Source organism: Vitis vinifera, chromosome 9, assembly GCF_030704535.1.
Source record: "Vitis vinifera cultivar Pinot Noir 40024 chromosome 9, ASM3070453v1".
Lineage (NCBI taxonomy): Eukaryota > Viridiplantae > Streptophyta > Magnoliopsida > Vitales > Vitaceae > Vitis > Vitis vinifera.
Genome location: NC_081813.1, coordinates 322,225 through 444,120, shown reverse-complemented (window position 1 = coordinate 444,120; position 121,896 = coordinate 322,225). Strand labels below are relative to the sequence as shown.

At 36.2% G+C, this 121,896-nt stretch overlaps 16 protein-coding genes and 2 pseudogenes across 20 annotated transcripts in view; 1 reads left to right on the top strand and 17 right to left on the bottom strand.

Annotated features, from left to right (window-relative positions):
* Nucleotides 1-6,298: 6,298 nt before the first annotated feature.
* Nucleotides 6,299-8,768, bottom strand: LOC100259984 (GDSL esterase/lipase 1). 2 transcript variants are annotated; one of them, XM_002268158.4, is made up of 5 exons: nucleotides 8,328-8,768; nucleotides 8,134-8,255; nucleotides 7,416-7,640; nucleotides 7,072-7,321; nucleotides 6,299-6,756 (listed from the first exon to the last, which is right to left on the bottom strand). In XM_002268158.4, the coding sequence occupies exons 1-5, from the start codon at nucleotides 8,587-8,589 to the stop codon at nucleotides 6,515-6,517; spliced, it is 1,101 nt and encodes a 366-aa protein (XP_002268194.1). In that variant the 5' UTR covers nucleotides 8,590-8,768; the 3' UTR covers nucleotides 6,299-6,514. The 2 variants fall into 2 exon arrangements, with proteins under 2 accessions (XP_002268194.1, XP_010654378.1); XM_010656076.3 differs by having other exon boundaries at nucleotides 7,416-7,595; nucleotides 8,328-8,754.
* A 2,494-nt stretch (nucleotides 8,769-11,262) lies between these two features.
* LOC100265188 (GDSL esterase/lipase 1) lies at nucleotides 11,263-13,253 on the bottom strand. The gene is made up of 5 exons (XM_059739407.1): nucleotides 12,653-13,253; nucleotides 12,443-12,564; nucleotides 12,106-12,330; nucleotides 11,760-12,009; nucleotides 11,263-11,688 (listed from the first exon to the last, which is right to left on the bottom strand). Exons 1-5 carry the CDS (start codon nucleotides 12,921-12,923, stop codon nucleotides 11,441-11,443), a joined length of 1,116 nt encoding a protein of 371 aa, XP_059595390.1. The 5' UTR covers nucleotides 12,924-13,253; the 3' UTR covers nucleotides 11,263-11,440.
* Nucleotides 13,254-25,660: 12,407 nt separating this feature from the next.
* On the bottom strand, nucleotides 25,661-27,461 carry LOC132254247 (GDSL esterase/lipase 1-like). The gene is made up of 5 exons (XM_059739406.1): nucleotides 27,042-27,461; nucleotides 26,849-26,970; nucleotides 26,488-26,712; nucleotides 26,132-26,381; nucleotides 25,661-26,052 (listed from the first exon to the last, which is right to left on the bottom strand). Exons 1-5 carry the CDS (start codon nucleotides 27,301-27,303, stop codon nucleotides 25,817-25,819), a joined length of 1,095 nt encoding a protein of 364 aa, XP_059595389.1. The 5' UTR covers nucleotides 27,304-27,461; the 3' UTR covers nucleotides 25,661-25,816.
* A 675-nt stretch (nucleotides 27,462-28,136) lies between these two features.
* LOC100254856 (GDSL esterase/lipase 1) lies at nucleotides 28,137-30,296 on the bottom strand. The gene is made up of 5 exons (XM_002271766.4): nucleotides 29,911-30,296; nucleotides 29,702-29,823; nucleotides 29,381-29,611; nucleotides 29,030-29,291; nucleotides 28,137-28,935 (listed from the first exon to the last, which is right to left on the bottom strand). Exons 1-5 carry the CDS (start codon nucleotides 30,182-30,184, stop codon nucleotides 28,640-28,642), a joined length of 1,185 nt encoding a protein of 394 aa, XP_002271802.1. The 5' UTR covers nucleotides 30,185-30,296; the 3' UTR covers nucleotides 28,137-28,639.
* Nucleotides 30,297-31,433: 1,137 nt separating this feature from the next.
* On the bottom strand, nucleotides 31,434-33,617 carry LOC100259961 (GDSL esterase/lipase 2). The gene is made up of 6 exons (XM_019222051.2): nucleotides 33,593-33,617; nucleotides 32,844-33,059; nucleotides 32,642-32,763; nucleotides 32,231-32,461; nucleotides 31,880-32,135; nucleotides 31,434-31,788 (listed from the first exon to the last, which is right to left on the bottom strand). The coding sequence occupies exons 1-6, from the start codon at nucleotides 33,615-33,617 to the stop codon at nucleotides 31,556-31,558; spliced, it is 1,083 nt and encodes a 360-aa protein (XP_019077596.1). The 3' UTR covers nucleotides 31,434-31,555.
* On the bottom strand, nucleotides 33,512-35,306 carry LOC109121400 (GDSL esterase/lipase 1-like; annotated as a pseudogene).
* A 57-nt stretch (nucleotides 35,307-35,363) lies between these two features.
* LOC100242873 (GDSL esterase/lipase 1) lies at nucleotides 35,364-37,151 on the bottom strand. The gene is made up of 5 exons (XM_002271668.5): nucleotides 36,874-37,151; nucleotides 36,670-36,791; nucleotides 36,277-36,507; nucleotides 35,939-36,197; nucleotides 35,364-35,847 (listed from the first exon to the last, which is right to left on the bottom strand). Exons 1-5 carry the CDS (start codon nucleotides 37,136-37,138, stop codon nucleotides 35,615-35,617), a joined length of 1,110 nt encoding a protein of 369 aa, XP_002271704.1. The 5' UTR covers nucleotides 37,139-37,151; the 3' UTR covers nucleotides 35,364-35,614.
* A 5,357-nt stretch (nucleotides 37,152-42,508) lies between these two features.
* Nucleotides 42,509-44,280, bottom strand: LOC100248005 (GDSL esterase/lipase 1-like; annotated as a pseudogene).
* A 641-nt stretch (nucleotides 44,281-44,921) lies between these two features.
* LOC100253135 (GDSL esterase/lipase 5) lies at nucleotides 44,922-47,351 on the bottom strand. Its single transcript, XM_002271595.5, has 5 exons — nucleotides 46,916-47,351; nucleotides 46,672-46,793; nucleotides 45,837-46,067; nucleotides 45,408-45,663; nucleotides 44,922-45,301 (listed from the first exon to the last, which is right to left on the bottom strand). Exons 1-5 carry the CDS (start codon nucleotides 47,190-47,192, stop codon nucleotides 45,054-45,056), a joined length of 1,134 nt encoding a protein of 377 aa, XP_002271631.1. The 5' UTR covers nucleotides 47,193-47,351; the 3' UTR covers nucleotides 44,922-45,053.
* Nucleotides 47,352-48,565: 1,214 nt separating this feature from the next.
* On the bottom strand, nucleotides 48,566-53,465 carry LOC104880197 (uncharacterized). Its single transcript, XM_010656073.3, has 3 exons — nucleotides 49,322-53,465; nucleotides 48,896-48,985; nucleotides 48,566-48,772 (listed from the first exon to the last, which is right to left on the bottom strand). Exons 1-3 carry the CDS (start codon nucleotides 49,856-49,858, stop codon nucleotides 48,710-48,712), a joined length of 690 nt encoding a protein of 229 aa, XP_010654375.1. The 5' UTR covers nucleotides 49,859-53,465; the 3' UTR covers nucleotides 48,566-48,709.
* A 329-nt stretch (nucleotides 53,466-53,794) lies between these two features.
* Nucleotides 53,795-56,963, bottom strand: LOC100248027 (ethylene-responsive transcription factor RAP2-12). 3 transcript variants are annotated; one of them, XM_002266972.5, is made up of 3 exons: nucleotides 56,192-56,963; nucleotides 54,152-55,090; nucleotides 53,795-54,027 (listed from the first exon to the last, which is right to left on the bottom strand). In XM_002266972.5, the coding sequence occupies exons 1-2, from the start codon at nucleotides 56,436-56,438 to the stop codon at nucleotides 54,198-54,200; spliced, it is 1,140 nt and encodes a 379-aa protein (XP_002267008.1). In that variant the 5' UTR covers nucleotides 56,439-56,963; the 3' UTR covers nucleotides 53,795-54,027; nucleotides 54,152-54,197. The 3 variants fall into 3 exon arrangements, with proteins under 3 accessions (XP_002267008.1, XP_010654374.1, XP_059595388.1); XM_010656072.3 differs by having other exon boundaries at nucleotides 54,152-55,081; nucleotides 56,192-56,618; XM_059739405.1 differs by having other exon boundaries at nucleotides 53,795-55,090; nucleotides 56,192-56,571.
* Nucleotides 56,964-65,445: 8,482 nt separating this feature from the next.
* Nucleotides 65,446-68,089, bottom strand: LOC100852502 (subtilisin-like protease SBT1.5). The gene has a single exon (XM_003632727.4). It carries the CDS (start codon nucleotides 67,943-67,945, stop codon nucleotides 65,582-65,584), a length of 2,364 nt encoding a protein of 787 aa, XP_003632775.1. The 5' UTR covers nucleotides 67,946-68,089; the 3' UTR covers nucleotides 65,446-65,581.
* Nucleotides 68,090-71,356: 3,267 nt separating this feature from the next.
* On the bottom strand, nucleotides 71,357-72,129 carry LOC132254245 (uncharacterized). Of its 2 annotated transcripts, none has more exons than XM_059739401.1 (3): nucleotides 72,024-72,129; nucleotides 71,821-71,915; nucleotides 71,357-71,684 (listed from the first exon to the last, which is right to left on the bottom strand). In XM_059739401.1, the coding sequence occupies exons 1-3, from the start codon at nucleotides 72,040-72,042 to the stop codon at nucleotides 71,439-71,441; spliced, it is 360 nt and encodes a 119-aa protein (XP_059595384.1). In that variant the 5' UTR covers nucleotides 72,043-72,129; the 3' UTR covers nucleotides 71,357-71,438. The 2 variants fall into 2 exon arrangements, with proteins under 2 accessions (XP_059595384.1, XP_059595383.1); XM_059739400.1 differs by having other exon boundaries at nucleotides 72,018-72,099.
* On the bottom strand, nucleotides 71,933-80,269 carry LOC100251584 (AT-rich interactive domain-containing protein 4). Its single transcript, XM_019222264.2, is given in 16 exon segments — nucleotides 71,933-72,445; nucleotides 72,647-72,737; nucleotides 72,835-72,935; nucleotides 74,032-74,130; nucleotides 74,273-74,410; nucleotides 75,293-75,931; nucleotides 76,376-76,549; nucleotides 76,627-76,762; nucleotides 77,113-77,144; nucleotides 77,553-77,609; nucleotides 77,742-78,018; nucleotides 79,038-79,126; nucleotides 79,307-79,360; nucleotides 79,479-79,667; nucleotides 79,826-79,845; nucleotides 79,848-80,269. Coding segments are annotated over 16 exon segments (2,238 nt in total). The 5' UTR covers nucleotides 79,891-80,269; the 3' UTR covers nucleotides 71,933-72,346.
* Nucleotides 80,270-81,951: 1,682 nt separating this feature from the next.
* Nucleotides 81,952-83,081, bottom strand: LOC100253160 (FCS-Like Zinc finger 17). Its single transcript, XM_002266470.4, has 2 exons — nucleotides 82,471-83,081; nucleotides 81,952-82,320 (listed from the first exon to the last, which is right to left on the bottom strand). Exons 1-2 carry the CDS (start codon nucleotides 82,746-82,748, stop codon nucleotides 82,110-82,112), a joined length of 489 nt encoding a protein of 162 aa, XP_002266506.1. The 5' UTR covers nucleotides 82,749-83,081; the 3' UTR covers nucleotides 81,952-82,109.
* A 26,349-nt stretch (nucleotides 83,082-109,430) lies between these two features.
* On the bottom strand, nucleotides 109,431-112,386 carry LOC100244672 (uncharacterized). The gene is made up of 5 exons (XM_002271296.5): nucleotides 111,881-112,386; nucleotides 110,818-110,970; nucleotides 110,537-110,678; nucleotides 109,948-110,189; nucleotides 109,431-109,842 (listed from the first exon to the last, which is right to left on the bottom strand). Exons 1-5 carry the CDS (start codon nucleotides 112,304-112,306, stop codon nucleotides 109,636-109,638), a joined length of 1,170 nt encoding a protein of 389 aa, XP_002271332.2. The 5' UTR covers nucleotides 112,307-112,386; the 3' UTR covers nucleotides 109,431-109,635.
* Nucleotides 112,387-113,962: 1,576 nt separating this feature from the next.
* Nucleotides 113,963-114,767, bottom strand: LOC100855365 (protein LURP-one-related 3). The gene is made up of 3 exons (XM_003632726.2): nucleotides 114,499-114,767; nucleotides 114,204-114,437; nucleotides 113,963-114,097 (listed from the first exon to the last, which is right to left on the bottom strand). Exons 1-3 carry the CDS (start codon nucleotides 114,730-114,732, stop codon nucleotides 113,963-113,965), a joined length of 603 nt encoding a protein of 200 aa, XP_003632774.1. The 5' UTR covers nucleotides 114,733-114,767.
* Nucleotides 114,768-120,877: 6,110 nt separating this feature from the next.
* LOC100254952 (1-phosphatidylinositol-3-phosphate 5-kinase FAB1B) overlaps nucleotides 120,878-121,896 on the top strand; it is an 11,286-nt gene continuing 10,267 nt past the window's right edge. Inside the window, exons 1-2 of the mRNA XM_010656070.3 lie at nucleotides 120,878-121,364; nucleotides 121,791-121,896. The exon at nucleotides 121,791-121,896 is cut by the window's right edge and continues 60 nt beyond it. The gene's annotated coding sequence lies outside the window, so the exon portion shown is untranslated. The remainder of the gene's footprint in view (nucleotides 121,365-121,790) is intronic.

The window sequence follows — 121,896 nt, the reverse complement described above, 5'->3', positions numbered from 1 at the left end:
ACCAAATCCTATGGAAGACTTGAGGGGTTGTTTATTAAAATTAAAAAAAGAAAAAAAGAAAAAAAAAATGAGGAGGAGGTTTGATCGGAGGGTGGAGAAGGGGGGAGACATGGGTGGTGGGAGGCTGACCGGATCAACGTGGCCAGATCCTGGGCGTAGCTGGAAACAGCTCAGGAGTTGACGTGGCAGAATGGAGACGTTTCATCTCTACCACGTGACATTAACGCGGTATCTCGTTCCCTTCAGCCGACATCCACGCCACGTGTTGAAGGGGCGGTGGCTGACGAATGACGATGAATAGGAAGAAGGAAGAACATGGACAAATTACAAGAGAGAGAATCCGAGAGAGATATGTGGGCAAGTCTTCCACTAAATGCCAACATATTTTAAAATATTAAAAAAATTATAATTGGAAATTCTAGGCCTTTGAGGGGTAATTATAGGGAAAAAAAAACGCTATTAGCCAACAACCCTTTTGTTTGTAATATTTTGATCGGAAATGTTTTTGTGAATAATTAAATAGTATTTGAACATAAATTAAAACAGTGTTTTTATAATAAGACATATGAAAAATAAAAAATATTTAATAATAGCTTATTTATCGGTAAAAAACCAATAAATACGATATCATGTCTACTTAATTGATACATAAAATATCCTCCATATTTCATAGATACATCTTGAAAGTTATTTTTATTAAAATTAGACATGTAAAAATATAAATAAAATCACTTGAATTTATTTATTTATTTTTAAAATTATTTTTTATATTATAAAAGATTTTATTAAAAGCAGTTCAAACCTCTATTTTAGATTAGTAATTTTTTTTATATCTCAATGTTGTTAAATAATTTTGAAAACTATTACTTTTATTTTATACACTTTTAAGAGTTTTTGTATGATATATAAAAATTACTAATGTTTTTAAATTTTAAAAATAAAAAATAGGAGATATTTTCAATAGATATTAAGGGTATGTTTGGTTTTTGAAAACTTTTGAGAAAAAATGAAATATATATATTTTTAAAAAACGGTATTATCAAATATTAACAACCCTTCCAACCTTAAAACCATATTTCTTGAAAACACTCTTAATTTAGTGAAGATGCTGCAATTTAATTCCACATTTTTATTCTAGATAAAAAATAACTCTAATTTACATTTTTCAAAATCATCCCAAATTTCATGTGATATGGAAAATAGTAATCCTTATAAACCTAAATGCACCCCAATCTTTTGAAAATAAAAAATTTGATATCATAATAAGTAAATACTGTCTCTAAAATTAAAAAAATAGAAAAAATATACTTGATAATTAGAAAATTTGAGGAATATTTTTTAGTTGTTTTTCGGTTAAAAAAAATGGAATTATAAAAATATGTAGAATGATTAAAAAATAAAACATTAAATATAAAAATAGGTTTAAAATATTTCAAATTTTCAAATAGAGTTTTGTTTTTCAAATTATTAGAAAATAATTTTTAAAAACGGTTATTAAAAAGATTCAAATCTTTTAAAACAAAAAACACCCCAATACTATGTAAAATTATCAATTTAATTCATTAGTTTAGTAATATCAATTTGCAATTATTCTTTATATTTATTCCTTTTTTTTATATAAACAAAATAGTTCTTTGAAAACAAGTAAAAGCAATTCAAAATAATTAAAGTATGTTTTAAGAAAATATTTTATTTTTTATTTTTTATTTTTATGATTTTTTTTCTATTTTCTAATCGCAAAACGCTTTTTTTTTTTTCTTTCTTTCTTAAAACCAAAATACTATTTTTGAGATGGTTAATAAACAGGACCTTGGGGATGAGGTAGAGGAAGAGTCTAAGAAAAGACGGAAGTAGAGTTTGGCATTTCTTGCAAGTATGTGGTTTTTGAAAGAGTAGGGGGAGAGAGAGAGAAAGAAAGAAGGGGACAATAATTGAGAACGTGCGGCGACGAAAGTGGGGGTGTGGGGAGGGGGAGAGAGAGAGAGAGAGAGAGAGAGAGGGAGGGAGAGAGAGGAAATGTCAAAGAAGGCTTTTTAAGAGAATATATTATTCTTTTTTTCCCTAAGCTTTTGTAAATGATTGTAATCATCTTTTGTTGGGTAACTTCTTGGATTCTTCATGTCCGCATCTAACTTTAGTATTTAATACATGTATTAATGTCAAAAAAAAAAAAAATGTATTTCGTATATATATTTTTTTCTTTCAAAATTTTTTTCCATACTCAGCATTTTTAAAATCTTTTTTTTCTACCTTATAACATATATTTATACAACCAATGGAATTGAAGTAGTGAAAAATAGAAACACGGAAGAATTGTAACCATCATCAAATGAAATACTACATTTCAAAATTATACGAAATCCAACATTGAGTGTTTATAAATAATTCATCAAAGTATATATATATATATATATTTCTTGTCATTGGTCAATCAGTCATTCATATAAAAAATAAAAATAAGCAAAAGTGAGTTTTATGGGTAGGATACTCTTCATCCATGTGATTATTTTTCTTGACCAATCTCGATAGATCAATCAACGTCAAGTCTAATCACCCAAAATTATAACGATTATTATTACAACAGCGAAAATTTTGATACCAATAATATTATATTAATAACACAAAGATAAAACAATCAGTACAAATACATAAGAAGTTTTAACTATATTTACCGATGAGAGATAATATTTTCATTATATCATTAAGAACATTATAAAAGATAGAATAAAATACAACTATTTTGAATTTTTGAAACATCCCATATTTTTCTATTTTTTATATTTGCACATTGAATCACGAGCCCTCTTGAATAAAAAATTATAATTTATTTAATTTATATATATATATATATATATATATATATGTTTTTTTTTTAATTTTGACTTGTTATTAGACCTGCAATTTGTAATTTCTTTTGTGGGGCCTTTTTTTTTGAACCTAGAAAATAATATGTGGAGTAGGCTAGGTAGCCTACAAATTTAATATTTATTTGTAGATGAAACATGTGACGTAGGCTTTATATTATGTATATATATATATATATGAAATTAAAGGAAATGGGTCAAAAGAAAAATAAAAAAAGAGTAGGGTCTACGAATAGACCCATCAATAATGGATATGGATCTTAATTTTATGGTGTCAATGTCATAATTATTTGAGAACCGAACCGCACCCAGTGTAGTGGAGGAACTTGACAGAAACTTCAGATGGAAACCCTAGCCACGTGGCGAAGAGATAAGATGGGAATCATCAGCATGTTCAAAGTGGGTTGAGGTTGAGTTGCCTTTCTTTATTCTTTGCCTCTTTCCATTTTATTTGTTCTTATCATGGGAACTTTATAGATATACCAAGGAAACAATTTTTAAAAATAAAATTCAAATACAATTTATTTTCTTTTCAACTTATTCTCCTCTATAAAATAATTTAAAAAGAAATCATTTTTATTAGAAATTTTATTAAACATGTTTTTTAAATTAAAAATAAAAACTATTTTCATGAATAGTTTTCACACAAACCTTTAGGGGTTGTTTGTAGGCTATTCTTGAAAATAGTTTTATATTTTTAAAATATAAAATACTAAAAAAAAAATACGTTGGAAGAAATTGTAAGAAAAAACCAAATTTTTTGGATAAATTTTAAGTATTTATTTATTTATTATTATTTTTTTATTTATAAACAACTCATCAAAAAGTTATGTTTTTATTGTATTATTTTTATTAAAAATTCAAGGGTTATTTGATTAAAAGGTCTCTTAAAACCCAATTTTTGAAATTTAACCTCTCACTATTTTTTGATATCATTTGGACAAAAATGCTTTCATAATTTTTTTGTAAAAATAACCATTCTTTTAAAACCTATATATAAATACTTAAAATAGAAAATAGTATTTATGTTAAAAATGAGTTACTTTTCCAAAAAAAATATGGGAGTAGTTAGATTTTCGATTTAAAGATTATTTCATTCCTTTTAACCAAATATTTCAAAATTCAACTCTTAAATTTTTTAATCAAATCAATAAATTAACGTGACACGAGTCTTGCTAATATCGCAGGCATGACTTAAAATCTAATCACAAGAAATTTGTTTATGAATTCACATGTTTGTTTCCCAATTTATTAATATGATTCTAGAAGATGGGTTTGAGAGAGTCAGAAGAGCTTAGGTTGATTTATATATTTATATAACTTAAAGAAGGTAAAGCAGACATGGAAATGAGACGAAAACAACAAATATAATATAGGAGTTGGGTGAACATGACCCAAATTATCACTACCTAACTGCCAATTAACCATATGCTAAAGACAGAGATAAGATATGTAATCATATAATAAAGTTCCAAGAATAAGAATGTGGCATGTAGCTTCACATGAGCCCAGCTTTGGAGGCAGCCCATGTCCCTAAGTTTCAGAAAGCATACAGTGCAACTTTGGAAAGCCCACAAAGTTGGCTTTCTCTTCTCTGTCCTCAAAATCACATGCGTGCAGTGCAACCAGAGAAAAGGCACCTGCAATGCAACAACAGAAATCAACGTACGTCAAGTAAAACAAATGGAATTGATTGGTATCGGTGGACTTCGCGGTCATCAGCTTTGTTGAGACGTCATTTGGTTTTTTGGACTTCACGGTCATCGGCTGCGGAGTATATTTGGCTCTGTGATGCCCTTGATTGGCATAGAGCCAAATATACTCCGCGGTCATACCCGGATAAAAAACAAATGACGTCCCAACAGACTTAGGTATCAGAAAACCTGACGATAAGAGGGCTAGCGGATACAAGCAGAGAACCCCTTCGTCGAGATGGTTTTGTTTTCACTGCAGCAGTACTATATTGAAAAAAGATTGCTTTATTACTTGAGTACTGTTGTTCCCTACTTTCTTTCTTCTCGTGTAAGGCTTAGAGTTATGGTTACACGTGGTTGGGTTCTACTATCAAGGTAGAGATTGTCTGGCGCGTTGGAGGGCACGTTTGGAGATCCTCGACCTTTTTCTTGCCGACTTTATATGTAAGTGTTTTTAATATACATGTTAAGCAATTCAGATTAAGACTTCGACACCGATATATGTTGAGCAATTCAGATTTAGGCTTTGAAAGGTACCACTCTCGTTCACATCCATCTCGAGCCTGTGTCTTCATGGTCGTCTTGACACCTCAAAGACACATTTGAGAGTGGGTGTTCTGGGAAGGCTAAAGTTTATTTTGAAAACATAAAGAGGGTGGAGGAAGAGGTAGCTGTTGGCTTACACCACACCACAGCACAGCACAGCCAGTTAATTGGAGGTTGACACATATTTTCAGGTTGTTATTGTATTCGAGTTTTCAAGTCATGATAGCCAAAAGGGCGAGAGCAAATGAAGATGGTGACTTGACAGAGCGGAGCAAAATTGAGAAGGGGCATTTCTCAAGGTAAAGTTAATGAAGGGGCCCATTGTTGATTAAAGTTGCAGGTCGCATGCAGATGCAGGCAACCACACGATCAGTAGACATGTGACAGCACCATTACTAATTCAATTAAAACGTGTGTAAAACTAAAATCAATGGAAGTTTCTGTCCTCTTTCTCTTTTATTGTTGAAGTGGGAATGGTAGGTGGAAACACTTGAAGAAATTAAACAAGTAGAAGCTAATAGAATTTGGGGATTAAGTACTTCTGTTCGGTTATCCTTTTTTGGAACAATTTTAAAAAATAAGTTCTTAAAGATAAAGTGAAATTTTTTGGGTTTATTCTTCATCAACGTAATGTACACTTTCATAAAATACAATTTTTTTTTAAAAAGTATTTTTCATATTTTCAAATTATTACTTAAAATGCTTTATAAAAATAACTCAAAATGCCTCAAATTATGAAAAATAATATGTTTTGAGATTAAGTTTTTGTTTAGGAAGTGTTTTTGAAAATAGTTTTTAAAAATTAATTTATAGAATTTCATAGAATAAAAGTTTGTTTTTAAGCTTGAAGTGTTTTTAATTCATTTTTTATATTTTTAAATATATTTAATAACTTTTAATATCTAATACTTTATTTTTAATTTTTTTTATATTTATAAAATTATTATTTTTAAAATAATTCTAAAAAAAAAAGTGAAAGTAAATAAAAATAATTAAAAAATATTATTTAAAAACATCACATTTTTTTTAAATAAAAAATTATTTTCTATTTTCTCTATCTCAAGTTAGCATTTCTCATTAAAGATTTGAAGTTGTGACTTATCCTTCATGGGTCATGATCAATTGGAGAATGCCGTGACTTGTTGATATTAATTGGTTTTTAGATGAGAAGTTCAACATTCGATCCAACCAAGATTCCGAATCGTAAGAGAGTTGATCTTTCTATATATAAGAACCAGAGAAATCTAATACAGAATGATCTGCAGTGCATCATTCATTACATAAATGGCCTAAGATCATGAGGTGTTGTGCAGTGCATGTGCAGCCCATCATGAATCAGAAACGCCTACTAGTACTGGATTAAAAATAGTTGGGATAGCTTTATGGCGTATATGATGATGAGATCATCTTCTACATAATTTCAAGTTCAACCAGTTGCTTCAGGTTGCGAGGTGCTGTGCTGCTAGGGCCTCCCCCCCACAGTAGCTCGGACAACTGCCGGTTGGCCCTTTCAGTGCCGTGTCCACCATCAAACCAGAGATAGTCACCAGGAATCCTACACAACTCAAACTTTTTTCTTCCTCTTTCTCCTCCACAGTTACTCGCCCGGTACGGTCCACTTCCACAGCATGCAGTTTTTGCTTCCTTGAAACCTTCACAACAGTCACAAAACAACATGTCACACAATTATTGTATCTAATCGCTTCAAATAATGTAAATATTATATTTATGCTCAAAACAAACAAACAAACATTTCTTATGATGTCAATTGTCAAACAAACTTTCGTATCAGGGTCGAGCATCGACTCTTATATTATTTATAACGACATATTCCTAATTTTGTAGATGCTGATTCTGGGTTGAAGTTACTAAAAATCTTTTTCTTTATTTACGTGAGATATCACAATTATATTGAAAACCATATAGCATAGATCGAAGAACATATAAATGCAGTAGTAGTAATCTACCATATTTCGAAGGGTTGTCTGTTCTTTGGCTAATGGCTTTGTAGTAGTCGAAAATTGCATATTTGAATCCTGGCAAGCTGCTCTCTAGTTCCTTGAGGGCTTTGGCAAGAGCCATGTTGTGTAGTCGTGCCAATGCCGAGGGTTTTTCAGCGCAGGCACCATTTTTGGTGCCGGATCTCGAGGAGGGTAAACAACCCAGAAGCCCTGCATTCTGAAATGCAATCTTTCTACCTCCAAGTCCATATATTTCCTGCAAAAAAAATAAAATAAAAATACAAAAAGTAATCATCTAGCCCGAAAGTAAGGTCACAAGTAGTGGAAAAACAAGGAAAACATGTCCTTACTTTGAGGGCTATTGTCAAATTTCCAATAATGATTCCAACATATTCTCTCTTCTCTGATTGAGAAGCATTAGTGTTTTCATCGTAGAAGTGTAAGTAGTCATTGCCACCGATGCTAAACAAGTAAACAGCTCTCTTAAGCAGCTTCTTGGCTTCCGCATCATCTAGCTGATGCTTCAAGACCTTGACCATACCCTTAAAATACATTAGCTGCTGTGGGAGACTTATCTGTAAAGGAAGCATAATGTGATATCTAAATTGGATAATGGAAAAAGTTCTTTGTGCGATATATGTTCGGAATATCCTTTTAATCATGTAGATGTATTTTAATGGATCTTTTGATCCATTCCACACCCTGATATAAGAGTTTGTTGGGTAAAAGGTATGTTTGACTCTACAAACTAATGGGATACAACGAGGACATTATGTTTATGCGAAGACCGAAGACCGATCATAGTATCTCACATCAACAAAAAGTTAGTGCTATATATGATATAGGAGTGATTATGATATCTCGTATCAAGAAAAAGTTTTAAAAGCCCATACACACACATTGAGAAAAAGTTGTGATTATGATATCCACCTTGGGAAAAAGTTTTAAAATTATTGGGGTCCACTACAAACAAAACGGAGATCTCATTACGCAACTCCAACCCTCATTGCATGGTTAAATTGTAGCTATGTAAGAAGCTTCGATGTGAAAAAAGGATCACTTATATACCACTTCAAAATTTGTTTCAGGTAGAACACCTGCTCCTGCTGAAGCAAAGTTGGACCCATCAATGAATCGCTGCGGACCGGGCTGTAAGTAGGGAGGTATCATTGGCAGATTCATATACTCAGCTGCAGTGAAGCTACAAGAATCAGTTTGAAGAAGGTTTTAATACATATGATTATACGATATATCCATCTTACCGATAAAATCCGGGACTAGGCGACCATCAGAAAATCTCCCAGTAGCCCGCTTGAAGAAGGTTTCTCCATATGGCCAGAAAGCCGAGGATTCTGGGGTGGTGTTCAAGTAGAGATTGTTGCCAGGATCAAAGAGTGAATCCCCCAGGATGAACAGGGGGACATGCTTCTTGGGCTCTTGGAAGCGGGCATGGCAGATGGGTGGGCTGATTAGGCCTGCAAACATCACCATTAACACACAGAAATGGAAGCTCAAGCTTGCCATGATGAAATCGAAGTTGATACCAATCTTCTGATCACTCTCTTTTCTCTATGTTGCTGGGCTGATCAACACACTGCCTAGTTATTTATAACATTAGCAGGGTCAGTGACTTGCCGTGTCGAGATTAGAGTATTGTAAGTAAATAATCAACCTAAACACCAATCGTTTAATCAATCTTGTCAAATTGGATATAAGTTGATATATATGTGTAACCATTTTTAATTATATCTTAATCTGTCTTAACAATGACATTTGTTACGAGTATAAACTTATATCATATGGTAATAATTATAACTTATTTGATGTAATTATAGTTTTTAAATTGTATATATTTTTTCAAAAATGTTTTAAAATACAATTTATTAATTAAAGGTGTTGAAATGGATTGAAGCCTCCGACTTAATAATTAATTGAATTAAAGGGAATAAATATGATTATTACACCCAACAAATTTATATAGACAAAAGGTTGTTGATTTCTTAATTTGTAGTTGCAAATTCTCAATTGTCTTCCATTGAGGAGTTTTTGAAGTATAACTTTGTTATAATGCTCTTTGATAATGAATTCCAAGTCTTAGGGTCAATCCTCCTTGATTTTTAGGTTGTGTGAAATCATCTAAGTCAAGATTAGTCCCCATTAAGTGAGAAGTTCTTGGAGATCAATCAATTGACTAAGATGGTATTTATTTATTTTAATTAAATCTAAATAGAATTTAATTTAATTTAACTTTAAATATAATCTAATAATATTAAATATTAAGTTGTTTATTTTATTATTATTATATTTATATTAATTATTAAGTATCGATATGGTAAAGGTTGTGTTAAGATTGTGTTTTCATAAAAAATTTTATATTTTGATTTTTTTATTTTGTAAAAAATTTTAAAAATAAGTAATAAGTAGAAAAAAAGTTGAAAATAAATAATAGGTGTGAAAATAAATTGTATTCAGTGTTAATTTTTTTTAAAAAGCACTAGCTTAGATAAATAAATGGATAATTTTTCATAGGTAAAAAAAGAAAAAAAGAATAATCTAATAAGCTTTAATAATAAGTAAATAAATTTTTATATAAACAAATAAAAAGATAAGAAAAAGTTTAAGACACCGAAAAAGTTTTTTTTTTTTTTTTTAAATAAGTCTTGATTTCAATATTTGAAAGTACATAACACAATTTTGGTTATTAGATGATGGTTATCAAGTATATACAATAAAATCATGGTATAAAAGAATTAGATCGAACTTAATCAATATAAAACAATAAAATTAAAATTTACATATAATGTGACCTAATTCATCACCTAAATGGGTGATTCAATATTATACCCAACTCAAAAGATGAACATAAAATTGAAAATGCCAAACAAAAAAAGACATAACCCAAGTACATAGGGGAGCATATGATATAAGTAAAGGAAATTCTCTGCTCTCATTTCTGTCACACATGAAGTAGAGTACCCATCAAATAAATCTCTTGTAAAAAGACACATAGGATTGGACAATTCGAATTCAAATACTTCCTTTTACAGATCAAAATTAAGCATAGAGTGGACGTGAGTCTAGTCTCATGAATCCTCACATATGGTGTATTAGAATCATAGGTGTAAAGCTTTTATCCCATGTTGATCAATTCTGGGTCAATGTCAATGGCAACTAAACTGCAAAGTTGTATTAAAAATGACCACCATAGATTTATCAGTTGCATGAAGCAAGAACTTTGCCATTACTAGAGCAATTTTCTCATTTTAAAAAGACTGTGAAGAGCTCTAGAAAGGAATCGTCAAGAGATAAAGATGATAATTATTCAATCAATGTTAATTTCATTCTCTAGCTTCAGTCAGCAGTTTAAGATTTGGGGTGCCACTCTTCTGATTTTCTTGCATGATCAGAAAATGCATGCATTCGAAATTATGGAAAGTGTCCCAATCACCGTGTGTCCACACAGCTCATAAAATGTATACTTAGATTTTGAGAACAAATTAGAACAACGAGGCTTGATATCCCACATTAAATAGGGTAAAAGTTTTCTAACATTATATATGTATAGTTATTCTTAATTTTATGAATGTGTTTTAAAGTCGTGAAGACTCCTTGCATACAAAGCGGATAATATTTACATGATTGGGAGTGAGTGTTACAAGATGGTATTAGAGCCAATTTCCAATCCCATGGGACACAACGAGAACATTGTGTCTAGATGGAGGGTGATTGTGATATTTTATATTGGATAGAGAAAAAGGTTTCTGGTGCTATAAAATGTATGAACTTTTCTTAGCTATGTAGATGCGTTTTAAAACTATGAGAAGCTTATGGGATCAAAGCAAACAATACCTATACAATTAGGAGTGGATCCTTACAAAAACATGACTTAGTTGGTGTGATCACATGCACATGTACATTTTGTAGATGATTCCACATCCCATCTCATTCGAAAATTAATAGATTAACAATGAGACTTATGGTGGAAACTTACCTACACTTATACTAGGATCCCTTTTTTTTTTCATCCTTGAGGTTTATAATAGTTCTAACCTTCTTATTGGGTTCATTTCTTGAGCAATCATTTCTCTTGAAGTGAGATTATTGGATACCTCGCAAGAGTTGCACAAATGTTTTTCAAGATCACTGTCAAAGGGTGCCCATGATGTATACATGTAATGTCTGAGATCTTAAAGACACTTAACTCTGTTTTGTAGCTCCACATAAAAGAGTATTTGTTTATTAAAATAGAGAAATCTAACATATCATACACAGTACATCATAAAACAGAAAAAACCTCCAAGACCATCTCCAGTAGCTAAATATCTAGCAACAAAAAAGTACTAGGGATCTCTATAGGTAATATGATCTAAATCTCCTACTCCATGTGTCCAAAGAGCTGCTTGATATTGTGAGGTGCTGTGCAATTGGGAGTTCCATTCCACAGTAGCTCAGCCAGTTGCCTATTAGCCCTTTCAGTGGTGTGCCCACCATCAAACCAGACATAGTCTCCAGGAATGCTACACAATTCAAACTTTGTTGTTGTTCCTCCAACACCTTGTCCTCCACAGTTATTTGCCCTGTATGCCCCACTCCCACAGCATGCACTTTTGCCTTCTTTGAAACCTTCATACCACAATAATCACAATAAGCAATACACAATGCTGATCAATGGCAAAGCTGAGCATTATACTTACCATATTTTGAAGGGTGGTTTATTTTATCACTGAGTGTGTTGTAGTAATCAAAGATCGAGTATTTGAATCTGGGTAGGCGGGTCTGCAAGTTCTTGAGGACATTGGCAAGAGCTGCATTATGCATTTTTGCCATTGCAGAGGCTTCTTCAGCGCAGGCACCATTTCCGGTTTTTGCTCTATTCGTAGGTACACAACCCAGAGGCCCTACATTCTGAAACGCAATTTTTCTACCTCCAATTTGATATATTTCCTGCAACAAGACCAACGCAAAAATATGGATCAACAGTCTAATTTATTAATCTAATAGCCTTACTCTAGGTGGAAGAAAAGAAAAAGATGTCCATACTTCAAGGGCATTTGTCAAATTGCGAATCACCATTCCAACAAATTGTGTCTGGGAGGATTGGGAAGCATTCTGATTTTTCATGTAGAAGCCGAAGTAGTCGTTGCCACCAATGCTGAACAAGTAAACAGCTCTCATCAGTAGCTTCTTGGTCTTCACTTCACCTAGCTTCTGTTTCAATTGCTTCACCACATTCTTGAAATAGCTCAGCTGCAGTGGGAGACTTATCTGAAGATCAAACAAGCACAATTAAGCTGTCAGTGAACTGAAAACAAAAGAAAAATCTAAGAACTTTTGTGGGGTTTGATTAGTCAGATTGAAGAATGGAAAGATCACTTACTGTTCCAGGATGAGTATCAGCAAGGACGCCTGCTCCACCAGAAGCAAAGTTGGATCCATGGGTGAATCTATGTGTGCCAGGTTGCAGATATGCTGTGGTCAGTGGAAGCTCCATGAACTCCGCTGCAATAAAGCTACAAGGGTCAGTTGGGTAATCTTAATAAATGGCTGTTAGCATCACTCTTTTTGGTACTGACTACTGGTATCTTACCTATAAAATCAGGGACTAAACGGCCATCAGAAAGCCTGCCAGTAGGCCGCTTGAAGAAGGTTTCCCCATATGGCCAGTAAGCTGATGCCTCCTTATGGCTAGTGTTAAGGTACAAATTGTTGCCTGGGTCGAAGAGAGAATCACCAAAGACGAACAATGGAACATGTTTATGGGGCTTCTGGGAGTGGGAGTCATGACCATGGCAGATGGCTGGGATGAGGAGGCTTCCAAAGATGATCAACACACAAAAGTGGAAACTCAGGCTTTTCATGATGACCTTGATGCTATATGCCTCCTAACTCTGTTTTCTTGTGCTCTTGAGCTCAACACATTGGCTATTTATCAGGGATGATGTATGTCGAAAGGCCCAGAACCTCGGACTTTGTGACTGTTTTCAGATGGGTGTGAGCCGTGTGGGCCTTGGTGTGAAAACATGAAAGAAAATCCCCCTAGTCAAGACGCGCTAGCTGTTGAAGAGATGTGGGCCAGTGGGGGTGATGGGTGCGCATGATGCTCTGCATTCTTTATCTTCGGATGGGATCACTGCACATTCTGAGGCTCATTCATTCAATGCTTAGAGCAACCTTCTAAGGCTTTTTTCCTTTTGTCAACGGATGAGGTATGGGTGGGAGTCATAGGGCAATTCAAATGCAAACACTTGTTTTCACGTATCTTCTCTGTCTTCTCATGTATAGTAAAGCAGATAGGTACTTGAGTCTAGTCCTCTTACCAAGTTTCACATCCAGATCTAGCTAGAACGTTATGTTGGAGGAAAGGATTGTTTGTTAAATCATGAGATGTCGATTGAGATTGTGTGACGTCGAATATCATGAAAAAGGTTGCTCTTCTTCCTCGGATGGATGTCGATTGATTGATTTTCAATGAGATGTCGAAGTCTTACTAATCAAAGATTATAAATAAACAGTTTTCCTTGTTTTTTCTCCATTAAAATATTATACATTTATTTATAATATAAAAATTCTTAAAATATTTTAAGTCTATTAGAATTTTGATGATTCAAATTCCTTTTTAGTTCGACCTAAAAAGTTCAAGGTATGACTTATATAATAAAGAAAAATTATAGATTTTTTGAGGGGTCATGAGATTGGCTGATAGTGAAAGAAAAATATTTTACTTATATAGGATTTTGGGTTATTTAGTAACCGTTCGATATTCTTCTTTTTGTACCAATTTTTTTATTAGTGATTTTTTCCGTTTAAAGTTTTTCAAGTAAAAATATTTTACTTACATAGGATTTTGGGCTATGTAGTAACCGCTTGATATTCTTTCTTTTTGTACCAATCTTTCTTATAGTAGATTTTTTTATTAGTGATTTTTTCCGTTTAAAGTTTTTCAAGTAAATTTGTGTGTTTTTATTTTTTTTGTTAATTATTCTCGTTTTTCGTAACAACGACTTGAAAAATTGTTTTTAAAAACAATTAGGAAACAAAATATCTAAATTTTGAAGGAGGATCTTGAGGGAACTCCATTATAAATCCAATAACAGATTGGGATCGCATGTTGAATCATATGAAGAACTTATGCCAGACATCTTTATAGAAAAAGAAAGAACCTGAGTCCATTTATCTATTGGTTTTGAACAAGGTATGGATCTTCTAAGGCTATAAAGGGGAAACCACCGTCTCTATAATCTCTTTAGCGATGGGAAGCGGGAGAGAACGTTTCTTGTTTATTCAAAAGATATCTCTCCAAAAATTGAACAGACACCAGCCTTATATACCTTCTATACCTTAGGGACCATTCTCTTTAAAATATTGGGCCATATGTGTCTTAGGGCCATCATCTGAGACACCTATGGTATCGGGCTCTACACATGAGGTGGCCCATACTTTAGAACAAACAAAAAACAAATACGTGAATGCAAATAGCTTAATCATAAACTATGTTACATATGTGAGTCCATAGTCATTTTAACAATATCCCATTTGGACCACATATATTACAGAACAACGTTTGTGATAGTACTTTATTGAGCTCCTCTTTGCTATTTTATCTAAATATCCTTAAACAATCCGATCTACTAATTATGTTAACACAGGATTAAAGCGGCTTCGTTAATCATAATTATGACTAGACCCATCAATGATCACAACATTAACAAAATTAGCAACATGGATCAAGTTTGGATGTTGTAGTATGGAAATTATATAGAATGTGATCTTTAATATGTCTATTTTCAATTGGTCCTACTTTATGACTAAAAAAAAAAAGTCAAATTCCACTTTCAACACTTGATGCTGAACTGCTTCTGAAAGTTATCATTTCAATTCAGAGTATTTAAACACAATAGTCTTTAAAACCAAGGTTTGTACAGATAACACAAACATAATAACACATCAAGAAAACAAACATAAAATCTAGATACATACTCCCACTATACTAGCACATCATCAATATGTACAACACCCATATGTGTGACATGCTCATGATATATTTTGGGTGGCAAACCCTTACTGAGCGGATCCGCAATCATGGAGCTTGTGCTTATGTGTTCAATTGATACTTGAAGACTCTGAACTCTTTCTTTCACAACCAAGAACTTGACGTCAATGTGTTTGGACTTTGATGAACTTCGGTTGTTCTTAGAATATAATTATGCAACCTTATTATCACAGTTGATTCTCAATGGTTTCTCAACCCCATCAACAATTTGCAACTAAGTGATAAAATTCCACAACCATATCCCATGGTTTGATGCCTCATAGTAGGCTATGAATTCCGCCTTTATGGTGGAAGAAGCAATAAGTGTTTGTTTAACACTTTTCCATGAAATTGCTCCTTCAGCTAACATGAAGATGTAGTCTGAAGTGGATCTCCTGCTGTCAAGACATCCTGCGAAATCAGAGTCCGAATATCCTAAAATGACTGGATCTACGATATGTGAGCATATAATATTTAGTTCTTTGTAAATACCGCATAACCCGTTTTGCCTTTTTCCAGTGATCCATACCTGAATTACTCAAATATTTGCCCAACATTCCAACAATGTACGTAATATTCGGACGTGTACAAACTTGTGCATACATGCAAGGATGAAAATATCGGTAATCACGGATATATCGGTATTTCGATTTTACAGATATATCGGATATATCGGAGATATATTGACAGATATTTTGGAAAAAAATATCGATAAGCTTAAAATTGTTAAAAACTCATGAAAATGTAAAGAAAACCTCATAATAATATAATTAGAAGTATAATAGACATTTTAAAGTTATTTTATTGAAAATTTTTATACATGTATAACATGATTTATCATATTTGATAATAATATCGTATGCATCGATAAAAATATGAATTTTATAAGTGTACATTTATTATTAAATTACACCTAATATTATGATATTTGATTATAATATGTCTAATTTTAAAATATATATTAGTATTAAAATATGATTCATTTAATTCAATTGTATTAAACAATATAAAATAAATAATGATATATATATATATATATATATATATATAATTTTTTAATATTTAATTAATTATTAATGATATTAAAAACATTATGAAGAAAATTATATAATTTTTATATTTTTGGTAATTAATTAAAAGACTTTGCATTTAATTATAAAATAATTATAATTAATTTGCTCTTTAAAATATTCTTATATTTTCTTTATATAATGAGTTCAAGTATATATATATTTGTTGCATATTATGTATTAAAGGGCAAGGTAGCCCAAGTGGTAAGCGGGTGAACCCCAAACCTTTTGGTTTGGGGTTCAAATCCTCTCGGCAGCAAGCAAATGGGAGGCATTGTAGTAGCACTGTAGCGCGTTTGACTTTCGTTGATCCGCATTGACCATGCGATATATCGGGAAAAATAGCCGATTTATCGCTAAATCACCGATTTATCGCTAAATCACCGATTTATCGCAGAACCGATATTTCTCTATGAAATATCATGTCGAAACCCTTCGATACACGATATATCACTGAAATATCGCGACATTTTCTTCCTTGCATACATGAGACTTCCTACTACTGAGGCATAGGGAAACCTCTCCATGTCCTTCTTCTCAAGTTCATTTTTCGGACATTGGTGCAAACTAAATTTATCGCCTTTTGCCACAGGCGTGTCTCTTGGTGCACAATTGCTCATGCCAAACCTACTTAACACCTTATCGATGTAGGACTTTTGTGATAGCCCAAGTATACCTCTTGAACGATCCCTCTAGATCTATATACCCAACACAAAAGATGCATTACCAAGATCCTTCATGTCAAATTTACTAGATAGAAATTGCTTGGTTTCATGCAAAAGTTCCACATGACTACTTGCAAGTAGAATATCATCTACATATAGCACCAAGATAATGAATTTGCTCCCACTGAACTTAAGATATATGCATTGATCAATGATGCTCTCCTTAAAACCAAATGAAGTAATCACCTGATCAAACTTTCGGTACCATTGTCGGGATGCTTGCTTTAAACCATATATGGACCTTTTTAATTTGCATACAAGTTGCTTTGAATCATTAGACTCAAAGTTCTCCGGTTGCACCATGTATATTGTCTCATCGATGTTACCATTAAGAAACGCAGTTTTAACGTCCATTTGATGCAGCTCTAAATCATAATGTACTTCCTTATATTTTCTTTCCCTTTGTACCGTATGGAGACAAACTTACTAAGAATAGTACTTATCTCAACCTTTTTGTTTGCAGCGAATCAGTTTGTTATCTGGTCCAAGAATGTCTTAGCTCGGGTTTCCTCAGGTATTGCACCCCTTATAACTTCTGGAATTGAGTGCTTCATTGTCATTAGACTCATGCGATTGGATCGCTCCCATTTTTCCATAACAACCCTTTGCTCAATAGTGCGGGCATTAGTAAGGTTTGGAGGCGATCTTTTCTTAATGCATAGTCCAAATCCATGCACCCGAGCACAATTATAACGTGCTCCTTCCATTTCTTTAAGTTTGTGCCATTAAACATAGAAATGTTATTAACATTTGCAGATATAGAAGATGCTAAACTCATAACAATAAAGCTCACAATTAGTCACAAAAATATCATACATACATGAATAAATAAAAATTTAACATATATATGTATATGCATGTGGGCCTATTACAAAATACCTAGCACAAACATTAATATTCAGTCTTTGGACAAAAATATCAACTTGTAATTGGTATCATTTTCAAAATTAATTAGAAATATTAACTATAAAACCGAAGCAATATGCCTGTCTTTGGACTGACATACAACATGCAAGATAAACTTTATATATCACATATTTATGACTACTTCATTTATTATTATATTAAAATAATTTTCCTTTGGGTCGATTATTTTATATAATAATAACATGTTTATATATTATAGAATAAATAAATTATATAATATAAGTTACTTTGGCAACAAATATACATAATTCATTTATTTTAAAATATTAAACACAAATGTAGCAAGAAAAGGCTAAATTCATTATTTAAACTCTATGCGAATAACCTGAATTATGGTTTCAGTTGAGTTTCTCTCTCTAAAACTGAATCCATAACTCAAATACTAGTGTTTCTCACCAAAGCTAAATGAGAAACCCATAACAAGTGCCTATCTTCCTATAACATGGATTAGTTTAGATAAATAAAAGTAAATAAATTTCCAATGAGATGACATTAATATAATTCATGCTTGGAATGCCTTAATAGAGGAGGGATTACATGTCAATCTCATTAAGACCTTTATTTATTTATTTATTTATCAAACCACCACCAGTCCTTTATTATCAATAGCTTAGAGAAGGCATTCATTTTAGATGCATAAACCCATGTATATATATATATATATACATGCAAGCATGCCGCAGATCATAAATGGATTTAGAGAAAATTTAAGGCATCGAGGATACTTTGCATATACTTCCTATCACCGGGCACCTTGATGGGAAAAAGTTAGGATTTGACGTCACCTGGGAAAAGGTTAGAAAGATGCATATGTCTGGGACCCAGGAATCCCATAATATATATATTAATTTATTTACTGCAGCCCCAAACGATCCCAAGGTCCCTAACAACGGCGTCATTAGTGGCTCCAAAATGGCGCTAGAGCGATCCTCAAACGACTCCAACAGTGGCCCTAAAACAGTTTTCAGTGACCGCCGAATGACGCCAAAGTAGCATCATCTTCTCCAATCATCAACGACGCCGAGAGCGGCGTCGCAAGAGCACCATCATTGAAATGCTGACGCCTTCACAGAAAGATGCCGTAATGGCGTTGCTAGGATGCCTGCAACAACGCCCAAAACGACGCTTCTCACCGGTGTGAAATGGCGCCTGAACGACGTCGCTGGAATGCTTGCAACAACGGCGCCAAAACGACGCTTGGATGGTGTCGCTTAACTGGGAATGACGCCATAATGGTGTCTCGATTGCTTGAAACGACGCTACAAAGGTGCCGCCACAACCTACAGCAATGCTCCCTGTAGGGAATTAAACCGAATTCCCAACCCGTGAGAAACAAAAAAATTAGAGAAAACACACGCCAAAGAAAAACAATCACACACACAAGACAGTATTTACGTGGTTCGGCAATTTTCCTACGTCCACGGAGTTGCAGGGATATCACTATTATCAGGGAAGAATACAGAGTACGACCTAGCGGCTACAATATTCTCTATATATATATAGCACGGCAACCCTACCATACTAAAAAACCCTAATTACAAAGGGTGGTTCCACAATGGGCTAAACGAGCCCAACAGGCCTCAATAAATCTCCCATTAAAAAAGCCATGCAATATTATTCGGGTCGGGTCGTCAAACCGGATCAAACAAAACTAGGCTCCACAAAGCCCAACAAATCTCCCACTTGGAGACTAGTCCAATCACCAACATCAAACCGCTATCCTCCAAGAAACGATCCCTCATCCCTACAACTCATCCTCCTGTCCTCAAGCTAGAAGACCAATTGAAGCTGCGCACAGTTTCAACTTCTCAATAGTGACACCCTTAGTCAACATGTCTGCAGGGTTCTTAGATCCACAAATCTTCTCAAGTATTACCAGTTTATCCTCAACAAGATAACGGATAAAGTGATATTTTGTTTGTATATGTTTCGACTTTGAATGAAAAGCCGAATTTTTGGCAAGAAAAATTGCACTCTGACTGTCACTGTGTAGAATGCCCATCTCTTGCTTCTTACCCAATTCATCTAAGAAACCATGTAGCCAAATCATCTCCTTTCCAGCTTCAGTTGCTGCAACATACTCAGCTTCTGTAGTAGACAAAGTAACAATCTTCTGTAGATTTGAAGTCCATGATATAGCTGTACCACCTAGAGTAAAAACAAACCCAGTAGTACTCTTTCTACTATCAATATCACCAGCAAAATCAGCATCTACATAACCCTGCAGTTTCAAACTTGCACCTGTGAAGCAAAGACATGTATCTAATGAACCCTTCAGATATCTTAAAATCCACTTGACTGCCTCCCAATGCTGCTTTCCAGGCCTACTCATGAATCTGCTCACAACTCCCACTGCATGTGCAATGTCTGGCCTTGTACACACCATAGCATACATCAAGCTGCCAATAGCTGAGGCATAGGGCACCTTGCTCATATGGTCCCTTTCTTCTTCTGTCTTTGGTGACTGTTCTTTGCTTAGTTTGAAATGACTACCGAAGGGTGTGCTCACTGGTTTAGCTTCATTCATGTTGAACCTGCTGAGAACTTTCTTCACATACTCTGACTGTGAAAGCTTCAATGTACCATTAGCTTTGTCTCTAATGATTCTCATACCAAGGATTTGCTTTGCAGCTCCCAAATCCTTCATTGCAAACTGTTTGGACAATTGCTTCTTCAGATTATAAATCTTCTCAATGTCAGACCCTACAATAAGCATATCATCCACATACAACAGTAATATGATGTAAGAGTTGTCAAAGGACTTAACATAGCAACAATGATCAGCTTCACATCTCTTGAACCCAATTCTATGCATAAAATTGTCAAACTTCTTGTACCACTGTCTAGGAGCTTGTTTAAGGCCATACAAGCTCTTTCTCAGTTTGCAGACTAGATTCTCTTGTCCTTGAACAATGAACCCTTCTGGCTGAATCATGTAAAGGTCTTCCTCCAAGTCACCATGAAGGAATGCTGTCTTCACATCTAACTGCTCAAGATGTAAGTTTTCTGCGGCCACCATTCCAAGTACAAGTCTAATTGTTGACATCTTCACAACTGGAGAAAATATCTCTGTGTAGTCAATGCCCTCCTTCTGCTGGAACCCTTTAACAACTAATCTGGCCTTGTAACGTTTGCTACCATCATGCTCATTCTTTATTCTGTATACTCACTTGTTGTGCAAAGCCTTCTTTCCTACTGGCAATTCAGTCAGTTCCCATGTCTGATTCCCCAACAGGGAATCCATCTCATCCTTCATGGCTAACTCCCACTTGCTTGAATTCTCATCTTGCAAGGCTTCATCATAACACTCTGGCTCACCACCATCAGTCAACAGGAGATAATTTAAAACAGGTGAATAACGCTGCGGAGGTCTAGTGTTCCTAGAAGATCTGCGAACTTCAACTACAGGTGTACTCAGATCTACCTGTGAATTTACATTCTCCTTATCTTCTTCACCCCCTTTTTGGACAGTACTTTTAGTCAATTCATCTAAGTTGACAAACTCAGATTTTTTTTGATCTATCTCTGTAACATCTGACACTACAGATGACCTGTCTTTGTACATAACCTGTTCATTAAATATCACATTTCTACTTCTGATGATTTTCCTGTTTTGTTCATCCCAAAACCTATAGCCAAATTTCTCATCACCATAGCCAATGAAAAAACATATTTTTGACTTTGCATCAAGTTTACTACGAGCATCAGAATCAATATGAACATAAGAAATACAACCAAAAACTTTTAAATGTGAAAACTTCACCTCTTTACCGCTCCAAACCTCCTCAGGAAGTCTGAACTCCATGGGAACTGATGGTCCTCGGTTTATCAGGTAAGCTGCAGTGCTAACAGCATCAGCCCAAAAAGTTTTTGGTAGTCCAGCATGCAACCTCATACTTCTAGCACGCTCATTGAGAGTTCTGTTCATGCGCTCAGCCACACCATTCTGCTGTGGTGTCCCAGGAATGGTCTTCTCCATCCTAATTCCCTGTGCAGCACAATACTCACTGAATCCTCCATCTATGTACTCTCCTCCATTATCTGACCTCAAACATTTTACTTTCAAACTTGTTTCTGTCTCAACCATGACCTTCCACTTCTTAAAAGTTACAAATACATCAGATTTATTTTTTAGAAAATAAACCCATACCTTTCTACTTGAGTCATCAATAAAGGTGATGTAGTACCTTGAACCTCCTAGGGATGCAACCGGAGAAGGCCCCCACAAATCAGTGTGTACTAGTTCCAATTTTTCAGCCTTCGGTGTCCTGCCAGTTTTCAAGAAGCTCACCTTTTTTTGCTTTCCTAAGATGCAACTTTCACACATGTCAAAATCAATGGACTTCAATTCTGGTAGTTTTCCTTTTGACAGCAACATCTTCATCCCTTTCTCACTCATGTGACCAAGTCTGCGGTGCCATAGGCTTGTATCAGTACTTGCATCAGCAACTGCAATTGTGTCTCTTGGACATGAGGTCATATACAGAGTGCCAGTCTTCTTTCCACGAGCCAATACCCTAGCTCCCTTTGTAACCTTCCAAGTACCACCAACAAATAGTATTGCATGTCCTTCATCATCAAGTTGTCCAACAGAAATCAGATTCCTCCTCAGGTCAGGAATATATCGAACCTTCTCCAGTAACCAAACAGACCCATTGGGCAATGATATTCGAACGTCTCCTAGACCCACAACATCCAAGGCTGAACCATCAGCCAAATACACCTTACCAAAATCACCTGCAACATAATTCTGTATGATTTCTCGGTGTGGAGTGGTATGAAACGAAGCTCCTGAATCCAAAACCCAATCATCAAGTGGACTGTCTACTGCAAGAAGTAATGCATCCTGTACCTCTTCTGTTACAGCATTAGCAGAATCATCTTCATTCTTCTTCTTAGGGCTTTTGCATTGCCTTTTAAAGTGACCTGTTTTCCCACAATTCCAGCATTGTACTTGTTGGCCTGATCTAGATTTGCTTCTGTTCCGATTAGAATTTCTGGAATTTGATCTACCCTGATTTGAATTTCTGTTATTACCTCTGCCTCTTGTCTCAAGGTTTAGGGCAGAACCAGATCCTGAGGTTTCACCTGCATCTCTTCGGCGAATCTCCTCAGCCAGAATTAAATCTCGTATATCATTGTACTTGAGCTTTTCCTTTCCTGTAGAATTGCTTACTGCCATCCTCATTGCCTCCCAACTGTTTGGCAAAGAAGCCAAGACAATCAGAGCACGAATCTCATCATCAAAATCAATTTCTACAGACGACAATTGATTTGTGATTGTATTAAATTCATTTAGATGTTGTGCTACTGATGCATTCTCTGCCATCTTCAAATTGAACAATTTCTTCATCAGATGCACCTTATTGTTTGCGGACGACTTTTCATACATACCGGACAAAGCCTTCATCAGATCTGCTGTGGTCTTCTCCTTTACAACATTGTGTGCAACAGACCTAGACAGAGTTAACCTAATAACTCCTAGAACCTGTCTGTCAAGAAGCGCCCATTCCTCAGCCTTCATACTCTCAGGTTTTGTCCCCAAAAGAGGCAGATGCAATTTCCTCCCATAGAGATAATCTTCAATCTGCATCCTCCAATACGCAAAGTCTGTGCCATCAAACTTTTCTATTCCAGACGCCTTTCCTGCTTCCTCTGCCATTGCTCCCACTCAAACCTAACCCTAGGCTCTGTACCAGTTGTAGGGAATTAAACCGAATTCCCAACCCGTGAGAAACAAAAAAATTAGAGAAAACACACGCCAAAGAAAAACAATCACACACACAAGACAGTATTTACGTGGTTCGGCAATTTGCCTACGTCCACGGAGTTGCAGGGATATCACTATTATCAGGGAAGAATACAGAGTACGACCTAGCGGCTACAATATTCTCTATATATATATAGCACGGCAACCCTACCATACTAAAAAACCCTAATTACAAAGGGTGGTTCCACAATGGGCTAAACGAGCCCAACAGGCCTCAATAAATCTCCCATTAAAAAAGCCATGCAATATTATTCGGGTCGGGTCGTCAAACCGGATCAAACAAAACTAGGCTCCACAAAGCCCAACACTCCCATCCCTCCTCTAGGCGATGTCGCAGGGATCCAATGTTCGGAGACATCGACAGTGGTGCCAAACGACGCCACAACGTGCAAGGCGGCGTCGCAGCGTCATCGCTGTAAAAAAAGAAAAAAACGCCGTTGCAGGATGGGCCACCATGATAGGAGTGGAATTGCATGCCTATCAAGGGCTTTGACAGATTGGATTGCAATACATTTTACAAAGAAATTTCCATTAAGAATTAAAAAAAAATGTGGCAATTTTTTCAATGATTAAATATGTTGGCTTTGATACCAATTGAGGGAACTCCATTATAAATCCAATAACAGACTGGGATCGCATGTTGAATCATATGAAGAACTTATGCTAGACATTTTTATAGAAAACGAACGAACCTAAGTCCATTTATCTCTTGGTTTTGAACAAGGTATGGATCTTCTAAGGCTGTAGAGAGGAAACCACCGTCTTTGTAATCTCTCTAGCAATGGGAAGCGGGAGAGAGCGTTTCTTGTCTATTCAAAAGATATTTCTCCAGAAATTGAACAGACACCAACCTTATATACCTTCTATGCCTTAGGGACCATTCTCAAAAAATATTCGGCCATATGTGTCTTAGGCCCATCATTTGAGACACATATGGTATTGGGCTCTACACATGAGGTGACCCATACTTTAGAATAAATAGAAAACAAATACATGAATGCAAATAGCTTAATTATAAACTATGTTACATATGTGAGTCCATAGTTATTTTAACAGATCTCCGGTATCTAATTTTGGAAGGAGCATATCTGAAACGATAAAAAGATGGGCATTCATATTTTCTTTTCTTTTATGTCGGCATCTCCAATATATAATTCATGAGGGAGTATCTCTTAAAGATAAAGACAAAGCAATTCATAATTTCTTTTCCTTGGAGAGGCCGAGGCACTTCAAGATCTGGACGCCTCAGCCAATAGAGGAAGAAGACAAATGCCATTTGGTGTGGGCAAATGTGGGGCCCTGCAGCAGCGGTACTGGCCGACAACATTTCTGGCTTCCAAGTTCAAAGGTAAGGCATTGGGATAATAAGGTCACGTGTGTAAACAAGTGTGACTGTGGCCTCTCATCTGTGTGTTAAATAGAAAATGACTTTGGATGTCAGCTTGAATAGAAAATGGCTTTGCATGTCAGCTTGTTTGGTGGCATAAGGCAGAGAGGAGATTGTATCGATTTAGTAAGTGATGTACGAGCATGGGCTCTTATAGCATTGATACCCTTTTATAATGATTCACTTTCAATCTATAAATATTATTCGTTCTAGCTTCGATGGGTTCTCACAATTTTACAATATGTCAATAAGGAATCTATACATACATATATAAAATTATGAATTTTTTCTTTTATTTAATATGAGGTTTAATATAAATATAAATTTAAATACATTTATATCTGAAATTTAGTCATTATGAGTCATTGGTCATGATCAGGAGATCATGTCAATATTGGAAATGGATTTGATTTCTATTCACTTGGAGTTCACTGTTCTTGAATTTGATCTCTCCCCATGGATGGAGTGAACTATATGAAGTCATGGGTCATGATAAGGAGATCATGTCTAAATGGGAAATGAATTTGTTATCTATTCACTTGGGGTTCACTGTTCTTGAATTTGATCTCTCCCCATGGATGAATTGAACTAATAATCAAATATTTCTTTTGGGTTTGCTGTTGGAAGTTGGAACTTGTTTTTGGATGATTCATGTATTCATGGTCTGAGATTAATTTGCAGTTCATCTTAGAAAAACTTTCAATCTGGATAGGTGAAAACTTATAGTCTATTGACTAGTGATCATCAATCAGGAACACCTCTGAAACCATCTCAAGAAGCAGAAGCAGAAGCAGAAAAAGTACTAGGAATCTCTAAGGATTTTATGATGATCTACTACTACAATCACATATGTTCAAACAGCTGCTTCAGATTGATGGGTGCCGTGCAATTAGGAGTTCCATTCCACAGCAGCTCAGCCAATTGCCTATTGGCCCTTTCAGTGGTGTGGGCACCATCAAACCAGACATAGTCACCAGGAATGCTACACACTTCAAACTTTGTGGTTCCTCCTTGCCCCCCACAGTTGCTTTCCCTGTATGCCCCACTTCCACAGCATGCCCTTTTGCCTTCCTTGAAACCTTCACACCACGTTAATTACAATAAGCATTAGACAGCGATGGTGAATGGCTAGACCTGTGTTCTGTGTTCATCACTTACCATACTTTAAAGGGTTGTTTATTCTTTCACCAAGTGAATTGTAGTAATCAAAAATTGAATATTTGAATCCTGTTAGGCGAGTCTGTAACTTCTTCAGGACATTGGCTAGGGCTGTGTTGTGTAGTTTTGCCATTGCTGAGGGTTCTTCAGCGCAGGCGCCATTCCTTGTCCCAGCTCGTGTTAAAGGTAGACAACCGAAAGGGCCTGCATTCTGAAATGCAATTTTTCTACCTCCAATTTGATGGACTTCCTGCAAGGAGAAGAATAATAAGAAAAAGCATGATTCAGTGTCCAATCTACAAGCCTTACAGTAAGGAAAAGAACAGTCATCACTTCTCAAAAAAGGATGTTCTTACTTCAAGGACAGATGTCAAATTTTGAATCACCATTCCAACATATTCTCTCTGGTGGGATAGAGAAGCATTGGGGTAATTCATTTGAAAGACACCATAGTCATTGCCACCAATGCTGAACAAGTAAACGGCTCCCATCAGTAGCTTCTCGGTCTTCGCATTACCTAGCTTCTGTTTCAATTGCTTCACCACATTCTTGAAATAGCTCAGCTGCAGTAGAAGACTTATCTGAAGATCAAACAGAGAAAATGCAGCACATTGAATGATAATGCCCCAAATCAAGACTTCAAAGAAAAGGAAAATGTCAGAACCTTTGTGGGTTTCATAATCATAACTCAGATTAAAGAATGGAAAGATCACTTACTGTTCCAGGATGAGTGTCAGCAAGAACACCTGCTCCACCAGAAGCAAAGTTGGCCCCATCAGTAAATCTATGTGCACCAGGTTGTAGATATGGTGGAAGCAATGGCAGCTTCATAAACTCAGCTGCAACAAATCTAGAAGGGTTAGTTGGGTGAGACTAATATATGGCTATCACACTTTGTTACCAGTCTTACCGATAAAATCAGGGACTAAACGGCCATCAGAAAGTCTGCCGGTAGGATGCTTGAAGAAGGTTTCCCCATATGGCCAGAAAGCTGATGCCTCCTTGTGGCTACTGTTGAGGTAGATATTGTTGCCAGGATCAAAGAGGGAATCGCCAAAGACGAACAATGGCACATGTTTTTTGGGCTTCTGGGAGTGACCATGGCAGATGGCTGGGATGAGCAGGCTAGCAAAGATGGTCAGGAAACATAAGTGGAAGGTGGAGCTTGCCATGTTGAAGCTGATGCTGTCTTCTCTGTGTAAGTTTTCTTGTGTTGTTGAGCGCAAAACAATGGCTATTTATAAGTTTTAAGTCCAGAGCCAATTTTTTCAAGGAGTTTTGGCACTCTTTCCATATGGGCGTGAGTCCTTGTGGGGCTTGCAGTGGCCCCATGACCAGTGCCAGGCTGATGGTCTGCTTGGTGTGAAAATACAGAAGGCAATTGGATTAGTCAATACACAGTGTTCCAGAGATGTGGACCAGAGCTGTGATGAGAGTACAAATGAATTATGGGCTTTGGTGGTAAAGTTTGATAGGATTTGTGCTTGAATCTGATACGTTTTTTATGAGTTTGAATTGAGTATATATGTATTTGAGTGAAATTCATATCGACTTGCATAACCCATTTAATAAATTTTACTTGTTTTTGGGTCAACTTGCATAATCCAGAATCAACTTATTTAATAGGTTAATTATAACCCGAAACTTATTATTAATCCATGTTTGATTTACTAAAAATTTGATTTTGAATAAAAAGATCTATTTTAAGTCATAAACATGTAAGGTTCATCATATCAACTTAAATAAGATCAACTTGACTTGATTATTAAATGAGTTATACATGTGTCATGTTATGTAACTTGTTCAATAATTAAGCATTTCTTGAGTTCATTTTTTTAATCTAATAATTATTCGTGTTGTGTTTGAATTGATCTATTAAGTCGAGTACTTGAGTTTTGAGACGACACGAACATGACCCACCAATATTAATTGCCACCCTTCATCAAAATGAATGATTGTGCATATCAAAATGAATGATTTTTTGATGAAAGAAAAAGTGAAAGTGTTATAAAAAAAGGAGAGGATTCTTTGCCATACAAAGGGGGCAGTCACAATAAAAAAATACAGAAGATTTATAGAGGTTTCCCTACCATAAAGGCAACCTGAATAGACTCAACTACCAGCAAAAAGAAACTCAAACATGGGGTTTCCATAGGTGTACTAGTGCAGCAAATCCCTGGATATCTGATGATGAGAAATGATGAAACTCATATTATTCTGCTTGTTCCAATTTTTGAAGTACACATTCCTACTCTTCCTCCATTGAGAAGTTATTTCAAGTGACAAATCTCTCACAAAAAGATATATAGGACAGTTCAAATTCAAATCTTGATCAAAGCAGAGAATTGACCAAGATTCGGAGCAGAGTCCTATAAAGCTTCAAACAACAATTGTTGAATTACCCGAACAAGACCTTCATTCAGAAGACACCAAACAATGAGCCCCTTTACTAGGTGAACGATGCTGAACAGATTGAGAAAAATGAAATACTTATGGCGCTCAGTTGTTCTATGGCACATTGCTAGTATAAGGAAGATGCTCAAATTGGTCGCATGGTATCTCTTCCTGACTATGTCCAAACAATTGTTTCAAATTGTATGGTTTTATCACATTGTGAGTTCCACTCCATACTAATTCAGCCAGCTGCTGGTAGACCCTGTCAGTAGGATGAAATGAATCGAAGAACATGTATTCACTGACATTGCTGCATAGCTCATACTCTTTTGTTCCTCTCATCCCTCCACAGCTGTACAGACCCCTGTAGGGACCCGAACCGCAGCATGCTATCTTCGCTTCTTTGAAACCTTGGCAACATGAATTGAGAAGGTGGATTAGAGCAGAGGTGCATTTTGGCCATAACCCAGATGCATACAAATATGAAGAAGGCTATTAGCATACCATATTTTGAAGGGTTGTCCATTCTTTCCTTAGCAGTAGTATAGAAATCAAATATTGAATACTTGAATCCCTTTAACTTGCTCCCTAGCTTCTGGAGGACCTCAGGAAGAACTCTGTTGTGTAGTTTAACTAGCACTGTGGCTTCTTCCATGCACTCACCAGCGCCTCCTTGTTGGAGTTTGATTGCTTTCATGGCTGGTAGACAGCCCAATGGCCCCATGTTCACGAACCCAAATTTCCTTCCTCCTTTCTGATATATCTCCTGAGAAATGAAAAACAACAAGGACAAGTATAGAAAGAAAGCAGCAGCAACCTGATTTTAATGTCAAGAAAGAGTAAGGATCGTTTTACTTGGATTACAACTGTCAAATTGCCCATCACCATGTCTAGGTACTGCCTATGAGAGTAGATCTGAAACACACTGTAGTTCCTGAACAAGGGGCTTATGTAGTCATTGCCTCCAATGCTGATCAAGTAGACAGCTTCAAGCAGCAGTTTCTTGGATTCTTCATCGCCTAGCTTCTCCCTCAAGTGTTTCTCCACCTTCTTGAAATACCTTAGCTGTGTGTTGAGGTTTACCACCTGAAAAAATGGTATAAGACCATGCCACCATGATCAGTAAATACCAACTCTTTAGTTCATTCTAATTCCTTTTCAAGAGATTTCGCATACCAATCCTTGATTAATCTCATCCAAAGCACCAGCCCCACCAGATGCAAAGTTGGCCCCATAAGTAAATTGATGATTACCAGGCTGCAGATATGGAGGAATAAGTGGGAGTTTTGCATACTCAGCTGCAGCAAGGCATAAAAGGTCATCTGGGCAAGAGTTAACTAACTCTGATAGTAAAAGAAAACAACGCATATACCACAATCTCTCACCAATAAAATCAGGGATGAGCCGGCCATCGGAAAACCTCCCAGTAGGGTACTTAAAGAAGGTTTCCCCATATGGCCTGAAGTTTGCCTGATCTTCAGTTGTAGTGTTGATGTAGTTATTGTTCCCAGGATCCAAAAGTGAATCCCCAAAGATGAAAAAGGCCACATGGTTCTGAGGTTGGTGGGGGTGACTCTGGCTGCTGGTTGGGATGAGTAGGCATGAAGAGAAGATCAGCAAGATATGATGGATCATGTGGAAGTTGCTGAAACTTGCCATTTTCAGCCTGCTTTGCTTTATCTGTTATCGTTACTTTCAATTATTATACATATGGTCTTTATATTATATAGCAGACAAGATGAATCAATTTTGCTATACAATAATGTTTCAATCTTGATTTTTAAATTGAAGAATTGGTTGAGTTAAAAAAGAAATCATTATTATATATTTGTTTCATCATTATAATAGTTTGCTAAATTTCATGGTGTGTGACTTGTTCAAATGTCATGAGCTGTGTTCCATTCTTTAAGGCTTGAGGCCTCACAAACAAAGGTTGCCTGCAACCTTTAGATGGTCCATTGATTTATTAGTTGGAAAGCGAAATCTGTTTTAGTCTAAAACGCTTTTAAGAAGTGTTTTCATTATTTCTGTTTTTAAGAAAAATCACCCAAAAAAGGGCTTTGATAATGTGTTATATGATAAAAAAAACTAAGTGATTGTTGAGGAATCATTTCCAGTGCTTCCTCTGATCTTTAACTGTAAATTTTTAAAATTTACAAAACACCTAATTTTTATAAGGACACGGTTTCAAACATTAGGAAGCGTTTTTAACTCTTAAAATCGCTCTTAAATATGCTCTTACATATCAGCCTGATCCGGGATTCTATTTTGAAAACTAATATTTAATGCATAAGATCACCTACCATTCCTGGATAGGATTTTGAAAAGAACCCAAATCAAGTTGGATGGATGCAAAATTGGCTTTATCAGTAAATCCAAGTTGTAGATGAGGTTTCAAATATGGCAGCTTTGCATCCTGTGCCACCAAAAGACAGTTGACTGAGTGATGCCTTATTCTAAAGAAAAATAACATATTTGATTATCTGGATAACTCAACTGTAGGGACATATTTTGATGATTGTCTTCCAACCATGCCTGAAAGCAGGAGATCTACTAAAAATTCTTAAGTCTTTTTATTTTTTATTTTTTATTTTAAGAAAGCACCTTTGACACAAAAATGATGCATAATAATACTTGAGGAGTTTTGGGGTTGACCCTAATACTCTTCAAGAAATAAAACCAAAATCCTCATTTACATAAGGATTGATTTTATCTTCGTGTACTTGCACTGATATGTTAACAATGAACTTTTTGCCTGCATAACAAACGGTATCAGGGATTCATTCTATACAACAAGTGATATCCGAGCTATGCCTTAACTATACCCACAATTAATCAGAAATGACAACTATAATGGTGTTAGGCATCTCATTTTCTTTAGAAAGGCAAAAACAAGTTGGGAAACAACCTCCAATGCAATTGCCTCAACAGAACTTCCATTCAGAAGAAACCAAACATTGAGCACATTTATCAGGTATTAAAAAATATGAGGTACATATCATGAATGCCAGCAAAATGCTATAACATAGTTCAAGCAAATAGTTCTTTCAAATTGTAGGGTCCTGTAATGTTGTGAGTTCCACTCCACATTAACTTGGCCATTTCCTGGTTGGCCTTGTCAGTAGGATGACCTCCATCAAAGAACACATATTCCCTTACATTGCTGCATAACTCATACTCTTTCATTGTTCCCTTCCCCCCACAGCTAACAAGAGCCCTGTAGGGACCTGAGCCACAGCATGCTGTCTTCCCCTCGTTGAAACCTTTGCAGCACCAACACAAAAGGTGAGTTAGAACAAGGGTGCAATTAGGGAACAGAGAAAAGCATGTAATATAAAGATGATGAAATCATACCATATTTTGAAGGGTTTTCCATTCTGTCCTCAAAAGTGGAATAGAAATCAAACATCGAGTATTTGAATCCTTTTAACTTGCTCTCTAGCTTCTGCAGAACCTTGGACAGAGCTTTGTTGTGTAGTTTTGCTTGCTCTGAGGCTTCTTCTATACACTCACCAGTTCCTGGTTTCTTGATTGCTTTCATGGCTGGTATGCAACCTAATGGCCCCAAGCTAAGAACCCCAAGCTTCCTTCCTCCCTTCTCGTATATTTCCTGAAAAACAGACACATAATAAGAGTATGCCAAAACCACTGTTCTCTAGTATGTCAAGTAGAAAAAATGGTTTCAAAGATAAAGGATGCTATTACTTCGATTACAACCGTCAAATTTCCAATCACCATATGCCGGTATAGCTTCTGAGGGTAGGACTGAAGCACAGTTGAGTTTGTGAAGTAAGGGCTCAAGTAGTCATTGGTTCCAATGCTAATCAAGTAAACAGCTTCTAATAGAATTTTCTTTGCAGCTTCATTACCTAGCTTCTGCCTCAACAGTTTCTCCATGTTCTTAAAATAGGTCAGCTGTGTATTAAGGTTTATCACCTGAAAATAATACTAGACCATGCCATCAAACATGAATACTAACTAGGACTTTGCATTTGAATATGGATTGAGATTCTGAGAATCTACTTATGGAGATGAGCCAGTTATCCCAATACATGCCTGCAGGACCAGGCACTAACACTTTAGGTAATTCTAATCCATTTTCAAGAGATTACATACCTTTCCTTGATTAGTCTCATCTAGAGCACCAGCTCCAGCAAATGCAAAGTTTGCCCCATAAGTAAGTTGATTACTACCAGGTTGTAGATATGGTGGAAGGAATGGGAGTTTTGCATACTCAGCTGCAGCACAGGAACAAGGGTCAGCTGAACACCAAATCAACTCAGATGCTTGAGAAAACAATACACTGCATAATTTTTACCTATAAAATCAGGGATCAGGCGGCCATCTGAAAATCTCCCAGTGGGGTGCCCAAAGAAGGTTTCGCCATATGGCCAGAAATTTGCCCGTTGATCAGTGGTGTTGATGTACTTATTGTTTCCAGCATCAAAAAGCGAATCCCCAAAGACGAAAAATGCCACATGCTTCTGGATCTGGTGGGGATGACTCAGGCCTCTTGATGGAATGAGTAGGCATGCTCAGAAGAGCAAGGCATGGATTACGGAAATGCCTGAACTTTCCATTTGAAGGCTGTCTCACTTTCTGTTATCTTTCTCCTTTGTTGTTACTTTTGTTCATAGCCAAACATTTTCATCAGTGTTAATATCAAATGGTCCAGAAATTCTTTTAATAAACTAGCAGTGGTTTGAAGGAATCAATCTGAACAGTTTTCAATTCATATTATATTGTTAACCAACCTTATCTGATGATGACTTTGGGAGTAAAAAATTTCATTCTTTTGGGGTCAAGATGGCCTAATATTTTTCTCTTAAGGTTTAAATTTTAATCTGTTTCCTGATGCAGCAAGCATGGTTGTTACTCTTCCTCAAGAGTTTTATGTTAGCTAGAGATCTAGCAGGTGTTTTGATCATTATCAGGAAAGACAAAAATAAGAAGGTGAACAATAGTTGGAAGAAACTTCCAACCCAATGACCCTCAACAAAACTTTCATTCAGAAGAAAGAAAACATCGAGCACATTTATTAAGTATTTGAAAATAAGAGGTACATACGAGTGTCAGAAAAGTGCTGAAACATAGTTCAATCAAATAGTTCTTTCAAGTTGTAGGGTCCTGTAATGTTGCGAGTTCCACTCCACATTAACTTGGCCTTTTGCTGGTTGGCCCTGTCAGTAGAATGAGCTGAATGAAAGAAGACATTTGCTTACGTTGCTGCATAACTCATACTCTTTTATTGTTCTCTTCCCTCCACAGCTAAGAAGACCCCTGTAGGGACCCCAACCACAACAGGCTGTCTTCCCTTCTTTGAAATCTTTGCACATTAAACACAAAAGGGGAGTTAGAACAGAGGTGCGATTGGGCCACAGGGACTGGCATATAATATGAAGATGAGGGCAGCATACCATATTTTGAAGGGTTGTCCATTCTTTCCTCAAGGAGAGTATAGAAATTGGAAATTGAATATTTGAATCCTTTTAACTTGCTCTCTAGCTTCTGCAGGACCTTGGAGAAAGCTCTGATGTGTAGTCTTGCTAGCATTGTTGCTTCTTCCATGTACTCCCCATTGCCTCCTAGTTTTATTGTTTCCATTACAGGTGTACAGCCTAATGGTGCCGAGTTAACAAAACCAAATTTCCTTCCCCCTTGCTTATATATTTCCTGAAACAAAGAAAAACAATAGGGGCCAATCATAGAAGAAGTAAAATAAAACAACCTGTTGTTAATAAAAAAGATGCTATTACTTTGATTACAACTGTCAAATTGCCAATCACCATATGTATATATTGTTTCTTATAGGAGTAGGACTGAAACACAGAGTTTGAGAGGAGGGGGCTCAAGTAGTCATTGCTTCCAATGCTGGTCAAGTAAACAGCTTCAGACAGCATTTTCTTGGTGGCTTCATCACCAAGCTTCTGCCTCAACTGTTTCTTTGCCTTTACAATATAGCTTAGCTGTGTGTTAAGATTTATCACCTGAAAATGGAAGAAGACCATTCTGTCAACCTGATAATGTCTGCTGTACAGGCATATGGAGTGATACAATCAACTACAACAACACAAATGAGCTGGGCATTCCCAATTAGACTTCATGCCCATCGGTGCCTGCAGCACCAAGTATCAATTCTTTAGGTGATTCTAGTCCATTTTCAAGAGGTCATATACCGATCCTTGATGAATATCGTTTAGAGCTCCAGCTCCAGCAGATGCAAAGTTTGCCCCCTAAGTAAGTTGCTCCTTACCAGGTTGTAGATATGGTGGAAGGAGTGGGAATTTTGCATACTCAGCTGCAGCAAAGCAACAAGCATCAGCTGGGCAACAGATTAACTCAGATGCTAAAGACAACAACATACTGCACTACCCTCTTACCAATAAAATCAGGGATCAAGCGGCCATCCAAAAATCTCCCAGCGGGGTAGCCAAAAAAGGTTTCCCCATATGGCCAGAAATTTGCCTGATAATCAGTGGTGGTGTTGATGTAGTTATTGTTTCCAGCATCATAAAGTGAATCCCCAAAGATGAAAAGTGTAGCATGCTTTTTGGGCTGGTGGGGAAGACTCTGGCTACTGGTTGAGATGAGTAGGTAAGCACAGAAGACCAAGACATGGATGGTGTGGAAGCTTAAGCTTGCCATTTGAAGCCTAATTCAGTCTCTGTAATCTTTCTCTTTGTTCCAACTTTTATATACAGCCATGTGATAAAGATTTTGATTAGTATGATATCAAATGGTCAACATCTTATTACCATTCAACTACTGATATGGACTAATATTAAAAAATTCCTGCATTTCATACTGAAAATTGTAATGGGACTTGGGGAATAAGATGTTTACCAAGACCATTCCTCTTGAACTTTATATCTGATGATGGCTTTGAAAACCATAGGTAGGGTTTTGTTCAGCCGTGAAGTTCTCTTTACATTAAGACTTCAATTTTTATTGGCAAAAGTAATTTTCTGAGTCGTAAAATAGAATAGTACAGCACTTGACATGTTGAGCTCATTCATTATGCACATGTTGAACTCATTTATTATGCACATGTTGAACTCATTTATTAGGCATTTGAACATATAAGCTCAATCAAACAAATAGTGCTTTCAAATTGTAGGGTCCTGTAATGTTGCGAGTTCCACTCCAAATTAGCTCAGCTATCTGCTGGTAGGCCCTGTCTGTAGGATGAACTGAATCAAAGAACACGTATTCGCTCACATTGCTGCATAACTCATACTCCTTTATGCTACTCTTCCCCCCACAGCTGGAAAGTCCTCTGAAGGGACCCGAACCACAACATGCTATCTTCCCTTCTTTGAAACCTTTGCAGAAACAATACAGAAGGTGAGTTATGACAGAGGTGAAATTTGGCCACAGGGAAAAGCATATAATATGAAGAGGGCGATAGCATACCATATTTTGAAGGGTTGTTCATTCTTTCCTCAAGAAAAGTATAGAAATTGGAAATTGAATATTTGAATCCTTTCAACTTGCTCTCTAGTTCCTGCAGGACCTTGGAGAGAGCTATGTTGTGTAGTTTTGCTAGCTCTGTGGATTCTTCTATGCACCCCATGCCTCCCTGTTGGAGTTTGATTTCTTTCATAATTGGCACACAGCCTAATGGCCCCACATCAAGAAGCCCAAACTTCCTTCCTCCTTTCTTATATATTTCCTGAAACATAGACAAATCATAAGGACAGAACATAGAGAAATGAAACTGTTTTTAAGACAAAAGATGCTATTACTATTACTTTGATTACTACAGTCAAATTGCCGATCACCATATGAACGTATTGTTCGTGAGAGTAGGACTGAAGCACAGTGGAGTTCCATAAGAAGGGACTCAAGTAGTCGTTGGATCCGATGTTGATCAAGTAGACAGCTTCAAACAGCATTTTCTTGGCAGCTTCATCACCTAGCTTCTGCCTTAACAGTTTCTCCACATCCTTGAAATAGGTTAGCTGTGTGTTGAGGTTTACCACCTGAAAATGTTACAAGACATGTTATCTACATGATCGTTCACATTTAATCCATCTTGTGCCAAACAAACACTTCACATAATCAACTAAAAAAATGGTTGAGTTGCTTGGTCAGTAATGGAAATGAGCTAGACTATCCCATCTAGATTTCAAGAGATGGCATACCAATCCTTGATTAGTCTGATCCAAAGCACCGGCTCCCCCAGATGCAAAGTTTGACCCATAAGTAAATTGATTATTACCAGGCTGTAGATATGGTGGAAGGAATGGGAGTTTTGCATACTCAGCTGCAGCAAAGAAACAAGGGTCATCTGGGCAACAGATTTAAGTCAGATGCTTTGATAACAGCATACAACACAACTATTTTACCAATAAAATCAGGTATCAAGCGGCCATCAGAAGCTCTCCCAGTGGGGTAGTCGAAAAAGGTTTCCCCATATGGCCAGAAATTTCTCTGATAATCAGTAGTGGTGTTGATGTAAATATTGTTTCCAGCATCAAAAATGGAATCTCCAAAGATGAAAAGTGCAGCATGCTTTTCGGGCTGGTGGGGATGGCTCTGACTACTGGTTGGGATGAGAATGCAAGCACAGAAGACCAAGACATGTATTATTTGGAAGCTTAAACTTGCCATTTGAAATCTCCTTCACTTTCTGTATTCTGTAATCTCTCTCCCTTATTCAATTACAATATATAGCAATGCAATGAAGATATTGATCAGTATAATATCAAATGGTCAATATACTATTTTTATTCAAACATTGAAGGATGTTACATCAGTTAGTACAATATGGACTTCATGTTACATCGTAAGGAAACTTGGGCAACAAGTTGGGTACCAAGATCATGCTATGATGACTTCAGCACCAAGGGTTGCTGCATCCATGATGTTTTTTTTGAAGAAATTTTAGGGAGAAAAAATACTTTTTTTTCTTCTTCTTTTCAAACTGATTATTCTATCAATATTTATATATGAATGACGTCTAAGACCATCTTCCTTGAAAAAAAATCTAATTTTGAATTTTAGGAGAGAAAGTCGCTCATAAAATCAAGAAGAATGGTAAATACAAATATATCAACTGAAGTACAACTATATCATAACTATGACACAACTGTGATAAAACTATAACACAACTATGATATAATTGTAGTTGTAACACAACTGTGCACACAAATGTACATTCCAGATTTCCACACTCCCCTTCAAGCTAGATTGTAATTGTTGATCATTCCCAACTTGGATCTCAAGTTTTCAAAGTTGGTTCTAGAAAGTGCCTTGATAAGGATGTCTATTGTCTAAAGACCTATTAGAGAGTAAACCAATGAAAATTTTCATTCTTCTATCTTCTCCTTGATAAAATGGTGATTTATTTTCACATGCTTCGTCTAATCATGATGACCCATATTTTTAGCAATACTTGTAGCAGTTTGATTGTCACAAAACATCTCCATAGAATCTTCTACTAGAATTTTTAACTCATTTAGGAGTCTCTTTAACCACATTCCTTCATAGGTTTCATGTGTCATAACTCTAAATTATATTTACGCCCTACTCTAAGCTACAATAGACTATTTCTTGCTTCACCAAGTAATCAAATTCCCCCATACATAGGTGCAATATCCTGAGGTTGATCTTCGGTTAGTTATGCATAACTTTCATATGTTCCTTAGTTGGATTGTTTATGAATTTGCTAATCATGCCAACTAAAAAGACAATATTTGGTTTTATGTGAGAAAGATAAATGAGTTTTCTCACAAGTCTTTTGATATCTCCCTTTATCCACTAAAGCACTTCTTTCAACAATTCTTAGTTTAGTAATGTAGTCCATAGGTGTGCCTATATGTTTAGAACCAAGCATCCCAGTCTCCTTTAGTAAGTTTAGAACATATGTTGGGAGACTATAATACCCATTTTTGATTTAGTAATTTCCATCCCAATAAAATATTAGAGATTCCCTAGGTCTTTAATTTCAAACTCATGAGTAAGAAACTCTTGAGTTTTGCCTATTTTTTCTTTATGATCTTCAGTCAGAATTATGTCATCCACATAAATGATGATAATGACAATTTTTCCCTCAGTTGTGTGTTTTACAAATAGCATGTGATTAGATTGACACTGAGAGTAACTAAACCTCTTTATAGTTATGGTAAAATGATCAAACCAAGTTCTAGGAGATTGCTTGAGACCATATAAGGATTTTTTAGTTTGCAGACTTTGTTAATGTTTATCTTAGTCTTAAGACATGAAGGAATTTCCATGTACACTTTTTTTTCTAAGTTACCATTGAGGAAGACATTCTTTATGTCCATTTGATGAAAAGGCCAATTAGCTAACAACTACAAAACACGAATTTTGTTCAATTTGGCAATTGGAGCAAAGGTTTCTTGGTAGTCCATTCCATAGAATTGCGTAAATCCCTTAGCAACTAGTCAAGCTTTGTATCTATCCACATTCCCATTTGCTTTGTACTTGATTGTGAAAATCCACTTACTCTTGATTGGATTATTTCTTTCTGAAAGTTCAACAAGTTCTCATGTCCTATTCTTTTTAAGAGCTCAGATATCTTCCTCAGTGGTTGTCTTCCATTCAGGTATTTGTAGGGCTTATTGGATATTATTGGGAATCCAATTATGTGATATTGGTAGCAAAAACCCAATAACCTGTGACAAACTCTTGTAGGAGATAAAATTATATAAATTGAATGATTTATGCAATATCTTACTTATTTCTTTTTGGAAATTGGTAAATTGAGTCCATCATCTTTTGGCTCATTAGGATTAGAATAAATGTTACTTGAGTGTGTCTCTTTTGGGACTGAATTCAGTTCAGTTTCATGTACTAGCTCAAGATGTGTTTGTTACTCTATATCTTTTTAAGACTTCTTTTTCCTTGAGTAGATAATGAATTCACTATTATTAATAGTTTGAGATTGGTTTGGGCAAAGAAGAATACTCGACTTAATGTCTACGGATTCGGTAGTTTGGAACAGGAGACTTAGAGCAAGAAAGATAGGATTAGAATTGTGAACTATAATAAACTTAAGTGTTTGAGGTTCAATCATGGTTTCTATTTCTCAAAACTAGTATTCTTGAATTATATTCTCCCTTTGAATATTAGTTTTGGAGTAATAAGGTTGATTTTCAAAGAATGTCACATCCATGGAGGTGTAGAACCTTTTTGTGATGGGAGATGAACACTTATATACCTTATGATTTGGAGAGTTCCTAGGAAAATACACTCAATAGTCTTGGGATCAAGCTTACTTTGATGTTGTTGGGGAATGTGAACAAAGGCTAAACAATCAAACACTTTCATGGAGGAGATGAGTCGAGTCCTAGGGTATGATTTGAGAAAGACTTTGCACGATGTTTGGAAACTTAAGACATGGCCGGGAAGACATTCTATTGATGAGATCGATTATAATAAGTACAATTTCTCCACAAAAATTCTTTGGGACATGGGAGAAGAACATAAGGGCCCTTGTAACTTCTAATAAGTGTCTATTATTTCTCTCAGCTATCTCATTTTGCTGAAGAGTATCAATGCAATAACTTTGATGAACTATTCTTTTTCTTCATAAGAATTTCCCTCAATAGAATTGAAATAATCTATAACATTGTTAGTTATCAACACTTGTATTTTGACATGGAATTGGGTTTGAATCATGTTATAATTTTTTTTTTTTAAATTTGACTCACATTTGATTTTTCTTTCATTAGGAATATCCAAAAAACTTCTAATATGATTATCTACAAAGGACACACAACTATCTAGTCCATGTTATGTTCTTTATCTTAGATGAGCCCTAAACATCACTATGTATCATGGAAAAATGATGAGATGGTTTGTATGGTTGAATTGGATAGGACTTACAAACATGCTTGGATAATTAAAAAATTTTACAATGAAAAACATTTGAACTTTTAGTGAATAATAATGGAAAGAGTTTTTTGAGATACGTGAAACTAGGATGTCCTAGACAATAATGCCACAATATAACATCACTATCTTTGTTAGAACTAAAAACAAAAAGATAACGTTTTTCACCAATTGCCGATTGAGGTTGTCTTTCAATATAATTAGCCACTTTGAAGATATAGAGTCTTGAACACACCTTAGCATTGTCAATCATCTTCCTTGAATTCAAATCTTGAAAAACACAATAGTTTAGAAAAAAATTATTAACATAGTTCTTTTCGTAAGTGAATTTACTAATGGACAACAAATTGCAATCCAAGTTCGAAACAAAAAGAAAAGAGTCAAGAGTTAGGTCCATAGAGATGGCAATAGAACCTGTACCAGCTACCTTTGAGAGAGAACTATCAACTATACGAACCATATAATCCCCATAACAAGGTGTATAATTTTGAAAAATTGTGGCATCTCCAGTCATGTGATCAAAAGCTCTTGAGTCAACAATTTAAGGACTCAAATTTTCCTTTTTTACTTTCAGGGTAGTAAGAAAATTATCTTTTTGAACTAAGGATTCGGACCTAATGATAGAATTAGAGGAATTTGCCTCTTATTAGGATTAGTTGAACATTTTTTGCAACAATTCCAATTGCTTTTTGTTGAACATACTAGAATTAGGTGGTGCTAGGTTGTCCTTAATGGTGACATAGTGTCCTTAACTTTATCTATCATTTTGAGAACCTAACGACTTCCAATTTGCTGGTTTCCCATGGATTTTTTAGCACATGTCCTTCATATGACTTGGTTTTCGATAATGATCACACTAAGTTCTCATTTTTCTTTCTCGATTGCCATTAGGAGGATAAGGAGGACCACGAGTTACTAAGGCTAAACCCTAGGTGATAGGTTGGTTAGTTTGTGGCCTCAACATGACTTTCTTTCTACTTTATTCTCGGCGCACTTTTAAGGCAACTTCTCGGATGTTGGGTAAAAGTTTAGTTCCCAATATTTTGCATCGAACTTCATCAGATTTTTATTCAAACCTAATAAAAATTTGTAGTTCTATTTTATAGAGGATCCCTTCTATTTCAAATGTCTTTGTTGTGTCTTCCATATCAAAATAAATCTCCTTTACTACTTCCTAGATATCTTTTTCTATTTTATAGAGTATAAAATTTTCCTTTATGTCATTATTCATCGAGTTAATTAACTAAGACATAACCATATTATTCTCAACCTTCCATCCTTTGAATTTTGAGCCTTCTTTCGTAGGTTGAGGCACTGCACCAATGAGGTAGTCATCCTTCTTTCTACCACATATGAACATCATGATTGCATGCATGAGACTATTGAAGATAGTTTTACCCATTCCATTTGTGTCCAGTAATGAGAAGAGCAACACCATCCGATCCTCCATTATTGCTCGGAATAGGAACTTCTTGAGTGGAGGTGACTTCTGAGGTTGAGGAGTCCTTTTTGGTGGCTATTCGGTATTTGGTTATGGACGAGATTGAATAGTTCAAAATATGCTTTTTGATACCATGAAGAAATTTTAGGGAGAAAAAATATATATAATTTTTATCAAAATGATTATAGTATCGATATTTATATACATGAATGACTAAGGCTATCTTCTTTAGAAAAAAAAATCTAATCCTTAATTTTAAGAGAGAAAGTCTCACATAAAATCAGGAAATAAACTTAGAATAGGAAATACAACTATAACAGCTGAAGTACAACTATATCATAGCTGTGATACAACTATAATACAATTGTAGTTGTAACACAACTGTGTACACAACTGAATTTCCTTCGGATTTCCACATTCTTGTAATAAGGTTTCAATTTTAATCTGCTTCTTATTTCTGCAAGCAGAGAAATTATTTGATAGAAGTAGCAAGAAGCTAAATTTATTAGTTGGAAACTACTTCCAGTCCAATTGTCTGAACTAAACCTTCATTCTGAAGAAACACAGTATTGAGTACATTTATCAGGCGTTTGAAAATACGAAGTACAAATGAATTGGACTGATAATTTATTCATTGGCATATGTGAGTGTCAGGAAGATGTCTGAAATTATTTACTCTCTATCTATTCTTGACTATCTCCGAACGCTTCCAAATTGTAGGGTCCTGTGACATTGCCAGTTCCCTTCCACATTAACTCAGTCATTTGCTGGTTGGCCTTGTCGGTAGAATGAGCTGAATCAAAGAACACATGTTCGCTTACATTGCTGCATAACTCATACTCTTTTATTGTTCTCTTCCCTCCACAACTCAAAAGGCCCCTGTAGGGATCCGAACCGCAACATGCTTTCTTCCCTTCCTTGAAACCTTAGCAGCATCAACACAAAAGGTGAGTTAGAACAGAAGTGCAATTGAGCCACAGGGAAAATCACATAATGTGAAGAAGAGGGCAGCATACCATATTTTGAAGGCTTGTCCATTCTTTCCTCAAGGAGAGTATAGAAATTGGAAATTGGAAATTTGAGGCCTTTTAACTTGATCTCTAGCTTCTTCAGGGCCTTGGAGAGAGCTATGTTGTGTAGTTTTGCTAGCTCTGTGGCTTCTTCCATGCACTCACCGGTGCCTCCCTGTTGGAGTTTGATTTCTTTCATGATTGGTAGACAACCCAATGGCGCCAAATTAACAAACCCAAACTTCCTTCCTCCTTTCTTATATATTTCCTGAAACATAGATAAACAGTAAGGGCTAAACATAGAAAAATAAAACTGTTTTTAATGTAAAAAAGAACATTCTCTAGCATATTAAGTAGAAAAAATGGTTTCAAAGACAAAAGATGCTATATTACTTTGATGACTTCTGTCAAATTGCCGACCACCATATTTATGTATTGTTTCTGAGAGTAGGACTGAAACACAGTGGAGTCTCTGAAGAAGGGACTCAGGTAGTCATTGGTGCCAATGCTGATCAAGTACACAGCTTCAAACAACACTTTCTTGGCAGCTTCATCACCTAGCCTTTGCCTAAACTGTTTCTCCACATTCTTGAAATAGCTTAGCTGACTGTTTAGGCTTATCACCTGAAAATGGTATACAACCATGTTCTCAAGACAAAAATGTTTGGTGCTGTACAAGTAAATAAAAAAGAGCAAAGCCAAGTTAGCCGAAAAAGTTAAGTCAAATTAGTTTAGATGCAATGATTTCAGCCTGTTATTAATAAGCAAGCCTAAACATGAAATGGGTTGTGATCAAGAGTATGGACTTGAATATGGAGTGACATAATCAACTGAGCTGCGTTGGCCCAATTAGATTTCAAGGCCATTAGTGCCTGCAGCACCAAGTACCAACTCCTTAGGTTATTGTAATCCCTTTTCAAGAGAAGACATACCAATCCTTGATTAATCTCATCCAGGGTTCCAGCTCCAGCAGATGCGAAATTTGCCCCATAAGAAAATTGATCATTACCAGGTTGTAGATATGGTGGAATGAATGGGAGTTTTGCATGCTCAGCTGAAGCAAACCAACAAAAGTCAGGAGGGCAACAGCTTATTCAGATGCAAAAGAAAACAACATACTAAACTAGTCCTTTCACCTATAAAATCAGGGATCATGCGGCCATCGGAAACTCTTCCAGTGGTTTAGTCAAAGAAGGTTTCCCCGTATGGCCAGAACTTTGCCTGATAATCAGTGGTGGTATTGATAAAGTTACTATTTCCAGCATCAAAAAATGAATCACCAAAGATGAAAAGTGCAGGGGCTGGCTGCTGGTTGGGATGATAATACATACACAAACAACCGACAAATAGATTATATGAAAGCTTAGATTTGCCATTTAATGTCTGATTCACTTTCTGTAATCATTCTCCCTACTTCTATATAGCCCAGTGAAGACAATTTTGCAAGGTAGATCAAATAGATAACAAGTTTTCCTTTTTGTTGAACTAGCAGTGCCATCCACCAATATGCAGAGATTGAATTATGTCTGATCATGACTTTGGCAGTCAGAATATGCTCAGCCATGACGTTTTTTCATTGTTCTTATTTGGTAATCAAGAATTTTCTTTTTCTTCTGTGTATATTTTTGGTCAAGATGGACCAATATTATTACGTAAAGTTATTCAGTTTTAATTTGTTTCTCATTGCGGCAAGCAGAACACCTATTTGATTGAACTAAAAATAGATTTGCTGAATCTTGCCATTTGATGTCTGGTTCATTTACTGTAATCTTTCTCCCTTGTTCCAACTTTTACATACATTCCCATCTGATAAAAATCTTTTATCAGTTCATCAAATGGTCAATAAAACCAGAGTCAGTTCAGCCATGACTTTTCTGAATTTTGTTCTTATCTGGTAATAAAAAAATTTCATTTTTCTGTGTGTTTGTTTTGGGTCAAGATGATGTAATATTGTTCTATTAGGGTTTCAATTTTAATTTGTTTCTTACTGCAGCTACAGGAGCAATTATTTGATTGAATATTTTTCTGATTCAGCTGGAAACAGAGATCAGCTCTACTATACTGAGAATCTACATAGCACAGGTACAATTTTTCCATCCTGAAGAACATGGAAATTGGGTTTCATTGATTTATTAGCAGGAAAAAAAAATCAGTGAAATTGCTTCTGTTTCTTGTTTTATTCCAATTTCTATAACAGTAGCTATAAAAATTGAAAAAGCTATACTCTTGGGAAGAATAGGTTTTTGAGACTGTAAGGCCTAACAACATCAGAGTAGGGAGATCCACTCCACATTTCATCAGCTAATTGCTTGTATAGCTTCTCAGTGAGATGGAAAGAGTCCCAAAATACATATTCACTTGGGTTCTCACACAACTGAAATTCCTTCACTATTCTTCTTCCTCCACAGCTGAATACTCCCCGAAACTGGCCCGTCCCACAGCATGCTGTTTTGCCTTCCTTGAAACCTTTGTGACACCAGCATTTTCCCCATTCAACAAAGCAAACTTCAGTTAATGATCAGCAGTAACAAACCTGAAATGAGAATTGCTATGACATGTATGTAATATGTACCATATTTAGCGGGGCGATTCATCCTTTGTTTGAGATTGCTGTTGAAGTCATAGTATGAGTACTTGAATCCAAGTAACTGGTTTTCTAATTTTACAAGAAGTTTGGAGAGAGCTCTGTTATGTAACTTTGCTAGCATTGAAACTTTCTCTAAGCAGCTACCATTCTTATCTGGTTTGAGTACTCTGAGGCCTGGAAAACAACCCAATGGTGGCAAGTTGAGAAACCCGAATTTCCTGCCTCCTCTACTATATATTTTCTGCCAAATTAACAATAATTCAAAGCATGGGCATTAATAAATTAACCACATTTGATCTCATGAAGATGAAAGCACTGTCCTTAAAAGTGCTAGTCTCAAATGCCTAAGTTGAGTTCTCAGTGATTTATCCTAAAGTGTTTGTTGAAGAAGCTGAAAATAGGAGTGATGCTTACTTTGATAACGGTTGTCAAGTTGCCAATCACCATACCGACATATTCTGATTCAGAGTAGGAGTCTAGTATAGTAGAATTAGTCAAGAACGGGCTCATGTAATCGTTGCTCCCAATGCTAAACAAATACACAGCTCTTGATAGTCTCATCTTTGCTTCAAAATTGCCCAGCTTGTGTCTCAACCAAATCACTACCTTGTTATAGTACTTTAGCTGTGTTTTGAGATCGATTACCTGAAAATGAATCACACCACCTTCTAGTAAGTTTCAAGAAGATTCACAATTCAAGTAATCCCTTACTATTGAAGTGAGTAGGTTTTGTAAACGCCTAACTTGAATCATTTTCTTTTCTAAGAATGATCACTGGTAGATTCATGTCTATTTCAAATTGTCTTTACACTCTGCTAAAAGTCCATAACTGCCAATCTACCTTTTTGGAGTCATGCTAGATTTTCTAGCAGCTTATATATAAAATAAGCAGTTTGAACTTTGAACAAAACAATTTGATAAGTTTATCACTTCCCTTTACCTTTTCAGGGGTTGAGTATTCACAAATCAAATCTACATATAGCTTGGAGCTGTGTTTCTCTCTCCCCTCAACTGGCCCCTACCCATGTGAGCTAAAAGACTTGTCAAAACTCACCAAAAAAAAGGTGGTTTCAGCCATTGACTTTGTCAATTTGGAAGCAAATGGACTTCCAACACTCTCTCATCTCAACCCCAGGTAATCTCAAAAGCAAGACAGTATGCAAAATATGATTGATCATGTACATTCACATTATCTAGAACAGCAGTAACAAAGCATATTTTGTTGATATCTACTGTAGAATTTACGTACCGCCCCTTGAAACGTTTCGACAAGAGCTCCTGCTCCAGCAGATGCAAAGTTCACTCCATAGTAAAATTGATGAACACCCGGTTGGAGAAAGGGAGGAATCATGGGCAGCTTTGCATATTGTGCTACAACGAAAGTGACAGATAAAAAAGGAAGAGTAAGTGGAAGAGATAAAAAGGCCTAGTTGGCCTATAAGCCAAGTGAATTTGCATAGCAGATAACTGAACAAAAGGCTTCCAAATCTCACCAATAAAGTCTGATATAAGACGGCCATCAGAGAATCTCCCTGTTGGGAACTTGAAGTAGGTCTCTCCATAAGGCCAGAAATTTGCTTGGTCAAGTGTTGTGGTGTTGATGTAATTGTTGTTTCCAGAATCAAAGAAAGAGTCTCCAAATATGAACAAGGCTGCTGATGCTTCTGCTGCTTGGCTTTCTGGGTTCTGGGTTTTGCTGAGACAGATTGTTGGGAAGAGAAGTATAGTTAGAATCAAGATGCAAGAGAGGGAGCTGATCAGCCTGGCCATGGCTAAGACTTCTTCACCTTAGTCTTACTCATCATCATGCCTACTTATAATTGACCCATAAATGTACTAACCTCATTGTTGCTACTATTGAAATGACCAAACTATCCACACAAATATATGTTCATACCTGCTTTGGAACTCCGTTAATTGTCAATGAATTAGCAATCTAAATTCAAATTCAGACAAAATAGCTTGTACATTAACCCTAAACTTGTGAATCAGAGGCTTGTTCTACGGGAAGTCTCAAGTTTAAACTATCCATTTGTTGTAACCCATATCAGCTTGATATACATTGTAGATCCACCATTGCTCGACACATCAAAATTCATGAGTAGCGTTAAGTTTGAATTGAGTTTGAGGCAATTAAAAAACATAAAATTAAGATGGAAATTGGGGAAGTAAATGAGATGGGTGATGAGGTTTTGGGGAAAGGAGCTTGTCAGAGTGAGCACTGTTAACTGGAGGCCAACAAAAGATTCGAGAAGGTCAAATTTTATTTGCTTTATGTGGCATAACAACTATCAATTTGTTTTTAGTATCATCAATGTGGCAACTTCTGATTGGGTCCTTGGCAGTCCTTCATGCATCTGCTGTCAGCAACATTATTGCTGTTTCCACATGTGAAGCCTTTTTTTTTTTTTTCTTTAATTCTCTTAACCTTTTTAATGTGGTGTGAAAAGGAAAAATATGTGTAGTTGTATTCATCTTTGACTGGCCCAGAGCATAGCTTTTTCCCGCCTTAAATGCAGTTGCAAGTTGAAGTTAGTTAAATGGTCATCACTTGTGATGAAGAAGATCTATTTCAGAAAAGCTGATTTGGGTGTTTTTTATTAATGCATACTGCACATGGACTATTGACTTAGATTATTGATTAAGTTAAAAAATGTGGTAGAATGGTTCAAAAGTACTCATTTTATCTAGAATGCCCACCTAGCCAATCAAGTATTTATGTATAGTTTTTGGTCAATGCAGAGGGTTTTTGAATTTTTTTTTTTTTTTTTTTAAGAGAAGGGTTTGCACCCAAAATTTATAAAATGATGATCCTGCAAGGTTTAGACAAAGATGAAAAAATATGACAGAAGGGTTTTTTTCTACCTACCCTTAAATGAAAGCTTATTTGAGAGTGATTTTGAAAGAAACAAAAAGCATTTCTAGCCTTGTGAGATCAAGGCTTCTCGAGAATTAATCAATATAACCCTTGTTTAAAGTTTACATATACGCAATGTTTGATTCCTGAAAATTTGGAAGGAAAATCATATTATGATCAAATATGAGAAAATCATTTTTCTTTTAACATTTTTTTTTCTTCCTTAATATCTTCTGGGATAAAAAATAACCAGTTCTAAGAAATCTACAATCAGAGAAGTTCCACATGAAACAAAAACTCTAGCCATTTGGACTTTGGCATGTTGATTAAACTAGAATAACTATACTTCCAATGGGAAAGGGATGCCATAAGAGAACAAAACCTCTGTTAACAATCAAAATGATACATTATATTTCTCAATAGTGCATGTTTAGATTAAGAAGGCTACTGAACAGTTCTTGGAGAAGGTTTGGATGTTAGCAGGAAATGCTGCCTGGAAAGGAAAAGTAGACGTCAAAAATGGATACATAAATAGATAAACAGATATGTAAAATATTTAAACAACTACCAAAATAAGGGAAAAGAGGACAAACAAAAGTGATAAGGGAGGACGTACGTTGAGATTTTGTGCTACTGTCATGGCATACAATTCATTCTTGAATGTGAGCTCTTGATAATCAATATTAATGTTGCAGTCCAGGGCAAGCTACACAAATGGGAAACACAAGAACAAATTTTCAAAGTAAAATCCTATCATACAAGCTTTAGAATCCATTTGGTCATGATTCTAGAAATCTTTTCTAACCTTTTTAGCACTCGAAATTTCAAGTGCTAAAAAGATTATAAACACTTCCTAAAATTGTTCCCAAATAAGCTCTTTATATTTCAGACTAATGTAGCAAGACAATTTCAGAGTAGATGAAGCAGGGAAGCAGGAAAGGGCATTGTGTTCATAGCTTTATTTCTTTCACAATAAAGGGTTTACTTTCATGGCTGCTAAAGAGTAGAGCTTCATCTTGACAAAAGAAGATGCAAGACAGACCTTGATTTTCGGTAGGGTTATATGAAACACCCGCACGTGAGCTCCAATGTCACCTAGTATTCTCATCTGAATCAGTGTTTGCCTTGAAACCTCAGAAATGATTTGGCTAACATTCACACAGGGAAACAAAACCCGGTTTTTCACAAGCACATTATAGCTGTGAGCAGGCAGGTAGAATCCAGGAACATGTATTACTCCTATGGGAAGTCCCTTGTAGAGGATATCAAGTCTTGAAGGGCTAAAACCTAGGTCAACCTTGTTAGGATTTTGAGCATTTAAAGTTAATGAAATAACAGATGAAATAAACAGGGTTGAATTTGAATATACGTCTAGCTTATAGGACTCCAAACTCATTGTTTGGAGGGAGAAAACAGGCTTTTGGGGCTTCAAGATGAAGACAATGGTCAATATAGCAACACCCACCATCATGGCCATGGAAAGAAGGATGATGAGAAAGAAGAAACAACACCTCTTGAAAGAATATGCATGGTGGAGTTGTAAAGACAAACAATTTGAATTATGTGTTGGAACAGCCATTGCAGCTCTTCATCTTGGAGTTTAATTAGCCTAAGTAATTTAACTGTTCCTCTGTTTAGTTTTTTAATTAGTACATGGCACTACTTCCATAGGAAGAAGGAATACGATGTTATCCTCTGATTGAAGCCCTTTCTTATTCCTTCCTTGCTAGGATTAACTCCCAATTCCCAAACCTTTCTATTGTTAGAAAGGGATGACTTCTTCAAAGGGAAATACTCTAGTTTTGGCATATATTCCATACAATAAAATTTTTGATCAATTCATTATGATTGGTATTACATTGTTAATTTGTGTTAAGCTCAGTTGAGTTGACATTTGTGTTTTCTCGGCATTCTAATGTCTGCCCAGAGTCTTCATACTCTGCTCAGACTAACAGGAACTGGAAGGCAAAGATTGCTTGAGCCCTGATCAGCATACTTCCAAGAGGCACCAGGGCATGATTGTTTAAAGTCCCTATAGCTTCCATCTCTTCCCTATTAGTATCATAGATTATGGAAAACTGATATCCTCTAAAATCAGGGCATGATCTTGATCTTCTGTAATTTGTTCATTAATTTTTACATTAGCTAACCAACGCATAAAAGTTGATGGTCTCATCATTCTTAACATTTCAGGCAAGTTGGCCTGGGAGGCTGGTACAGCCATCCCTGTGTCCTGGGCCTATATCTTATCAAGCACCAATAAATGGGGTTGGGCCTTCAAATTTGTTTCAGATTAGTGGGTCCTCTATAATTGGGGTCGATGATGGGGTTTGCTTTGTGTTGAGGGTACTCATTGTGCTGATAGACAGGTCCACCATATGTCTGAAAATTGATGGGGTTGAGTGTGGACCTCTCCTGGGTGGCCTTGGATCCAACCCAAGCTATAGACAGGTCGCTTTCAAGTTTAGGCCTCCACTCTATGAATTCGTTTAACACCAAATTCTTGGTCATTGACACTGCTTTCAAATTTTTGTGATTATCTTCCTTAAAATTGGAATTATAATGTGTAGAAACTATTTGCCTCTAACATAAAAATGGAACAGTATCCCTTCAGTTTCCATGTGAGGGAGAAAAAGCGAGTGCTACAAAATTGCAATTAAAACATCCCTACTTATCTTTATTCAATGGGTCAAATTTGATCATAAATTTCAACTATATAGATTTTGAATTTGGTATCTTGGAATCTTTTAGTGAATGGGTGGTTGATCGACATGTCAAAAATTTGATCATAATGAGTACGACAAGATCATTATAGCCTTTGCTCAATTCCAAGTCGATTATATAGGGTTTGATAACGAGATCAAATGTCCATCATCCCTAATTCAAAAGGGTTTGGTATGACCAAATTTAAGAATGAGACGTTGAGTGGCAAAGTGGGTTACTCTCTCCTTCACTCCAACAACAATATCAATAAAAGGGGAGGCTAAAAAGGGAAAAAGGCAGAGGGAAGAGGTTACGTAGTTATGAAAGGCGCAAGGCCACGCAAAGGCGGGAAAAAAAGGCCTTGTGCCTAGGCATATGACACGCACATAAACAAAGTGAAATACAACTTAAAGATGCATGTACAATATTTGTTATATGCTCATATATCATCAAATATGTTCAATTTAGAAAGGCCACGACAACTTGGGAGTCATTGTGCCTTGGACTCAGGGCCTATGTGCCCCTTTAACAACCCCATAATAAGATGGAATCACATGGTAATCATGGATTTGGTGTATGTGGTAATGGGGGTGGGGGAGTCTCCCGCGGCCGTGGGCAAAGGGCGCTGCTGCTGCTGCTGCTGCCTTCTGTTCTGTCTCTGTGACAACAAAAATCACGAGGATGCCTTTATGCAGTTTGATGAATCGAAGATGATGTTGGTTGTCCTCGTCCTTGTCCATTTGCACAAAAACAGTAGAAACAGTAGCAGGGGCTCATGAAACTAGGTGTTGTGATCTCCAAGAAATAAAAATTGGCCCCCACCTCCACCTCACCTCACCTCTCATCATTTTTGGAGAGTCCTCCCTCAGCTCAGCTCAGCCTCACACCTCAACCACCCTTCACCCTTCAACTAACCCCACCACCCTCCACCACGTGTAACAGCAATCTCAACTAACATATGATCGAGATCTTGGGATTTGACATCTCCCATTAATCAATATTCAAGTCATGATTCTGCTAATCACCCCTAGGGTTTAAGCACTATCCCAGGGCCGACACTCATCTTAAGCATCAAATCCAAACACCATTTTTTTCAAGCCTCCAACATTGACACATGGGTTTGTCCCTAAGAAAACCTCACTTTCAGACTACAATGCACTAGGAGAAAAAAAAAAAAAATACATACTTCTTTTCTTTTTCAGTAAATTGTGCTAATTTTGAAATTAATGCAAAACCCACAAAAAAGTGAGTGTCGAATGCGGTGGGGGCCATCATGTGCACAACCCACTTCATATGGTAAAAGATTGAAGGAACCAATAAATACAAGAGTGATGAGGACAGGTGAAAGAAATAAAAAATGTGCAGATTAAATGTATGCCTGAATAATCTGGCAAGGCAGGAAAAGTAAAAGTAGAATAGTTGTGAATGGCTGGTCGGTATGGCAAAGCATAAATGAGGGGTTTGAAAACCTAGATAGAATCGTATATTGCAACTATCAGTAGAAAAGCAGTATGCATCAGTAACAACCACCATTTCCACCAGTTATGCCACTCACTTGGCAACCTCCACCACCAACAACACAAGCACTTTCACCTACATCACCATAACTTTCAATCTTCATCATGTGTGTCCTGACTTCTTTAACACCTCTCCAGCATCATTACCACATGTTGAAGCCTTGCATTGCTAACACTCTATTCAATAACCAATGTTTGTTCAAACTCACCAATGGTCCATGACTGCAGATTTCAATGCCACCAGTGACCAGGACTAGAAGGTCCTTTGTGACTGATTGCTAGGGGTCAGAAATAATGGAGGCTGCTGCAGGCATGGGTGGATTGGTGGCAGTGGGGGTTAATTGTGGCCGTGAAAATTCCCTTGATGGTGGCATGCCGGGGAGGACTACATCCAGCAGGCAGAGTTCTGATGTGCTAGTGTTGGTTATGCTACACCTCGTTACCCTTTCCACTAAGATAACAAAAAAGAAGGGGATACATATCTATGAAGAAATTTCTCCTCACCTCTCTTTCGCAAGAAGATAAACAAAGCAAAAATAAGGGAATACAGAGCTACTTTTACTCCAATTCCACAACAAAATTGTGCTGTTCCTTTTAACGATCGTTTGACGCACCTAACTCAAGTTACTACTGAATTATTCACCTCTCCAAGCAGGAGAGAAAGTGAGCAAGTTTTGGTTTACAAGGATCTGCTTGGATGTTAAAGGATGACAGGAAGAAAAGAAAATACCAAGCACTAATTGAGTGATTCATTCCTCAGGATGTTTTCAATGCCTTTATTTCCCCTCGTACTTTTCAAGATCCAAACAAACCTCTAATGTGCTCCCTGAATCCCCCCACAAATTGTGCAACTAGGACTTGCGAAGAAAGAGTATAAACCAAACAACCAATGTACCAAGAACAGAATTACACAACCAAAACATACACCAGAAGATGATGCCGAAAAAGGATTCTTAGACAAGGTGAAGTGGGTAGATAGAAGTATTGGAGCCAACAAAATATTATGGAGTTAATAAAGTACACAACCTATACGATGATTACTACATTTCCAATACCTATGCATGCAAAGCAAACACTCAATTCAAACATTTGTGGCGGTGGTCAACAAGATGAGACAGAATTGGGAAAGAAGTATTCACGGCTCTTTCAAAGCAATCTTTCAAAGCAATCTAGCTGTGGCACTTATGCCATATAACAAAGCTTTAAAAAGAAAATAAAAAATAAAAAATAAAAATCACAATACAGATATATAAACATATCCATGGACTGACAGTCCTAAGAAAGTAGTGACCATGTTTGAAACAAACAGCAAAGGTGGTATTTTATCAGGTTTCAGTCTTCCAACCCATATAATCTTCAAGATACAGACATAAAATTCAAAGTGCCAATTCAAAGTCTTGAAAGTAAAAGATACCTAAATACCTATTTACTCCCCATATAACAATAGCTACCTAAGAAAACACTCTTCAGCCAAGCCTTATGCATGTCCAACCGTGAACTCAAACTGCAACGCTGGCAACAACCATTCCTGAAAACAGAAAAGATGAGAAAGAAAACCTATTTTTAAGAAGCAAAGAAGCATCCAAATAAAGCAAGGAATCAGAGAGATACAAAATCATTAATAAGTTAATGGTAGGGTGAAATTTACTAACATGTAGCTTTATTTACAGAAGACCAGCTAGCAAGGGAAAAGTTTGCTCAGAAAACTCCCCCCACCACAGTAGGCAGATCATCAAAGCTCCAAAGGTCCATTGGGTTTCCACCATCCTGAGCAGCATCCCCGCTGAGTAAGGCATCCATTGAAGCTTCCCAGTTTCCGTCAAGATAAGGGATCTGAAAGTACTTCATCTGGGACTCAAAAGCTGAGAGATCCTCAGAAAGCCCATTTGGAGTATTTTCTTCAACAGGCACTGCATTCTGAGAGTTAGACTTCAGTTTCTTCTTTGGGTTAGCATCTTCAATAAATTGGGATTCATCACCTTCAAGGGTAGCTGAAAGAACCGATGAGATTTCTGGGGTCTTTGCTCCCTGCTCTCCCCATCCAAGGTCAGAACAATCAAAAGAGTTACTTCCTTGGTCTGAATTAAAATACATGCGACCATTCTCAGATGGGGCAAGTGATTTTAGTCCAACTTCGCCATTGGCAGGGAAGGAATCTGGATACCCATATTGATTGGTTGATGGTTTCTCATCCATTAAACTACTATAGTATTCCTGATCAGAGTTGTTCATGAAATTAAAACTCTGGTTCAGATTCGAATGGGAAGAGTTAGGGCTACCCTTTGGAATTAGCTTTTGAGCATTTGCCTTGATGGTGCGCTTTGGAGCAGTCAAAGGAGTTTCATCAGGAAAATTAACTTTTGCTTTCTTGCCTCGGATCCTCCGAGCCTCAGCATCATAAGCTCTTGCAGCTTCTTCAGCAGTGTTGAAAGTCCCAAGCCAAACTCGAACCCCCTTTCTTGGATCACGGATCTCTGCAGCCCATTTTCCCCAAGGGCGTTGTCGGATTCCTCTATACTGATTCTTCCTCTTTCTCTTTGCAGATTTTTCAGCTTGCCCATTAAATTCCACAGATTTTATACCTGTATAGCCTTCACCAAATCAAAGGGCAAAACAGATATTTCTTAAACAAACATTCATCAGAAAAGAAAATCATGAAATAGCCAAACATGTATCAGTTGAAATCCAATCAAAGATACTAATTGGAAAATAGAAATATAAAGGAAAATACTTTTTATGTAGTTTTTTTATTGGAAAATGCTTATTATGATCTTCACCAAAGAAAATCAAACCATGAGTACAGAAACTAACATGACAGATGCCAAGAAAAAAATATATAATTAAATGTTTTCCATACATTCACCAATAATATGAAACTCTCCGATTGATATTTCTCAGAGCAGTTACAGTTTGGACGATCGATTGCTCCTACCTTCACCTAACTTGGCTCATCAATTGAGAAGGGACTTTTATCTTCTATCAATTTATTAAACATAATTATCACATAGTAGAAACAACAGAAGCATCAAAAGAAATTGGCAACCGTTAACTACAACAATGGAAAGTATTCAATCTAAAATTTCTAGAACTAAGGGAAAACAAACCCAATACTCAGAACTCTTTGAGATAAAACCTAGATCTCCAAAAGATTCAAAAGCATTTCTCACAGAGTTTCTACTTCCCATCTCAGACAAAATTAAACAGTTAAATGACAAAAAAAGCGATTCAAGACGAAAAAATCTAAGCTTTAGTTAAGCAAGGCGCTGATTCAACAAACAAATCTCACCTTTAACACTTTAAGAGAGAATGAAAAAGAATCATTAATCAGTTGGGAAAAAAAAAAAACAAGAAAGAAAACAAACAACATAGCAATATTTAGCCATCAAAATAAATGGAGAACTTTGTTTGCTTCTCCAAAAAAAAAAAAACAAAAGAATAAATTTTCACCCACTAAAAAAGATTAAATTTCTAAGAAGCTTCACTCTCATAATTTTTCCCTTTTTTTTCCAAGAAACTGAATACTGCCTATTTTTACAAAAAACAATTCCATCGAAACAACAAAGTCCCACAAAAATCAGACGCATTTCCAGGAGATGAAACAATGATACACCTCAAAACTAATTTTTTTTTTTTTATCACAAAAAGCTGAAACCCTATAAGGAAATGAAGGATGATGGGCAGGGGGAAATTACCATGTGGCTTCGCAGCGGAGAAAGCGGAAGGCTTGATGTCATCCTCCTCGTCGTCGGAGTCATCCTTGAAACCCAGAAAATCGGCCTCGAAGTCGTCGTCGTCATCGTCCTCGACGGCTTCGGACCACAGCGACTTGGAACAGTGGTTGCCGGAGGTGCGTTTTTTGAGGGCGGGGAAGTAATCCTCGTCGACCCGGCGGCAGCGGCTCGCCGGAATGAAGTCGGAGATGATGGCACCACCACACATCGTTTCTCACAGATTGTGGGAGAGATTATGAGGGCTCGAAAGCTGAGAAATGGAAATCGATTTCGAAATTGGAAGCGAAAAAAGAGCGAATTTGCAGGGTTTTTCTTCCGAAAAATGAGTTCTAAACAAAAGGTTAGGGATTTTATATTAAAGTAGCTGTGCTACGGTTTTACCACATTACCCCTACCTCCAACTCTAATTTACCAGGATGAAAATCTTTTTGGCATTGAGATGAAATAATTTAAATTTTTCCAACTTTTGCCCTTTTCTTACGTTAAAAACCAATTCTTAAGACCATGTTTGGTTGTTTAAGAGACACATTCGTATTTAATACGTAAGTTTAAGATGAAGATAAATAGGTTAGGAGAGTGTCTTGAAATTTCCTATGAATATTTATTTTTATTTCAACCAAACATAGGAGTAGACACCTCATCATAGCTTCATCCTATGTAAAAACCCATTTTCACCCTTGTCCCAATTAAAAATTTTCCATACTCACCTTGTTTTGTTTAAATTTTGTGACTTGTCCCACATCTATCCCTCATCCCTATTTATTAAGATTGGGTGTCATTGTTGGGAATAGGTTGAGAAAGGAAAGAAAATATATAAGGAAACTATATTTCTCTTCATATGTATATTTGGTTGCCATAAAATAGGTGAAGCAAAAGAAAAAAAAAAATTGAAGAAGAAATAAGAAAAAAATGTTAAAAGATTCCCCCATTTTCCTTGGATAAAAATGAGAAAGTAAAAGTATTTTTTTATAAAAAAAAAAATTAATTATCTTTTCCTCCATTTTTTCATAAACTAATAAGGGCGAAATTTTTTATAAAGTTCTTCCTTTTTTAAGTTTTTATATATATATTACTCTTTATTTTGTTTCTTTCAATTTTTTTGGGAATCAAACTTACTGTAAAATTATTATAAAAAAAAAACAATTGGGATTTTATTATGTTTGTAAGTAATTAAAAAAAAGTAAAAAAAGAATTATAAAAAGAGAAGAAAAATATTTTATATATATTTCCTTATTTTTTTTGTTAAATAAAGATAAAGAAAGTTCCAAAAAAAATTCATTTCTCAATAATTTATTGAAAACATTAGATAAAAAATAAAGATAAAGTTAAAAGGAATTTAGTTTTCTTATATTAAGTGTAATTGAAAAATGTAATAAAAACTAAGGCAAAAATAAAAGAAAATATTAAAATATTTTGGCCCTTTTCTTTCTTATAGAAATAAGAATAAAGTTTGGGGGAAAATACATCTTTTAACCATGCATTTTTTTATATTTTCTTTACCTTTTAGGAATCACACGTGGCCTTGGCCTTCAAAAGTGGAAAAAATATTCTATGGGGAATTATTTTATTATTAATTTTTTTTTTTTTAGATTTTTTTTTTCATTTTATTTTGAAGGAAATAGTGAAAGACGGCGAAATTTTTCGTTCAATCATGTAATGACTAATGAAATGCTGATTTTTATTTATTTGTAACAAATAGGAAATTTTCAGATGTGTTGAATTAAACCCTAAAAACAAGGTGGTCAGAGTTATTATTCAATTTAATTCATCAAGCTCTGTTCAAAGTGTGCTTTTTGACTAAAGCACTTCAAGGAATTCTAGGCAGGAGATTAGTGTGTAGAAAATTTTATTTTCTTGGCGGCCAAATGAGGGGGGGTTTGTTGGAATATTCCTAATTTTATGCTATGAACTTGTTGAGACAAACTTGAATTTGTGGGACACTTTTGGAAGGTCTCATCTTGGTTGGAGAAGTTTCCAACCCTAAAGCATATTGCATTCAAAATTGAAACAAATGCCTTCTTCAACCATCATTGCTTACGATTGTATCATGTGGGGGTTCCCCTGAACTCCCTTCACGTGTCCCTTTTCGTATTTGGACTCCTTGATCGCCTATCATCGGCATGCAATCCATCCAAGACATCCCATTTGGATCTCTACCAACCCATCTAGTACTTGGCACAATGAGACCCCTATTTTCTATAAGGTCAGGCGATCAAAGGAGACCGAGCTTCCTAAACGGACAGGATTGTCCAGTTGAGCCTTCAAGACCCATTGGCCTATGTGATCATTTGTGCCTAACATAGGAACAATTGAAGGGATCTCCGATAGCCTTCAAGTCCATGTCAATTAAATGCTACACGTAACCCCAGGCCATCAATAAGTTGAAGGGATAGGCGGTTGCATGGTTAAACATCATAGCATATCAGTTGACAACACTTGCCAGTCACCCAAAACTATGAAGATTGTCTTGCCACCTGCAAAACAATCATCATTATAGAGAAGGTCAAAGTGCTTAGTCAACACTACAGTGATGCTCTCTTTAGCATTATAAAAGCCATCTAATAGCACAAACAAGGTACGCATAGGCGCATAGGCTGACATATTCACTCTCTCATTTGAGTAGTTCAAACTATCTTTGTCTGACTTAAACTTAGGAGAGGCGTACTCGAACCACTTGTTCGGACATCCATTGTGTAAGTAAAAAGCTCATCCAATCTTAACACTGTTGAACAAAAACTCTGAGAGGCACGACATAGGGAAGAAGACTGTCTAAACCTCCACTAACTTAGATAGACCTGACCCCGGTTGAATCAGGAACAACATATCCCATTTCATCTCTCAATGGACTTCTAATTAAGAAAATTGTTGCTTCTACTTTAGTAAATAAAAACTCAAGTTTAATTAATAATTTGTTATTAATGATATTATGTGCAATAAGTATACTTCAAATTAGCTACGAGTGAAAGTTCTTGTCATTTATAAGAAGCGTTCATCCCATATGTGAAAACAATAGGGAAATTTTATTTATTTTAGAACTTATTTAAAAGTAATTTTGAAATCATTAGAAGCGCTTTTTTTATTCAAATAAAATGCTGAACAAACATTTTTTAAAATAGTAGAATTACTAAAAGTGATTCTTAGACATTACTTTTAAAATATTATAAAAGTATTTTTTACATATTCAAATATTAAAATATTCTTCTTAAAATATGTTCTACATGAAAGAATTACTCTCAAATAAAGTCTTTTGTAAATGCATTTAAAAAGTGTGAGAGTTAATTAATTCAAAGCAAGCAACACCTGTATTAGAAGTAAAAGACGGATTTTAAAATTTTTTATGAAAACAATTTTTTATTTTTCAAAGCAAAAATAAAGTTTTTAGTTAGAAAATACATGTGACAAAGTTTTTAATGGAAAATAATTTTGTTTGTGGAATGAGGTATTTTGCTTCAACTTTAAAGGTGGACTCCTATAAATTTTGACAAGTAAACATGTATCCATGTGTACACCTAAGGATGGAGTTTGAAGGCAAAACTAGAGAAATGTGTGGAGATTAAATTCTAAATGTTTCACATGAGATGAGGTGGTTTACCTAATCTTTTATAGAATAGATGGATTCATCACCTACTTTGACTTAGAAAAAAAAAGCATGTTGAATCGCCTAACTTTTCTTGAATTCAGGTGCTTCTCCATCCTCATAGACTCATTAGTCCAAAACACTACAACCCATTCTTATCAATTATCATCAGGCCATACACAACCTTTGCTTCAATTCAGGTCACAGACACCAAATCCAAATTCTTCTCTGGATTTTTCCCACATTTTCTGCTATCAAAGTTGAAGTTTATTCCACTTCAATACATGAGTAGAGACAAAGGTGATGAGTATCATTGCCTGTAATGACGATAGATGTAATAGGGCGGCGATATCCCATCCCATTCCTACAAACCAAACTTAATGATCTAGGGATGATAATAGGACGAGTGTTTTATACTTTTCAAATTGCTCATCCCTTTTTTTTTTCTAGTACCATGAGGTTTGTGATAATACTAATCAGGGTTAAAGGTGGGTTTAAATTTTTTTTTTTTAATCCATCTCTGAACCATCTTGAGTTTAAGTATTATCTTATTCTCGTCTCTCTCCAATTATAAATATTAAAAAATAAATATAAAAATGATTTTATTTTTTCACTTTTATCTTTTTTTATCACATATAAAATAAGAAAAATATTTTTCATAAAAGTAAATTATAAAATTTATTTATTTACAAAATATATTTATTTTTTAATATAATTAATTTTTGGGGATATGGATATGAGAAATTTCCCTTCTTGGACTAACCCACCTTATTATAGAAATTAATTTAAATAATAACATGGGATTGAGATGAAGGTGACTAGCTTTAAACCCGTTAGTTGGGTTGGACAATAAATTAAAATTAAAGTCATAGTTTAAAAACGGAAATAAATTCCTATATAAGTTAAAAATGATTCCACTTACAAATAACATTTTATTTGGTTACGTATGTTTAGAAATAAGTGACTAAAAATTAAAGCGAAAGTTATAATTTTTAAAATAATAATGCATTTTAATATAAGTTAAATAGGAAAAACAATGCTTTTCTTGAATCTAAGGTTTAAACCCTTTTATAAGCCAAATTATTTGATGAAGACAAAAATATTTTATTAAATTAAAAAAAAGAAGAATTTTCAATCCAATCTTAAAGAGTGAAAAAAATTATATACTGCAGTACTGAGAAAAAAAAGGAGAAATTATTTTTCATATTTCCTAAATTCTATAAAACAATTTTTACGAGTGGTGGCAATTTGGTGAATAAAAGAAAGGGAGAGGGGTAACCTGGGAAGAATGCAAAGACAAATGATTCAACGCAGCTGTCCTATTTTTTGACAGCAAAGGGCTATAATTGGCAAATGAAAATTTGAGAAGAGAGGAGGTTCATGCACTGGCATCTACCGTAAATGAGGAATATCTAGAGAGAGAAGCGAAGAGGACAAAACCCCAAAATAAAAAAATAATTTTTTTAAAAAAATGAAAAAAATGCAAAAAATGAAAAGGAAAAGTAGGAGATGGACCCACAAAAAGAGGGCCTCTAGGCTAATGACACATGAAGGGGGGTACCTCTATACGGGTATACCTAGTTTTTTTTGTTTATTTGTAATTTTGTGTATTAGAGTGTGTAGAAGACTGTTGGTAATGTGACAAGGCCACACGCTTTCGCCTCATCTGCTTACGTCCAGTTTCCAACCCTCTTCCATTATTTTCCACTTTGGCTACCTTCCAAAACCTTCTCTTGTGTCACTATTCCTTATGGTGACATCCCATCTTCGGCCATTTGCTATTTCTTTCTAAGCTTAACCCATCCCCTCCCTTCAACCCTACTTCTTATCCCACTTCCCTTCTGGACAAGTTTTGGCGTATTGGTGTTGGAAGATGAGGGGAAACACTGTTACAAGCTTTGAATGAAAGTTCCCGTAGAAGACTCATCTAAGGCCCTGTTGTTCTTCATATGGACCTGATGAAATTGAACTCTGTGAGAAGATGCCGTGCATCAATTGCTAGATAATGAGATTAATGTCTCTTTACACGTATATTGCTTTAATAGGTTCTTAAAGGAAATATGATGAAATATGTGTCCTTAATCAATGAACCAAGTCATGTTAACAAAGAATGGACTTATGATTAATGATGTAGATGGATGATAAGTAAATAGAGAAGTTTCGAGCAACTTATTTAGATATTTAGGTAGATAAAAATCATACGCGATTAGAGTTCTCGTATTAAAAATGATAAAATAAGTAATAATGGTAATTTTTTTCCCGATGATAAGACGTTTACTTTAATATAAGAATTGTTAATTATTATAGGAACCCATAAGACATATTGACTTAATTTATATATATATATATATGAAATGATGGGCGTGATTGTGATTAGGGTAAGTTTTATCCTTTTATGTGAAATTAATAGTTTGATCCCAAGACGGTCCAAGAAGACAATGGGCTCGTGCCGCACACGCTTCACTTTATTAAAATATTGATATATATATTCTTCCCAAGAAAAAACAATAAAAAAAAAGGGTAAAACGTGTGGGTTGAGGCCCATGGTCAAAGCCAAGTGGGCAAGTGGGCAAGTGGGTGCAACCCTCCTCACCACTATAGACCCAAGCCAAATTAATAAATTCTCCCCACCAAGACCCATACATTGGGTACTCATCTGCCTATCAAAATCTTTTGGATAGTTATAATTTTAAAGCTACCAAAATTATGGGTGGGGTTAAATATCCCATGTGTAAAAAATTGTGATTAAGGACATTAAAAATATAAATAAATGATGAAAAAAATATGATTAGGAACAATAATATTGTTATGGTACAAGGAATGCATGAGTGGGTTGAAAAAAAAGAATAGGAATATAAGAATATGATTAGGATATGGATCTCATGAGAAATCATATATTAAAGTTCAACTAGATATTTTAAAACCGATATGCTTTTGATACTATGTAATTTTCTAAAATTTTAAGAGCCTATTTGAAAATTAGACCTGAAGATCGTTGTTTTGTTCTATAGAACACAAACAATTTTCTAATTGAAAAAAAAAATGATAGACTTTGATAGAAAATTTTGTTTTAAAAATCAACTACTTTTAAAAACAAATTTGAAGTATTGTTAATTGTTTTTATAAAGTGTTTTGAGTAATAATTGATAATATAGAGAATATTATGAGAACTTTTACATGATGTATAAAGGTGTAACATTTTTCATGAAGCATAAATTAAGAAAATTGTATTTTCATATTTGAAATTCCAAACAGAGTTTTGTTCTTGAAAATAATTATGAACTATTTTTAAAAAATGTTTAAAATATTGATAAACAAATTTTAAGCTTTTCAATTATATAAAGTCTTGTTTGAAGAATTTTACTATGATAGTATCTTATGAACGACATGAGGAAGAATTTAGAGATAAGAGCGATCACCCCTTGAGACGACACAATGCTAATCTATTTTTTCAGAACATTGTTAAGAAATATTGTTAAACATATTCTAAATTTTTTAATTATAAAACATTTATCACGGACAATCTTACCGCAAAGGTATTACATGGAAGAGATCAATTTAGAGCCAAGGGTGAACCCGGGAGACGGCATAACATAGAGGATTTGGCCCATTTGGGGCCATTTAGGTTCGTTTTTATCCATCCAACACATATGGTACTAGGTGAATTACACCGTACCAAAATCATGCTGTCATTTACTATTATTTATGCGGCTAATCACATAAATGGGTGTATGGTGTCGACATGTCTTTTTTTATCTTTTATTGACCTAAGTGATTGCAACATGTCGGCCCACTTGATATATTTTATCTTCAAACACTGTGTATTCTTGGCTTATCCATGAGCCACCCTTGTCGGGTTCATCTGGTGCCGGACATGTCTCTAGGCCCTGGCTGCGCCTTGTATGCGACTCAACATCTAAGGTTTAAAATTTAAATCGTGGGTCGGTCAAAAAGGTCTCGTTACTTTGTATCTTATTAATGGTCTGATTGTTTTATGTCTAGGTCATATTTGTTTATATTTAGATTTTATTTCTTTGTACATTTATTTAACGGTTTGGATTGTGGGTTGATGCAGTACTTATTTGATACCATAGCATTTTCAAAGGGCAACTCGGGTTGTGTTCGGGACCGAGAGGTGGAGATGGTGATGAGTTTGATGACATTGTTGGCAGGCTCCCCAGATGGTGACCTCATCACCTCCCTATTTTGAGTCCTTTGGTGTCATCAAAATCAGTCCTTGGGCCATCGGTTGTCTGGGCTGGTGGCTTTGGATTGAGTGAGAGGGTGGCTTGGATGAGACCAATACTAATACAGACAAGCCCATGTGAAGCCTAAGCCAGGTAAGCTTAGGCCCATGTTCAGTGGGGTTGGGCCTCTCCAACTAAACTGGATATTGAAGGCCAGAGTTCTTTTCAGAGGTCATGGTGGGTTGAAGGGCATAATCTGCAATGGGAAGAGAAAGAGACATGTCAGAAGAGACAAAGCAGGTGCAGTAATTGCATGAAACCCCATAATTATAGGCCACAGTTGTAAAGCAGTGGGTCCTTTTTCCAGCTAAGTTGTTGTCATTAAGCTGGTGCTTGCATCGCCTTTCTCACAAAAGTTGACATTAATTATGATAATGGTGATTATAAATACTATCAGAACCGATTCTTGACCTAGTATGAGACTGAGTGCTTGGAGGGACTCCGTAATCCTATGAGACACAGTGTGAGGAAGAAGTTGTGTTGGCTCTGATGAAGTTGTATTGGCTCTGACCCAATACGAGAGTATGAGTGCTGAAAGGGACTCCGTAATCCCACGAGACACAATGTGAGGAAGAAGTTCTGTTAGCTCTGATGAAGTTGTATTGGGCCATTGGCTTTGACCCAATACGTGTCGTATTGTGCCCAGAGGGACTCCGAAATCCCATGAGACACAATGTGAGGAAGAAGTTGTGTTGGCCCTGATGAAGTTGTGTTGGGCCATTGGCTCTGACCCAATACAAGAGTATGAGTGCCCAGAGGGACTCCGTAGTCCCATGAGACACAATGTGGGGAAGAAGTTGTGTCTATATGGAGTGATGGAAATATCTAATGTCAGATAGAGAAAGTTCCAACTATGAGGGCCTAGTGGGTCAAAAGCGGGAAAGATTCGTTGCTTCATTTCTGCTCCATATGCAAGTAATCGAACCCGAACCGGAACCGAGTTCTTCATTTGGCTATCAAAACCCAGTTTCTGAATTCAACCTGGGGTTCAGCTCAATCTTGGTGAAATTCACCAACCAATCAACAAGAGTCTTGGATACTCCAAATGCAAGCCTCCTGTCTCTGAAAGACACACAACAGAGTACACACACTAAATACAAAAAGAAACAGGGGAAAAGCTAATAAAGTCCATGCACACACATGATTTTTGTCTTGATGATTGTCATTATCATGGTCGCTTTGTTGCTAGGCATTTAGCATACATACGCAGATCCTGTGAGTTCAAAACTACACCACAAAAAACACCATCCTCCCTTCCCCACAAGCACTTGCCCAAACATGCCTTAAACAAATTATGGTAAGTTGAAAAGATTCAACCCCAAGATAGAAATTTTTTTAAAGTAACAAAAGCAGTTCTTTCATTGCTCTTGGCCTCTTCTCAACACACAACATTTCTTCAAACATTTTTCTTACTCCACTCGCTTTCTGATATAGAAAACGTTTACTTATACATAGGGAGAGATAATTAATTAATAATCCTATAAGAAGGAAACGAAAATTCCTAAACCCCAAAACCCAAAACCCTAACTACAGAGGTTGCTCCAGTGTCACAACTATGGGACTAGTGACAGTGTGCTTCCCATCTGCCCATACTATAGAGCCACTCTTTATACTAGTGCTTCCTGGTGAGAGCTTAACTGCCATGGCTTCCACCCTCACCAGGAAGTTCAGCTTCTGCCCCAACCTCCTGAACACAAGCTTTTCCGGCTGTACAGTCACCAGTGTTCCAGTGGGGGGCTTCACTGTCACTTGGTATACTGAATTGGGGTCCCCAACATTGGTCACGGTTCGTATGAAATGAGTCGAGAACTTGTGCTTTCCATATTGCTGGAAAACAGCAGACATGGATGGATAATTCAAGTTCCCAACATGGCCGGCCTTCCTTGCCTTGCTGCAATCCGCCATCTTCCTGGTGATCATCTGAATGTTGGTGACAGTGTAATTTGAGTTACAGAGGAAGTCGATGTAATCATTGGAGGTTAAGTCATAGATTAGGCCAGGGTCCATGGCCTTTTGAGGATGAACATGGCCTGCTCCAAAATCCATTACAGTTGAGGTATTCCCTGTGGCTTCATCCAACATTGTCTCGCCCCGGTTATCTTCTGTGTATGCGGTTGTCATCAAGGCTGATCGAATTGCTGCCGGGCTCCATTCTGGGTGGGCAGCCTTCAGCAATGCAGCTAGACCAGATATATGTGGGCACGCCATTGATGTACCAGAGAGTATGTTAAACTCTGTTCTGCGCTTGTCAGACGGAATCCCAGATGGGCCAACTCGGTCGGGCCAGGCTGCGAGGATGTTCAGCCCTGGAGCAATGACATCGGGCTTGAGTATCTCCGGTGACTCTGGATTGGGGCCACGGGCGGAGAATGAGGCCACGACAGGGGCTGGACGGACCCCTAGCCTGGTTCCCCGAAAAATTATGGTGGCGGTGGGCGGTGACTTGGATTTGGAAGCCACTGTGATGTACTTCCGAATCTCATCACCTCCGGATGCTCCGATGGCGGTGGCCGGCAAGACATGGCAGTCAGCCACCAGGCCTTCGCCGTCGAACACACCATTAGCGAGTATCATTCCAATTCCACCAGCTTTTCTCACAACTTCACCTTTGGTAGCTCTTGAATTGATTCCTCTGTCACATAATACGATTTTTCCTTTTACGAAACTGGGATCTAAGGATCCTTCCAAGCAGAGTGATGATGAGTATCCATCGCCACCTACACTTCCAGCGTATATCAGAGGATAGAGCCGCCCAGGGGCCAACCCAGGTCCGCCATAGACGCTTACGCCCGGAATCAACTTTCCGTTTCCGAGCTTTACGTTGGCGGGGAAATCACGATCCATTGTTCCGGCGCCGACGGTTGTGACCCAGGGTGCGACATTAGTGACGGTGAGGCCGCCGGGGCCTCCATTGCCGGCGGAGGCGGAAACGAACACTCCGTGGTCGGAAGCTCCGAAGGCGCCGATGGCGATAGAATCGAGGTAGTAGGGGACTACGACGCCACCAACGCTGAGGGACACGACGTCGGCTCCGTCGGCGACGGCGGCGTCGAACGCAGCGAGAATGTCGGAGTCGTAGCAGCCAGCATTCCAGCAAACCTTGTAAGCGGCGAGGCGGGCTTTGGGAGCCATCCCCGCCGCGACGCCACGAGCGTAGCCGAGAGTGGAGGCCGGAAACACGTACCTCCCGGCGGCGATCGACGCAGTGTGGGTACCGTGCCCGTCGGAGTCCCGCGGCGAACGGGACTCCAACGTTTCGTTCATCTTACCATTTGTAGCCTCGTACCCACCACAAAAGAACCTCGCTCCGATCAACTTCCGGTTACACGAAGTAGCCGGAAAATCCTTCCCACCCACACACTCCCCCTTCCACTTCGCCGGAACTGGACCCAAATTTCTGTCATTGAAACTCTGCCTCTCCGGCCAGATCCCAGTATCAATAACTCCGATCACCAGATCGGACCCAAAATCAGACTCCTTCAACAACCCAGCACTATCCGTCGTCTTCAACCCCAGAAACTGAGGAGACCTAGTGGTCTGCAATTCCCTGACCTGCTCAGGAATAACCCCAACAATACCAGACACCTTTTGGAGCTGGTCAGCCTCCAAAGGAGATAGCTTTGCAGAAAACCCATGAAACACAGTCTCGTAGGTGTGGAGAATCCTACTAGTTTCGGAATGAGACGTGGTTTGAATGGTGGAGGATAGGGATCTGAGGGACGAGTCGTACCAGTGCTTGTGGGTTGGGAAAACAGAGGGCTTGGCGTCGTGTTGGACGAAGACAATGTAAGTCCTATGAAGAGCTGAGGCTGAAGCTGAATAGAAAGGAAGGAATGGGAGAAATGAGAAGAAGAAGAATAAGGAGAGGAAGAGAAGTGGAGAGATGGCCATTAGAGCTTAGAGGGAGGTGGAGAGGGGAGAGCTGAGGCTTTAAAGGGAAGAGAGAGACATGTGTGGCTACAGTGGGAGCAGAAGCAGCAGTGCAATTAAGCTTTATTTTAAATCTCTCTCCCCCTGTTTTTCAAAATTGAATTGACGTTATTTTAGTTTCTTTTCAGCCATGGAATTATCTCACTCTCTTCTTATTTGCCCCACACCGATTCCTTTCCATCATTTTCTATTCCACATAGAACAGAGGACAAGTTTGTAGCCCTTACAACGTGATCTTAGTGTCGATCCTTGATCAAAACATATATAAGAAGCCATGATCTTCATATGATGGACTGAATTTTTTCACCATGCCTTTTGAAAGCCCATGATCATGTTATGTGCAAACCATGAATGTATATATATATATATTTTTCAACAGAGGGTTTATTGGGTTTGATGTTATAGGGGAGGAAATGAATCATTATAAACTATATCGAGGTCCCATCAATACATTGTGCTTTGCATGGGGCTCAATTTTGGCATAAGAATAATAAGTGAGTCAATCTAGACCGCGTAGAACCAATAACGTCTCTATTAAAATGAATATGCAATCTTGTATTCCTTATTTAGAATGGTGAAAATGATCCGTAGAAGAATTGATTGCAAATTTGCAATTGCATCACATCATCTAGGGGATGAGGATCTCACATGCCCTGCATCAGCTTAGATGGTAGGATGAATATGACACTCACAAGGACCACTTAAAACATGTATAGATGTTTTGGCTTGAAGTTCAACTTTTTATTTGACATTTATGGTTACTTGAGATACTAATTTCATTTGGAAAATTTTAAGTCTAATCATGTGTCATTTAGCATATCCTCATGGTGGAGCTAAAAGCATATATATTAGTAGAATGAATCCATGTTCATTCAGTTCAGGGGGGGGAGAACGAATAAAAACCATGGTCAACATACTCAAACCTTATTGTATATATATGTAGACTACAAAATTTGGAACAATACTCCTAAAACCTATGTTTTTATATTGTTTTTGAATTGAGAATCGTGACATAATATTAAAATAAAAACCCATAGAAACAGCTGTGGCCCTACAGGATTCTGTGTATGTTGGGTTGGGGCCTGGACTTTTGTGGTCATCCCTAAGCCTCTCTCAAGAAGAAGAATCACCCCCACGTGTTAACAACACCCACCTGATTCATACACCACCATGCTACCATGCGCCTCATTCTAGGAGAATCACCTCCCCCTTCTCACACACGTGGGGCCCGAGTATTAAAACAACACGGTTTTTCATGCACCCATTTATTAAAGTCAGGGTCAGGGACATTCCCTAATAATCCAATCCAATCCATTCCATTCCAATCCCACTTTATATACTAAAATATCTCTACTATTATTACCATATATATATGTTTTCTCATTAGGGTTTAATTTATTGTAAGGTTTTGGTTAATTAGATTTGTAGTGATAATGGGGTTATTATTGTAGCAATTAGAATTGGGTAATGGTGATTTTTGTGGTGGGTGTTACTGGGGTCTCACATGTTGGACTGATAATTTTTTGGCTTCTTGTGGTTTTATTGCCTTGTCTCCTTTCTAAGTATCCATGGAAATATTAGGAAGTTGGCCCATAATTGAAGGAGACAGGGATGTTAGGTGGCTTCACCTTCACCCATGTGGGTACTTCATTTTGTGTAAATTGGACTTCATTTGAGGCACTAGATTGATCTCATTATTTGTTTATTAAAACACAGAATAGTTTTCTAATTTCAACTATTTTTATTTCCATATTTGAATTTTCAAATAAAAATCTTGTTCTTGAAGATGTTTTTAAAAACTTTACTAAATAATTTCTTCCCTCATAAATTATCTTAATTTTTCAATTACTTTTTTGTTTACAAGATATTGTATTTGATAAAAGAATCGACCCATTTCATGATACCAAATTTAGATTTCTCCATCAGCCATTTAGGTTTTCCTACTAGAAAGGCTGCATTTATTAACCAATATGGTAGATACATATATGTGGCTGAAAATTGGAAGGGAGAAGGATATCTATATCTACCAAAGGTAGTCACCCATCAATGCCTGCAGGTTGTTTCCATAAAGTGCATGTGCTGATTCTCAATTCATAACTTGGATTGTCTACAGACAATCAATCAATACTCACTATAAGCAAGTCTACCAAGTAGGTAATGAACATTGTGCCCAAAATGGCTGATTTCTGGTGTTGGATTTGTGAGTTGGACTGGCTCAATGGTGCTTCTGCGCATGGCTTGGACAGTTGTCAATCATCCAGTATCATCATTGTGAATTTGGAGGGTAAAATGGTGGTGGGTCATGGAGTAGAAACAACAGCTAGCTGGCCATGATTCAATCATGGGGTTGTTTGAATTGGGGTGATGGTGGTCTTCTTGTGAGACTTTGATCCTCTTTTAGTTTGACATCATGCAAATATCAACCAGTATCAATGGTGGGGGACCCTTGAAGAGAGACAAATTCTCCATGCAGGGCTCCTACTTCTTGGGTTTGTGATGCTAGAAAGATGCTATGACTTTGAATTTAAAATGGACAGACTGGGGTCTTAGAGCCCTCCCTCTGACTTTTACCATTGAGAAAGACTACAGTACTAATGGGCATTTAAGTGTCACTATCCTCCTGGTAAAAGGGTAAAACAAGATGGAAATAAAATAAAAAAAATCAAAGAGAGGAGGACAGAGTAAAGGCATGGACATAAGGCCCCATGGCACAGCTAAAGAAGATTAAAAATGGGTTGCAGAGGGGGAAGGAAGAGAGGTGGGGTCAGTACAGTTCACATGCAATTATTGGGAGTAGTCTCATTATTACAAGTAGAGAGAGAGAGAGAGAGAGAGAGAGGAGGGGGGGGGGGGGGCATGGGGTAATGGGTTTGGTTTTAAATGAAAGCAAAACCTTTCAGATTTGAGAAAACGGTACACCTTTCTCATGTGCCAATCCCTTAAGCTGGCTTTTTAAAGGGAATGTTGCTTAAGGCTTTATACACTTTATTATAGAACAAAAAAGAAAAGTGGTTTAAGGGTTCATGAGAAAAGAAGGTTCTTTACCCATCTACCATCTTCTTGATGATCCTTTACTTTACTCAATTATTATGGTCTATTTTTAGTAAACTTTTGACAAATCCTAGTCTTTAAAAAGCAATGAAGAGGTGACATGCCAAAGAAAGCACCTGTCTTTCCAGGAAACCATTTGGATTGTATGGGAAGAGTAATGAAATGATATAGTAACAAAGCCCCCACCCACCCACCCAGCGGTCCACCTTTGTTGTTTCCTGGCTTTTCAATGGAAAGCAATGTATCTAAATGAGACCCATGACTGCAATTGCCTCCTTTAATCACTCTCTGGTTTCAGTTTGTTGGGTAGTTAAGTGAAAGTTTAGTAACACAGAATAATTTGATAACCAATGCAAGTTTGATGTGTTGATTTACAATGTAGAAAAAGAATAATCAATGACAACTAGAATGAATTGCTTCTAGCTATTAGTACAAAAACACCAAAAGTTGAGTGACAGCAGAGAATTATATACTGCGTAAATTTCTGGACAAAGCGATGGATGAGAAAACAGCAAGAGAAACCCAAGTACAGAGTTATAATGCTGCCAACAACACAGTACATGCAATGAAGGAGGATGCTTGTCATTTTCCATGAGTTAAAGGTGGAGGATACAGGGATGATACAGAGAAGAAGAGGACCACAAGATATCTGAAAAGATGGAAAATCCCAAAATTAATCCACATTCAGACAGCTTTTATCAAGGGCTTCCTGAGATGGAATACACAAATATCCAATCAAACAATAGATTCTTGTACTGATAATTACAATTGAGAGATAAGCTTACCACTCTACACCACTGAACATAGATGGTTGCATCACAGTATGAAATTGCCTTGGTGGATGATTCAGGTGAATGCTTCTTGCAGATGAGTTTTTGAACTACAGATGAATACATATGACAAAACATGTAAAATATTTTCCAATAATTAACTTTCATTAAACTACATCAGCTATAAATGTCTATTTGGAGAAATGTCTTAGAAGGACCTTGATAAGGGCATTCCATTCCTCCTCTCCCCGCTCCCTTGAAAACTGACCTCTCCTCTCGAACCCTCACCTCTACCCCAAGAAAATAAAAAAGGAAAAATGAAAAGAAAAAAGCCTGGGAACTTCATTTCTCCACATTGTTTGTGTTACTGACCTCTTGCTTCCCCATTTTGTGAACCAACTCTAATGCAAAATGATGGGAACTTAATAATACATGCCAACCGGAGTGGCCGAACGGATTAACAAATTTTCTCATGTGTAAAATGTGAGAAAATTAAATCTAACAAAGATATAGATCACACTAGTCATGATACTGCTAAACCTCAGGAGAAACCATTTGGGGCTTTATTCGCTTTCTTCTTAAAATTTGTAACGCTGCATTGTGGACAAATGTATTCTAGCCCATCTGTTTTTGCATAATCCTGCAATTTCAAAAAGGAAAAAAGGTTACATTTGTCATAAAAATTAAATATGAGAAAGAAATAAGACAAAATTAAGATGCATCCAAACTGCTATATTGGCCATGCACGTCGTGGGATAATCAAATTTTATCAAATCCAAAAGCTATGGACTTCGTATTACTTTCACAACCAAGAGGCCCTAGTGGAGCTATAATCTCATACCTTGAAGGCACCAAGGCCCTGCCTTCTATCACAGCCAAAGTGGGCCCACTCACCACAAATGCCACAGTTCACCCAATCCCCTGCTGCACTACTGGTAACAGATAGCACATTCCATTGTCAGTAAAACATTAATTTGACACACAGAATATAGTTTGAATAGAAATAATGAGATGAAAAAAGGTATGAACCTGTGACACAACAAGCAGCACTCTCCATCTACATCGTCATGTGCTAATTCATATTCTAAAAGGTAAGTTTCATAATGTCTCTTCAGTGTATTCCCGACACCCTGGTTCAAATAACCAAATGAAAACATGCTAAATTCCTGATTCCTTATAAATAACGGCTAGAGCTCTAAGAATCCAAGCATTAACATATGAAATTTACCATTGAATCCTCCAAGTCCACACATTTCAGCAATACTATAGACAGAAATACCGTTTTACCAACTTCATGAATAGATTCAGAGTTGAATACCCTAAAAGTACTATTGAACATGCGATCTTTACATAATACAAAATGAAATCCAAGTTTCCATATTGGCAAGCATGTAACCAGGGCCTGCAGCCCTGAAAAATAAAATTACAGTAAGGTGTAGGTTTCAATCTATTCATTAATGAAGCATAGACTCCAAACCTCTAAACTATTTGAAGAGTGAGGACTTGTGCAACCAACCCAATTCCCAGAACTGCTCCACCATGGTACTTCCAGTTCTTTTTTAAACTCTCCAAAGTGCAACTCAAAATCTTTAACTTGCCATCTTTGAATTTTTCTCACTTCCATTAGTTCCTGTAGCCGTTTTTTCTCCCAATCAAGTGAAGTACTGACACATTTTTGCTCATACTCAGGACAACCTAAACCACATAGGCTTATGTAGTTTATACATTGTTAAATTTACCTAAGTTTAAGGTACAGTTAGTCTTGGAGAAGCAAATGCCAAATTCATGGTACTACTTGACGTATGGGGTTGCTGTTTTGACATTCATATATCAAAAGCTTTTATCAAAAGAAATGAAAATTTCTATTGGAACAATTGTATTGGACTAAACTACAAAAATAGATAAAATCATTAATAAACATCATCAGGCTCAGGTTGTGTTTTTTTTTTTTTTTCTGATCAGGCTCAGGTTGTTTAGCATCCCAAAAACTTGAAACACCAACCATACCTGAGTATCTGGAGTCCCCTCATAACTTGAAACCCTACCCAGAGATGGAGCCACAAAAATGTCCGAGGGGGCAAGTGCCCCCCCTGAACTTTGGAAAATTTTTGGCACAAAAGGGGATTTGACTGACTTTACCTAAACTCATTTTTAAAGAATATGACTGTAGGAAATATCTCAAAATTCAAAAAGAGAGAGCAGCATAAGTAAGAGGTTAGGGCATACAGTCATTCGGTTAGTGACCGTGTGATTGCGCATCTTGGAGAACACCTGTCCTTTCCAGTTGATGCCATTGCCAACATGAAAGCCACCTCTTGAAACCACCTACAAAAGAATCCATCCTTTCAATAACAAAATTCCCTTACAATTTGATATGCAAAAAGAACAGTATAAAACAATTGCCCATTTGAAGTTCTTCAAGCAAACAATTAGCAGCTACTAGCCAAAGAGTTGTCAAAAACCTCACCTCCCTATACAAGTTATAGAGGTCAAGACGCTTTGCATTGAGAATAGCATCAGGGAACTCGGCAAGTCCTCCTTGAGGAATGAGACGAGTGTGTCCACGAAGGTTTAAAAACTGCATCACATCCTTTAGAAACTCCTCCTGCAGAACATCAAACAATGAACTAAAATTGAGTATCAGATGGGATGTAGGAGTCAGGTGTTCTAAGGCCAACTGCCAATGGTCTATATGATCAAATGATTTGAAGGGTTCAAAAGTGCATTATATTATATTAGAAAGTATCTCAAATTGATAATTTGGTTTAACAGTGAATTGAAAAGAATTTCTTTTGGCAGAAAATATTGCATGGAGTATTTCATTTATTAGTGCTTCCTTGTTAGATAAGGCAATATCTTAGGAACAACTGAATGTATATTTTAGATCAAGAGGGGACAAGTGAGATAATGTCTCTAGAGGCTACACTGTGTATGTAGAGATTTGGGATGCTTTTGGTTCACAGGGATCCTAACTAGAGAATGAATATCTTATATCCAAGTATAAGATTTCCATGTTTGAGTGTGTAAGGTTTGGGAATTTTTAGTTCTAATGTCCTTGTTAAAAGTAAGAGATGAACCAATTTTTTTGAATAATGGATAAGTTTGCCAATGGAAGGCACATCTCCCACAAATTTCCTTTTCTTTGATAGGTAACCCTTTTTTGTTGTCCCTATCGAGTCTCAAAAACAGATCTCTAACAAAATTTACAACACCAAAATATTGCAATGTGGAAGAATAGAAGAGTTTATATTTTCTTCATAACATGCAAAAACAGATGTCTCAAATTTCTGAGAATAACCAGATCTCACACCCAAATTTATGCAATTTGGTAGTGGAAAATCGTTGAGTATAATGTTTTTTGTTAAGTTAATGCACAAGAACAGACATGTCAAATTTCTGAGAAAACAAGATTTGACACCAAAACTTATCCCCGGTAATGGAAAGCATTGTTCAAGACCTTCATAGGTTTGAGTATGATAAAACTTACCTCAGAGCAAACCCGTATAGGGCTTCTGCCACAACCATGTTTCTTCAAAGGCAGGGGATTCAAGGAAATTATCTGCTTCGCTTGATATGAGCTTGAAAATGATTTTCGATGCATTGCAGAAGTTGATCCTACAATACTATGCTTCGTAGGGGGGGGCACTGACAAGTTAGCCTTAACTTGGCCTCCATCATGCCCATCTGCCTCAGAAATTCCAGAAAAGGGCAACATTTTATGGTGACGAATATGAGGAATAGGCCTCATTGCAGCAACTTTCAGTCTCTGCCCAGCAGGTAGTAGAGGCATGGTCACACCATTCACTAATCCAGTTTTTTTGTCTTCTTTGTCTATCCTTCTAGAAGTAGCTTGATTTGCAAACACGAGACCATTATGATGTCCAGGACTTGTGTCCTGGGATGGTTCAACTCTCTTTCTACTAGGAGGAGGTGGTTTCAACCAGCTTGGAAGCCTGCTGGGAGTAAAATTGTTAGGATGGATATATTTACCCTGCCTTGTACAGAAGAAAAGAAGGCGATTGGCATCATCTTTCTCAAAAGAAGCAACAGCCAATCCTTGAATGCTAGCAATGCCAAGTGCAACTAAACTACGATAGGAAACATCTGGAGCGAGCTGCCTCAGAACCTGAAAATGCAAACCACCTAATCAAAACTCAAATTAAGTACAGGGAATAACGGTACGTTATGATCCATTACACATTGGAAGGGAAGGTTACTAACACAGAGGAAAAGAAATATCAATTAACTACAGTCATCAGACCATCCAACATTCTGGATCTTTTTCCAAGCCTTTACACCATACTGATTTTTGTTTAAAGCACTTCTTGATTAACAACATTCTTGCAGCTTTAGATCCAAATCCATCCAGATTTGGACCACCTATTAAACATCCAAAAAAGTAAAGTACAATACAATGGACATATGGTACAGCAGGAGGAACATGTTCATATTCCAAATGAAGTGCAACCATCACAAGTAAACTTGTAAAAATATTCTAGAAAACAGAGAATCCAAACAACATAATTTAGAGAATCCAAAAAGGGGTAGACAGGAATAGACATAAACAAACCTGTGAAGCCCAAGCAGGAACTTTGGCACAAACTTCAAATACTGCTGCCCCACAAGCAATTGAAGCAGACCTCCGAGGTTCAGACAAAGGTGGCTTGTTTCCCTCAGAGTATGGCAGTGCATGAACTAGTTGACTCTGTTCAGTGACTTCCTTCTTTATATTATTCTCCAAGAGCTAAAAATGAAAAGGTTATCAATGACTATCCACCAAGAATAATACCACAACCCAAGACAGAAGTAATTCTTTATTACCTGATCATCAAAGCAAGTTTGTGCACTACCTGAGACCAGAAGCGAGATATGAGCTGAACTACAGGTGGATAAATCACATCGCATGGTCACAACACCACGAGAAAACGTCCCTGCCTGAAGAGGTGGTGGAGGGGCACTGAACCACATTACAATGGCATTAACAAACTCAAGTTAGTTCAAGCCTACATACACTAGTTAGAAGATCTGTAAAGTAGAATGACTTTAAAATATTAATACTTAAATGATAGATTACTAGAACATCAAAAAACCAAAAGTAATAAAGTACACATGGTAAAACACTAATATATATACACATAGGTTCCCTTATGAGAAAAAGCATATGTATTCTCTCCTCCCCAATTAAGACATGGTGCTAATCTCAAGTTGATAAGAAATGCTATGCAAAGGATAATAAAAATCTAATTGATTTTGAAAATTATATAAATACTTCTTATGTAAACTATTAGGTTCCAAGTTGTAATATACCTAACTCTGTTATGAAGTTTGCTCCCGCGTATCTGAGACAGACAAAGAAAATGAAAGAAAAAATAAGAAACCTCTTACAGAAACCCATGCTAAGGATAACTCCACATGGGTAAGCAGCACATACTATGGTTTAAGGGGAAAGAAAGGCAAAAGAAAAACAAAAGCAAAAACAAAAACCAAATATCTCGTACTTTGAAATTGCTCCTTGCAGGAGAGAATGGAAGAAAGAAAAAATAGAGAAAGGAAAGAATACAAGGACATTCATCCACAGTTGCCCTTGCTTTTTTCATCAAAGACAACCATCTGTATGAAAAATATTGTTCCACTGGAGGGGAAGGCATGGGTTCATCCTCCACTATATATGGGGGTGTATAACAAATCAAAGACAAGGTTGATTAAATTTAAGATATAAATGCAATCAAGTTTTTCATCATACTCACTTCAATGCTCAAGAGGGCATTGAGACCATCTTCTAAAGATTCGAATAAGCATGAATCCTGAAAAAATAAAAAATAAAAAATAAAAAATAAAATCAGTCTATAAGCCATAATTTATGAGACAAATTAACAGATACATACATGAGTTGCAGGTGCACAAACACAAGAAAATAGATATTCTTTCCAACGTACCAACATGCATGGCTCTCCACAAACAAGAAACCTAATGCCCACATCATCATCATATATCTTTATAGCAGGAAGAGTGCCCAGAGAGCCTTCTTCATCTTCCCCAGCATCTACCTCAGGAGGAGGAACATCAATTGTTGCAGGGTCCCCAAGAAGGCGTGGACCCAACTTACCACTAACTTTGTGGCTGTTGGCTGGAAGGACATGGTTATTGCGAACACAGTAAAGTCTAAAGGATGCATATGCAAGTTGGAAAGCATCCCATGTATGAGTAGATGAGCTGCAATCAATAAAAGAGAAAACACATGACTATGAATTTGTTAAAACACTTCTCTTTGTCTTCTCAATAAAAAGACAAAGAAGTAAAAATAGCCGACAGATGCCCTCATTCCCCATTTAGCAAACAGGTCGAAAACAGGCCACTTAATGAATATGAAAAGGTTGGTTTACCAAGATTCAAACTGAGAATTATTTTTTGTATAACTTTACTTGTCCTGATAGATCTCTTATATTTTGAGTCCAATAGGACTTTCAGAAGTCAGGAGGGATGATAGGCCCATTGGATAATCTAGTCATTCAGGTTGGATAGAAATATAATCCCACAATGTGATTGTGGTTGTATTGAAGTCTTGGGATTCCTGGTTTGAGAATAGAGAGGTTGAGGGCTTTTGTATCCTACATCATTATTTGGTAGTAGATCTGATTCCTTCTCTTTTGTGGATGTAGGTGCACTGCCAAACCCCAAATTCTGGTGTTCCAGCATATTTATAGGTATTGCGCATTATCATATTAGGTCAGCTACACAACATTAGTATTTTCATTTTTATTTATTTTCTATGACTATAGTGTAGCTCAAGAATGGATAATTCAACCTTGCCCCTTTATATGCATTTTGACATGTTTGTTCATCAAGAGGTTATACAGTCCATGACCCAGCAATATTATTCATGTATCTTCAACACCCAATTAATGAATTCCAGCATGACATTTGACATTTTCATTTATTCAATCTTTATTTGCTTGGTTTCATAAGTAGATGGGTTCAATAATGTCACTTATTCAGATTTCATAGACAAGCATAGGGGCAGGTTTGGCTAATCATTTTTGTTGTGGTGCTCTCTATATACTCCTCATGTACTTGGGTTGTGCCCTACTTTTTGCAATACACATAAAACAATCTGATCATTGCAATTCTTTCATATGATACATTCTAGTGATAAAAAGGAATTGAATACTACACCATGACAGGGTGAGGAGTCAGATTGCTAATAGTATACTTACAAGTAAATGACAACATACCTCTGTACCACTGAAAATAATGCATTACGAAAATGGCAAGCAGCATAACAAGAAAATGCATTCTTCCAATATATCACATATGGGATTCCCTGCAATGATGAAATATCTTGATTCGACCTTTTTTTCCATAAAGGGAAGATATTTAAAAACGATAATGCAAGCTTTAAGCACTCAAATCCCAAAACCAAAATCCAATTCAAACGACCATCCAAATCATTTATGACAACCACCTGAGAGACATGCGTATAAACCATTGAGATCATAATTACCTTAGAGTGAAGTGCCTCTGCCAATTTTTCTCCATTTGGGATCTCAAGATAAACCTGCACAAACATTTGAAAGTAAACCAGACTGAATGAGAAAACTAGTTGCGATGCATCATAAACAAAAACCACACACCCACATTGCACTTAACAAGTTAAGAAGAGATATATCACATACAGTGGTTGGCAATTTGGAACCAAAGAGCCCACATATATCTTCTGCACTGGACAACTCAACACCTCCCCATACTAGAGACCCAACTTCATCATTCTGAAGTTGTTCTCCTTGAAAGTACACAAAATTTGGCTGAACTGATTCAAAAACTCTACGAAACTCATCAGGACTCGGACTGGTCAGCGTTTGAACCTGTACATAGAGATTGAGAGGGTGGTCAATAGCCTTAGGGATCATCATAGAAACAATTAGATTAAAACTAGCAGAACAATGAGACATCCAGGGAAATACAATATGTGTGATACATTTTCCATTTAAACTGCACAAGAGAATGAAGACAGATTTTGCACCTCCAATCGCCCTGAAGAAACAAAGTCAGGAAAAGGGTATCTTGGTCGATCATTCGAAGTTTCATGCTCCTGTTTACATTCAGAAGTTTTCCCACATGTGACTGCAAGGAGACCACAAGTGTGATTTGAAATTCCTTGAGTATGCAACATCTTTACTTATGGTGTGTCCCCGGAAATCAGAAAGGACATTAAACTTCCTTTTGCAGAAGGTCCTCCCAGAAGAGTTAGAACCCAAAAACCTGATTCCACATCCACTGATTTAAAAACCGGGCAAAAGCCCCATACTACCAAACGTTGAAAGGAAAGAAACTAATCTCCCGAAGAAATTAAACCAATCCTCAAAACTTGCCCTAGAACTCAATCAATTCCATGAAAGCCCCAACTGCAAATCCAGAGTCCAAAAAACCCCACTTTCGGACAGGAATCAGAAGGGATGAGAACATCCTGGAAAATCAAACTCAAAAACAGCCGAAATCAGGAAAAATCACCCTACCCAGATCAACAAACATGGGGAAATCAAGAACCAGAAAAGTAAACATGAAAAATTGAAGACCCAGAAGACAAAGCCATGAAAACTTACCAACCCTTGTGAGGAAATAGAGAAATTCCAGCAACCCAGATGAGAAAACCAAGAAAATCCGACGACCCGTATGTGGAAAACTTGGCGTGTAGCTTCTAAATCACAAACAGGAGACACTCGAAATAGGAGTAAAGTAACAAAAGGAAACCCTAAGGCATTAAAAATCACAAAACCCAAAAAAAAAAATTAAAAAGAAAAAAAAAACCCTCTGAATAAGAAGAATCTCTCTATTTATCTCAAGCTATCCACGATATCAACACAAAAATCAACTACGCCCAAAAAAAAAAAAAAATTAAAATAAAATAAAATTATATTCTCAATTGTCAAATAAAGTTGTCAGTTTTGGTGCAGTGACAAATACATACCCACATATCCAACCTCAGGTCAAACAAACCAATACATCGAAAGAAAGAAAAGTAGAGATTATAATTAAAAGCCTTTTGACGATCTGATAAAAGCAACAAAAACATATTTGAAAAACAAACCCAATATATAAATCCAAATAGGGGGAGAAAATGTATGAGTATATTAATAAAATTGAACCAATAATGAGAGCTAATATTCATAACAAGAAGACTTTTTACGAAGTTTGAATGGGTGCCCACAAGATTCGGATATAGAAAACGTTATATTGTTGTCGTGCTCCAAAAGATAAATCAATCATCATAAAATCCCAAAACAAAAACAAAACGCTCTTTTTTTTCTTTTTTTTTTCTTTCATTTTTCCTATACATGTTCCCCTCCTTCCATTCTCGTTTCTCTGTATTTCTGAACACTTTTCAGTGACGATACTTTACTGCTCCCTCCCTCTCTTCCATTTTTTTCCCAAGGAAACTGAATTCCAGGATTTGGATTTTTCAGGAGATTGTTTTTTTTTTTTTAATGGAAAATGGTTTCTATCATGGGTTGTGATTAACATGATGATACAGTACTAGATTTCTCCATCATCTTAAGTAAAATAACAAGGAAAAGCTAAACCCCATATGTTTTCTTCATAGATTATTCTCTGAAAGTGATTAACTTTTGCCTCTAAAATTGATATTCATGATATGATTTTCACATTCTGAACATGGGAAAAAGTACAGATATTTAAAAAAAAAAAAAGTGGTAAAGTACCAAACCGTCTTCTCCACTAACGACCCAAAACATTTAATTGCAGAAATTTGATTGTGAGGACCACATGTTATTCCTTGTTTAGTCTTTTTCATTCAACTTCCACATGATAATTCAAACGTTTGTGTTAGTAATTTTGTATTATGTTTTAATGTAGAGAAGTTCCATGTTTTCTTAAATTTATTAATTTCTGTTTCAAAGCCCTAAGCATGGTTATACGGAAAAGGAAAGTACTGTGATCGAACGGTGAATCCAGGAGAGTCCATAGGAAAACTTCAAGAGGGTCAATTTGATGAATTTTGGAAGAGTTTTGAATATATTTTCCAAAATGATATTAATTAAAGGTGTAACCATTTCAAAATGATGTGTGGATTCTCCTGTTATGGCCTGTAAGCAATACCTATCTTGAAATGGATAGGGAAACCAAAAAATGTGGCTTCAAATTCATCTTCATTGTGTGATCACACGTAATACAATTAATGCTACAAAGATATTTCAACTACCCTCACTCATTTCTTCCACTTCCTATTTGTCTACCTTCCATACAATCCTCCTGGTCTGAAAAAAGAAACCCAGGAAAATGGGTGTTAACTATGAGACTAATGCTTGATTTTTATGGCGAGAGATTGGCTTCCTTCGCCGCCGAAGGTCCTCTAGGAGCACACAGGTCTCACACCCACCAGCAGAGCGGCAATGCCGGGAAGATGCTAGAATTTTCTTGGTTGAAGTCTCTATTTCTTTCGTTTCATCCATTACTATCTGTCTGTTCCTGCACTCTACACTGCAAAAGCCTTCATCACTCCTGCAATATTAATTTGACATGTACAAAAGACCCATGAGAAGGAGGACTAAAGCTTTGATTTCATAGCTTTGAAGCTCACCAAGGAGAACAAATAAAATCATTTCCTCAAATTCTGAATTTGAGATAGGGATATAAATAGTTGATAATTACCTCATGTATATGTCTTTATCAGGGGTTAACTCCTTGTTGCAGAGATAACATGATTTGAGAAAGCAACTCTCAGGAGAGGCGCCACTGGGTGGAGGAGGGGTTGGAACCCTCAACCTGCATGCAGATTTAAGGACAAGGTTGGATTCGCCATGTGAGAACTGTGTAAGGATTCTCAACCCAACAGGATCAACTGAGCTCCTCTTGAAGCTTTCATGGCCTGGGAAGTTGGGTCTCCTCTTGCCCTCATGGCCCTCTTCTTCCACATTCAAGGGGCTCATAGTTGATCTTGTGTGGAGGTGGAGATGGAGAAAGGAGATGAGGGTTTGCAGTGAGGAAAGGGATTAATATATGGAGGGAAACAGAAACCCTGGAGTACACATAGTCACATACACCAATAATGCCATTTTAAAGGGAGAGAAAAGCAGGTGGCATCACTATCACGTGGTGAAATTCCAATTTAATATATACATACCCCACAGAGAGTAATGATGAGAAATGGGAATGGCGAGAGAGATGAGGGGAAAAAGTTGAAAAAACACAGGCGGGTCAGATGCTCAATCAAACGTGCTGCAACTTTCCCATTTTTATAAACTTTACAGAATTGAAAATGGTGGGGGTGATTAGCCCTTTTACATGGATCACCATCAAAAACCGTGGGTTCTCTTTGGGTGGAAGTGAAACAAGGAAAACGTGGAAACAGGAAGCAACTACTGAATAAAATATGAGATGTGACTAGTGAGCAACCCTCCAAGTGTTCATGCTGGGAATGCCCTTATGACCTAAGTATGTGTCTTGCTAATCATGGCTTAACGTGGCCAGTGCCCCTCCCCCTCTGGTTGGGTTGTATCCATTTTGGAGTTTGAGTGTTGAGGAATGAATCGAAGGTCTATTACAACTTACAATTGCCTCATCATATTAACTCACTGGACCCCGAGAAGAAAAGATCAGTAGCTATCTTGTTATCATTAATAAGGTGAAGTGACATGTATAACTTACATCTTAAAACTTTACATATCTTATATCATCTTAATTTCGTGTCTCCTTTTGTATCTTTGTTTCATTTTTATACTTTTTTTTATTCCTTTGTGTCTTAATATTATTGTTTTTCACATTAATTTTATTAATTTATTTGTTTATTCTTTGTAATTTCTACGAAGCCTATAAGAAATCGATATATCATAATTTGGTTCTATAAATTAGGATAGAGAGCTTTAAACTTTATTATTGAATGTTACCGATAACCTACTTTTAATAAAGAAAAGATATATCTTTATCGTGAAAGGTTATAGATCTAATATTTTCTTAAAGGGGTTAACATTTTTATGTCTCTCGTATATTTTTGTGTGTATAAGGTGTTTGTTAAAAGTTATATATATTATAAGTTTTACTCAAATTGTATGAATCGTTTAACTCAATAAGACTTGTGAAACAACTATATGTCACGATATCACAATTTAAAAATGAGATGAAGACAAGAAAAATAAATGTCATGTTTAACAATTATTTTTTAAAAATAATTTTATGTTCTTCAAAATAAAAATATAAATATACATATGTTTTACAATAAAAACAAAAAAACAAAAATTGGTATTTTTTAAAAAAATATCTTTTAATTGATTTTAATTATTTTCTCTTATTTTCTAAGAATTGCTTTAAAAAATAATTATACATAAAAAAATAATTAAAAACACTGGAAATAAAACAAGAGGCATAGAAAATATGTTAATAATAGTTTAGGTTTTCAAATAGACGTTAATTTTACAAAATATCATAAATCAATTTTAAAAAAAACTGTTTTTCAACAACGTTTTCAAAAAAATCTCCTAGAACAAAGCCACAGTCAATTTTATTAGTATAGATCCTGAATGGGGTAATCTTTAGATGATGATGATGATGGGTGTGCACTTCTCAATTTCTCCACAGCTGAAAGGGTGTGTTTGGAAAGATGCTTTGCGTGAATGGAAAGATGGGGCACTAGTGTATTGTTCCCTTACTTTAATAGAATCTCCATTTTCCAAAGACAATGACATACCGACCAAAATGAAAGATGGCCACATATATGCTCCCGCATTTGCATGGTTGCCATTGCAATAGTCATCACTAAAAACATGTCTATTTTTAAAAACAGTGTTTTTTTTTTTTTTGCCTTCCATAAATAAAATCATGCTTGAAAACTTAAATATCAAAAATAGTTTTCTCCATTAATTATTTTTCAAAAACCATTTTATTTTCAAACTATATATCTAAAAAACTATACAATTTCTCAATGGGTGTTGAAAGCTTAAAAAAAAAAAAAAAAAAAAAAAGGAATTCATTTGTTATAAAACTAGTTTACTATAAATGAAAAAAACACGAGGGTCGAGTGTAGCTGCATATAAATAAAGTGAGATGGCTAAGGATTCGCATGATATTAACCGATCAAGTTGCAACCACATATTCCAATTTGATTAATTAGTGAAATTTAGAAAGTTTAGTCAAGCATAAATGTAGACCTATGTCATAGGTGGTGAGAGGAGCAACTTGATTCCCATAATACATCACCATATGCAATGTATGTGTATAAATCATGACAGCTCCTTGTGGAAGATGATCCATCTTCAAAGTGAGGCATCTTGGAGATGATGATTCCAAGCAAAAACACCCCACCCCACCCCCACCTATTCCAATAGCCTACATTTGTGGCCCCTATCATTATTTTATCTTCTAGCCAAAGTTTGTTTAATCTTGTGGATCCTTGGCAAGCATGATCTAAAGATAACGAAGGTGGCAACTATAAAACATTGAGAACGAACAAGAACATGATCAAATTGTAGAATAATTGGTTTTTCCATTGTCAACAATTAGCTAGAAGGGATCACATTTTGAGGCTACGACCCCCTAGCATGGTGACGTGCAAAACCTTTCAAATAATTAAATATATGTTCTAATAAGCTAAATAAACATATTTTTAAATTGTAAGAATAAATAACTCGAAATTGATATAATATTTATACAACTTTGAAGTTTAGCAAAACCAAACCACCTAGGTGTGAAACAAAGTAAAGAGTTGATCATGAAGAATCTGCCAGCAAGGAAGGGAAAAAATGAGAAAAAAATATCAAAATTATTCTTATAATGAGAAAGGGCAAGTGAGACAAAAAGAATAATCGTCAAAATGTGATCATTAACTGTATAAAATATCCTACTGAGGCAAAAATATCTTCAATTTTGTCAAAAGTAATAGAATATGTCAACATTTTTAGCTGGTAACAACCTCACATAAAGGCTGAATAAAATTTTTATCATTTGAATACAAATTACTGCAATAAATTATAATATAATAAAATTAAACTTGTGACAAAATTAAAATAAAAAATTATAATAAAGAGAATAAAATAAGAAAACGAAGACAAAAAACAAATAAAGCACACGTATGGTTTCATCTAAACTTATATAGACTATTATTGAAATTATTACAATTTTAAAACTCTTAAATCTTAAAACTCTAATTATCGTAGAAACCGTAAAAAAAAATTTCCATGTACATTTTTTATTATATAGTTATATTCTAATTAGGAAGCTAAGATTATATTTGAATAACAAGATAAAATATGTATATTTTAAGATATCATAGATGGAAATACATATTTTAGAATATGATTCCTAATGAGATATGATATTTTTGAATATTAAACCAATGGACATAATATTTATAAAAAAAAGTATATCTAATGAGATATGTTATATTTTACTTATATTAATTTGTAAAATGAATAAAAAATAATATATATAGAATGTTGTTTTATAATATATTTTATGAATATTTGTTTAGTTCTTTTTTTTTAACCATAAATTTAATTTTATAATAATATATTTTCATTTTGCAAAATAACTAATATAAAGAAAAATAAAAAAAAATATAATACATGGAATATATCATGTGTATTAGCTTAGGATTAACATATTCTATTTAAAATGATATAAAAAAAATAATATATGATATGTTTTATAGCCACTTACCCTATCTCTAATTTAATTGAGAGCAATAAGTATTATGATAATTTATTCTATTCAATCACCGGAGATAAAATATATTATAACATTTCTTATCATATTTTACTTAATCATACACTTGCTTTCTAATAATAATAAAATTCCTTATATGAATATATTTTATTAGAAAAATATCTATTATTGTTATTATATATATATAGATATATATATAAAAAACCTTATCTTCCCACACATGTTCTTAAATACTGGCAATTATCTTGGGAATTGTATTTCAAAACTACTATTAAGCAATTTTAACTTTTTGAAAATTTTAATTAAAATAAAAATCTACTCCTTGACATGTGGGTATGTGATGCCATATTCTCAAGACCTGCGTGTCAGCTCCAACTAGAGTCTAGACCAATCCTTTTTGGGCCGTGATTCAACCATATACTACTGAGATATAATTAAGAATTTCCTAAACCAATCAAAACTCTAATATACGTAGAGCCCTATGATCACATCCAAGGTCCAAGGCCCGACGTCTGAGCTTATAAAAGCCCTTGTCTAGGCATAAACCCATCAACACAAATCGCAAAACCCTTCTTCTATACGCCTAGCTCTCTCCCTTTCTCTATCTGCATAATTCTCTTCTCTTTCTCTTCAACATGGCAAAGGTTCCCATTAAGAGCTTTCTCCTTTTCTGCAATAGGAGGTCATATGCAGCTGCAGCAGAGACTGCAGTAGTGCAGCCAGTAGCTTCAGCGGTGAGGAAGGCGATGGATTCGACTACTACTTCGGATTCAAAGACCGAAGCTGCAGCGCAGCAGAAGGAGAGCTTCTGGATGAAAGACCCCAAGACTGGTAACTGGATTCCTGAGGCTCACTTTGATGATACCGACGTGGTGGCACTCAGAGAGAAGTTCCTCCCTAGGGGGCCTCCATTTTAACGGAGGAATATTCAAGTCTTATAAAATCTTCTCGCTTCTCCTACTACTTCTAGGCCGGTGGTTAGTCACAAATTAAGGCTAAAACCACCTCAATATCTATCTATTTATCAATATACATATATATTGTCAAAGTTAAGATAAATGTCGGGATATATCCACCATTAAGATAGAAGTTTTCTTTCTATTTCTTGTCTTAAGTTTTTTCATGGTGACAATGGGAATGGAAACAGGGTTCACTTGATGTAGTATAAGTTGCCATATATACCAATCCTTTTCTTTGATGATCATATTCATACATAGTTTACTGATGAATGGAAAGGGGACAAACCCAGTTGCAGATGAGGTGGTCAAGGATTCCCCAGTTCTTAACTGGTCAGGTTGCAAAAAAAAAACTTCAATTTTGTAAAAAGTTAGGTGGTCTAATTAAGCCTATATCTATGGCAAGATTCTAATCCTAGTCTTACATTTCTAATTTCCTATTTATATTTTATATAAAAAAGTAATTGTCGGCTTGATATATTTTTAAAAGAATATCCTCCACGATATGTTCCTTGAGAATAGGGAAATATCATATTAGGAAAATGTGAATAACCTAATATTGGATGTTTCCTTTGTAATAATAGGAAAGTCTCTCACATCAATATATTCTATTAAAATAATATTAATTACTGAAAATAGAATTTAAGATACTTTCCAACAAAATTGGATATTTTTTTAATTTTAAAAATTATAATTAATTTTAACTTAAAAATTAGCTATTATTATTATTATACATGCTTTTTGGAAAAGCCTTTAAGGGCATTTTATTTTGCTTTTCCATATGTTTAAAAGCTAGGCGAAAGGTTCTTTTATATCCTATGAAACTTCATAGAGAATTCTTTTTATTGAAAATTTAAATTTAATTTTTTTTTAAAAAAAGAAAAACACTTTTTCTTTCCACACATCTTGATTTCTAGGTTTTGGCCCTAAATTAAAGAAGACATTAATATTTATTTGCGAGAAAGTCCTAGCTAGGAAGTTGTATTTCATAAGCTTTCTTAAAGAATGATTGTATATGATAAAGATAAGATAAGAAATATTAGCAAAGCCATAGAATTAAATGGTTCTTATAAGTGAATAAACCAGTCTTGGTGTGGGTATGTGATGCCATATTCTCAAGACCTGTGTATCAGCTCCAACTAGATCAATCTTTTTGGGGTTGTGATTCAACCATATATATACTACTGAGATATTATGTGTATAATAAAATCCCTAAGCTTCCTTTATGCTTTTCCGTATATACACACAGAGATGATGCACATACAACAAGGATGTAGGAACCTCATCTGAGTTAAGTTTCTGTTATGAAAAATCACGAAAAAGAATATTAATAAAGAAAATACGTAAAACCCACAAAGGATTTATGTTCTAATTAGATGAAACGAAGGATGTTTCATTTTAAGTACTCTAATTGAGAAAGTTTTCTAAGTCTTATCTATCTTGAGGTTTCCTATGTTGGAATTTTTATGTGTGGACTTATATAATCAATGCAATAATGTTATAAATCAATGTAATTTTATTTTTTTATTGTGGTCTATAATGAGGCTGGACATATATTATTGCTTGATTTTTTTTGGGTTCATCCTAATTCACTTGACTGACCCATTAAATCAAGTGGTTCAAATAATGAGTGATATATATAAGTGCAAATGAAAGGACTCTCTTCTTATTGGCTGAAAGAGCACGCGCTACACGCACTCTTGAAAGCACACACTTGGACTGAATCTTGAGGAGGAAGGGGAAAAGCTCATTGAACCCGGATTTTCACACCATCACTGGACTGAACTTCTTCTTGAACACCAGTGGAGCGAGAAATGGCTTTTCATGGCATTAATCAAGGTGAGCATTTCATTTATTGCCATTTAATGTCTACATGTAATCCTATGTTGTTTAGATTTTCATCAATTGGTATCAGAGCACTACATGGATGACATTTGAGCTGCATATTTGGGTTATTTTGGGTTTCCTGTTTTTTGGTTTGGAAGAGATTTTTTTTTTGTTTGGTGTTGATTCTCGGTTAACAAGCCCAATTGAGGTTGGAGACTTGTAGAGAATATTGTTTGGAGCAAAACTCATCATTTTTATGGTTTTTTGGAGCTCATTTGATGGGATTTCGAAAATTAGGACTTATTTGGTTAATCATTTTATGCGTTTTTTGTGCAATTTTTGGGTTTAGATTGAAGGATTGATGTTTGAAGATGGAAACCTAAATGTTTTTGTTGGAAAATGCACAAAATTTTGGTCGAAATATTTTTTTTTCTCCAGAAGAACTAGGTCGTGTTCAGGTGGAGAAGATGAGATGGTGTCATCATGACGTCATAATTTTATTTATTTATTTATTTTTTGTTTTGGTTGTCTTGGTATTCTTGGAATTATTATGTGTTTATTAAATTTGGTTTTATTGGGACAATTATTATTTTATTATTCTTTATGGTATAATTTTTTATCTTATACCAATAATGTTGTTCTAGGCTATTTTTGTTAAATATTTAAATTTATTATGGCAATGAAGAACACTTGTGTGATTGCCTATCACAATTCCAAGTGTGTCAAGTTGTGTAAATTAAATATTTAAGTTTGTCATGACAATAGTGAACATATATGTGGTTGCCTATTGTGATCCTATATGTGACAAATTATCTTTGTTGAGATATTTTATCTCCCCTTTTGGTTGCTTTATTATTATGATTACTAAGGTCCATACGGGTATTATAATTGTCCTATCAATGATTATAATACTTGGTAGAATACTTAGATTGGTGAAGGAAATTAATTATATATTATGAATCGTACTAATTTTCTTTTGCCTTTTCGGTAATAAAATTAGTGCATCTTGGTTGTGATATTTAATTAGTTATCATTATCGCTATGAAATTTCAAAATTCCAAGTTATTGTTAAATTGCGAAATTCTGAAAACTAGCAAATAACATGATATTGAAGTAACATGCATATTGTTTAATTTTTCTATTTTCCAGCTATTAGCAATCCTAGAATTACTCTGCAATTATCTGCTATCAATCCTCTTACTGGAAATAACTTTGAGGAATGGTATGAGTCTTTCAATGTGCATATGACTCTGTACAATTTGGACTTGGCTTTGAGAGTTGATGAGTCAAGTAAGCCCACTGATGTGAGCTCTGTTGATGAAAGATCCTTTTATGAGAAATTGGAGCACTCCAATAGAAGTTGTTTAATGGTGATGAAGTATACTATGGATAAATCTATTAAAGAATGTGTGTCAAAGATGGAAATGGCGAAAGACTTTATGGAATATGTGAAGGCCAATTATACCAAGATTGATAAGGTAGAAATGACAACTTATTTGAAGTTTCTCACAACCACTATGTATGATGGAGTAGGTGGGGTTAGAGATCACATCATCAAGCTAAAACACTAATTCAACAAGGCAAATGAGATGAAAGTAGGGTTGAGTGAGAAATTCTTGAAATGGTTGATACTTGAGTCTCTTCCTACTTCCTTTGATGCGGTGAAGTTGACTTAATGCCTTGAAGGAAGAATGGACTCTGGAGGAGTTGATGTCCATTGTGGTGCAACATGAAGTCTCACTAAAGAAAAATGAGACTCACTCTCTTGCTCTTGTTACAGACCAAGTGAGCAATATGAAGAAAAAACCTCCACACAAGAATTTTGGAGGCTCTAAGCAATTCAAGAGGAAAAAGAATCTGAGCCAAGGAACCTCTAATGCATCTGTTTTTTCTAATGCTACAAAGAATGAAAGATTCAAGGGGAAGTGCAACTTTTGCCACAAGATTGGCCACAAGCAGGTTGATTGCTTCAAGTTTAAAAATTGGCTAGAGAAGAAGAAGAAATGTGAAATTGTGGTTGTGGTTAATTTGAATGCAAACATGATTGAGACTAATATTGTTGATGTTCATGCTAATTCTTGGAGGTTAGATATTAGTACCACTATTCATGTCACTAATTCTTTTCAGGAGATGACAAACAAAAGGAGGTCATTAAAACATGAAGAATGTGTGTATATGGGTGATGGAAACAAAGTGAAAGTAGAATTTTTTGGCATGATAAAGCTAAGATTGACCACATAAAGTTTTTGGTTGTTACACAATGTTGCTTACATACCCTCACTTAGGAGGAATCTGATTTCTGTATCTATTTTGGATAGACAAGGTTACACTTTCCACTTTAGAGGATGAAAAGTGGATATATTTAGCAACTCAATTCTAATTGGCAATGATGTTTTGTTTGGCAATCTTTATAGTCTCAGTTTGCATCATGGTCCTTTATGTGATTCATCTTCTGTTAATTTTGTTGTTGGTTGCAAGCGTGCTAGAATGAATTTGAGTTCTTCCATGTTGTGGCACAAACGCCTAGGTCATATTTCTAGGCAAAGATTATAGAAATTGGTTAGAGATGGTGTGCTTTCTAATCTTGATTTCTCATACTTCGAGACTTGTGTTGTTTCCTTAAAGAGGAAGATGACAGCTAAGACCAAAAAGGAGAAGGTTGATAAGTGTGGAAGTACTTTAGACTTGATCCACACAGATATATGTGATCCTTTGACACCAACTGCTTTAGGGGGTTATAAATATTTCATCACTTTTATTGATAATTTCTCTAGATATGGTTATGTTGAACTAATCCATGAGAACTCTAACTTCCTAAATGTGTTTAAGGCCTTTAAGGCTAAGGTGGAGTTGCAATTGGGAAAGCCCATTAAAGTTGTGAAATCTAATAGAGGTGTTGAGTTTTATGGGAGATATGATGAAATTGGACGGAATCCTGGACCATTCGCTAAGTTTCTGTTGGAATGCGACATTGATGTTATATATACAATGTCAGACACTCCCCAATAGAATGGGGTTGCAGAAAGGAGGAATCGCACATTGTTGGATATGGTAAGGTGCATGTTATCTAATTCCTACTTACCAGAATTTCTGTGGGGTGAAGCCTTAAGGACTGCGACATATATTTTGAATCAAGTGCCCAGTAAGTCTGTGCCTAAGACACCTTATGAGCTATGGTCAGGGAAGAAACCGAGTCTTCACCATTTTCATGTTTGGGGATCTAAGGCTGAGGTTAGGCCATATAACCCACAGTCAAAGAAACTTGATCCTAAAACTATTAGTGGTTTCTTCGTTGGTTATTGCATTAGATCAAGGGGTTCTAAATTTTATTGTCCATCTCATACCACCAGGATCATTGAGTCAAACAGTGTTGTATACTTTGAAGATAAAGTTAATCTTGATCCCAATTTTGTGCCTCGTGAGATACCTTTTGGAGAATAGCATGTTATAATTCCTTTTCCTACATCTCATGTTCCAGATGTGGATGTTCCTATTGTCCAACAATCGGCCATTGATCAAAGAGAGCATGGTGATCAAGTGGAACTTGGCATTCCTGTTGATGGTATCGTTGTTGATGAAATTCATTTGAGAATATCACAAAGGATTCGTAGGCCGACTATTTCAGATGATTACATGATTTATTTGTAGGAACATGAGTATGATGGTTATGATGCTTCTGATCCAATCACTTATCAAGAAGCAATTCATTGTCCTCAATTCACTTCTTGGAAAGAAGCCATGGATGATGAAATGAACTCTATGTATATGAATGGTGTTTGGGATTTGGTCGAATTGCCACATGGTTGTAAACTAGTTGGATGCAAGTGGGTCTTTAAGACCAAACGTGATTCTAGCAGGCAAATAGAGAGATATAAAACTAAACTTGTGGCTAAAGGTTATAATCAAAGAGGAGGAATTGATTTTAAAGAAACATTCTCACCTGTGTCGACCAAGGACTCTTTTAGAGTGATTATGGCCATAGTAGCTCATTTTGATTTGGAGCTACATCATATGGATGTCAAGACAGTTTTCTTGAATGGTGATCTGGATAAGGACATGTATATGGAGCAGCCTACTGGTTTTGCAAAAGTTGGAAATGAAGATTTAGTTTGCAAGATCATTAAGTCAATTTATGGTTTTAAATAGGCTTCAAGGCAGTGGTATCTGAAGTTTGATAGGATTATCACCCAAAATGGTTTTAAAGAGAATACAGTTGACAAATGCATATATTTGAGGGTCAATGAGAGTAGTTACATATTTCTTGTTTTATATGTTAATGATATACTACTCGCGTCAAATGATTCTGACTTGTTGATTGAGACAAAACACATGTTGTCAACCCATTTTGACATGAAGGATCTTGGTGAGGCTTCTTATGTTTTGGGCATAAAGATTCTTCGTGATAGGGCTAATGGGGTGTTTAAATTATCTCAAAGAACCTATATTGGGAAGATATTGAAGAGGTTCAATATGCACAACTGTAGTTCTACTAGAGCGCCAATTGTGAAGGGTGATAAGTTTTCAAAAACTTAGTGTCCTCAAAATGATGATGAGAGAGAGGAATTCATTATTCATCTTTGGTTGGCAGCCTTATATATGCTCAAGTATGTACACGCCCTGATATTGTTTTTGTTGTGGGATTGTTGGGAAGGTACTTGAGCAATCCTGAGAGTCAACATTGGAAAGCTACTAAGAAAGTCCTTAGGTATTTGCAAGGAACTAAGAACTTAATGTTGACATATCAACGCACCAACATACTTGATGTAATTGGGTTTTGTGATGCTAATTTTGCTAGCTGCATAGATGATAAGAAATCCACTACGAGCTATATTTTTATGATGGTAGGAGGAGTTGTATCTTGGAAAAGTGTCAAGCAAACACTTACAACATCCTCAACTATGGAGGCAGAGTGTGTGGCATGTTATGAGGCTTTTTCTCATGCTATATGGATGCAAAATTTTATTTCAACTTTGGGAGTTGTTGACTCCATTTCTAGACTGTTGAAATTATTTTGTGATAATTCCGCAATTGTCGCTTTCTCTAAGAACACTAAGAGTACTTCTCGCTCCAAGCATATTGATGTAAAGTTCTATTTTGTTAAGGAGAAAGTGGCAGAGTCTCTTATTGATATTGAGCACATGTCCACAAAAGGTATTTTGGTGGATCCACTAACAAAAGGCTTACCCATAATTGTGTTTCATGAACATGTATCTTAAATGGGGTTGTTGGGAGCCTAGGTTGCATTAAGTTAGTGGGAGCCATTTTTGGTATTGTAATATTATGCTATAATTGAAAGGATTGCTATTATTGTATATTTCCGTGTGAATCAAACTATGAAGCATGTATAATTGCTTTTGATTATTTGTTTTGATGAAATTCTATGGGACATTGATTTATGATTATGTATATGTTGTGATGTTTGATTATGTAGTCCAAGTGGGAAAATTGTTGGAATTTTTATGTGTGGACTTATATAATCATTGTAATAATGTCATAAATCAATGTTATTTTATTTTTTCATTGTGGTCCATAATAAGGCTAAACACATATTGTTGCTTGATTTTTTATGGGCTCACCCTAATTCACTTGACTGGCCCATTAAGTCAAGTGGTCTAAATAATATGTGATATATATATAGATATAAGTGCAAATGAAAGGGCTCTCTTCTTCTTGGTTGAAAGAGCACGCATTGCACTCATTCTTGAGAGCACACACTTGGACTGAATCTTGAGGAGGAAGGGGAAGAGCTCATTAAACTCGGATTTTCACACCATCATTGGACTGAGCTTCTTTTTGAACACCAGTGGAGCGAGAAATGGTTTTCCATGGCATTACTCAAGGTGAATATTTCATTTATTGTCATTTAATGCATGCTTTAATATCTACATGATCCTATGTTGTTTAGATTTTCATCATCCTAAACCCATCAAATCTTTAACCAAGGTCTAATGGCCATCCTCTATGCTTATTAAAGCCCTTGCCCAGGCATAAACCCATCGACGCAAATCACAAAACATTTCTTCTATATACCTAGCTATGGTCATGGCAAAGGTCCCCATTAAGGGCTTTCTCCTTTTCTACAGTCAGAGGCCATTTACAGTTGCAGCAGAGATTGCAGAAGTGTAGCCAGCAACTTCAGCTGTAAGGAAGGCGATGGATTCGACTACTACTTTGGATTCAAAGACCGAACCTACAGTGCAGCAAAAGGAGAGCGTCTGGATGAAAAACCCTAAGACTGGTAATTGGATTCCTGAGGCTCACTTTGGTGATACCGACTTGGAGGCACTGAGAGAGAAGTTCCTCCCTAGGATCCTCCATTTTAATGGGGGATTCAAGTCTTAAAATCTTCTTCCTTCTGCTTCTCCTTCTTAATTACAGATTAAGAGCCCGTTTGGTAGTGATTCTAATAAAAACGTTATTCTTAAAAGTGTTTTCTTCTGTAGTGTTTCATTGGAAAACACTTTTTTTAGAATTAAAAAAAAAATGATTTTCAAGTATTTTTTATAATATATTGTATAAGTATAAAAACACTTTTGATATTAATAAATTACCAAAAAGGACATATATACATTTATATTGTTAAAAAAACTAAAAATATTTTTTTTTTATGATTTAAATAATTTTTTTACAAGAAGAATTAGATTAATAAATAAATATCAATCATGATATAACAAATTATTTGATTATATATTAGTTTAAAATTAATAATTTTTTTATCACTATAATAAAATTTTAAAAAATATTTATAAAAAACATCTAAATCAATAAAAAAGAACATTGAATAAAAGATAATTTTCAAAATAAAAAAATATATGATTTCCTATTAATTTCTAAAAAAAAAACTTTTCTAATTAAAAGTAAATAAGAAGACAAATGTTTTTATAGCAAAAAAAGAGGGAACATATCTTATAGAAATAATGAACCTAAAAAATAATAATAAATGACTAAAATGAAATATAAAAAAAGAATAAAGGAACTACACATTAATAAAATGAAAAACAATACCAAATTGTATAAGAAGTTTACCACCAAAGCTCATCTAATAGTCACAATTTTTAGAGAAAGAAATAATAAAAAGTATCAAAAAATGGCATAATGACTTTTTAATTCACACATAAAGCAAACCAACATCTCTTCCCCCCCCCTCAACCTAACAACTAAACAATATTAGGTAACAAAAATATGTTTCCATATAAGAACAAGAAACAACTCCAACCCTCAAACATGTTTATGTTTAAGCCATGCAATCTGATCAATTGGGTCTTCTAATGCAACAAACATCTCTCTATTTTTGTTGACAACCATGATATCTGTGGCTTTCATATATAACTCAAAGTCATTCTTCACTTCAGGCATGCTACGTATGATTTTCATCACTTCAACAATGCTACAACCTAGCTTATCTCCTCTAGATGAGATAGAAGACCTATTCTCCACAGCACTACAAATGTACTCTAACTGGATAGCCACAAGCTCAAATTTGGTTTCATCTCTTTTCCTCTTTCTTCTTCCTTCATTCTTTCTTTCCATAGAAGGTTGAGTAGTAGCTTCAAAATTATGGGAGATAGTATCAAGTGATGGATTGCAACCACAATCATCTTGGCCTTCTATTATATTATCTTCGTGTTCCCCCACCTTAGATGAATCATCAACATCTTGTCCTACAAAGCCTTGTTATGGTGCCCAAGCTCATTCACCAGTAGCAACAATATCTTTGAAAAGTAGGTCTAATTGCTCAACATTTTTCAAACCTTTTGTTTTAAACTTTATTGCTTCAGGATTCTCCTACAAGAGTATTTAATTTATCATATTTCATAACCAATATATAAATTAATCAAATAAATTTAATGAATAAACAAAACATACCTTCAATTTCTTATCCCACCATTCATTGCTTGCATTGATGGTTTGTCTCATAAGATCCCACTCAAGCCCAGTTGTAGACCCCCATTTTGGGGAGCTGTCATTTTTCTCACGTTTCCTTTCTTGCAGCTAGCTGTGGCCAAGTGTCACCATCTTGCATGGCCACGTGTCACTCCCGGATTAGTCAATATGGAATCAAAATAGTGGAATTGATGGACCCATCAGAGGAAGACACCTGGAAAGTGAAGAACATTCTGGAATCAGGGGAGCGTATTTTCTGTTATGGGAAGGTTGCCAGCTGCAGAGGTGTGGAGTAGTGGAGGCTCGCAGCTGGGGGAGGTACCTGGGCTGCTGGAGGACATTTTGGGGGGAGAGGCGATTAGAGATATTTTCAGGGAGAGATTTTTAGTTTCAGGAGGGATCCCATTGACGACTGTGGGAGATTTTGGAGAGCCGTTTGGGAGCTTGGGCAGGGAGCTTCCTGGAGGGAGTTTTTCATCTTTCTGAGACTGAGTTTATGAGGGAGAGAACCAGAGAGGGGAAACATAGAAGTTGGAGGCTGTAGAGGAGGAGGTTTTTCATGGCTTTTTAACAGAGATTTAAGGCGTTTAGAGCTGAACAGAGCCTCATTGGAAAAGAGTTCACTCAGGTATGGATGAAATGACTTATTGATTGATTTGAATTCTTATTACTCTTCTACATTTCCTATTGATGTTTGAGTGATTGTTGGTTTGTTTGGGGTGGATAATGAAGGCCACTTATTGTTTGTTGAGATATAACCCTGAACTCATGCTTGATGTTGTTAATCTGAATATGCCTTGTTTCTGCTGAGAAATACCCCGAGAATCATGCCAATGGTTGTATTTGATGTGTTTAACTCACCTAACCAGAAGGCTCACTGATGGTCTGTGAAGTGAAGCCTCATTTGAAGCTGTTTTAATTTTTTATGCTCTGTTTCTATTGTTTCTTCTCTATGGTGGTTGCCTTTTGTTCTTGAGTCTTGTTCAATGCATGGGTTACGAGAGAAGGGGAGAATCCAGGACTGACTCAACCAGAGGCTTGGGGCGAAGGGAATTTCATTGGGTTTTGACCTGTGACAGTGACGGGAAGATTGATAAGTTCATTGGGTAACTGTGAAGACAAGGCTCCGAGGAAGCTTTGACTTGTGTTGAATCGAACAAGCAGGGAACTACGAGACATGAGGCTAGTCCTCCTCTTCACGATGTCTTCGTTGATGTGCTTGGCCTCCCTGTAAGGCATGAAAACGTTAGGTGCATCCTTTAGATCAATGCTTCTCAGAGATTCTATGACTATGCAATCAGGCGAAGGTGAAAATTGAATGTTGTTTCCCCAGCACCAATGTAGCAGATGCAAATCTTATAAGAAAGCCAAAAAGAAGTTGTCCTCGAACGCCGCCGGCGGCGAAGCGCCTCCGCCATCACCACCTCACTGCCAACTCAGTCCAGCTGGGTATCAAACTCGGTTGCGGCATCCACTTCACTGCCGACTCAGTTCAGCTGGGTACCAAACTCAGCTACGGCATCCATCACTGCCAACTTAGTCCAGATGGGTACCAAATTCAGCTGCAATGTCTATTTCTCAAGGCCTTGCGTGGCGTCGTCGATGGGCATCATCACCAAATCTGCCATGGTCGTGGCCTTGGCCACTGTTGACGACGCTGGGACCATCCACTCCAGCAACTCCGCCGTTCCGAGTGCTTCTGGCGGAGATCCTGTGCCTTCATCTAGTGCCAATAATTTCTTCTGTTCCCTGCTCGGTCAAAACGCGCTGATGTGTTAGTGTCAGGAGTAGGTCCTGGCACTCCTATGATTTGTCCCTAGTTCATCAATGAGTCTCGAATATTCACCACCTCCAAGTGTTCGCATCTTTGTTTTTAAGCAGCTTCTGCCTCTACCCCGTCTTTTACACTGTTGCTATGGAAGTACATGGCAAGCACAAATGGGAGGTGTTATAGGATTCATCATGAGGTTGAATTAGGAAGAGTAGCGGCTGATCATCTCTAAGTTCGAATCTGGCAATGTCGGGAATTATGTAGTGATGTCTAACCTATATGAAGCAGATGCTAGATGGAGATGGCGTCATGGAGATATGGATGCTGATGTGGACATCTCGGCATTTTCAGACAATGGTCAGATAACAGGAATGCCTACTCAGCTCAAAAGAGTAAATGACTGGTTGGATGAGATGGGGTCTAGCAAGGATCAAGGTCGTGCTCTGTATACGCAGGCAGTCAAATACCTTCATTCAAAAGCAGAAAATACAGAGGATGATTTCAAAGCAGCCTCCCTTATTGAAAGAACTGAAGAAAAACCAAGTAGCTCAGAAATGAGTCCAGAAGAAGTGGTTGAATTTGTACCTGTTCAAAATCACGTAGCTGCTCATGTGCTAGAAATGCAAGAAGTTCAAGAAGGGCCTGCAAAGGCTGTCACTCGTGTTCTTGATAATGAGAATTTTCAGGTACCCGGGCATCTTCACTCTTCCTCTTCAGGCTTTCTCTGCAGAATCAAGCAAGAGGTCTTCATGATCCTGAAGTTCTGGTAAGGGAAACAGTGTTTAGTGTGAGTGAAATAGAGGCACCATACGAGCTGTTTAAGAAGGTCAGCAGCGTTGTGATTGATGGCGGTACATTCAATGGTTTGAGTTTGACGCAGGGTTTTCAGAATTTGATGATTCCAATCCACAAGTTGATGGAGTAAGCACAGTTATGATCAGGATTTCATCCCTGCATGGCCATTCCTCACCAACTCCCCCGCTCAAGTATTTTTGCATGCAGCCTTAGGCACGTGTCCTCCTTTCTTTTATTCTTCATCATCCTTGATTTTAAAACAATTGCCCCATGTCCCATTTTATAAATATTTTCTTCAATTCATCTTTTCAAATAATCCTGACTCCTCTACTTTTTCACCTTCCATTTTTTTAAGATACCAAAAGTCTCACTTTTAATAAAATTTGCTTCCACTTTCTATTCGGCAAGCAATTTTCAAATCTTTCATGATCTTTTAAAATGTTTTAAAATAAGCAAGAATTTAATTTCGTAATTCCGAATAATGGAATTTATGGAATTAATTCATGCAAAAATAAACGGCCTTTGGTGGGGGCCCTACATATGAGATTTCAAGATTGATTAACTGATTGTTTGCTTCATTGGCCACATGTGATTGATTTACTCTATTCCTTGATACGCGCTTAATTATATATGTTCATTGTTCACTAACCATGTTTTATGATAACGCGTTGCCGTTTGCTAATCAGGTACGCATCCACTTCCACTTCGGTTATCCTCTATTGCATATTCTGATACTCATATGTGCATGATTGATTTGAGTATTCATTGATTTCCTCATCATTGCCACGTCAGCTTTATTTTATTAGTAGAGACCCGATTTTAGGGACTTAGAGGGGTGCTACGGTCTTTACCGTACCTTCCCGATAAGTAACCTGACCCCCGAACCCGATCCGGTTTTTCACAGACCACCTTTTCCAAAACAAGGAGTCACACTTAGGGTTTTTCTTTCTTATTTTGTTTACCCTTTTAAAAATAAAACAAAAATAAGTGGCGACTCCAAGTCATTTTTTCAAACAATAAATAAAATCAATTTTTCAAAATAAAAATCGAGCTCGCCATCGAGTGGGAAACGCATCGAGCAATCGAAATGCGGGGTCCACACCAGTCTCTTTCCCAATCAAGGTATTTCAAAGTTTCCAATCCTTTTTAAGAGAACTCCATTTATTCTTAAGTTGCCTATATTGATAGTTTTTTCCAGTCAAATTGTTGAAGGCTTTTATCACATTTTTCCATCCAACTTGCTAAAGTGACTATTTGGTCTATTTCCAGCCAGAGTCTCAGCCACACAAACTTTGATAAAAACATCCATTGTAATATCATCCCAATAAGCCTTGCTTTGTTTTTCACTTTCTTCACCACTTGGTTGTTGTAATGGTTGAACTATATTGCTAGACATCTTCTATTTAAATATATATATATATATATATATATATATATATATATATTAGAGAAATAATAATTTTCAAACAAAGAATCACACAATTAAAATGAAGAATAAATAAAGAATTAAGGAACAAAACATCAAGAATATATGGTTATCTAGTGTAAACAATGCTTGGTATGATTAAATTTTTTAAGCGTAAACTCGGTATTGAGCATCATATAGGCAGATTTTGTAAAGCATAATAAACAAATAAGAAAAAGAACAATGATGTTATCTGAATTTTTCAAACCAAACCATAAGAACAATGATGACGTGAAAGCTTGAGTAGAATTTGGTATTTCAGTTGATAGCTTTTTATCTCTAGGAAATTTAACTCATTAAGAAAAACTTTATTTTCCACATCAAGCATATAAGTCAACTGTCCAACCATCAATTTAGCCGACAATAAAATCACAATAATCTGAAAATGACTCGTAGCGAGCTACCAGCAACAGAAAGTTCAAATGAATATATTTGTTGACTCATATTTCAAGACAAGAAACTCATTGCAGTTTGTCAGCTCTTTTTAAAAAATGCTTCATTTTATCAATTCAAGCATTAAAAATGCTTCAAGATTTGTCAATAAATTTAAGAATGGCTAAAGCTGGAAAATGAGTTTGAACCAACTTAATGCAGCAAACCTGATATCTCTAAATTCAAAGAACTCTCATGAAAGAGTATGCTAGCTAGCTTCACATTCCTCTTCAAAGAAAGAACATATAAAGAAGCTGAAGAAACAACAGGTGTATCATAACAAAACAGTTCCAATGATGGCGACTATCACTATTGAATCCAAAATAAAACTTGATTTGCATGTTATAGAAATATTTCAAAATAGAACCATTTATCCATTCATAGGACAGTTTCTGAAGAAGTGTTATCATCTTAGAACAGATACCTATGAAAAATTGCCCTATTATGTAAGTGACAAAGTAATCCAAAATGCACATTCTAGATGCAACATACATGCAAAACAAACCAGCCTAGAAAAAAAGTGAATAGGTTGTTAAAAGATTAAAACACTAAAAAATATGAAAAACCCATTAAATTAAACATATCAGAGTTGAATATCAAAAGTAACAAAAGCAATATGGATGTTATTTGAATTTTTCAAATTTTTTATATGGTGTGTACTGCAACTAAAATAAATCCCAAATATATACTACTCATTATAAGGTGTGTCAATCTCAGATAACACAAAGCCCCATTGTAGACCCTCAATTTTGTCCCTCGACACTGGCATTTATCCTTCTGGTGTCACATCCACCCATCGTTCGCATATGACACCACTAGGGCCCCTTTTGGGCTTAGTTGGTGTCCGAGCCTCGTGTGGGTTTGTGTGTGGTCCATTGTGGTGCATATGTGGTTCATTTAGGAGGGTCACCATGGCCATTTTCCTAGTCGTTCACATCACGCTATAGGAAGGAAGTGGGGTCATCCCGATGTTTTAGCTTAGTTGGGGTTTATAGGGGCATGTTGAGGTTCGGAGCACTCGGGCTTGTTTTGATCGTATCTCCCTCATCCAAACTCGGAATCAAGAACCGTTTCTTTTTATGGATTCCTTATTCTTCCAGGAACATTCTGTAAAATTTTCAAAATTTTTTGCAACCGGTCGGCTGGTTGGCAGCCGGTTCAGCCGGTTCAGCCGGTTCATTAGGTCAGCCGGTGTAGAACACTAATTTTTGGTAATTGTTTTGATCATATCTCCCTCTTCCGAACTTGTAATCATGCACCGTTTTTTTTAATGGATTCCTTACTCTACTAGGAACATTCTATCAAATTTTCAGAATTTTTCTCCATCGGGTCGACCAGTTGGCATCCGGTTCGGCCGGTTCAGCCGGTTCATTGAGTCAGCTGAGGTAAAACACTAATTCTAGTAATTTTGAGACCCAAATCCTACATGGCTCAGGCCCATAAGCTCCAGATTGGTTTTGGGCAATGTTGTGGGTCCATTTTAGGCCTTGGTTTGGGTTCCTTGCAGCCCACCACGAATCCATATGGATTCTTGGTGGTGAAGCAAGCTGAAAAAAACTGAAGGGAATGAGCTGGCCTTGTAAGTCTAAGAGAAGTAATGAGGGGTGTGGTTCCCATGCTGATGAAGGGAATTTCGGTGCTGAAGGGGAAGGAACCCAGGAGGCTCAAATTCTAAGAGGTGTATGGGTATAAAAGGTAAAAGGATAGGAGAGCAAAGGACCTTGGACATTTTGGAGAGGGGAAATCCTGCTGGTGAGAAGAACAAAAGGTCAGTAGCATCTCCTGAGTTGAGAGCGTGGGAGAAGCTTCAGCACTGTGGTTTTTTTTTGAAGAGGAGAGTGCTAGCCTCTCAGTTTTGGAAGTCATCATCGGCATGCACGGATCATATTTGGTGGAGATTCTGAGGTAAGCACGATGAATTTTCTTTACTTATAGTTTATCTTCCTCGTCTTCATATGCTTTTTTCTCCTTTCTCATCATCTTTTCTTCCCTTTGATATGAAGATTGTATTGCTTGGGTGTGGATAATAAAGGTCACACATGATTATTGTTTTTTGCTTCCTTGATCACTTAGGAACCTTCTGACCGAATTAGGGATTTTTTACCAACCGGCTGAACCGGTTTGGAACCGGTTCAACCGGTTCAGCACCATAACTGGCTGCCTCTGTCAGCCATGAGGAACACCTGCCTTCCTTTGTCCGGTTCTCACTCATCCAAGCTCGGAATTGAGAACCGCTTCTTTTGTTGTCTTCCTTAATCACTTAGGAACTTTCTGACCAAATTAGGGATTTTTTACCAATAGGATGAACCGGTTTGGAACCGGTTCAACCGGTTCAGCACCATAGCTGGCTGCCTCTGTCAGCCATGAGGAACACCTGCCTTCCTTTGTCCGGTTCTCACTCATCCGAGCTCGGAATTGAGAACCGCTTCTTTTGTTTTCTTCCTTAATCACTTAGGAACTTTCTGACCAAATTAGGGATTTTTTACCAACCGGCTGAACCTGTTTGGAACCGGTTCAACCGGTTCAGCACCATAGCTGGCTGCCTCTGTCAGCCATGAGGAACACCTGCCTTCCTTTGTCCGGTTCTCACTCATCCGAGCTCAGAATTGAGAACCGTTTCTTTTGTTTGCTTCCTTAATCACTTAGGAACACTCTGACTTAATTTGGGGTTTTTTATCAACCGAATGAACTGGTGTTCAATCGGTTCAGCACCATAGCTGGCTGCCTCTTTCAGCCATAAGGAACACCTGCCTTTCTTTGTCTGGTTCTCACTCATCCGGGCTCGGGATTGAGTGTCGTTTCTTTTGTTTGAATCCTCACTCATTTAGGAGTTTTCTAGAAAAATTTTGGAATTCTTCTCAATAGGTTGTACCAGTTGAGAACTAGTTAAACCTGTTCTGCTGGAGGACTTTAGGTAGCCCTCGATTTTGGCATTTTTCGAGCCCTTATCCATGGGGGCTCAAACCCATTTGCTATAGGGCACTTGTGAGCCATCTTGAAGGTTTAAGTCAGTGTTTGATTTCAGTTAGTATGGGCAATTTTGAAGTTATGGGTGGTGTGGTCTAGATGAGTCTAGTTCGATTTGTATGGCATTTGGGGAGTCCCTTACCTCATTTCAACCAGCTATCTTCCTTTTTGGCACAATCTTTGATGCTTGATTTTGAATACATGTTGCGTGACTGACTCACCTTCTGCTGCAGCGCTTGGCTAGGGACCACAGGTACGCATCGTTGGCTTTGGTTGTTGAATTCATATGCTTGCATGGTGCTTAATCTTGAATGTTTGTTATGTGTTTGCTTGTGTTTGGCTGACCTTTTATGCAGCGCGTGGCTAGGGACCACAGGTAAGCACCCATTGTTTTGTTTGGTTGAATTCATATGCATGCCAAATACCAATTAGGATTGTGTGATCCATGACATCTATTTAGCCTAGGGTTTCATTTGACCTTTGACCCATATGCTCCCACATACCCAATTCATTAGTAGAGACCGAGTTTCGGGCCTAGAGGGGTGCTACCTCGCATGAGGTACCTTCCCAATGGGTAACCTGATCCCCGGACCCAGAATCTAGTTTTCGTAGACCGCTTTTTCTATACTGGGGTCACTAGGGGTTTTTGTTCTTACTTAATTTTCCCCATTTTAAAAACAAAAATAAAAAGTAAGTGGCGACTCCAAACAACACCGTTCCTCACCGGGGGCGGGTTTTTCAAAACTGGAAAACACCAACTTTTTTTCATTTTCTTTCTTTTCCTTTAAAAGCTAGTCGCGTCGGTCCGGTGGATCGGGTGAGGGTCCACACCCATATTTTGCACTCAATCTCAAATACCTAAATAATAGTTACACAATCATGTTCATGTCAAAAATACAAAGCAGGGCTTTATATTTTCCAGGAATATGGAAAGAGAATCTGTAACTGTAAGGAAAAATAGTGATTTTGGAAATAAAGATGAAATTTGGTGATGAAACCAGAGTAATCTCTTTGGGGTTTCTTATTTCAACACTACACCTTTCAGAGGCAAAGATCCAACTCAAAAGAAAATCAAAACTGAAAGAGGAAAAATCTAGTGTTTTCTTGAATTTTGATGAGAAAATTTAACAAGGACATGGTAATCTTCCATTACTGGTATGGATTCACCAAACTGTCACTTTTGTATGTATATATCAGACCCATCTCTCTGCTTCAACACCTTATATAGAATGTTTTTGTAAGCTTTTCTCAGTAGTTAACCTTTTCAACAATGATGTTTTCTAGTCTTTTCAAGACATCCAAACACTTAAACCAACCATAACCAACAACAAACAGAAAACCCTAAACACTTAAGCAATGTGATGGCAGCAGAGACATGTGGTTTACAGATATGTGAACCAAAAACCCTAAACAAAGCAATTGCATATGTGAACCAGAATAGAGAATGAGAGTTTTAGAGAAAGAAATACTGGGAAATGAGACTCGACTGCGGTATTGATTTACCATTTCATTTTCTCATACTTTCCTCCTAACCAAACAATCCTAAAACTCAAACCTAACTAACATTTCAAGACAATTAGACATTAAAAACAAGGAAAAGAAAAACAAGAAAAGAACAAAGGGTTACCTTCGATCAGATCAATGATGTCGAACGAAAATGTAACGTCTTTCCTACTATGTAGTCTCACGTGGAGAGCGATGGAGGGGAACAAAGGAGAGAGGTATGAGTGAAAGGAAAGTGAGGTATCGGGAATCACTTGGGGGCATTTTTGGAATATTTTAAAATTTTAAAGTGTTTTTTTTTTTAAATCACCTGTCAAGTGATTCTCTAAAAATCACTTTAAGTGTTTTTCCAGATTTTCAGAAGTGTTTTTTATAATTTACCAAACACCTTATTTTCATCCCAAAAACACTTAAAAGAGTTTTTAAGGGTAGAAACACTTTTGAAAATCACTACCAAACGAGCTCTAAGGCTAGCTTCAACCACTTCTATATCTATACATTGTCAAAGTTAAGATCAATATTACAATATATCTATCATTAAGCTATGAATTTTCTTTCTGTTTCTGGTCTAACGTGGTGTTTGTTTTTTTACTTAATTCTAAATAGAACCTTAATGCTTAATAGTGCTAAATATTAGGTTGTTTGTTTTTATAGTATTTTATTTCTATTAAGTATTAAAAAATAAAGAAAAACCAATATGTTATTTTTTCTATTTAGAAAAAGTTACATATTTTGGTTTTTTCTATTTAGTAAAAAGTTTATAATAAGTCATGAAAAAGTAGAAAAACAAACAACCTAAATTCTGAAAACAAATTGCTTTCAGCAAAAAGCCAAAAAAACAAATACCACCTAAGTTTTTTCATGCCTAAAGCAAAATACTAAGGTTTTCAAGTGTGTGTGTGTTTTTTTATAAATAAATTACTGTTAGAAATAATTGAAAAGTATTTTGAGAAATTTTGCATTATATATATTGAGAAAACAAAGGCTATGTTTAGTTAAGAAAAACACCCAAAAAGGTGGTTGAATTGGGTTTTTAAAATCTTTTCAATCACAACAAAATTAAACAAAAGATAAGCAAAGTAAAGAGATAGAGTTGAGAGAATTCAAACTCGGGTTTATAGTGGTTCGACACTTCCTTGCCTACGTCCACTATCCTCAACCTCCTAACCGAGTGAGGGTTCCACTAACTTGAAGCTTCAATCAAGCTTCCAATCTTCTTACACTTGGATTCCGGCTCCAATGAGCTCTTACACAACCTCTTCAAGATTCAACTCTCTTGAAGACTTTAACACTCGGATTGTTACAAGATATAATCACTCAACCTAGCTTAAAGATGGCTCAAATACGAGATAAGGCTAGGATGATAAACAAGAGTGCACTAAAGGATATGCAAGTGGTGATTTAATGCACAATGAAGGAAATGAAACTTTTTGATCAAGAACAGGTAGGTAGGCTTTGAATGCAATTGTTCTCTTATCAATAAATGAAGTGGAGCTCTCAATTTATAGGTTTCTAAGCTTGGGAGTCAAAATCAGTAAAAGGCAACCTCGTCCGATCGAGCTAAGGGTCGATCGGTTCACTTGTCGTTGGAGTATTTAATGCATGACAGGTTACCGTTGCCTTGACCGGACCTTGACCGGTAAAGGAATCACCTCGACCGGGAAGAGAATGCTACTAGGAGAGAGAGAAGGTTTTTAACCTTCCTCGACCGAACGCCCTCAACCGGTTGATCGGTTGGCCATAGCCTCGACCGGTTGAGCCTTTTTGGCCCCGAAAAACCTATTTTTTGATTCCTTTCTTTTCTAACACTTAAGCAAGGTCTTTAGGTAAATTATTAAGCCAATTTTGAAACATTTTGCCTAAGGTAAATTAGTTAAAAACTCGGGTTTTAATGAAGTCGACGTTTTAAAGAATAAACCGAGTTTTCTAAGATGCATGAAAACGTATGAAAATCCTAAGTGCACTCATGCATTCATCTTACATTAGTTTCCTATGATTTCAAGTCTTCCAAGCGTCTCGATCTTGTACTCATTTGGTCATTTGATGAATTTTCGAGTTTATACCTGAGATTCTTAAACATTAAACCAATTAGTTACTTAACCATGGTTTGTTATCATCAAAACCCGATTAGGAGAACCCTTGGGCTAACATATATAAATAAAGAACACCTTCATGAAAAATAAATACATAAATAGAATTTTTATGATAGTTGTTTTTGAAAATATTGAGACCATTTTTACCATAATTGTTTTCAAAAATATTATTAAATAGACTTCATCCATTAGATTTTATTTGAAAATTATCTTTTAAAACAGTTTTTTTTAGAGTAAAAAATAATTTTCCAACTTATATTTAATAAGATGTTTATTGAAAATAGTTTTTTCTATTTTGTAGCGTATTCTTGAATGTTTTTTTCTATTTTCTATTTAATAAAATATTATTGAATGTTTTTGCAAATCATCCAGTATATTTATGAACTCACAAATATTTTGACTACCATCACGTGAACCTCCAACCTAGAATAGATTTTGTTTTTAGAAATCATTTTTAAGAGCTATTTTACAAAACTGTTATCAAATAAACCCATAATTTTTTTAAAAAAATTTCCTATAAAGTACTAAATTTATAATGTGAACATGGCTAATATGTGTAGTTAAAATCTAAATGGATGAATAAGACCACTAAAGAAATGAGACAAGGATCAATACCATTCAGACCACAGAATGACCCTTTTTCTCATCACTTTCTAGGGTATAGTTTGATGTGGAGGCAATGGCGGTGACCCATGAGGAAAAACAATCAGTGACTTTCAAGCTCACTCCAAATCAGATTTTACAAGCTTAGACCATCGGCAACTGGAAGGCCAAATTCTGATTCGTGTTGACCTATGTGAGAGAAGTTTCTTAGACTTGTTGAGGAATCATTAGACTCATGGATGGCGCTCCTTTTTCTAGCCCATGGTTTCTTTCCTTCTTTTCCTAGAGGAATCCATTCAATGTATTAACATACGCTTTCTAGTCCCACAAGGAGTTCAGTCACCTTCTACCACAAATCTGAGGAAGCAAAAGCGAGGATAAAAAAAATATATGCATACTCGGGGAGGGGAAGGCTTCCACTTTTATGGTCAACCACCTGGGAATTTAATATATCAGTAAAGAGAAATTGATTGAAAGGGATTTGATGCCAACTGCCAAGCCTTTATAACCATTAATCATCAAGAGAAGCACATCAAGACAGGGAGGTCATAGCCAAATTGCATTGGAATCAAACTGCAATAAGTGGGTGAATTCGAGAATCAATCTACTGCCTTGACTCCTAAAGCAGTCCATTGGCTCTAAAGACAGCAACAAACGGGTAGAAGCAAACTGCATTTTTCATTACTGAAAAGCAATGAACAAAAATTTATCGAACTCGTTATACTAAAGTTAACTTTAACCCAATTTGCACTTTTGTGCATGAATACAGTGTCGCCCTTCCATACGTCTTCTATCAGAAAACCATCAGGTGGGGGCGACCAGATCCTATTCAACAAAATCAAACAGAATTAGATCCACAAGTGACTATAAGTATAGCTGAATGAGTTCATCACTAACCACAGATGGGGTGAGAACACCCAGATCTGTAAAGAGCAATGTGAGATACTGAGGAGGTGTATAATCCCGTGCAGATGTTTCAACCTCAACCTTTGAAGGGATGGGAACCCCAAAATCAATGGGGCGTAGGGCGGGGGCCATGTCTTTCTGGTCCAATGGATAGAGACGAGCAAACTGCAAAGCAAAGTATGTGATGATTTGTCAAGTGGAAGTAAAATCAGTAGCCGATGATTCCTCTACCAGACTATTACAGAAGGTATGTTTTTTCTTTCAACATACCTTGTAGCTTTCAGCAGCAACATAAACTGGTTTGTTCATGCTGTGAGCCACCAATGCGATTTGATATGTCCCCATCATGTTAATTATACCTCCACTTTCAACTACTCCATCAGCCCCAACAAATACCATGTCAACCTCATCCATAGTATATGCCACTGCTGAGTCTATTAAGAGCTTCACAGGAACATCAAGCTTTGCCATTTCATTGGATAGTCGTAGTCCTGTCCTGTCTGGCCTTCCCTCTGCATTTTACAGCAAGTTAATTTGAATTCTATGGTGGACATACTACCCAATCTATATTCTACACCAGTTGAACATGGATAATGTATCTGTAAGTGATGAGCTTCAGACAAACATGCATTGTCTCAAAACAACTTCCCCATGCTTTTGATTGTCAATAAATGATATACAATATAATTTATCGACATCATGCTAATTTCCAACGCAATGTGGGGTGGTACCTTGAAATGGATGTATAGCAAACTGCATATGCCAAATGGAAGTATCTTTTGTTCATTGATGGCTTTGATTTGATTTTAATACAACTACGGAAACATTCAAATAAAAAACAGGGTGTTAAGAAAGAAACCTGTGCAGAAAACTCGAAAGAGTTTCTTATTCTGTGCTGCTGTCTTCAGAACTTCCAAGACAACTCTAGAGAAACCATGCACCAAAATGGTACAACCATCAAATATAAAATCTTGACCAAGCATTGCAATGATTCTGCGTGCCTGTCAATATAAGGGGTAAGTTGAAAGGTTTTTGTGCTTAATTTGAATATTTGCATTGGGGATAATTGCAACATGACACAATAGTGAAACAATTATTACCATGGAAAAAGGGAAAAAAATAAATATATAATCAATATACCTTATAAGATATCTCTCCAAACCTTTCTGCACGCTCAATCAAACGAGATTTAGCTGAATTAAAGTTCTCATATTCTAAAGCGGAAGTTCTTGTCACATATCGCATGAACAGATCGCAGCCAGCCGTCAAAGAGATGGAGGTTGTGTCCCATGACTGAAATGCACAATAAGATTAACCATTTCAATTGAAAGATACATGAAATGCAAAATGCTGATGTCTTTACTCTATTCTTAACTTCTTCAACCAACCTAAAGATGACTTGATGCCAGCAAAATCACCATCCTTTCAAGAGAAAACCATTATTTAACTAATCAAGGTTAGTCGACCTGTAAAACTAAACATTTTTGCTTCCCATGATGCCTCCAATTTGGTTAGACATGTAATCAGGTATCCACCTAATCACTTGGAACACTCACCCTGCTCAGAAATTTTTTGTAAGCCTGTTACTTACTTGCAGCCAGCTTAATAAAAACCAATCATATAAATCAAACAAATTTATGCAAAATCATACAAAAACATTTTGTCATTAAAAACCGAAACCAACACAATTTATATTGGTGTGATTTGATTGGTTCTCTTGGACCTTTCCCACAAACTGGATTGTGCCCCTGTCAATATCCATTTCACCGCTCACCAGTCCATGATCCTCCTTGTAATCTACCCAGACTTGCTTGAAGGCTTTTTAGCGCCACAATGATATTGTCTGTAGCATAAACCTCGAGTTCCATTTATAAAACCCATCCATATTTAAATCTACTCCTCCACATTGTTGAAGCAGCAGAGGAACCCTATAGTTTTAACCAAATCTATACAATTCGAAATTCATAATAAAATCAAGCCGCTTTTCCTGAGTTAGGTAACATGATTCAAGCTTCGGTTTTCAAAGGTCCTTGTTCTCCAAAAATGAAAATACTAGCAACAAAATTTTCGAAACACAATGCATCATGTATTAATATGAAATAAGAATTTCAATTATCAATAAAGATGAATAAAAACACAAAATTGACGCCCAGCTACGAACACAAACAAGGAATTCCCCAGCATTTCGGTAGAAAGCACTCACTTTAAGAGAATCGGAAGCCTTCTTGAGCTCAATCTCCAGTTCCATCATGGTGGTAGCCTGGCTGAACCGAATCACCGACGCCAAAGCGCGAATCGCGGCCACCGCCTCGGCCAAATCGGGCTGCTTCCGCCAGCTATTGAACTCATCGATGACGCTAAAAGGCTTGCCGGAATCTTCGACCTTGGGGGGCGGGAGGTCGTCGGGGTGGCGGCCAACGGCGGCCTGAGCTTGGGCGAGCCAGTCGCTGGTGACGACGCCGTGGTGATCCGCTCTGGTCTGGTAGTAGGCTGAAATCTTAGGGTTAGGGTTTTGGAGAGTGTCGGCCATGGAGGTGTTGGATGGGGAGAGGCGGAGGCTCTCGCTCTCGTCCTGCACTTCGTCGTTCTGACCCTTGTCGAGAATAAAAGAAGCCGATCTCCACCACATCAATAATCTCTCTCTCTCTCCTCCTTTTTTCCTCTCAAAAGTTTGATTATTCGGAATGAAAGAGAAGGCAATTAGGATTATAATTATTTTGGAGGATCCCCATACGATGTCGTTTTATAGTCATCACAGGAAAAAACGTCGTCGTTTTCTTCCACTAATTTTAGAGATATTCATACTATTAAAATAATGCGTGCCTTGATTATAATACTGCCAGTGGGCCTACCAATTAAGCCCAAACCTCATACAAGGCCCCAAAGCCCAAATTCACTGATATCACGGCCAAATCTTGCTTGAATTGGTCCTCTCATGTAATACATCATATCGAATTTAATGACCCATATAAAAAATCTTTGAATAATATGATTGGATATAAAGCTTAAATAGCACCCTTTTTTCTTCTTTTTTTTCTTTTAAATTATTATCAATTTAAATTGTATATTAAAATTAGATGAGTAATATTAAAATATAAGCAGGGGCGAAGCCCAACTTGTGCCTAGTAGTAGCAAATGACCCCTTGAAATTTTGAAAAAAAAATATATATATAGGAGATGAGATTTGATCCCTTAACCTAAAATTTTAAGTGAAAATAAGTGATTACCATTTGGTTATACTAACATTTATATATTGCTTTGCCCCCTTAAATAAATTTCATATCATATCCCCTTAAGTTTCCTTTTTAGCTCCGCCTTTAAATATTAGTATGATATTTGTTGACATAGAACAATTTCCTTTATATGTCCCTTTAAGCATTATTGGTTAGGTTTCGTTTTTTTCTTTGTAATCTTTTAGGTTGTAAGTAGTAAATAGTTATAATTGCATCCATCCAAGAGTTCTAAAACCACATTGGTAACTATAAGCTCTCTAACAAGGAGAAGATCCATTTGATGCGATATTCATGGATATAAGGTATTAGCTTCAATTTCGCTTTAATGTTTATATGTTTTCATTCCATGCATGTATACTTTTTCTATATCTGTTACTTGTTCTTTACATTCTTGCCTAGATGTTTCTTGTTAAATACTTAATCAAATATTGCTTAGGGACTAAATCACTTTAATTTGTTGCATACTTTGAAACATCAAATGCTTAAAGATGTTTGATCTTCTCCGATTTATTTGCATTCAGCTTAATTTAATAAAGTTGAAATCTTGTTAGAAAGTGAAAAAGAGTTTTCATAGAGAACGAGAAAACATGTCTTAAACAAGTATTTGTTTTGTAAAATATTTTAAATTAAAAGGTATTTAAAACTAATTAAACCTTCCAAAGTATACTCACAAATAAGATTTCATTTGCTTTCAACCCCTAGGTGAGATCATTGATGACAAATCCATCTCTGCTAGCCAATGCTTAATCTTGGTATTTTACAATTCACCCTTAATTATTTCCTTTTCCTTCCAATCATATCTTCCATTAAGACCTCCACAACTTCACCACCTTACCTATTAACCTTCTCAACTAGCCTTAACTCGATTCAATTCTCTCTTAGGTTTGACATCTCATACTCACTAGGTTGCTATAAATTGAAAGTCCTTACCCTCAAGAATTCAACAAAATTATGATCAACCACAAAACACAAAACACAAAACACAATCAGTACTCTCCAAGTTTGGGGAGAAGAGGGTATTTATAAGAGGAGCTGGATACATATATATGGAGTCACATTTTGTGGTTGATAAGACCATATACAACAAGAAGTCCCATGACGAGAGAGTGATCAATATAAGGCTCCACCACCATTGTCAAAACATCATCTCCCAACACAACTCCACACTTCGATGTTTTTCTCTTTACCTGCTCACAAAGCATGATGATATATAAAACTAGTTATATCTATATATACTATAATAGTAATGAATTTAATCCACCTAAAAACATGAAGATGTATAGACCATCTCACCTCTGCAACAAGCAACCCCAATTCATCTACTATCTTGCATGTTGAATTGCTACTAGTCCTCTTCTCTATCTTAATCTGACATGGTTGATTTTTATCCAACCCCACAACCGCCTTAAATGGAGAACCTCCTCTTAGAATTCCAAATGTTTTCGATCTAACCCGGAACCCTGGCTTACCTTGCTTAATCTCTTTAGCAGCACAGTAGCCCTCCCAGCAACAGAAAAATTTAAATCTCTGCATAAAGAACTTACTTCAATTTATGAACTAAATATTTATACATATATGTATTGCTTACCTTTCTCAGTATGGTGTAGAGAACTTTGCCTCTGAAATCCATAAGGTAAACTTCATTGCTACATTTGCGGTCATAGTTATCAACACGATACACGATTCCCCCGTTTGAATCAAACACAGTGCATCCTTTTCCATGCAGTACTAGAGACTTCATCCATATAGTAAAAACTTCTTGTTTGGAAGTGAAGTAGCAGTGAGCAGAAGAAAGCAGTGATTGAGGATGAACCCTAGCCATTTCAAGGAAGTCTGAAAGAGTTGGATTTGTTCATTTAGCAGCTCAGGCTAGCTAGAGGTTTTAAATGGCTCAGAAATAAACATGCAGTATAATCTTGTAAACCAGATAAAGACAAAAAAATTGAGTATGAAACCAAAACTAAAGTATAAAACCCTGGTTATTGTTCTTCCTAGATATTTAGTCTTATGCCATCACCTATAGACCTATATATATAATATATTTGTTCATGAATGCAGATGGGTTATTCCAAGAATATGACAAGAGAAACTTGCTAAGTTACAATTAAATTCCTTGTCTAGTTTCTTGACTTGTTCTTGGAGATTAAACAATGGTAACAAAAAGATAAAAGGCAAATGATAGGGTATTCTATATAAAGAAAAAGTGTTTGCTTTCTTTGATTATACAATTATCTCAATCAATCCTTATTGATAGCCTTCTTATGAATTGGTGCAATTAACATTCTCCCTCATTGGGTCATGTTGAATTTGATTTTTTGGATTTTTGGTACTTTAACAATGGAGTATCTAATGGAATTTTGCAGTCGAGGAGTACTGAAAAAATAATAAGAATAAAGGAAGCAACAAATGGTAGGAGTCAGAGCAGACTCCAAACAGTAAGTCTTCTTACATAAATGGTTAGAATATGAACAACAGAGACATCAAATGAATGAGAAAGATTAGCATAATGAAAATGAAGATTCTGCATTGATTGTTACATTCATGTTATTAGATTATATGCTTTGGGGTCTGGATGACCCTAGTGGGGATTATTGAGCTGGAAACCTTGAAGGATGATGGACCTTTGATTTGTTTAATGTAACTTTCTTTGTAAACTTCAGTTGTCACTGTATTGAATAACTTGTCGTTGGAGATGATTGGCCATGAATTTGGAGAAGACAGAATGTTTGATCTCCTTCTAAGATTTCTGCTGCAGCTCCACTAATATATATAAAAGTTTGATATTATGGCCCTTTCGAACCTTTCTCTTTTTTTAGGGTGTGGATATGCATCACCCATTGTCCAGTGAGAGGGTTGGTAGGTTGGCCGACATCTCTTTTTTTATTGCTACCACTTTTATTTTTTTCCCTCTTATTTATTTTTCCATTTTGATTAGTAGCACATGACTCTGTGGCTGAAACCACTCTATAGTTTCTATTCCTTTCTCTGAAATGGCTGATGCTATTAGAAGGGACTAATCCCCATTTACTTTTAGAAGATTTTTTGCCATGCCCGTCATTATTGGGTGGATATTTTTGGAAGGTGTTTCAGAATTTACAAATTTTTTTTCCCTGATACATACTTTCTTCTTGAACAAAAGCCCAAAGCTGACCCAAGTGGTACTAGCTCTGTTTCATTCACTTGGGCCACATGCCAAATAAGCCATTGGGCCCTTTTTGGATGTGGGGCTCCGAGTCCATGCCTAGTAAAACCCTAGACTCAATGATATGCCCAGAGGCGCAAAAACCCTAGAAAATGTCTAGGATAAAGAGGGATTTCGCATTCTACAGATGCAGCAGCCACCCTTTAGTCCACAGAAGACGTCTCCTGAAATGGGGTGCTTTTGAGTGCAGTTTTCTTAATGGGTTGTTCAAGTTGAGGCATACCTAGAAATTTTGCCATGGCAAGGTCAGTTGGGTATTGGGGTGATGGCTAAATGTTATTTTCTTTTGTGGGTTTGGTTGATTGCAGCTAGCCGAGCTGGTTGGCTCAAATATTGCCAGGCAGTAAGTTTAGACAGCTGCATATATTGAAACCGTGGGGCACAAAACCAGCTCTTGACTGCTAGAGTTTGTGCAGTGAGATTGATAGTGCTCTACATTTAACCTCTTGTTTGATGGATCCTTTTCAGTGTCAGTTCCTTTTGTTTCTCATTCAAATGTCAGAAAAATCAAAGAGAAATGCAGGGGTAGCCTTCATTATCCATTTGGTATTGAAAATTTTAGGGTGGATTGTCTTTGGATATAGGTTGAGTTTGAAGATACAAATCGCCTCCATGGATATATCAAACTTGGAATTCTTGTACCATTGACATCTCTGGGTCTTAGTTTTTTTTTTTCTTCTGTTAAATGTGTTTTTTATTTGGAGGGTTATATCTCTGTGCCATTGCCAGTTGGACTAGTTTTGGAAGTATGTTGTGGGCAATCCATTTGGTCAAGTCTAGCAAACTCTTTGATGCCTTCTTTTTCTTTCTTTTCTTTTTTGGGTGGAAAAGAAGAAAATAAATGGTGGGGTATGGATTAGTTGTTTGGTGGGTGCTTCTGGTGAATGCAAGTTTCAAATGGACACTTTCTTTTGACCAATTCTAGCAGATCTTTCATGGAAGTGTGGGAGAATTCCTCTTGTATCGTTGCTTTCAATGAATAGTTGCCTAGAAAGAAATTGGCTGGTGTAGTGTCTTCCCCAGTCTAGACATGATCTATTACCAAGAAAGCCCTCATATGAGGAATTATGGAGCAAAGGGTTGTAAGCTACTTTGCATGTTATATGCCAACAAAGCCTTGAAGCAAGATTCAAACGCACAAGGAGTTCTTGAAGTTACTTTCTGTTATTTGCATCTGCATCCTCCGTATAACAAACCTCACATCACAATCACCCGTTGTCGAAAAGACAATTAAGAGAAGCCTACTTCATATATAATCCGATTTGAAGTTCGCTATATGATTAATCTTTGCAGGGTCAAAAGTATCCCTGGTGGGGCTAGACAGATAACCCTCCTTGTAGAATTTGTTAGCTCTAGATCCAAGAATCCTTGTGGTATGCTTACTTCTAGCAGAAACATTAACTTGTACACAGCTATCTGAAACTTCTGCAGAAAGCCCATCTAATTGCAGTAGCAAATTGATTCCAGAGTCATATACATGCAATGGAAAAGCATCATATTCTACCATGAACTAATGACAGATGAGTGAAAAGTCCAAATCTATTTGACAGTAATGTGTTTGGGACCCTAATATGACTTGTTCATGTGCAGAGAGACTAGAGCAGCATCAATGAGGTTTTTGTGGAAGCTTGGACTGTAAACCACACTCTGCTTTGGTTAATGAGAGTCCATTTCAGCAAAGAAAAAAGGGAAAGTTGTGATGTGGGCTTCCCATCCCAATATAATAGCATTTTCGAAACCCAATAATGGGAAATATGATAATCAACTTTTAGTGTGAAAAGTATCATCATTTTTGTGCACTTTGAGCCGGTTTCATCTTTTGTGCCCAAATTGCCTCTCCATTGCTCCAACTCAGTATCCTCAACATCATCCTAACTTCCATGTCACCCTCTCTCCTTTGGAAGCTTTCTCTCATCTTTCTTCACTCCCAAAAATTTAAAATTTCTCTCATTTCAATTCAAAAACCCAAATCCAAAACTCCAAGGTGGTGTCAAAACACATCTTTCAGCCCATCTAGGAGCTATGGGAGTCCAAGAGAATTCGAGAAAAACAAAATGGAGCTCGGGTGGAGAGAGTAGGTACCCAAAAATCGAAACCTTAACCTCCAAATGTGTCTTAGACTTGCAAATTTGTGTCCAAGATAACTCTATCAATAAGAAATAACACTAAACATCTCTCTTATACCATTAAATCGATAAAGCCCTTGAAGAACCAGATGAAACAATGTAGAAAATAAAGCATGAGAGACTTTTAAAGTATTGGGTCCCAACGAACTGGTGACTGTACCTTAGGTACTACTTTAATAGCTCTTACGTATGACCTTAGTCTACCTTAGGTACTATCTTAATTGGTCTTAGGTACTACCTTAGTTAAACTTGGATATTATCTGTGTGAAACTTCAGAACTTCATTTATGAATATTACTTACTTCATTTGTGACCTTTAAAACATGTCATTTTGTGATTAATTAGTATGGTTAGTTAATTCAACTTTGGTATTTTGGTGACGATACTTTATATACTACCTTAATCGACCTTAGAAATTACCTAAGTAAAACTTGGGTACTACCTATTTGAAACCTCAAAACTTCATTTATGGATATTACTTATTTCATTTGTGACCCTTAAAGCACACCATTATGTAATTAATTAGTGTAGTTAATTGGTTCACCTTTGGTATTTTTGTGACTGTACCTTAGGTATTACTTTAATAGCTCTAAGGTGTTACCTTGATCTTAAGTATTACTTTAACCAACCTTATGTACTAACTAAGTAAAACTTGGGTACTACATATTTGAAGCCTCATAACTTCATTTGTGGATATGACTTACTTTATTCTCGATTGGACCTCGACCGAGAAGGGGTAATCGGTCGACTGATTTTATGTCTAAAACTGAAAATGATACCAACCCGCTCTTAAACAATTGAATGAGCTTAACTAAAGTGGTACTTAAGGTCAGTTAAGGTAGTACCTAAGATACGGTCACAAAAATACCAAAGGTGAACCAACTAATCATACTAATTAATTGCAAAATGGCATGCTTTAAAGGTCACAAATGAAATAAGTAATATCCACAAATGAATTTCTGAGACTTCACACAAGTAATACCCAAGTTTAACCAAGGTAGTACCTAAGGTATATTAAGGTCGTACTTAAGGGCTATTAAAGTAGTACTTAAGGTATAGTCACCGGTTCATCAGGATCTAATACTTCAAAAGTCTCTCGTGTTTCATTTTTTGCACTGTTTTCTTTAGTTCTTCAAGGACTTTATCGATTTAATGATCTAGGAGATGTTTTGTGTTATTTCTTGTTGATAGAGCTATATTGGACACAGATTTGCGAGTCTAAGACGCATTTGGAGGTTAGGGTTTTGATTTTTGGGTACTTATTCTCTCCACCTGAGCTCCATTTCGTTTTTCTCGAATTCTCTTAGACTCCCATGGCTCCTAGATGAGTCGAAAGACGCGTTTTGACATTGTCTTAGAGTTTTGGATTTGGGTTTTTGAACTGAAATGAGATAAATTTTGAGTTTTCGGGAATGAAAAAAGATGAAAGAAAGCTTCCAAATGAGAGAGGGTGACATAGAGGTTGGAATGATGTTGAGTATGTTAAACAGGAGAAATAGGGGGGGTAATTTGGGCACTGAAGATGGAGCCGGCTCATATTTTTCATTATTGGGTTTCAAAAATGCTATCGGAATAGGAAACCGGAAGCATAACTTTCCCAAGAAAAAATATGACAATAATGAGAAATATCACATCAGGGAACTCCTATTTATGGCAGTGAGTTGTGATAGTCACATAACTGTCCACTGCCATTTAAAGTAATGGCAGAAAGTTAAAAATGGAGTTCAGTAACGAGGCAAATTTGTCATATTTTCATTGCATTGGAGTACCATGAGGAGATGGATCCAAAAAAATGGTTTCTAAATACAGGTGTTAAAATTAATATCAATTGTTTTTTTTTTAATACCCTAAATAAAATAATTAAAAAAACTTTAAATTTATTTTTAAAAAACATGCTTTCAAAGTTAGTTATGATTTATGAATCAAAAAACTGTTCAACGGGCCTCACTTTTACCAACCAGCTGTAGCTCACCTAAAAGGCTAAAACCAAACCCTCACTGTAGAAATTTCTAACAAGCAATTAACAGAACACAGAAGCAAACAACCAGTTGCCTACTTCATTTCACATCATGTCAAATCTGATGAGATTTTGAAAAAAGTGGAGATCATTTTCTTCCACTCTCCTTATCCAGATTGTACAATAAATTTATCCAGATTGTACAATAAAAATTTATTGTACAAACCTTGAGACCAAGTTCTCCCTCGTTTATAAAAATTAAAAAAAAATCTAGATCATATTTTTCATTCATTTCATATATTTTTATTATATTTTTAAAATTTTAGTTTATGTCTTGTTTAAATAAGATTGGACAACGACTTTGTCAAAGCAATATCTATTAGCGATGTAATTCGAATCTTTGAAATATATATTGTTGTACAGAAAAATAAAATATATAAAAGAAATACGATTAAGGTATAATAAAAAAAAAATATTATAGTCAGAGTATAAGACAAAAAAATCAAACTTTGGTATAAAATATGAGACATAAAGTGTATAATTGATATGATGGGAAGTATTGTTTTTTGACTTTTTCGGTTTTAAAATTTAGGGGTTAAAAATAGGGGGGAGAAAAGAGGTGTAGACTGGTATCATAGATGAGATATTAATTCCCCATTAAAATGGAACTATAATATAAATAATTAAAATAAATAAATAATTGAAAAAGCAGAATTGAATGGAAATTTTATTTATTTTTTGAAAAATAGAATGGAGAATTTTGGTTTAAAGGCATTCACGGTGTATTCAAGAGGCCTTTTTCTCTCTCATCTGCCTCAGGAAGAAGGAAGAAAAGCCGCCGAGTAAGAACAACAAATCAGACACAGCAATAATAGAAAAAAATGAAACCAAAAATTGAATTAATCTGATAAAATTTTCCCTCTTTTTTTTTTTTTCTTTTTTCTTTTTGGTGTATTGTGTATTGTAATCGTGTTCACCGTAAAAGGAAAATATTGGGAATTGGGAGTTGCAGGTGTTGGTGGGCATTTTTGATTCATCAATATTTCCGATCATTCATTCGATTTTACGGGAATAGAGAAGGAACCCGATTCTGGGCGTCTAGGGTTTTCAAGGGTTATGATCGCATGGCTGCCTCGAAGATCTGATTGCCATGTTGAATTCTGATTCAAGGTAATTCTGGGTCAAATTACCCGTTTACCTCCTGAATTTGTTTCGTTTTCTTTCATTTGACGCGTGAATTAATCTGAATTTGAATGGGGGTCCTGAGGAAATCGTGATATGTATTGGGTTTGATTGTTTCTGCAATTTGAAGATTTGTTGGGGTGTTTGGATTCATCTCGTTGCCGAAAAAATAGTTTTCTTTTTATTTTTTATTTTTTATTTTTATTTATTTTAGTTATTTATTTTTTATGAATGGAAATTGATCAATTCCGCGTGAGAGTAATTTGTGGCGGATGGGTCTGAGTTGGGTCCTTAAAGGAACCGTGTTTTAATTTCATGATGCGTTGTGGTGGTTCAGCTGTAAGGTTTTTAAAATGATTTTGATTAATTTCATTTCTTTTTGTGCCATATTAATCGATTTCGTGATTGGGGCAGGCTGTTGTTTACCTTCGACAATTCATTTGGAGGCATCGTGGAAACACTAACCCTATGATTTGCAGTTTAGAGTTTGAATAATCTTCTGAAATAGGTTTCGGAGTAG

Excerpts from the sequence above, each read along its gene's own strand:
- LOC104880197 (XM_010656073.3), bottom strand. The coding sequence starts at position 49,858 with ATGGCTGTTCCAACACATAATTCAAATTGTTTGTCTTTACAACTCCAC. Across the intron at positions 48,986-49,321 it reads TAACCCTACCGAAAATCAAG|CTTGCCCTGGACTGCAACAT; the intron begins GTCTGTCTTGCA and ends CCATTTGTGTAG. Across the intron at positions 48,773-48,895 it reads CAGTAGCACAAAATCTCAAC|GCAGCATTTCCTGCTAACAT; the intron begins GTACGTCCTCCC and ends TTTCCTTTCCAG.
- LOC100259961 (XM_019222051.2), bottom strand. The coding sequence starts at position 33,617 with ATGTTTCAGCACTTTTCTGACACTC. Across the intron at positions 32,462-32,641 it reads ATGAGACTAATCAAGGAAAG|GTGATAAACCTTAATACACA; the intron begins GTATGTAATCTC and ends TATTATTTTCAG. Across the intron at positions 32,136-32,230 it reads ATTTGACGGTTGTAATCGAA|GAAATATACGAGAAGGGAGG; the intron begins GTAATAGCATCC and ends TCTGTTTTTCAG.
- LOC100248027 (XM_002266972.5), bottom strand. The coding sequence starts at position 56,438 with ATGTGTGGTGGTGCCATCATCTCCGACTTCATTCCGGCGAGCCGCTGC. Across the intron at positions 55,091-56,191 it reads CTCCGCTGCGAAGCCACATG|GCTATACAGGTATAAAATCT; the intron begins GTAATTTCCCCC and ends GATTTGGTGAAG.
- LOC100242873 (XM_002271668.5), bottom strand. The coding sequence starts at position 37,138 with ATGGCAAGTTTAAGCTTCCAAATAATACATGTCTTGGTCTTCTGTGCT. Across the intron at positions 36,198-36,276 it reads ATTTGACTGTAGTAATCAAA|GAAATATATAAGAAAGGAGG; the intron begins GTAATAGTAATA and ends TCTATGTTTCAG. Across the intron at positions 35,848-35,938 it reads GAACAACCCTTCAAAATATG|GTTTCAAAGAAGGGAAGATA; the intron begins GTATGCTATCGC and ends GTTTCTGCAAAG.
- LOC100259984 (XM_002268158.4), bottom strand. The coding sequence starts at position 8,589 with ATGGCAAGCTTGAGCTTCCATTTCTGTGTGTTAATGGTGATGTTTGCA. Across the intron at positions 7,641-8,133 it reads CTGAAACAAATTTTGAAGTG|ATAAGTCTCCCACAGCAGCT; the intron begins GTATATAAGTGA and ends CTTCCTTTACAG. Across the intron at positions 7,322-7,415 it reads ATTTGACAATAGCCCTCAAA|GAAATATATGGACTTGGAGG; the intron begins GTAAGGACATGT and ends TTTTTTTTGCAG.
- LOC100254856 (XM_002271766.4), bottom strand. The coding sequence starts at position 30,184 with ATGGCAAGTTTCAGCAACTTCCACATGATCCATCATATCTTGCTGATC. Across the intron at positions 29,292-29,380 it reads ATTTGACAGTTGTAATCCAA|GAGATATATCAGAAAGGAGG; the intron begins GTAAAACGATCC and ends TTCATTTCTCAG. Across the intron at positions 28,936-29,029 it reads GGACAACCCTTCAAAATATG|GTTTCAAAGAAGCGAAGATA; the intron begins GTATGCTAATAG and ends CATGTTGCCAAG.
- LOC100265188 (XM_059739407.1), bottom strand. The coding sequence starts at position 12,923 with ATGAAAAGCCTGAGTTTCCACTTTTGTGTGTTGATCATCTTTGGAAGC. Across the intron at positions 12,565-12,652 it reads TTTAGTCCCTGATTTTATAG|CGGAGTTCATGGAGCTTCCA; the intron begins GTAAGATACCAG and ends GCTTTATTGCAG. Across the intron at positions 12,331-12,442 it reads CTGATACTCATCCTGGAACA|ATAAGTCTCCCACTGCAGCT; the intron begins GTAAGTGATCTT and ends TTTGATCTTCAG.
- LOC100852502 (XM_003632727.4), bottom strand. The coding sequence starts at position 67,945 with ATGGCCATCTCTCCACTTCTCTTCCTCTCCTTATTCTTCTTCTTCTCA.
- LOC100253160 (XM_002266470.4), bottom strand. The coding sequence starts at position 82,748 with ATGAGCCCCTTGAATGTGGAAGAAGAGGGCCATGAGGGCAAGAGGAGA. Across the intron at positions 82,321-82,470 it reads GATAAAGACATATACATGAG|GAGTGATGAAGGCTTTTGCA; the intron begins GTAATTATCAAC and ends TTAATATTGCAG.
- LOC100855365 (XM_003632726.2), bottom strand. The coding sequence starts at position 114,732 with ATGGCTAGGGTTCATCCTCAATCACTGCTTTCTTCTGCTCACTGCTAC. Across the intron at positions 114,438-114,498 it reads TCTACACCATACTGAGAAAG|AGATTTAAATTTTTCTGTTG; the intron begins GTAAGCAATACA and ends TTCTTTATGCAG. Across the intron at positions 114,098-114,203 it reads TGGGGTTGCTTGTTGCAGAG|GTAAAGAGAAAAACATCGAA; the intron begins GTGAGATGGTCT and ends CTTTGTGAGCAG.
- LOC100253135 (XM_002271595.5), bottom strand. The coding sequence starts at position 47,192 with ATGGCCAGGCTGATCAGCTCCCTCTCTTGCATCTTGATTCTAACTATA. Across the intron at positions 46,794-46,915 it reads TCTTATATCAGACTTTATTG|CACAATATGCAAAGCTGCCC; the intron begins GTGAGATTTGGA and ends CTTTCGTTGTAG. Across the intron at positions 46,068-46,671 it reads TCGAAACGTTTCAAGGGGCG|GTAATCGATCTCAAAACACA; the intron begins GTACGTAAATTC and ends ATTCATTTTCAG.
- LOC132254245 (XM_059739400.1), bottom strand. The coding sequence starts at position 72,042 with ATGGAATGCCCTTATCAAGGTCCTT. Across the intron at positions 71,916-72,017 it reads ATGCCCTTATCAAGGTCCTT|TTCAAAAACTCATCTGCAAG; the intron begins CTAAGACATTTC and ends ATTCATCTGTAG. Across the intron at positions 71,685-71,820 it reads ATGTTCAGTGGTGTAGAGTG|ATATCTTGTGGTCCTCTTCT; the intron begins GTAAGCTTATCT and ends CCATCTTTTCAG.
- LOC100244672 (XM_002271296.5), bottom strand. The coding sequence starts at position 112,306 with ATGTGGTGGAGATCGGCTTCTTTTATTCTCGACAAGGGTCAGAACGAC. Across the intron at positions 110,971-111,880 it reads AGGCTTCCGATTCTCTTAAA|TCATGGGACACAACCTCCAT; the intron begins GTGAGTGCTTTC and ends TGTGCATTTCAG. Across the intron at positions 109,843-109,947 it reads TTGCTGCTGAAAGCTACAAG|TTTGCTCGTCTCTATCCATT; the intron begins GTATGTTGAAAG and ends TTTGCTTTGCAG.
- LOC132254247 (XM_059739406.1), bottom strand. The coding sequence starts at position 27,303 with ATGGCAAGCTCCACCTTCCACTTATGTTTCCTGACCATCTTTGCTAGC. Across the intron at positions 26,971-27,041 it reads TTTAGTCCCTGATTTTATCG|CTGAGTTTATGAAGCTGCCA; the intron begins GTAAGACTGGTA and ends GATTTGTTGCAG. Across the intron at positions 26,713-26,848 it reads CTGACACTCATCCTGGAACA|ATAAGTCTTCTACTGCAGCT; the intron begins GTAAGTGATCTT and ends TTTGATCTTCAG.